The sequence below is a fragment of the Platalea leucorodia genome (genome assembly GCF_965183815.1).
Source record: "Platalea leucorodia genome assembly, chromosome: 5".
Lineage (NCBI taxonomy): Eukaryota > Metazoa > Chordata > Aves > Pelecaniformes > Threskiornithidae > Platalea > Platalea leucorodia.
The window spans coordinates 81,470,932-81,595,670 of record NC_138827.1 but is presented as its reverse complement, the minus strand read 5'-3'; the positions used below and the strand labels follow the sequence as shown (position 1 = coordinate 81,595,670).

The window sequence follows — 124,739 nt, the reverse complement described above, 5'->3', positions numbered from 1 at the left end:
AGTAGCCATTACTTTTCTTAGGCAAATGCTTGATCCTGCAGTTAGTAACCTGGTGAACAAACTGTTAACAGTCTCAAATGTGTGCCTGTAGCTTTCTCTGAATATCAAGCTCCACCTATGTCTTCATTAAGCAGTAGGTTAGAGCTGATCTCACGCTTGACAGAAGAGATCTACAGTAATTGGTTTCTAATGAAGGACTACGTGACGAACTGTCACAAAGTTACGTAACCTGGGGATAGCCGCTGGGAATCTCGCGCTGTGTGAATGAATGCCTGTGTGGGTTATCCAGTGGAGATCGAGAGGTGTTACTTACCAGTAATCGGAGTTCTTTGAGATATATACATCTACGAGTACCTTTTGCCCCCAGCTATCGATTCCTTTTCCTTCTCTCCTACTTGCAGAGATATGCATTTCAGAAGAAACTAAAATGGCGCAGAAGGTGCTACCCAGTATCCTAAACAAGAGCGGGTGGGAAATCAGTACATCCTATAGTAGACTGCAGGAAAAAAAAGTGGTCTAGTCATGAAGTGAATGTATGTGTGAACCATAGGGAACTGCAGTGAGTGATGAGCTCTGTTCACTATCTTGTGCTCCCCCCCTCTTTTTTCCCCCCCCTAAAATCTGAAATAAAGGCTACTAATGGAAAACTGGATGCAGAACTTAAAAAATCAAGTATCCTCTTTGATATCGAACACTGTTGCAAACAGTTTTTAGTATTGATTTAGATTTAAAGAATTTTAACTCCTCTGCCTTTGAGTAAGTAAATCCTTCATGGTTCTAGGAAGGAAACTGGTATGTGCACTAAAGAAGCAAGTATGGACCAGATATGGGATAGAATAAAGGAGAGACAGAGGAAATTAATGTGATAAAATAGAACAGCTGCAAATATTTTTTTATTAAAAAAAAAAAGGTAAAAAAAAAAAAAGCATACGGCCTGCAGAGAAAGATAACTGGACTACGCATAGAGCCTACCAAGGGAGGGGAGTGGAACAATTAGCTCTGCTAAAGGAAGAGGCTGAAAGCAGATACCATGTTTAGTTTTAGCTCTGTATGTTATGAAATACAAGAGATTTGTTTGAGGTTCAGATTATTTACTAAGCTGTGTCAGTTCATCTTTACAATCAAGGTTGTCTAAAGCATTAAGGTAAACACAGGCTTTATTTGTTTTTTCCAGTATCCCTGAGTGTGAAAGTGTGTATGGTTTAATCACCATCATAAATAACTTGTACTATATGAGTGTCATTTTTCTTGTCTCCTGTGGGTCTGTGCAGCACCTTTCAACTTTGTGTCCACCATAGCTTGTCATTAACTCTGGAGTGGGAAGTAAAAATCTTGGCTGATAAGCCTGGATGTTACAAGGAGCTGTGAGTTGCAAGTGAAACCTGAACCAGGATCCATGAATGGTTTGTAATGAACCAAACCAAGTCGGGAACTGCCTTCAGCCCTGATAGCATAGCTATATAGATTTAGTCAAAGGACACTGGCAGCCTTGCAGTTTCTGACTTCATCTTACTTATGTTCTTTTAATTTCCTTGGTCAGTACCATTATATGGTAAGGCAGAGTGGATTACTGAGATGTAATTGATATATACGTTCTAAATTTTTTCTCTGAAACTTTTTTCAGGAAGGAGGTGATCGGTAGCATATTATCCTTCCGTAAAGGAATTGTCAAAAGAAGCTTTGTTCTTTGTATATTCTGAGAAAATGGAAGCAAATATTTTAGTAGCAACAGGCATAATCAGGGAAAGGAGAAGTGAATAAAGTCATTGCAGGAATCTGCTTCCTGATGAAGCCCTTCTTTTGTCCAATGTAATAGCTCTGGAGAAAAAAATTAAAATGTATGTTGTAAGGAGTATTAAGTATAGAGAAGTTTAAAAAAAAAAAAAAAAGGCTGAAATAGCCAAACGAATATAAGCGCACGCACCGATCACTTGAGTCACAGCAGGGACGAGGTACAAACCTGGACTCAAAAAGGACCCAATTCCCCTTTCTCCATTTCTGTGTATATGTGATTAATTAGTCCAATGACAGCACTTCGGAGCTGGAAAGCATTGTTAAGACTTTGCAGGTGCTGGCTCTGGAAAGGAACGGTTGGGTTCAGGTGCCGTGCCAGGGAGCGGCCAGGGCAGCAGGCAGCTTGGAAGGGGCAGGTGAGCCAGAAGCCGAGGGTGGCCCAACAGTACCGAGCGGGTCAGGCCTGGGCATGGCCACCAGGCTGAGTCAGGAGCCCAGTGGTCCGGCCTGTAGTGGTGATGCAGGTCTGAGGCCCCCTGAGGCGGGCAGTAAGGTCTGTGGTCAGCCTCAGGGTGTGGGTCGAGGAGGTGCCTGTGGCAGAGTGGTAGCGTAGCTCGGGCAGGGGCCAAGGGCAACAGGCTGAACCTAAAAGCAGTGTCCTGGCGAGGGGTGGGCAGGCCCACAGCGGGGCTGCTGCTCCCTCATTCTTTCAAGGCCACCAGCTGTGCTGCCTGTAAGTTGGCCTTGTGCCCAGGCAGCCAAACCCCCTACCCCGCACAGGGGAATGTCCTCAGCACCCTGACGTACTAGCAGAAGTGAATTTCATATATTTAAAATGCATTTATCAAGTAAATGACTTAATTTATGATGTGCGAAGCAGGGCAAATTTCACGAGGGCTGTCTGTTATGCAGAATTCTGCAGAAACTGGCAAGTGTAGGTTACAGAGATTGCACAGACGCCACTCTGCTGGGGAGGCTTGTGTGTGCAGTGCTTATAAAGTGCAGGGGCAACAGCAGCCTACTTCATGATAATCATTTTTTGTAGCAAGGCTATTTGTGTTTTGTTTTAGGAACACTGGCTGTATTAGAGTTGCTTCATTCTGGGACTATTTTAGAGGTGCTGGGTTTTTTGTTGTCAATAGCCTCCTTTTCTTCATAGTAGATTTTGCAAGGCATTCCGATTTACTTGTTTGTACTGTCCATTTCTCTGTGATTAGTTATTCTAATAATGCTTCAGGGCTGCAACAGTGTTGCACCTTGCATCTTATTGAAAAGATTTTTATTAAATCCGGTTACGAGACTACAATTCTGCATGTCTGTGCGACTCCCTCAGCAGTCAGGGTGGTTAAGAGACGAAGCCTTGGTGCTCAACTCCAAATTTCTTTCTGCAGATAAAAAAGAAAATAAAGTGGAAGATGTCTTCCAGCCAGTCGCTTACAAGGGCAGAATGTCTGTTGAGATTTTCCTTACCATTCCCCACAGTTCCTTCCCACTAAAGAAAACTGTATTGTTTGTCTGGATTTGAAACCTAATAGTTACTTTAGATTTTTAATGCTTGCAGGAATGGATTTCCATTTTTCTAGGCATCTAGGAAGAGGTTTTATGTTAAACTAAGGTAATTTGGTTAAAAATACACCTACTTTACTTAAGACAGAATCTGAATGTTATGCACAGGATCCACTGGCAGTTCGTTATGATAAGACTGACAGCTAATTTTTTCAGAAGCTAAAACAGCTATTACTTTATAGTGAAAGTATGCTAATTGGTATAGTCTTGCTGTGGTTAAAGATCAATAATTCTGTGAAGAGGATAGATGCTCTTATTTAAAGGAATTCACAGCTAATTTTATTGGAAAGCCATAGCTGAAGACTGAAATTTGTAAACACAGAGGTATTTGTCAGCTTCTGCTGTGTAACATTTTCCTTTCAAGGGGAAATCCTAGAGTACAAATGCTTTGATGTGGCAGTAAACGTTACCTTAGCTAAGACTGAAGACTCATTCTTGATTTTGATTGTAGTTTTAATTAAACTGTCATAAAATAAATCTGATGCTGTTGTCTTTAGCTGAGCTGATACCTGATTTATATGGATATATAGAAAACAAAAATTCCCTGATCTTAGAAAACATTTTTTCAACTAGATTTAAGAGGCTACAGATAGATGTAATTGTATATTTGACACGCACGGATTGAAAATTGTTCATGTAGTCATTTTTTGCATTTGAATTCCTATTTAGGTAGAAAGTTTTGTGTGGACAAAGTTCACACAGCACATTGGGTTTTGGCTACTGTATTATAAATACAGTAAAATAAATGCACACGCACCAATTATACAGGTAGAGCTTTATACAGGTAGAACTTCAAGAAGACGTATCTAGTAGTTATTCTTTTTCAGGTATTTTATAAATACTGCTTCAAACAGAAAGAAAATGTATTTAGTTGGAAATTACTAGCATCTATCTCTGAATTATCCTAATTTGCATTGCAATTTCAGATTCTTGCTTTCTATAAAAGCACCACTGTTATTGTGATAATCACAAAATTTCTTAAATACACAGCAGCACTCTTCACTGAAAGAAACTAAAAGGGAGAATTGCTACTCTCTAGTGGAGCTGAAGGTTATTAATAGAGACACTTATTTTTTTGTCTTTAAATTTTGTCATTACCTTCCAGTACAGAGCATCCTCACTGATTACTAAGTAGCTCATTAAAGCTGTTTTTTAGATGTGCTTTTTGGTTTTGTTTTCTTCTTGCTGTTTTCCCGTTTTGCTAGCATGCAGATGGGGGTGGGGAATGGGAAATAAGGGAGAGAGCATGTTCCAGAGGATGCCAGGATGACTTCAGTTATTGGATGACTGCTGTCTGATGGATGGAAAAAGGAGGAGTAAACCTTTCAGTCTGCACTGACGGAGCTGAAACACAGAAACCCAATTTACAGGTAAGGGTGGAAAAATTCCTGTTCTGAATAGCTGTTTTTGATCCTTGCCACAACATTTCCTGGGTATAAAAAATGCACATGCAAGCATCTTATTGTTTGTTCCTCGTTAATGACTTTGAAGCAGCTTTTCAGGTTGTTATTTCTCCTGCCCAGGAGGTTTCAACCAATGTGAGATCCATAGACAGTGAAATCATAGGCATGCCTGATGCTGACAACTTTCTCATGTGACATTGTATCTCATTGATGCTGAAGTTGTTCAGTAAGCTGTAGGAAGAGACGTCTTTTGTGTGATGGAAATACTTGCTGTTGAAAATACAGCATGTGCTACCAGCAGGAAAATAGTGCTGGAAGATCTAAAAATGTTTTCTTTGAGTTCGGATAGGAAAAGGACTTAAAAATGAACTGCTTTTAAAACCATATGTGTTTTATTTAGCGTTGAACATACAGTAAGAATGGCTCCTCAGAACAACTCTTAAAGGGGTTTTGTGGATTTTTGCATTATTTTTAGGTTTGGAATGAATGTGCTTTAGAATTCAGTAATAAAGTTATCTTTATCATAAAGAAAAAACATGATGCATATAATTAAATTACGTGTACAAGACAGATAACTGCTGTGGGTGCTACAAGATTTACGTACCAGTTTTAATAAACTGTTGAAATAGCTTGTATGGAACCCGTTCTGCTGAGCTTATGTGTTATCAGCGGCTGTTAGTTCACAGGCACTGGGGATGGCAAGTAGAAAATAGAAAAACAGAAAATAGATTTGTTTATCAAGCCACATTATTTGAGGATATAGGACTACAGGCAGAAGTCCCGGCCCCACTGAAAGAATTGGAGATTTTGATATTGGCCTCACTGGGGCCAGGATTTCAACGTGTCAGCTCTCTATTGACTTATTTCTACGTTTTATCTGTAGCATATAATTGTTATACCACAGGATGCCGTTTTTCTGGTTTGAAGCAGAAATAGTCATTGAAATAAATTAATTGTGATTACAAATTGTTGCCAATATATAGGTGTGATTTTTTTTTTTTTTTTTTTGAAAAAAGAGCAATCAGACATTTGCATTACTTCACATTAGTGATGGAAATAGCACTATGGTGGGAAATAATTTGTTTTAGATAACTGTGTATTTGGTGTATTTAATCTCTCGAGTACCTGCAGTAGCTGCTTTAAGATAATTAAGTAACTGCTATAAATTTCTAATGTGACCTTTTTTTCTGGAATTTCTTGAAGTTAATTATAATATATTATTAAGAAATATCTAATCTATAAGCAATTATCAGTATATGTGTGTTATGGAGGAGGTTCCTTTTTAAAATAATGTAAAGCAGTTGTTAATTCTCATGACACTTGTCCATGTCTTTTGAATGCTGTATTCTAAATGAATGCATCGACAGAAAAACTGGGAATGTTATTTGTGAACAAATAGTTTTTAATTAGTTAATTGTTCATCTTTGTACTGCATTGAAAATATAATAATGGGATTATTTAGTTGTCACAGTCCATTTATACAGCACTGAAATAAAGGAAAAGATTAGAAGCTTCCTGCTTGGTTTGAGAGTATATAGTCATAAAATATATTTATAAAAGCTAAAATACAGTAATTCAGTTTTAACAGATTTCAGAGATTAAAATCCGTGAACGCGTTTATCCATTTTTGCTGTATTTACTGAGAGTGAATGCCCTTAGAGCAGACCCAAAATTATTAAAAAGTGATGTTATTAAAGAAAAACTGGACAAGGTCAACAAAACTCTTACTGAGTACTAAAGAGGACTAGAAGAAGCTGTGTCCTCTGTCCACTTATTTATCCACCTTACCAGCTGCAAGCATCTAGAGTTTCTCCTAGCTGTTTCTTCAGAGAATGGAGCCTGATATGTTTGCTAAACAAGCAATCAATCAAAAAAATTAATAACTTACAGCAAATGTCATCGATTCACAAAATTATTCTAAAAGACTGACAAACTGTATCTTTTTTTATACTGGAATGTGAACACTGGTAAATAATACTGACTGAAAAATAGATGAGTTGCATGCTAACATTTGTTGTTTGTAGGGAATGGTTATCTATCTGGAAGCATAAGCACAACTGTTAAATTACAATCTCAAATCTATGTATTCCAATCACTTCTCTTTTTCCCCCTCAAATGAGAAATCTGACTCAAAGCAGCTCCAGTAACAGAGAGGAGTTGATGAAAACAGAGATCTAGTTCCACATGTATTTAAATTATTCTGTCTCCTTGGAAACGCCGCTGCTGCAGATGGATTTGGCTTTTGGTGGCTAAAAATATCTACCGCTTAATAGTGACAGCATGAAAGATACTGAATAAAACTACTGTGTTGTCACGTTCCCTAATGATGCAGGTATTCTACGTGAACTCCAGATTTGCATTTTCTGTCCAGTATTCCCTATCAGCTGCTGCCAGCACTCACCAGCTCGGTGGAAATGAGATAAGCTCATTAGCCTTGCTTGCAGACCCTACTGAGAAGGGAGCATGTGAGTGGGAGGTAGGATAGCTGAAGAGTTTGAAAGCAGGTAGAAAGTTGGAAAAAAAAGTTCGTGGTGGTGGTGCGGGTATGTGCTGTGTCATATTTGAGGATACAGGCTTATTCCTGGTGAAGTCAATGTTAGGAAGAGTATGCTTAAGCCCTGCCTTTGTAAGTTAACAATTTGTAAATAAAAGGTGGTCTTTTTATTTGTTGCAGAATCTTTAGTGAACGCTTGCTTAGCAGTTGTATGTGTAGGTGATTTTAAATATCACACAAACCATTCTAAGTCAAATATTAAATTACCTTAAACAAAAGCCAAACCCTAAATTACTGAAGAACTTGTTGTAAGCAAGAAATAGCATTGCATTACTTAGCATTACTAAGAAATATCATCCTTTAAAGAATTAATTCTTTTTGATTAAGAAAGTGTAGCCACTACTTTTTTTCTTTACTATTTATACCCTCCACATATCACAACTTCTTTTGTTGTTATCTGGTATTCAGTATATCTGAAAAATAATACTTCTGTTTTTTTGATCTCTCCATTTCTGTTGGATGGCTTCCTGCTTGTGCCCAGAGAACAGAAAAAATGACAAACATTTTATAGAATCATTTAGGTTGGAAAAGACATTTAAGGTCATCAAGTTGAACTGTTAACCTAGCACTGCCAAGTCCACTACTAAACCACGTCCCTAAGCACCACATCTACACATCATCTAAATACCTCCAGGGGTGGGGACTCAACCACTTCCCTGGGCAGCCTGTTCCAATGCTTGACAACCCTTTTGATGAAGGAATTTTCCCAATATCCAACCTAAACTTCCCCTGGTGCAGCTTGAGGCCGTTTCCTCTCATCTTATCGCTTGTTACTTGGGAGAAGAGACCGACCCCCACCTCGCTACAACCTCCTTTCAGGCAGTTGTAGAGAGCAATAAGGTCTCCCCTCAGCCTCCTCTTCTCCAAACTAAACAACCCCAGTTCCCTCAGCCACTCCTCATAAGACTTGTGCTCTAGACCCTTCACCAGCTTTGTTGCCCTCCTCTGGACACGCTCCAGCACCTCGATGTCCTTCTTGTAGGGAGGGGCCCAAAACTGAACACAGTACTCAAGGTGTGGCCTCACCAGTGCCGAGTACAGGGGCACTATCACCTCCCTGGTCCTGCTGGCCACACTATTCCTGACACAAGCCAGGATGCCATTGGCCTTCTTGGCCACCTGGGCACACCTCTGGCTCATGTTCAGCCAGCTGTCAACCAACACCCCCAGGTCCTTTTCCATCAGGCAGCTCTCCAGCCACTCCTCCCCAAGCCTGTAGTGGTTGCATGGGGTTGTTGTGACTCAAGTGCAGGACTCGGCACTGAGCCTTGTTGAATCTCATACAGTTGGCCTTGGCCCAAAGATCCAGCCTGTCCAGGTCCCTCTGCAGGGCCTTCCTGCCCTCCAGCAGATCAACACTCCTGCCCAACTTGGTGTCATCTGCAAACTTACTGAGGGTGCACTCGATCCCCTCGTCCAGGTCATTGATAAAGATATTGGAACAGGCCTGGCCCCAGTACTGAGCCCTGGGCAACACCACTCTTGACTGGCTGCCAACTGGATTTCCTCAGTGCAGCATGGTAGGCTAAATATACCTGGTTTATTCTTTTATTTTGTTGGTATATATGTGAGTTGTTGTAGCATAGATCAAAATTGCCGATTAATTTTCCATTATTGAATGAGGCATTTTTCCTGTTCTGCAGTGTCTCAAAGGCAACATTAAAATATTACAAGGTATTGTTACACATATAAATAATTAATCCTCTGCAAATTAATACTAAAATCCATTTTTAGCTGACAGTACAAATAACAAAGGTCATTTAAATTAAAAGTTGAATACTTGGTTTTGATTAATTGAAATGAGTAACAGGAAAGGATCTGGTATCTTTCATTCTATAAGAGACTATTAACATATTAATAAGATTATTAAATGGATTATAGAAACTTTTCTGTGAGGACAATAAAATTTAATCATAGCAGGCCTTCTTATTGAGAATAATTTGTTTTGTATTAAGATGAACAAACCTGGGTTGCTTTAATTTTAAAGACCCCTTTCCTGTTGTATGTAATTTAAGATCCCATGGAGAAAATAAGTAAATCTAAACATTGTTTGAGGAAGTAAAGGTAGGATAAGTTGCTGGAAGTAGCATCTCTGTATTTTACAGTGGTAGTCAAGTTGTGCCAATTTGACATGACATGAATCCTTTGATTTTTGGATATAAAAGCAGAAGTTCTCATCTGCTGAAAGTAGTAATGAAAAAGTTTGTTGCACATTGCCTGTCATTATGTCTAGGTTGTGGAATATAGTGATGATAACATGGAGAAAGTACGGCTTTTTTGTTTTGTTTTTTATAACAAGTTGCAGGCAGATGAGCTGAGGTTTCTGCCAGGCTAGGTTTTTCTAGCATTTTCAGCATTATTTGTTCGTGCCTGAAGAGAGTTCTGTGCTATACAGCTAATATCAGACTACGTAGGTGAAGACAGACTATCTTAACACAGTTGTCACTCTCCAAAAAAAACCCCAAACTATCCATTCGTCTTGTTTCTAATCTCCTAAGATCAGACATTTTTAATCTTGTCACATATAGATAGTACCATTATTGTCAATAATTATGGCAAGAGCAAGGTATGAAGGATTTGGTCCTTTGTTATCTAAAATTTGCATGTACACCCCCCTATCCCCTGTCAGACACACGCACACGCCCCTCCATACATAACCGGTTAAGCTGGAAGTGTTTGCGCCTGTCTTTTCAGATAAAAGAGGAAAACCTAGTTCAGAGTTACTTTTGCAAGTATGTTCCAGTACGCTTTTGTGTCACAAGTTCATATTGTACTTCTTGGAGTTCAGATGTTCTGGTTTTGGGTTTTTTTTGGTGTTTTGTGGTTTTTTTTTCTTGGTGGTTTTTGTTTTTTGAAACTCTGTTAAACACTACAGATTTCAGAGGAGAGAATGGCTAACCCTGCGTTGAGATGCAGACATCATGGGGCAGAAGGGGAGAGCTGTAGAATTCATCCTCTGTGCTGGCTTTGATGGCAGTGGTGAAGGAGCAGCCAGGCTGTGTGTTAAATAGCATGCAACAGGGAGCTGAGTAGAATGTATCAGGGCTGTACAGGTGTGAAGGCCCCTTTGGCATCTACCGGTCTTGACTGTGCTTTGCTGTGCTTTGGCTGGAACATACTGAGATATACATGATATCCTACCGTGTTGTGCAGTTCCTCTGCAGGCAGTGCACAAGGTTGATGTCCATGAAGGAACAGTGTGGAAGATCAGTACTGAAACAGTACAAAGACAGGCTGCAGTATGCCAATTAATATTACTACCTAGGCTAATCTGGGCAAAATTTATATTAAAGACCACTTATTTCCAGCACTCTGTAAGTTGATGGCATTTCCAATCTCCACTACAGAGCTGGACCCTACTGCCATTCTTGTAGCTGGGAGCAACATAGTGCAAAGCTGCTGTGCCAAAAACATGCTGAAAACACTGCTGCCAGTCTCAGAACCTCACTTCAGTTGCTGGGGTGGGGCTAAGCAAGCCAAACATTCTCTGTCCTTTTGCAGAGAGGTGCAATAAGGATGTGTTGTTAGTATGCTGTCTCCCATATAGCAGATGGACCAGTTCTTCCCATCACCTGGATGCTCACTCTTCTCTAACAGGCTGTGTATCTGTAGAAGTCAGTAGGACTGGTGGCAGCGTTTATCTGTTTTCACATTTCAATTTTAATACTTGTGACATCTCCTGGCCAGAGCTCTGCTGCAAGCAATCCTGTAATACAGTCTAAAATGTAGTAAGTCTTTTCTGGGAGCCCACATGCAAACTTAAAAATTTCTTCTGGGATACAGATACTTCTGTCTGTAGTGGAGGCCAAATACATTGCACTGTATTTTTTTTTTTCTTCAAACAGAAGCAATAGAAAATCTTCCACAGAGATTTTGGGTGAAGAGATTTTAATTGATGAAATTTTATCATCAAAGCTTAAAACCTAGAAGAGAAGTGGCCAATTTCAGGTCTTCAGCAGTGTTACCTGAAGACTTTGGAAAGGGCTACATGACAGGCCCAGCTAGAAGTGTTCTAGATGACTTAGATGGAGTTTAGGCATTATGAACCTGAGTTTGTGACCCAGCTTCAGCATGACTTTCTCCTGAATCTCTTGTTTGCCTGTAGGACTCAGTGTCATTTATGCATCTTTCACTCTTGGAGAAGCAGTTCTTGCTGCAGCAAGCTTAGAAAAGCGTTACAAATGAAACAAGCTCAAATGAACAAATGAACACAAGCTCAAACTAAACAGCTTGTGTGGGCAAATCTCATCTTGACAGGAAAGCCCTCTCGCTGAATGCCTCTGAATCCCCTTCTACTAGGTTGTGCCTTTGTCATTGGAGACCTGAATGCTAAACTCCTGGATGCCTGGTTGAATTATCATTGCCTCTTACTCATCTCATTTTGCTCTCTGGGGAGCATGCTGAGAGAAGACTTAGGAGAACTAGCCTTGAATTTTCTTCTGTTGGCTGAATTATACAAGCGTTTCATTTAACTGTTGACATCAGTTGATGTAGCTAAGAATTGAACTTAGGCATCAGAAGGCCGTTTCATTGCTGCTGTATGTGAGAGTTTCATGTTGGATGATGGAGAGGGGGATATTTACATGCTTGATGCATGTAGGACCTTATGAGATGCTTCTGGAGGACTAAGGGAGCCGTATCTACCACCATTGCATCTGTACTGCGTGTAGAGACAGGAGGTGAGCATATGCCAACGTCTTTTCTGCATTCTAAATTCATTGCCAGTGGAGCTAGTTGGTGTGTGTTAGAGTGTACAACAATATGTAGGCAGTCTAGAAGATTAGTGGATTCGTACTCAAGTGTGAAATCAGGAGTGCTGTAAAGTGATGGTATAGAAACCCTGCAAAGAGCAGACTTGGCAGGATTTGGCTTGCAATGTCAGAACAGATTCCCCAGGTTGAATTGCGCTGCCTTATCTTGCAGGATTTACTTAGTGCTATGGATTTAGCTAGACTGAAGCAAACAAGCAGAGAAAGACTTTTCCTAGTTTATGTCTGTGTAACTTGACCACTGCTGTAAGCACAAATTTATGAGTAAGATTATACTAATGGTATTCCCCGTGCCTATACAGAGCAGTCTCTTAAGTGGAATTAGCTTGCTATGTGTTTTTAATTTTTGCAGATTGTAGTTGTGAAACTATCAGAGCCTACCTCTGGCAACTGGTACTTGTGATTAGAGCTGCCAAATACAGCAAAACATGTATTGCAAACATTAATTTGAATTCTGAACAGCTGTTTGATTCATGTTCATGTACCTCTGTTGTTCACTGTTTGCAAGCATTTATGCAAATGGATTTTTGTCTGCGTTAATGCCGTCCTTTACATGAATAGTCATTTTCACAAGCAAATGATATTCTTTGTGTGAGTGATGTTGTCACTGTAGATGCTTTTGGGTTTGACTCTTCCCACCCCTCCCCCCATTTAAAACTGTTAGTTACACAAAGAGCAAAATAATTAAGTGCAATATGTGGAACCAAGCAAACACCTTGATTAGTTCACAACCGTCTCTGCTGCTGACATTTATTCAGCAGGTAAGAAAAATGTCTTTAAAAAAAGTCAAGCTTTGTTTGCAAGCTAAGAAAAAGACCTAAATTCAAAAAGAATATTAATCACAACAAATAATTCAAACATCTCTGCTTGTGAGCATCAATATTCATGATTTAACTGTGAAATTATTTGCCAAGTCTCCCTAGCATGTTATAGTACACGCTGACTGGCCAGTGGGTGGGAGTTGTTTGTGATGAGTACTTTGCAGTAATGTTTTATGTGTAACATCTGTTTTCTGCATCCTCCTGTTCAGTTTGCAGTCATTTGCATAGAGGTGTTTTTTGTTTGGAAGCAAATCTGTATTGCTACTACAGACTTTGTCTAAATTTTTCTGTACTTTCAGTTGCTACATTTGAGACAAGGCAAAATGCAGTGTGATTCATAGGTCGAGTCTTTGTTTGATGCCTGCCTTTTTGTTTTGATTTTCAGATAAGAATTTTTATCCAGGTAGATTTTATCATGGTATGTGATCAGCTCTCAAGAAGGAATTATTACAAAATAAGGTTTCATAAATGAATGAAAGAAGCAATTAATTAGATTTTGTTTTCCTCTAAATGGCAGTGTGTTCTTGGACTTTTTCTCTTGTTTTTCCTGAGCTTTAGTCAATAACTGGTTCCTATAGTGAGGCTTTGCTCTAAATAATGAGGATATATAATCTGAGGCAGGGTCCTATTTTATTATTTCATATCTGGTTTGTTATGCTTACTGCAGAGGGTACATACTTGATGTTTATGTCTTCACAGGCGTGTTCCATACCTGTTCAATTTCCCATGTGATGTTGTATGAGCTGTATACTGTAGTGCTGAATTTTGCAAAAACTATCATGTATTTGAAGATTTTGACCAGGATGAAAATGTCTTTCAATTTGTCTTTGTCCCTGCACAAGATTTTTGTCAATTCCCTATTTCCATATTGCAGCTTGTTGTCTCTTTTATTAGTGTCTTTTAGCACATTTCAAAGCAATAGCTGATGTGCAAGTTAGGAGAAATGCTTTTGCCTCTCCCTATAGTGCCTATCCAGTCTGGTCCTGGTGCTTTTGTTTTGTGGATTATTTTGTTGTTTTACTTTTTTCTGTCCATGGGTGTCAGTGAAACACTGAGGGTATGGCAACCACAAGTTAAGTTTTGTAGAGCAAGTCTGGCAGTGTATGTTATGGAGAAGAAGCTTCTCCTGGGAGCACAGGTAAAGCATGGTCACCCCTCCCTTCCACTCACACAGTAATTCTAACACCTCTCTGTTGGGGCTTTTCACTGGGATTTGGAGATACCTGCTTTCTAAAGGACTGCTGCAATGAGATTGTTACCATGGTTTTCTAAAATTTCCAGCCTTTTCAGGTACAAGAGAAAATCAATGCAGCCAGGCTTTTACATTATTTTATTTTGTAGGTTCCAGGTAGTATTGTGACTGTTTTAAATATATCCCCCGCATTTACATGGGATTTTTGTCTTCTAGTAATAACATGTTGCCTCTGAACTTTTAAAATGTGTGGTGCCTGCCAATTATCTGGCATCGTAGCAAGGCAAAGCTGGTTGCTATGGAGCTTTGAGGACTTGCTTCGCCAGTCAGCCTACCTGCAGCTAGAGAACTGGTTAAATGATCTCTTTGTGGCAGTAGTTTCTTCAGGGTGGAGGAAAACTAGGAAAGAAAGGAAGAAAAATGGATGGGGGGGTGTTTAAGAAAGATATATCCTTCTCCCAGCCCACATCCATCATCTGCTTCTGCTGTGGCAAGTTGCCATTTCCTTGAAGAATCCTTAACTGTGTCAGGCAATTGGCGTTTGACCTGGAGCTCACAACAACGCGTGTAGCTGATCTTCCTTGCTTTAATACTGTCCCCTCTGTTGCAACTTTGTTTTGCTTTGCTGTGGATTAATGCCACATTAGCATGGTGAGGAGCGTGGCAGAGGATGATGTATCACATCGCTGTGCGGGGATTTTTTGTTGTGAAGGATACATCAACAAACAGGAAAGCTTCCAGTGCCTGCTTGTTACGCAGTTGTGTGAATCAGCAGGATGCTGCTCCAAATCAATCTTAGCTGCTAGACAGCTATTTAATAATTATCCAGAAAGGTTTGTTTCTAAATGAATTTTCAAGCCAACTTTCTCCCTTTCTCACCTAAACTGGCAGTTTGATGTAGCAGTTCTCGAACTGTAGCTGGTGGTTGTTTTTCAGAGCTTGCCTCTGAAGGCTGGACCTCATTGGTGTCCTACTGGAAGTCCAAGAATACTGACTTACCGCTCTGTGTGTTCATTTTTCTTAGTCGCGTGATATTGTTTGGTTCCTATAGTCAGTCATGGACTTTTGTGTACTGGATTCTATGCAGAAATACGCACATTTGCTCATTTTTCTTCAGAATATACATATTGCTATAGTACTTCCGTGTGTTTGAGGTTATTCCCGTCTTAAATGATGTACTGTCTTGCATGCCAGAAGTGACTTCTTTGTTATCAAAATTGTACCACCGTGTAGTTATATTACCCTTATGATTCCTGTTATCAGATATGAGGTTTATTTATAGTTTTGCTTTCCACTCATGTATTGAAAATTTGACTTGTGTAAGTCTTTGGTGCCTTGTCTCCTAAACCTGTAGAGTCTTCAGTTCAGATGAGGTTGGATTTGGATTTCTTTGTGACTGTGGTTGCTTCAGTTTGATTCCCCAAAATCTGAAATTACTGATTCAGTCATAGCTATGGTGCAGGAAAAAAACCTGACAATTCAGTTTGTTCCCTGGCCTGGTTCCCTGGTTCTGGACTTAGGGCAGCTGTAGAGATATGCAGACTTCATGGCCTCATTGCTGTTAGAAGTCTGACTGTTGCTTTTTCCTGTTGGTCTCTGTCTTCCACTGGGATGTATCACATCATCAACAGAGAGTGCAAAATAATGCTTTCATAAACAGTATTGGGTTGTGTGTCACCATGCTTATTATCTCCTAGCTCCTGGAGATGTGGATCTCAGTCGGGTACTACAGGATGCCTATGTAAACAAGGTGTGAGTTAAATGTATCAGATAGAACATGCCTCATGTACTACTGTGCAGATGTGCCTCTTTCTGAAGAATATTGGCTTATGGAGCGGCAGCTGTTTATACAGATGTTATTCTAAAGGGATCTCCTGCTGGTACATCGTCTGTACAAACAGTTTTAGATACTCTTTAATCTATCTCTGTGATAGTCAAGCTCTTGAGTAATGGAAGTGTCTCCTTTCCCCTGTGTCGTGTTTTCCTGGGGAGACTTGATAGTAGAGAGACTAGAATCAACAGATCTCAGGCAAGTGGCAACACCTAAAATTTATGACGACTACTTTGTCAAACAACCTTCTTGATAATCTTCCTGGAAGAGATTCAGAACAAAAATTGGGCAACAATGATACTAAATATATATAATGGATAGCTATACCTTCTTTGTGTTGTGGTGATAGGTTCTGCAGTATTCCGATACCTCCTGGCTTGTCTTGATCGGCTAGCTGGGTATAGAGCTAAGCTGCATGCTGCTTCCAAGGATCCCGGGAATCATTTGTTATGGATCATTACATAAATCTTCTTAATGAAATGGCTTCGCTGCTACCAGGTTGTGACACTTGGTGCAAATGTAGGCTATGCTAAATGCAAACAAATTTAAAACCCTTTGGTGTGAAAAATATTTGTTTCTGCTACTAGCTGTAAACAGTTCTGGCTATTGAGACTCTCACTATCTGCAACGACTTTACTGATGTGCAAGATGCATGTTAGTTATCTAGTCGCTGTGTGTTATACTTGCAGAAGACAATGTCTGACATAAGGGCTTTTGTCTGGAAATCATCTCAGGCTATGAAATTAGTTCTTGCTCTCTGACAGTCTGCACACTAGTGATGGTTGTGGCTATTAGGTTTGCCTTGCAATGCAGTTATGACTGAGGTTCTTTGGACCTGGAACTTCATGACCCCTGTAGCCACAATTTCAATGGGCTTCGATGTGGATTTGACCTAGGTCTCACTTGTATGACAAACTCTTTGTCAGCCCGTTTCTCACTCTCTTCACTGAGATGTTTGAGTGTAAGCATTTTCTTTCTCACACTCCAGCTGCTTCTTTACCCTCTTCTGCAGTCAAGCTATAATCCTGTGGTTTTGATATTGCAGGCTGTTGCCATGGAAATAATGGTGATTTCACAATTTCAGTGCTGTAAGCACTGCAGGAGGCAATGGAAAAGGTGGTTGGCAAAAGATACAGTGAGGACGTGGGGGACAGTTCAGAGCAGTTGTTTCTGAACCTGTTTTTTGGGGGGTTCTGCCTCTCTCTACTATTGTGGGTTTTCAGTGTGTGTGTGCGCGTGTTCTTTTTTCTCTCTCTCTTTCTCTCTCTGGTAAATGTGATTTTATTAAAGGTTGATGCTTAACAATTTCATGTATTCTTACATTTTTTTGCAAAGGTTATTACAAATTGATGCTAAATGCTCCTTTCCTTGTCCTCATAATAAAAATACAATGCTTTCTTTGCAGTTTATAGTAATTCATTTTTGGACAAAAGGGCAAAAGTTGAGATCTAAGCACGTTATGTTTAAGTCATGTCTTTAGCTTAAAGAAATCCCTTTCAGGAAAACAGTTTTTTCATAAATAGTAAAACAAGCTGAGAACATTGACAGGCATATGCATTTAAAGCTGTCTGTGTGACTGACAGTATTAAAACATAATATATTCGTTATTTAATTTTTAGCGTGCTCTGCATACAAACAAGTTTGGTGCTGAAGATCATCATATGCAGCATCTGTTCTTAGCATTATGTCACGATTCCACATCTATCTGAAATCTTTTCTCTAAATTAGACATATCCATAAAGGTAGAATGAAACTTAGTGGAGGAAATCAACTTTGTTATAAAATGAATTGAATTGGCAGCTTAACAAGCTGGAGGCAAGTGGTATTCAGAAGAATGAGAATTTTTGATACTGTACGCTTGAAAACATCAAACAGCAGCCTTTTTTCCCCAGCTATTTACAGCAACATTCCACTGATCAGTGTAGTCAGAGAGTAGATATTATCTGTAACTTTTAAATTAAGATCTTAGAATTAATTTTCAGTCTTCAGTAGGATGTAATCAGTAACGATGGTGACAGTAAACATTAAGATCTCTTTTTAATTAAAGATAGAGGAAAAAATTGTTTCAGCCTGTCAGATGCATTAAAATGATGTAGGAATTGCTTTAAAAATATTTTGATCTTTTTCTGCTTGGTGTTCCATAAATGGAGATAAGATGATCAGCTGTTACATATGAAAGGGAAACAATAAGGAATGTTCAACGTGACTCTGGCTTTGTTGGGCAGTGTTATTAGGAAGCCAAGTTCATAAGGATACATTTTTTGATACTTGTGTGCATGGAAATAGTCTACATGTGTGCTAGTACTCATATCTAAATTTCACAAAAGCTCTGCAAGAAACTTCTGCATAAATTAAAATGACAAAATGAGCCAGAACTGTGTCTGCAGGACCTGGCCTGAAAAGATGCTAAGTATCTTATGCTTTCAAATCTAATTGAGAATGTGGGCATTTGAGAGTACTGAGTAGTACATAAATCAGACCTTTAAAATAAATGAAAAGAGAGAACATTTTCTTTCTGAACTATATTTATTAGCGAACGCTGATTTTCGTCATGTAATGTTTCTTGGTGCCAAGTAAGTTTTTAAGTGTTGTATAAAGGTGTGTTTCTCCTGAATTATATTGGATTATATATACTTTATTCTTGGCCCAAGTTTGCTGCATAACTGAAATATTTATAATTTTTTATGCATGAAATTGGTAATAGAATTTTTCTGCACTGGTAGATTACAGGTAGCATTTACCTTCTGTCTTAAGAAGAAAAGACTGCCCGTAAGAAAGTCAACGAGATGATGAATATACTGATGATAAGTATTTTTGACTCCTTCCTGGAAAAGTTTAATACTCTTGGTAAGGAGCCGTTTAGCTACAGGTAGTAGTACCCGATTGATATATGAACGCCTCCATGATAAATAAATTTGAAGACCTGGACAGCAGGCAGGTGTTTCAGTGCCTCATTGCCTCTGTTCCTGTTACAGGTGCATGTGACAGCATTGCAGCGATGAGTGGAATTTTAAAGAGGAAGTTTGAAGAAGTTGATGGCTCCTCACCTTGTTCCTGTGTGTGGGAATCGGATGATGACATTTCTAGCAGTGAAAGTGCTGACAGTGGAAGTAATGTCCATCCATCCACTTCTAATCATTTTACTCGTAAGTACTAAAGTGGTGTGTAAGGCATGATGCTCCTTTTTACACAAGCTAAGAAAGGTTCATTTTACTTGGAAGAAATACAGTGTAGGCCATCTGCTTTTATTTTGAGCATTTTTCTGTTTTATTACATTTAAATGTTGACGCTGTGAGGAAGTACTTTTTTTGAAAAAGAACTATTTCCTCTGGTAGTTGTTTTTTATGTAAAAATTCGTATGTCAGAGTGAGTTTCAGCGGAAACTCCACTTTTATACTACATCATTTACATCTAGATAGTGTGAAACGTTTTAAGTATATAGGAGAACATCTTCCATTTTGGGTGATGATTTGGGGGAAGAAGGAAAATCGGCAGTAACAAAGCTTGAGGGCCAGTGCTTCTGCTTGACTCTGTTCAGAGTTGAGAGTAGCCTACACGATCTGTGTCAGAATAGCTGATCTCTCTGATCATTCATCCTGCCACCTAAGCCAATGCAACCACACAACCCTCAGTCCTTTTCTTCCATGCATTACAGGAGTAAACAGAGGAAGAAATGTGTAATTATTCCTGAGAAGATGTTAGATTCGTATTTGATGTCTCCATGAGACACTTGAAGAACAGAAATCCTTTTCTTGTTCCAACCAGCTGAACATGAATAGTTAATTTACAGCATATTTTTCTTTTGACTTCTCGGGTTGAGGTTACCAGTTACTAAACTCACATAATTTGTGGAATCTACATAAAGCCTCATATCTGCGGTAAACGTGTGTAAATGAGTAGCAGTAAGTGATCTGGACTTTATCTGACAATTCATATGTAGCAGCTAGAAGGGTGTCTCCTTTTTTTTTTTTTTTTTTTTAATTGTCTGTCTAATAAAGCTAGGCTAGAGCTATTTGTTAATTACAGCTGGCAGTAGGGTTAGCGTAGTTCCTTATCTGAAAAGGAAATAAAGCTCCTTTGGGTAAAAGGACACTTCTGTACCACTTTCTCTTTAAGTGGACTTTTCAAAAGCACACTTGAGGACTTAGATGTTCAGCTGAGGGTGGTGGTGAAGGGGTTGTACTCTGCCTCGAGGAGGCACCACAGGAGACTGTCCTGAAACCTGTCCTGCTTAACATCTTTATCGATCACCTGAAGGAGGTAACAGAGTGATTTGCATCAAGTTTGCAGAGAACCACATTGAGGGGAATAGTTGATGCCCTTAAGGGAAAAGCTGCCATTCAGAGGGACCTAGGCAGGCTGGAGGAATGGGCTGACAGGAGACACAGAAAATTCGGCAAAGACAAATGCAGAGTTGTGTACCTGGGAAGGAAGACCCCCGGCAATGATACAGGCTGGGAGCTGACCGGCTGGGGAGCAGCTCTGCAGAAAAGGCACTGAGGCCTTGGCAGACAGGCGGCAAGATGAAGGTGAGCCAGCAGTGTGCCCTGGCAGCCAAGACGGGCAACGGCCGCCTGGGCTGCATGAACAGAAGCACAGCTAGCAGAGCGAGGCAAGTGACTATTCTCCTCAGCTCAGCGCTCATTAGACTGTGCCTAGAATATTGTGTCCAGGCTTGGCCCCCCAGTGCAAGAAAGACATTGATAAAGTGGAGCAAGTTCAGCAGAGGGTCACCGAGGTCAGGAGGGGGCTGGAACATTCACCCTGTGAGGAGAGGCTGGGGGACCTGACACGGTTCAGCCTGGAGAAGGGTATGTAGGCTGTGAGGGGACCCAGCAGAAGCCGTGCAGTACCTATGAGGAGCTTATGCAGAATGTAGGCAGGCTCTTCCCAGTGGTCTGTGATGGGAGGGTGAGAGACAATGGATGTAGATTGAAATGAGAGATGTTCTGGCTGAATGTAAGGAGAAACTTTTCACCACGAGGACAGCCGGGCACTGGAACAGGTTGCCCAGGGAGGCTGTGTAGTCTCTGTCCCTGCAGGTTCTCAAGACCTGACTGGCTAAAGCTGTGAGCAGCCTGGTCCGATATCTTAGTTGACCTTGCTTTGAGCAGGAGGTTGGACTACAGACCTGCTGAAGTCCTTTCCAACCTGAATTATTTTGTGGTTTTATGGCTTGTGTGCATCAGAGATTAAGAGAGCCGAAGTAGCACTGCTTGTTCTTGTGCCAGAACCAGGTTCACTAGTAAGCAGAGAGTGCTAGCAGCAAGCATATGTCCAGCAGTTTGACCAGTGCTGTGAATCCTCGACTATACTGCTTTTGGGCCTGTTCTGATAAGTCTGCAGGGAACTGTGTTTTGCTTCATCAATTTACTAGCTCAAGTGTCTGCTACCTCTGGGATCTATTTGCCACTTTCTGCTGCCAAACGTGTGTGTGCATCCCATGTTCTGATTTGGTACTTCCAGTTTTGCTGCCTCACCTCTGTGAGTGCAGATGGCAGCCAGTACTGAGTGGTTTTGAAAAGCCCAGGTTTTCTGTAGGCTCCTTGCTGAATTTAGAGTGCTAGTGGGAGGAACAAAGACTGGGATGATTTGAGAGACAGGTAGATGTGAGATGTCCCCTCCCCAACTCATTACTCTGGTTTGATTGTGTTGGAGGCTTTTGCTGTTGGCTCTTGAACTTGAACTCTCCAAATTTAGCAATGGGATTTTCAGCCTGGAATTTCTTCCACTTGGCAGCGTGCCAGTGCTTTTGTCTACTGAATAGGCTTCGGGGCATGATGCAGATACATTTATTTTGCTTAGCTTTCACTTGTTTTCCATTTTTATGTGTCTTTTGGTTTGTTTTTTTTTTTTTGGTTGGTTGGTTGTTTTTTTATCTCACTTACATTGTTTCATTCTTGACAAAGCCACAAACTATTTGCTCATGTTTCTGTAGGCAATGGCAGTGCTTTTTTAATGCAGCTCAGTCTAGGTAAGTACTTGTAAGATTTTTGTGGAAAACCCAAAACATCCTTGACTGCTACAACAGCAGACTTTATAAATCACAAAGTAAATAAACCAGTTCAAGTGTTTTCGTAAAGCAGAAATAAACAATGAAGATTGAATTTAAGGAGCTTGGCTCTCCATAGTTGAATCTTGTACAATTTAGCAGCGTCAAAATATCTACCTCTTTTTACAGTGGTGTTTATATAGGGTGGTGAAGAATCAGACCTATGTAATATTTTGTGTAAATTAGCTGAGGAACTTCTGGCTGTTTTCCTGTTTGTTACCTCAAAGAAAATTAGGCAATTCCTATATAACAGTTTTATTTTTCCAATTTTACTAGCACCCACTGTTTTTTTGGAAGTATACTTTTATGTTTTACTGGGGAGAATGGGTTTATTGGAGTGATTACTGCAACAGATTACTACTTAGAGGATCTGGTATTGCATATTTTGTATCAGAACTCATTTCTTTTCAATCAGATACTGGCAGTAGTGGTTTGCAGATTCCTGTCCTTTGTTATTATTTTCTATTGGTTATCAGCTTCTGCAAAAACCAAATGACAAATTTATTAACAGTCCAAAATCTCTAGATAGAAAATGGAAATCAATAAGAATATTTGCAAATAAAGATTATTTGTGTGAGAAAGTTGCAGGATTGGGTTGTGTGATGTTTGAATATGGGGCAAAACAAGAACACATGCCTTGCTGCTGCAGACAACTGTGTCCTCACTAGCATATGTTATAGCATAACAGCAGGCTTTTAGAATATGTAAGACATGTTTGCTCTAGCCTCATCTGAGATCAGTGTCAAATTCTTTCCTCAGCCCACTTTATGCAGTAATGTGTTTATTCTGTATACATGTTCCCTGAAGTCTGGGCTCCTACTGTGTGCCCAAAGCCACTCTGCTGTTCAGAAAAATCTAAAAAGATTCATATAAATTATTCTCACTCTTCTTTATCAATACATGAGCAGATTCATTGCTTCTCCAAGAGACTGCTGAGACACACAACAGCAATCTAAAAATCCTCTATTATGCCATGAGCTCCTGTAATCCCCGTCAGTACACAGTAATTCTTTGTGATAGTGGAATGTAATATTATAACAGTATTTTATAAGCTGCATGTAGATTAAGACTGTTGTTAATTATTAATACTTAAAATTTTACATTAATATTTATATTTTTTTCCTGTGATACCATGTTTTATTAAAAAATAAAAATTGGGCATATCCAAATCAGTTAAATGATTACGGTAACATTATATTGCTTTTCATTTCCTCAATGGCATCTGTGGAAATGAATGTGCCTTTTTTAATTAAAAAAAAAAAAAAAAAAGGTCTGTGTGCATGTGTACACGTGTGCATATATTTATAGCTTGACAAAAGCATAATTATATATGTGTGTAATATATGTAATTTGAAAAAGCATATATATGTATTGTGTACATACATATGTACAAGTACAGCAAATGTGGTAATGGCATACAGAAATGTTGAGTGATATTTTAAATGTAAAGCTTGTGCCAGAATGCCACAGAACTTAAGACTGAGAAGCTACAGGGTTTTATACGTGTTGTTGACTAGGGTCTCAGTCATGGTAACTGAAGAAATAAATTTGTCTCTCTCACCCTACGGTTTAGGGATCTGTGTGAATCAGGCACTTGTTTTCTAAGAAGCAGCCTGCACGATATATGCAGAAAACAAATTAATTCATGCCATTCTTGTTGAGGAGAGGTGATTTGTGGTTGTTTCTTTTTCTTGAAGAAAGTTTACTATTTCTACTTCTGGATTGTTTGCTAATCATTTTACTGGAATCAGGATTTCACTTTGTTTTAAATCAGAACTTTTTTCTAAACTCATGGTTAGGGAACTTGACAGGTGAATTTGTGCTGGCCCAAACTTCTCAGGTGCAACTGGAAAGTTTCTCTAATTTATGTCAGCTAACCTTCTGTGAATTGCTGAAGCATGTTACAGACCAACTATGCTCACCCCTGCTGTGAAATGTCATTCTTAAGTAAGGTGGGGAGTGGGGGTGGTAGTGTCAGTGAAGTTTTTAACAGGTCTGGAAACTGTTAGATACAATCACGATAAAACAGTTTTATATTTAAGATAATTCTGGGAAAGCATAGGGAACACCAGGACCCATTTGCTCTCTATTCAGAATATGTGTACCTACTTATTTGAAAGAATAAATTAAAGCTACGGAGTGAAAATATATCTTAAGGAAACTAGCTGAAAACAAAAAAAAGTTGCTTAAATGTTTCCATAAAACTCAATTCAGGGCTTCTGAGATTTCTTTTTTTTTTTTTTTTTTTTAAAGATCTGAATACTTCCACATTGCTGCTTTTCATATTATTCATGGTTAAGCTACTCAGTTTGCTCACCCGCAGTGAGGCCAGCCCAACAATATTCCTGTATATTATGTTTATTTTCTTATCAGCAGGATGGTGTCTGCTTAAAGGGCAAATGGTTGCAGTAAGCCAGTCCTGTCAGTCCGTAATTATGAACTGTCAAGTGGTTCCAGTAAGAGGCAGGAAGAACTCTGGAGTGTGGAGTTGGTCTCGGATTTGGCCCTGGGAGATGGAGAGCGAGAGGCTCTCGTAGCCTTTGTTAGTCAAGAGTAGAGTTTTATTTTATTGAGTTTCACATTGTAGGGAAAGAACCTGAAATAATGTTTGGCATGGAGCTGGACCACCTTGGGTTGGAGCAGAGGCCTGCAGATTGTAATTCTTTTTCTGAACGGCATATGTAAGAGACAGAAACTAACGGCAATATAGATTTTTTTTTTTTAAAGTGATTTGCCTCAGTTTGAAATGCCAAAAATGGGGTCTCGGGAATGCTGAGAACACTGACCAAAAGTCCCTCCAGGGTATCTCAGACGTGTAATCAAAGAAATTCAGTCCCCTTAAGCAGAGGCTTGTGCTGAATGTTCTGGGAAGAGTCTGTCTGCTGTTAATGTAGCAGGAGTAATAAATACTATTACTTTGCAGACTCTGGCCGGATTATTAAAAACAATAGTCATACCTGTTGTTATAAGATTCTTTGTTAGATTTGGGGAACTGCTTGACTCCCTAGTTAAATTCACTGAAGCGTTTCCAGCATGAAAACCTGAGCCAGCAGACATTTTCTATTATCCTGTTGTTATGTCATGACTGACTTCAGTTTTTACAGTTTCTATGACAACCGTGATTTTTGATTGGTAAAGAATAAAGTGCTAAAAGATTTTTTTTTTTTTTTGGACTGTACAGTATTTTTCCATCAAAGGAGTAGAGTGAAAACATCAAGATGCTTTTTGCTAATCAGTATTGTAATTGAATTGCTGCCTAAGTGTAGATACCTGTTTGTGGCAGACTCCACATACACTAATTTTTCAGATAGAACAGATGAGAAAATAGCCCTATTACGGTTGCCAAATAACTTTCTGGAAAATTAATGATAATTTATACTTACAGTTTAAGACATTCTTATTTTCCAAATCACATAGATATTTACATTCCCATGTTAACCCTTAAAGAAATGTACTTATCAAGACATGGCTCACAGCAACACACCAGGTTGTTTTCTGAGATTCTGTGGCAATTTTTGCAGGTCGTCAGCAAAATGGTACTTGGGAACTAAGGATGGAATTTCATCAGGTGGGAGTCAAAAAAAAAAAAAAGGAGGAACAAGAACATGACTTGCTGGATTATGAGAGAGTGGGGTCAGAATGCACAGGTGAACAATTAGTGGTTACTGGGGAAATAGAGAGGAGCTAATAAAGAGCTGATGAGGGTGGGAAGACGGCTTGTTGACCATGTCATGTATGAAGGAAAAGAGAGAAGGAAGCTCCCTGAGACAAGAGGAGCTTGACAAGCATCAGGGTGTTTTTCAGTAAGAGCAAGAAAGCAGTGGTAACAGATTTTACTTGGTAAATATGTCAGTTTGCAGAACGGGCTACAGATTGGCTGGCTCATAACTGGGAAAAGAGGGAGGGCTAATGAACAGAATGAGAATGAGCCAGCTTATCAAGATCAAAGGAATTTACTGCTCCAGCAGTTTGCAAATTCTTAGTCAGTGAAAGTGACTCATCCTCTTTCACTACATTGATGTGTGTGGAACATATTTCAAAAACACATTAGAAAATTACTGGGAAATGTTGATTAGGATTCTATAGCGCTTCCGGATCTGTTCTGCGTTTATTAGTTAGAGAAAAGCACCTTGCACTAAGAGCGGATGTATAAATCCTGGTCCGTAGTCAGCAGGTCTGGAACCATCTTTTGCAGGCAAATCTGGGATCCCCAGTTCAGAATGACACTAACACGATGCGTGAAATGATATTTGCTGATCGGCTCTTGTCTGTGAGATTTGCTAAAAATTAAACAGGATGGTTGGATTTTGTCTTTGATTTGTGATGCAGAATAAAAATTAGATTCACAATTGGAGTAGTATACCAAGTTGAGTCTTAGCCACTAGTTTTAGACATTTTATAGCAGTTGATGTCTTTAGATGCCATTACAATATGCAAAATAATTTTAATAACTTTACAGTCTAATTTATAGACATAGAATGTGAAGTTTCTTTTTTCTCACCTGTGACGTGCAGGCAATTTTAGAAACACAAAATCATGATGACCATGGCTTTCTTGATAAAGAGGAATTTACCTAAGCCCAAAGTCTTTAAAATCCTTTCAGAAGTTCTTTTCAGCTAGCTTGGATTTGAACTAGTCTTACCCAACATCCTTTTCTGGAGAAGCCATAAGGTTGGGATGTAGATGGGCTTTAATTTAGTGAAGGCTTGTCCATGGTCTTTGGCAAATAATATCAGAGTTTAAAAATGTATTTCTAAGTGTAAAAACCTTAGATGTCTTGGGTACTAAAAGTTGCTGGCCTGCTCTTCAGACATGAAGAAACATTATGACAACATTTGGATACCAGTGAAAGCTGTGGGTGGCCTGATACCATTATGTTAGCTTCTGTAGGGAAATCATTGATGAATCAAATCATAAAGGAAGGAAAAATGGATTTTTCTGTTACCAGTTGATAACTTATAATAGCTTCATTTTTGTGTGAAAAATTTTCTTCATGCTTGCTTTCTCAAGACTGCTCTATCCTAACACTAACTTTTATTCCTAGTGAGAGTCCCAAAGGCTCTTCAGCAGCTTTCTTTGAATTTGCTTTATGTGCTCTTAGAAAGCAAATGAAGCTTCAGAAAGACTCTTGTAATATCCTCTCTTCTTATCTAGTGCCATGTTTTGTTTCATACATTTAGTACATATTCTGCGTTTTATACTGGTCTATAGCTTTTTGCTACCAGTCTTTAAAGATGGCTTTAAAGATGTTTTGAAATTTAAAACCAAGTTAGAATTAGTGCTTTTAATAAATTATATTGTCTTCCTGTCCATTACTATAAACTTTATAACTCATTTCAGTATGTACCACCCTCGGTACATGAGCCATTGGGTAGTGTTTTCTCCTCGCTGAATGCTGCTCTGCTCTTCTTTGCTCACACAAGCAATTGATTTAGCAGTAGGCACGACAGAGGGGAGTTAACACCAGGAGGACAGCAACATAAAGGTGCAGGTTCTACTGGTAGTGGATCTTCTTTTAGAGGTTCCTTCCATCCAGTGGCTTGTTCTCGCTCAAAGGTTTTTTCCCTATCCATTGATACAGCTTCCAAATCTGTTGTTTGTGTGACCATGCTGTAAGAGATCTTAAGTCTCTAGCAATGAGCTGGGAACAGCCTTCTGTGTGGGGTTTTGTGTGTGTGTGTGTGTGTGTGTTTTGTTTTGGTTTGTTGGGGTTTTTTGTTTGTTGTTTTTTGTTTTTTTAATAGACTAGCAGTTGTGCTTGCAAAGCAGAATTAACAAGGATGAACTTACGAGTTTTATCTTTTCTTGGTACTTCTTGATGAAACTCTTTTCTAATGCTTACAAGAAAGATGCAACTGCATCTTCTTATCTGTGTTTTCAGTATTATCAGCCTTCAGTGATCAAGAGTTTTATATTCTGATTTTTATTATGTCATTGGTATTGTACTAGGGCTCTCTGGCCCTATTGGGCCTAGACTTGGACCTGCTTAAGATGAAGGCCTGTATCTGCATACAGAAAATACAGACTTCCTCAAATAATTTACAGTCTTACAAGGCAGCAAGCATATAGAGAACTGTAGGGAGAAACGGATCCGTGGAAATTACTGACCTGTGAGCAAAAACTTAAAGAACTTTGAAACATTAGGGAAAAAGACAAGTATTCTGCCTTCTGGAGGCTGTATTGGCTTCTTACTTTCTTCTTCCTCTGTAGATCAGCTTTATCTTCCACATGTATTATAGTCTTGCTGTTTGCTGAGATGTTCCTGTGCTCATGGCAGTCCACTGGTGTGCACCAAGCATGAAGTGTATTGAAGATCCTGATCCTTACAGAAATATAAGGAAACCGAGTATCAATCCTCCCCAAATACCATGGTGACATTTTCAGCAGCTCTGGTTAGGAGAATATACACAAACTATTATTTCTTTGGAATTTGCTAATTCAGTGAAGTAAAAACAGTTACATGGAGTATTTGATTTTTTGCTAAAGCTCTGATGGAAACCAGACAGCTTTCTCAAACTTTCTCTGTTCCACGACAGCTTGTCCGCTTGGCTTCCCAGCAATCTTGCTGTGGTGTCTTGTGTTCATCTACCAGTGGTTTTGAGCTTGCAAGAGTTTAAAGCAAGTGAGGGGATATGATTCTTCATTGATGCTATTCAACGCTACTGATTATCATCTGTTCACTAAATATGTAGCATTTTTGGTGTTTTGATTGCGTTTGTCAATACTGATGCTACCCTACCACAATGTATTTGTAGCACTGATAGCATTAAGGCGTGTGGGTAGCATCCAGACCTCGAAGCTTATATTTCAGAGTTTTTGTAATACCTGTAAAAAAAAAAAATAGATAAGTAGCTGGTTTAGTCTGAACTCACATAGTAGCGAAATGACTGTGTTCTAAAGGGGAAAACCAGTTAGCAGTTGTCAAGGACATTGACTTGTCCTGTTATTTGCCAGTTCACTATCAAAGCCAATTAGAGTCTTTTTGTAATGTGGAGTCTTTTGTATTTTAATGAATTCATCATCAACTATGTATGCCCCTGAGTAATAGTGGTGAGAAAGGGATTTTCACCATCAGACTGACTGAAGACTATACCACTTCCTCCCAAGTGAGGCTTTAACTGTTGTTATCTGTGGCTCCAGCGTTGTTACATGACTGGGTTTCGCTGTGTGCTTGTGTGCAAAATAATAATATGCCAACCCATTAACTCCCACTTGCAATGAATGTACTGAATACACCATCGCAGAATTTGCTGTGTGCTTATCAAAGACAGCTTAACCTAATGTGAGTGCTTTCTGAACTGCTGGATTACTGATGTTTGGTGGGTTGCTCTGTATAAATATTTTTCTTATTTGCAACTTCTTGTAAAGTTGATTTGTCTCCATTTTGGAGACTCCAGGCTTGAGATGCAGACAGAGAGTCCATTTTTAGTACTGAGAACTAGTTTTCTGTGTGTTTCCAAATGGTTAGCTGAGTAGTTCAGCTACACAAGGATATTAGGGGATACTTTTGAAAATGTTAAAGCAGGAGTTATGTTTGGAAGTAAACTAATGGCGATTCCAAGCACTTCTTTAGCTTGCTCTTACTTTAACTGAGGCATGGCTGTATTTATACATCACCTGCTAGCAAAGAAAGCAGCCATAGGCCGTGGTCATCTGTAGAGCTATAGTTCAGCAGTGGTTACTATGGAAACTGTAGATGACCTACATTTTAGGAAAAAGTGGTAAAGTTTCTGTGATTTTTTTTTTTTTTTTTAATGAAGCCCACCTATTGATTTCTACTACTGTTTATCATCTTTTACACATTGTTTTACTCAAGTAGTATTATTAGTTTTGAGTGATTAGTGTGGAATGGACACAAGAATCTTGGGGCAGAGATACCATTTCATTATTACACTACTATTTAAAATTAGTAGAAATTGTTAACTTTGCTGTCATGTCTAATTGTATGTCCTTAAGAAGAAGGTAACACAATTTAATTAATTAGTGTGTATTATAATCATGTGTTATTTATATAGCTACCAGTGTATGGTCTATAATGGCTTTCAGTGGAAAGGCTCATTCTTGTGAATTTTTCTATTTGACTAACATTACAAGTCAGTAGGCTGCTGTATGAATAACGTTACTCAAACTATTGGACTTCGAGTAAGCGTCAAAAATGCTTCTGGCTTTAGTAAATTCAGCTTGTCGTTGCCTTTAAGGAAGTGAGAATTTTCTCGGAAAAAAGAGCATGTACTGCAGACATTGTTAGAGAAAAGAGCAGCCAGAAGATAGGACAATGTGTGATATTTGAAATAAAGCTTGAGTTGGCATTTTAAATATACATTTCTCACAATGAGATTAACACAGAAAGATAAGTGGTGGGCTAGAGCATGTGCCTAAGGAAGTCATTAAATGTTGTGATTTGTCTAGAACTTTGGCTTGCAAATGAGCCAGGCCTGGATTTTCAGAAAATTTTGTTAAAACAGGTTCTCAGAGAAAGGACTTACGTTTAATGTTTTTTATTTGGGTGGCTTTGTTGGTATTTAGATAAAAACCCTGTTCTACTTTGAATTGTTTATTGTACTTTGTAATGTGAAGGAATCTTTAGTTTCACAGAAATTAAGGGCAGAGAGAAGCTAAAATATAGACTTGTTTGGGACCAAATATATTTTTCATTACTTCATGGACCACTTGCTAATTACTGAACCCTCTCTCGTAGCCATCAGATACTATCATGACGTTTGGTGGGACTGCTAGAGCCTGAGGTGGGACTACACAGATCCATAACTGCCCATATGGGCAACGAAGTTGGTGAAGGGTCCAGAGCACAAGTCTTATGAGGAGCGGCTGAGGGAGCTGGGGTTGTTTAGTTTGGAGAAGAGGAGGCTGAAGGGAGACCTTATTGCTCTCTACAACTACCTGAAAGGAGGTTGTAGCGAGGTGGGGGTCGGTCTCTTCTCCCAAGTAACAAGTGATAGGATGAGAGGAAATGGCCTCAAGCTGCGCCAGGGGAAGTTTAGGTTGGATATTAGGAAAAACGTCTTCACTGAAAGGGTAGTCAGGCACTGGACCAGGCTGCCCAGGGAAGTGGTTGAGTCTCCATCCCTGGAGGTTTTTAAAAGACGGGTAGACGTGGTGCTTGAGGACATGGTTTAGTGGTGGACTTGGCAGTGCTAGGTTAATGGTTGGACTTGATGATCTTAAGGGTCTTTTCCAACCTAGACAATTCTATGATTCTGTATTTGCAGTCATTCCTCACTGTGCACATCTACAAGATCATATGCATCCTGAAGCTGATAATGGAACCACATCCTGATTTCTTCTGTATTTCCCACTTTCTCTTCTCTGCCCACGCATCCTTTGTAGCCCTGCTTATTGCTCTCAAGTTTATACAGCCTGCTCAGTTTGATCTATACTGCGTGGCATGCTACGCTCTATCACATCAGTCATGTATTACTAGATTAGCTACCAACTCGTTTGTTTGCATACCTCAAAAAACACAACGTTTTTTGTTTGTTATCTTCTTTCTTGCTCCAGAAAGGTTGAGTTGTATGCACTGTGTCCGTCTGCCTACACTGTGATACATGCAAACAGCAGCAGTATTGGCAAGAAATATTAATTACTTCTGTAAAACAGCCAGTACTAAATGCTTTTGGGAGTTGATCTAGTTTGCCTTTATGATGCAGACTTTAATTATCACCTAAACTTCCTGTATCATGATCATGATCAAAACCTTTGTTTTCCTAAATTATTTTGATCCTAAAAAATCTTAAGCATGCCTTAAATAGAGAATGGCTCAATAGCAAGTGTTGCACCACTGATGCTTAAGATCATAGCAAAGGCAGCGTGTAGGAGTTGTGAGCCCAGAGAGTCATGGCCTGTGCTGAAGGAGGATACGAAATCACCAGAGGCCTAACTGGAGTCTGTACCAAAGCTGCTTCGTAATCACGTTGTTATGATCTAGCTGCGAGCACAAAATACCTTCCAGGCACATTTGAAGTGTCTCTCTACTGCTTCTGGCCGTAAGCCCGTCTCCAGCTGTGCTCAATTTTCAGTGCCACAGAAGAAGGTGAAAAATGATCAGTCAAACTGTAGAAACCAGATTCTACATTCAGAAATGTTGAAATGAATATTCCTTTGTGATCCTCTGCAAGTTGAGTTGAAATACTGACCCAAGATAAGATTTTTTTGATGTTATTTTAAAGCAGGATCACAAGTGTTAGGGGCCGGAATGGAAAGTGGCACGAACAGGCATCTGTGATGGCAAAGCCAGAACTGCCGCTGCCTTGTGCCACCAGTCCCTTCTCCCTTTACCACAGCCATGTCCACAAGTGTGTAGTATGGATCAAATGTTTTTTTCAAAACCTATATCCAAAAATGTCTTTTAGAAAGATATCAAACCTTGCTTTAAGGACTTCAACAGATGGCAGGTCTGTCACCTGCCTTGGTAAGCAGGACTAATGTTTAATTGTCCTTGCTGTTACTGAATTTTGTTCTGTTCGGTGAAAGACAGGGAGGTTTTCAGACTCCCTGTTGTGTCAGAGCAGAAGTAGCTCCTGTGTACCAGAAACCAAATGTGCATACTGGCTACATGCTCAAGGGTTGTATGATCATTTATACTAAAAAGTCAGGTCTTCTCTTATGAAATATAAAATATTTTGTTAGTCAATAATTGTGTGCAATAATTAAATATTTTGATAAAATAACTTCTGTGCCTTACTCATGCATGTGACTCACATGCTGTTCTGACTTTTTTCCCCCCTAATATGGTAATCGGTTTCATTGCAAACAAACTGAATTTTCTGTTTGTTCTGTGAGTGTGCATAAGGCATAGCTAATACTTTGACAGAAATTCTAAAAGTTTGTTGGTATCATTTTAACAGTAATGAGACATGAATTTCATTTTTTTAAGGACAGATTAAGGAAATGTCTACAGACTGAAAACATGATTTCAGAGGTCTAAAAATCTCCTGAGAGAAACTGGCGTTCTTTGAGATCACAAGGTCAGTAGTACAGTAGCAGTTATTCACATGCGTATATCAATACAATTATGCAGGCCCAATTTCAATTCTGTACCATTTGATGGTACAAAACATGATGTTATATTTTGCATCTCTGCAGAGATTTTATTAGCAACTTTAGAACAACATTGTTAAAAAATTCCAATTTCCAGCTGCAAGTTTATATTTAAAAATGCTTAAAATTCATGCTAAGAGCTATTGGATTAGTATACATCGGCAGCTTCCAATGTAATTAGATTTATACAGGAAAAATGTTCCTAACATGTTGCCTGTGTTTGTTAATTTGTTGAATTATCGCATATTTGCATCTTTCTTCACTTGCTTGCAGAAGTGCAACCTGTTTAATATTTTGGAAAAGGAAACACAAAATTATCTGAAGAGGTACTTTCAAAGCTTGTATTTTAATTTGTCACATCATGATGTGATTTATTTTTTCCAAAGACTGGAAGTAATGGATATGATTTATTCAGCCACAAAGAGCTAACCAACACATCTTAAGTAGTAAATGTATTCAGAGAACTGTGTGTGATCAGTATAATATTTTAATAACATCACAAAATAATTTGAAATGCTTGATAAATAGCAAGAAAATGATGATAGCATCTTCTCTTGGATAACATGTTCATAATTTGTTGTAAGTTTTTTTTGCTCAGATACTTGAAAACATGTATAATTGTTATCTTTTAGGCATTTGTTATTAGAATGTTATTTTTAAATGCTACATGTACTGATGAAGGAAAAATCCGAAAGCACAAGTGTAGTTAACTCTTATCCTGAAGGATCTATTTGGATTATGGCTTAACCATGATGTGAATGCAAACATTAAGCCTGGCTTTTCATGTATGACTGTGGGTCTAAATGTGGTAGTATGCTGCTTATGTACAGCATCGTGTGGACATGCATATGTAGGGCAATATTCCATGACCACAGAGTTACTGATCTCCTTTTCCTGTTTACCTTGTTGAATGTTTTTATAGCCTGACTCAAATGAACTTTTTCTATGATTTCTTTTTACCTTATCTGGATTATCCTTATCACACATTACTGAAGGTAATTGGCAATTGATTCTCTTTCAGTAGCTTAAGCCTTACATTATGTTGTGTCTGATTTTGATTATCTGATGAGTTTCTACAGTGAAGAGGAGGATACATGCTGCTTAATGAAGGCTCACTTGGCCCAACTTTCCTGATCTTTAGCGTATAAGTGAAGATGAATTCATTAGATTTTTCGCATAATATTCACTTAAGAAAGAATAACACTTTCGATATTGAAATATTTTTCTTTTGCTATACTCAAGTGATGTGAAGTGTGTTCCTGTTACTTGTGTGCTTAGCATGCAGTAAGGTGGAACTATAATGAAGAAAAAAAACCCAGAAAAACAGTACTGCTGACTTAAGAGGTGGTCCATTAAGTTAGGTTGGTAAATGCTGCAGGAAAACTTTGCAAATGATCCTTGGTGTTACCGTTGTTCCAGTGCTGGGTGCAATTAAAAATGTGATTTAGCAAGGTGATAGACCAATATTCCTTTAGTGGCTACAGCAGAGAGGGGGGTTGTGAGGAATTTTCAAGTACCAAGTAATTTACACTAAGGCAAGCTGAATAGCTCACTGTTAATTTGTGCCCTTCTCTAGACAGATGGGATATATATGTAAAACTTTGAGAAGATCTTCAGAGGCGTGTTATGTTTGTGTTGCAGTATAATAATAACTTGAACTGTTTTTGAATTATGGTTATAAATAAATCTTGCAACATAAGGCTTAATCATACAGTCATTATTGAAGAAAAACTTTTGAAAATGAGGCTTAGTATCTACATGATAATGCTGTATCTGTAACTTTCTGTTCAGGGTTCTGGTGTTTTGTTTTTTTTTTTTTTTTTTTCTCCCCACACCCCCTTCCCCCCCTTGGCTTCATTAACTGTTAATGGGGTTTAGAGATCAGAGGAGGCTTGGCCAGGACTCACTGTCTGTAAATCTGTAAAAAGGTTTGGCAATTAATAAATGTGCAAACATATAGAATCCTTTGTATCGTTCCTCCAGAGCATAACCCTGGTGATCACGAAAACCAATGCACTAAGTTCTGTTCTGTCAACAAACTGTAACATAATTTTACATTAAAATTCATTTTAATTCAAATCTTAATATTTATATAAAAGGAAAGATATATTAGGATTTTTCAAAGAACATGATTTAGGAATCTAACCCTCTTTTAATAGAATGAAGGCTTGTCATTCAGTTGTGCACTTCTATCAAATTTCTGTAAATTAACATTGTGTCACATTGTTCAATCTTTTCTTGGTAAGAGTAATATTTTAGAGCTCGAAGATATTATAAAGGAACCAGTGTTTAACATAACCTCAGTTTACTAGATAATACTTGCCCTGATCTTGCTTATCATATTTTAGCATTTATTGTTTTGTTGAAAATGGAAATAAGGAAAAAAAAATCCTGCAAAGCAACCTAGACAAAATGCAAACAGTGGAACTGTTCGCAAAATGCAGTTGCACGTGATAGGTAAGCCCCACGCTATCATCTCACGTGGAAAATCTGTGTTGCAGACTCAGTGAGTTGAACTTTTGGAGTCGCTTGCAAAACATTTACGAAGAAGAAAGATTGTTATCTGCTTTTGTACAGGTAATATCCAGGAGAGCCTTTCACTCACTGCCAAATCTGTGGATAAAGAAAAGGACCTTAAGCAACCCCCATAGAGGAGCCCCCGGTTCTTGTAGCAGTCTGAACTCCTAGGCCTCGTGCCTGCTAGTAACGCACAGCCACTGGGTATAGGATTTTGTGTTCTCATTCATTGCCATGAATAAACATTTAGATAAGAAGACAGCCTTCTCCCTCCTGTTTTTCTAATTCTCACAATAAGGCATGTAGGAGGAGAGCATGTGATTCTTGATTTACCATGTGATTTGATAAGAATCTTAGACTTGCTCAAAAATTGCCTTTTTAATAAACAAAATGGTTCATTTATTTCAGTAAGCATGAAAACATGCATCAGATTTTCTGGAATTAATTTCTTAGATGCCTAAATGTTACTGAACTTGCAAAACTTGTTGATACAATTGTACCTAAATTCTGGGTCATCATCAGACACTGGAAGACAGTTACTGCCTACTACTAATTCCTGGTTATATCTGCTATCTTAATCCTGCAGTGTGAAACCAAGCTTTTGTCATATTGTTCTGATCTGAGACGTGGAGGAAGGATAAGAGTTCCCACCCCTACCCCACTTCTCCCTCTGCTACTTGGAATTAGGTTTCTGGACTATGTAAGAGATCAGTTGAAAGGAGTTTCCTTTTGCAGGGTTTATTTAGTAAATAACATAAGTAATCTATCTAATACATGAGATAATAGCATAAATAACTAACACGATAACAGAAGTTATCTATTTTTTTGATGTTTTTTTCTCCTTGCCCTTCCTTTTGTGAAGGGGGATTTTGTTCTATGTGCTTTTCAAATGGCAGGTTAACTGCTGTAGCTAATTCACAGGAATAAGCAAATTCCAAAACAAGGACAAGCTGGGAAAATTAATAATTTAACCTCAGATAGGTGGGATCTGCACAGAATTACCATGAAAAGTTTTTGCAAAGGCTTTTGTCTTAACCACTTAATTTTAAAGTAGCTTTAGAAGTGTTTATTCTGCAGCTGTTTCAAGACAGACTACGGTCTGACAGTTCAAGCGTCTTGTCACTTTTGTGCCTTCTTCCTTGGGCAGTAACCTATCTTTTCCATGCTTTGTGGACACCCCCCTTACACCTCCCTTCCCATACAGTGTCACAGCAGCCTCCACTTAATTTCTCCCTGTGGATCAGCCCTCCTCAGAATTGTCAACAGTCATCACAGCCTCAAAAGAGCAAGTGTATTAAGGCATATGCTTCGATGCATCGAGCAAAGCCATTTTTCCATTTCTGGAGTGGTGTCCCCTCTCTGTATGTTACTGGGTTTGAATTTCTCTTTCATTTACAGGACAGACAAATGATAGAAATTTCTGCATACTTGTAAGATGACAAATAAAATTTTGATGAAACAGGTTTTGCCTCTACCATACATACGAGGGAGGAATTGCTAGCTGATAACAATTCTGCTTCCCCCTGCCCCCCAGGTCCAAACACAAGGTTCCTGTCCACCATTTATCTCCACATCCTGATCTCTGGCTAACAACAAAGAGGGGAAAAAAACCCAAACCCGCAAAAAACCAACCAAACAAACCCCAAAACAAAAACCAAACCAAAACCTATCTACAGCTCTTGAAATGACTCTGCATTTACAAGGTCTGAATAGGGATGGGGATGAAAAATGTACATATTCAAATCTGAATCCACTGTCTTAAATGGGGGGGAGCAAAGAGACAGCATAAATCACTAATCTAATTGTGCTGGAACAGCTGCCCAGATATAGCAACTGTGAAGTCTGGAGTAGAAACCTGATTAAGTTGTTTATTAACCATTGTGGCATCTAACTTAGCTCTATGTGCTATATCACTCTATCTGGATCCAGTGGCTGCTTTAAGACATTTTAGCTGGTGGGGATAAACCCCTCCGAGAGTTACTGCTCAAATGCAGCATATACATCCTCCTCAGTGGTGCTGGCTTGGTGCTAGCTTGTGTACTCAATTAGCACCGGCGAGATGTGAGACATGCAGACTTACCGAAGGCTATAAATTTCTGAAGGGGATGATCCCCGCTATCACAAATGCAACAGTTTTCCCATGCCAGGATCCATAAAACTGCAGGACAACTGTACAGAGGTTATTTCAGGAACAAATGGCATAGTCTTATTTTTAAAAAGGACATCATTTAATTTTATGTGACGGTGCCTGCATTTTAACGCAGAGCATAATAAAGCCTGAACCCTTTGGCTGAGGTCAGCCTATCTACTAGTGTCTTCTTTTAGGAATAGTTAAGCCTATAAAGAAAAATTTTTCTCTTCCCTTAAAAATTTTCCAGTGGTTCAGGACAAGAGTTTTTAATCAGAAATCACAATATATGGGAACATGGAAGATTTATGTGACTATAAATTCCCTCATAGGACTTTTCTCCCTAGAAGTTAGAAATACAGAATAAAAAGATAAAAAGCCATGTGTCCTGGGTTCCAGCTCGGAGAACAACTGCTGCAAAATTTCTCTTGCAGTACTAGGGGTTTGTATTGTAAGTTGTGGGGCTGTGGTTTCCATTCTGAGAGTTTTGCTCAGATACCAGTATTAGCTAAAAAGAATTATTTACTGGGGATGTCAAAACCCAATACTTAGAGAGCAAAATTAATTTATATGTTTTGTACTTATTATGTAAGCTATAAAAATGCATGAGTTGTCCATTTCAGGACTGGGAACCAGTTTAAAAATCCTAAGTAATTCCACTGGAGAAGGGGTGTATTATGTAAAGAATAAGCACTTTCATAGTATCTCTACCCTTTTGTCTGTGAAGGTACAGATTTTGTTGATAATATGATGCAGTGTTTGAAATGAGACACAGGGACTTCAGAGGCTTGTATTCTAGGCTCTAGAGTTTCCTTCCTTTGGGAATTTGAAGAATTCATTAAGTAAATCTGGCCAGGAGAGATTAAAGCCCTCTTTTAGCAAGGTGCTTAAGTTATGTTTAATGGGAATAACTGTGCTGGGACCACCGGTTTTTAATATCTGTTCTCATTCAAATGGGGCCTTAAAAATCCAACCATCTAAAATTACAGCAGAATAAATGGTTAAGGATACTGATGAACAATTTCAAAAAAGCATATTATTCACACTTAAATATTTTAACAATCTATTTCTCCCTACCTCTGTTTCTTCATCATCATCCCTATTATCATTTTGATTGTTTGAAAAGCATTATAATTCAGTGGTCCAGTTTAGTACTTAAGTAAGTCCTAGACACATTCTTGTTATTTTTAATCCATCAAGAGTACCCAACAGCTCCTTTATTTTCTTTATAGCAGTCTAATGAGGTCAGAAAGGTCTGAAGAAACGAGCAAGAAGGGTCATAATGGCTTATGCATGGGTCCTTTTCTGTAGGCTGATATTCAGCATGCTGGGAATGGGTCAGGCTCTGCTGTTTGGATTGTGCGGTGAAATAATGACAAGAGCAATTTGACAAGTAGTCTTCATTATCCTTTCCCACAGAATGTATTTCCACGACTAGAGCAATTAGTAGGGATTATCTTTGAGAAGAGAAATAAATGGCTTTTAACTGCTTTGTGTGTACTAAAATAATGCTAGATGGTTTAAATTTTTCCTATCTGAAGAATTTTTTTTTGTAAATTTAAGTGACAGGATATCACCCTGTGTCAGAAGAAACAGTACTTTCCCATCCACTTACTGCTATTACTCAGAAATAGAATTGTAAAGTTTATATCAGGCTTAAATTTTCAGACTTGCTGCTAGAATTTTCCTTTTTTTTTTTTTTTTTTTTTTTTTTTTTACTTTGTGATTGTCAACAGTGCAAAATAACTACTGATTGATTTTCTTCCTCTAATTATTTTGACTTGTTCAATGAGACAGATTCTCTAACTGGTGGTCTTGAAGCATACCTTTTACTTTTAATCAGTAAGAGTGCAATTGTAGGATAAGTAACAATAAGATGATGTTTGAATTTTTTTTTTCATATGGAGAAGCTAGGCATGGAGTAGTTAAACTCCTCAAGGTCTCACAAAATGACTCATTAAAAATGGCTTTCAGGGTTTTAACTGTTTATGGAAACTGGTTTCAGGTCTCTGCTGCCAGTCCAATGCTAGCAGGTAGATAGGTTGTCCATTTTACAATCCAGAGAAAAGTTTTGAATTATCACCATTAGTTAAAGTATTAATAACACCTGTATAGTGCAAATAACAGTTGTGTAGCAATTAATAAGTGCTTGGTAGTTTCTTTGTAATATTTTTCTAATAAGAATGCGTGGTATTTGTTGCTAGTTTTTATTCCTACTGTTGAATTGTACACAATCAGGCTATGGCTCGAGTCCTCGTTGGTTACCCACTGTGCAGTAAAAATTCCCCTACATTGTATTTGACACTTAATGTGTACGTGGGCCTCTGAATTTTTGGCTTTGTTTTCTGAAGATTTGGCTTTGGCTGATGACTGGGTGTTGGATAGAGGGTTGCAGTGCTCCTACCACTAGCAGACTCACCTTGTACGCTTAGATTGAACAAAACCCTGGATGTGTGGACAGGCAGGAATTTTCACTCCAGTTCTGGCTCAGGCTAGATTTGACGCAGCTGTCACCCTATCTAGTATTTTGGGTTTTGGCTTTCCCCACCCCCATCCATAGTAGTCTGAGCTCATCGGTATATTTTCACCAACTTCTTTGATTTTGTGGAGTAAAGTGATACCTCTCATATTTTACACTTTTTGCTCGGTGCACATTACACTTTGTGAATTTTGTCTGTGAGTTTGCTGGAGGGTTTGGATGCAAGGGAATTGCTTTTCATTACTTTTTTAATGGATAAAATTATGCTGCTAGCAAATATTGGCAGTCAGTGTCGTAGTATGGTATTTGTGGTATTCTCATTCAGTTACTTCACTCTGTCATTCAGTTACTTTAGGACCCATGTACCTTATTTTCTGCATATATACATTAGCTACAAATATATTTCCTAGATCTCAAAATAAACATTTCTGCCTCATCTTCCACAACCCGTCTTCAAGAGTTTACCACGTTTCATCTTCTGAAATGTTGGCTTGCCTGTGCTTTTTTCCACTCTTGGTTCTTCTATTTCTCTAATTGCTACTCAGTTTATTTTTAAAAAGGCACTTTGTTTTTTTGCTTCCCCGTCCTACAACTTTCTATACAGTTATATTTTTAGTGGCCTTTTCATTTCCATCTGTACTTTTTCTGTCTAATCCAAGGGAAAAAAAAAGTTTATTTATGATATCTATGCTAACAATAGATGTATCCCTCTCAGAGTTTTACTATAAGATCGTTTTCCAGTGAGTAGTTTGTCTCTCCTCCAAGATAGTTAACTGAACTCAGCTGTGAAGCAAAAAATCTTATGCAAATTTTTTAGCATTTTCCATCCCAAGTATCACTAAATCCTGGCCTTAACAAATACTTTCTTATTGTGTTCTTATGTGTATCTAATGCTGCTTCAAAGGTGATGTTACTCTGACCTGCTGATGCATCTCTCTGTATCCCCTTCAGCATCACACTTTTTTTACTGTCATAAATGTATATTCTTTGCCTCTGTTTCATGAAATACAAGTTCTTCTTGGTCTTTTCCTCTCCACTTACCTGTCAGCGTTCATTAAAATTGGTAACTTTTAAAATTTTCAACTCCCGTGCTGTTTCTAATGTTTTGGAGCAGTTCCTGCAAATGTATTTCATTGGTTTTTAAAATCTTTTGTAAAACTCACCTTTATCATTATGTCTATCAAATTTTCAGTTGGCATGTAAAAATAGCTGTTCGGAGATGACAAGTGGTATCTCTTTGTTTTCTCTGCAGTCCTAGCTCTTTGAATCCACCTTTGTTTCCTGCTTGACATTTAAGATATTTAGCTTCTAAGGCTGTATATCAGAGAACGTTTTAAGGCTATATGTCAGGCTATATATAGCTTTTAAGGCTGTTAATGCTGTCATTATTGTGGTATGATAATCTAAGGATAACCACCAGGTGATGTTTGTGGGGAAATTAGTGTTTTTTAATTAGATTAACTTCTACAGTTAGAAAAATAGACGGACTTTTGTGTGTATGACCCCTTTCTCATGTCCTCAAAGGGTTCAGTTCTCCTAGTCATCTCAGCTTGTCTACTTAAAGATACTGCTTTTCTCTGCAAACTCTGCCTCTGTCATTGCTTGACACGCTGAATGTCATGACAAGGCTAGCAATTGTTGATCTGGGTCTATTCCGCTATGATTATAAGTGTAATTTTTTTAAGAGTTGTTTGCAACTGCAGGAAAAGAATAAGAAGATCAGCACAGAGTATGTACCAGTTTGCTGTTTTAAGTATGTTACAAGCTAAATATGACAACTCTTCAGGAATTCTCACGGTACTGGAGATAATGAGAAAACTGCAGGATACACAAGGCACACTTATGAACTCCTTGCCATTGTAAATGGCACAAAATATGTTTTCTGCATGTAAATGGGGCCATTCCTGTCTCTCAGTCCAAGACATCCAGGGTAGTGAGAATGTCTTTTGCTCTGGAAAAGTAGAACAGTTGGCCCTGACAAATCTTTATTTCTTGAAATCTTAAATAGCTGAAGTCTGCATTTACAATCCTGTATCCTGGAGACTCACATGACCACTACTGACAGCAGACTTAGGGCAGAAGGAGAGCAGTTCCAGGCAGGCAGCTAGAGCAGTGATAGGGTCACTGAAATCCACCCACCCCAGGAGATGGAATGAGACAGCCAGGGACCTTGGCTTCCTGCTCTTCAGTCACAAAACTGGTGAGTTCCTCTCTGAGCTTGGAGCTGTTGATCTGGTAAAAGTCTGTTAACACCAAATGACAGCTGGTGCTGTCAGCTTGCACCTTTGCTGTAACCTGGAAGGTCAAAACAGACACGTTGACTACACTCTTTCTAAATATCTGACAAGACTAGTATTATCTCCACTTATTATAGCAGAAATAAACAGGGTCTTCGTGTTCCTAAAAGGAAAAATATTGTGACAGAGACAATATTATCCTCAGCGCTTAAAGATGTGGAGCCAAAGGGATAAATCTGGTTAAGAAACCACATTCAATGCAGGGATGCCAAAAATCACACTGAGGTGGTAATCGCTTCTTTTCTGCAACATAGGAAACACTCAGATGATACAGCTTCCTATCAGGTGATATCAGTGGTCCCTACAGTCCAAGTTTTGTCTGTGCCATAAGTTGGTGAGCCTTATTCAAAATACTTGAATATAACCCTGGTTAGAAGTGGGTTTGGTTTTTTTAATCTATTCACTGGAAGACATGTCAAATAATGATTTAAAAAAAAAAAAAAAAAAGAGAGAGACAAAAAGACTTTCCTCCACTGAAGGTGCACCAACACAACATAAGAGGCCGAAAAATCTGCCGTCTTTAGGGACTGTAGCCTGACATACTCAACCCATGGCTATTGTTGGGGTGATAAGTGTATCTACTTAATACCGTGAACAAAAATCTAACTGGAACATTAAGTCCTGCAGCTGGTAGGTATCAAGCAGTTTAATTAAAAAAAAAAAAAATCATTAAGGTTTCTGAAATGCTGAAATCTTGAAAGATAAGAATGCTCTAATAAAAGTCTTTATTTAGTCCTGATGCCTTTTAGGTAGAACGGTTAGATAGAACAGTCACTTGATTACCGCTTCTACAAAAGAACTTCCAAACTTGAGCATGTTGCAGAAATGTTTATTCTTGCGCAGTTTCAGGGCATGTTATCCTTTTACTCTCAGAATGTTAGACTGAAAACAGTGTGTGTTTGAACACCAGTTGAAAACTGTGTAATCAAATTGTAAATTAGCAGTCCATTTTGATCATTGAAGTCGTGGATTTATACCAGTGCATCCTAGAACTGTCCACTGATTTGCTATATGCATGTGGTTATTTAAACATTGCTATTCGATATTCTTCCCATATGAAAGAAATGGCAGTCAGTGTTCCTTAGAAAACATATTTCTGAATTGGAGGGGCTTACTGGCTGAAGCTTTAGAACATTAGAATGACATAGTAAAAAGTTTGCTGTAACAGTATAGTGGTTCAGGTTTTAACTTGATGAAAATCTTGTATATATGCTATGAAATTTATTTTGGATGCTAAAATATATGATAGGATTTTTCATTTAATTTCTTCAACACTGATTTCGGGGGAAGTGAAATCATTGTGGTGTTTTCAGGGAATCTCCTGTAAAATACTTTTACTTTCTTAATGTACTCTGCTGTCATGGAACATATAGGGGAAAAATGTGTTGTATTCTGCTGGTAGAGAAGACTCAAGATAAGCAATAAAATTCCCAGTGCTGTGCTGATGTTATCAGTGATGCTGGTACACAAACGAAGTAAATAAAAATTATTTTCAAGCTCTGCTGGATACACATAAGGGAAAGAAATCAATGCTGGCCAAATGGAAATGGACAGAATTATTAAAGGAGAATCAGTTTCTAGGCTTTCAAGGTTCTTTGAGACTGAAAAGTTACCATACAACCTAGAATTCAGTGTCCTTTTAAGCTTTAAAAGACAGATCTAAGGTGGTATGTGGGATGTACAACGGTGGGAAGAAGCGTGGCAGTGGATTCACTTCCTGTGGAATGAGATCCTAAGCTGATGTTTAGCAATTCAAGGCAGATACCTTATTTTAGAATTAAGGTATCTTCTTGTCTATAAGAATAAAAGTCCACTATGTATTTTATTCTTAGTGCATTGAAAATGTCTTGTGTTGTAAGTTGGGATGCTTCATAAACTAACTGCTGTAAAATGTAAAAATGTTTACGTTGCTGCTTAGATCTGTCTGTATGTCTATTACATTTTTATGTCTGTCTCTGCTCGCATTAAAAGACTTGTGTTTATGGTAGACAGGAACAAATTCAAAGATTGTAAGATGAAAGATTGATCTTCCAATGGAAGATAAAAACTAAAGAGCTTGTCTGCTCTACTGTGGAAATCATGAAAGTGAGGAATGCAGCAATGTTGCTGGTTACAGTGGTACTTTAAAAAGTGCTGTTGACAACAGGTCCAGTAAGGAAAGATGGTCTGCTTCCTCCTGACTGGATTTTACTCCTGTTTCAACTGTGTTGACTCAGTAAACTTCTTTTTGGTTTACTGTGATATAAGGGGAACTAGAAGAACCAAATAGTTGGAGAAAAAGAAAAAGAGAAAATACTAGCTGTCATGCTTGCTTCAAAAATCTCTAATTTTATTTATTTTTAAGCTTTTGCTGGTCAACAGCCAAGTGAAATTTGTAAGTTGGGAAATGGTACTATGAGAAAAGGTGTGCTTAGTAACCAAGCAAGAGAAGAGGGATGGAGTCAGGACTATGTCAGTTAATTAAAAACGAAAAAGCGCCTTTGTTTCTTCTGTTTATGTCTTGCAATTTCTAACTGCACCAAGCATAGCTCTGTGTAGTTCTGAATTACTCCCCGGCATGGATCATGTTGCTATGTCTGAGCTGTCATGGAAACTGGCTGGAGCAAAGCTGGCTTATGAAGCACAGACAAGACAGCACAGGCAATCTCTCTCCTTAAAGTATCTGCCTTCTAAGTAGGTTTTTTTTTTTTTTCCTTTTTTTAACAACAAGCAGTTTGCTCTTTAAAATAGAACTTTGTTTTACTGGAGAAACTCCATGCTCTGCTGGCGTTTTGGACGTTGCATAAGGCCAATGATGGCTGTATCAAGCATTACAGCAACACAAAATTAATTGCTTTCATTATTCATATCATCTACCGCAACAGCAGTCGAGAGGCTCTTTTCCCGCTTGCTATACACCTCTCAGTACATAATTTGTGTGCCCAAGTTAATACGTTCTTTGGTTTTGGTAGTTAACCAGCAGTTTTGAGAAAGGTTGTGGAAGGAGAAAGAAACCCTGTATGTTTACTACAGAGGAGTATTTTTGTTTGCGTACAGTAACTCTGCTAATGCATAGTACCGTTCAGTGGTATTGTCTGAAAGGAAGTGCGCTTTCCTCTGAGATATCACCCTGGTGAGAAGGTTTGTTTTATCTTAGAAAAATGCAGGTATTGTAAGATGTGTCATTAACAACAAGGTTTTTTTCAAGAGGTGTTGTGCTAAAAATCATTAGGAAGTGGTATGCTGTTGTATAGCTCATAGTATGTGTAAAGAGAATTCACTGTTACTGCGTGGCTGCTTTGCACCACATGATTTAAGAAGTTGCTTGTGGTCAAGGAGATACTTTTTAAAGAGAGTCAGAAAGAAAGGAAACTATACATGGTGTCCTTCAAATTGGCATGACAGGGCAAATGTGCCAGAAGTAGGAGTGAAGGGTGGCACTGGCAGCCTCACATTAACATGCTAGGGGTCACTGTATGAAGTTTGGAGATGAGATTGCTAAGGTGCCAGAAATCAGAACAGCTTCTCAGAGGCCTGTCCTTTGGTTATAAGGTGCTTTCTCCGTCCATCTGTTGAGCTGAGGATGTCTTCTTACCTTTCAAATAGATTCTGTCTGTTTTCCCGCATTTCACTGACTAGACTCTTATTTCAAAATATGGTTGTACTTTGTTGAAAATGTCATTTAGGAATGAGTAAGTTTTTCATATTTGTGTAATTCAGGAACCCGAAGTATATTATTCTGTTTGGCATGCTATTGAAATCCATCAAGCCTCAGTATTTGGAACTGAGTAGTTAATGTGGCACTACTTGAAGATAGTTTAGCTGTGGCTGTGATGTATCCAGAGAAAGCAAAACATTTGGGGCCAGGGTGAGGAAATTTGATTAAATTATATTTGGTCTGGAAAGAAATATGTGGAATTTATACTTAAGATTATCCTACCCCAGTGTTACTGATGGTAACTTCAGATGGAGAGCTTTAATTAATATTACACCATTTTCTCTCATAGACATGCATTTTTAATTCTGTAGAACAACTTCTGTAATGGTAGAGTTCCATGGGAAGTTTGCAGCTGTGCCTCATCCTGAGCTCAAATTAGAGGAGTTTGCATGGGCAACATTTATAGATCTTACCAAAGGAGTGATCGCAAACCATCTACTTCCAAACCTGAAAGCCAATGCTGAGGCATTTGGAGTTGCTGCTGCCGTAGCTCATAAAATGCAAGCCAAACCATGGCATGCGAACCATGCTGTTTCTAAGAGCTGGAGTAGAGCATGTGTGGTTCACTGAACATGTTTCATAAATCCTGGACTTCAGATCTTTTTTGGTGCTAGACTGTTAAAGAGAGTTTCAGCAGTTTTCTCTTTCTCAGGTGGTGTGGAAGTTGTTGCATTTCTGGTGTACTTGGAGAAACAGCTCTTGCATTTTATTGCAAGGTACAGCATTCAGCCCTTTAGAATAACAAGGCATTGAGTGCAAGTTGGTCCTTTTTGTTCCATGCAATTGAATGGTGCTGTCCCAATAATTGTTTTGATTCATATCTGATTCATCCAACTGTGATACAGGATACTGAACAGCAGATTAAGCTCAATACCTAACAAAATAATTTAGTTGTATAAGGTGGGAATGATTTGAAGTTCAAATCATAGGCATAGTCTGTTTTGTGATATATGGCTGGTTTTGGGTTGTTGCTGTGGGTTTTTTGGGGGGGAGTTTTTTGGGGGTTTTGTTGTTTGGGTTTTTTTGTTTTTTGTTTTTTTTTTTTTAATTCTGTGCAAGATCCGAATTTCAATGCGTATAACCTGTATAGAAATACTCAAGTTTAAATGCATGTAATGTAGAATAAACCAGACCTTACATAATTATTCCTTACTAATGATGGAGATGATTCAGAGTCTAAATTTCCTTAGTCAGTGCCCTTTTGCCTTAGCTTCTGTGGAATGGGAAAGCATAAGCATGTTCCTGTGAATTGCTTTTCCTACAAGGCAGATGTGGGATCTGACAGTTTACCCTTATTTACAATTTGTCAGCAGGTTCTTGATTTTGTTTTCATTTGGATTCACAAGGAACTTTTTATTAGAGAAGAGAGAGCCCTTGCTTACCTTGACTCCCGTGGGAGACCTTGGGTGGAAGAGACTGCTAAGCTTTTGCATATCATTCTCCCAGTATTGTTTCAGAGAGAGGTGAATTTGGATTCTCCTGAAGAATTCCTGTCTGTTACAGGAGGGGTACCAGAAAGTATTGTCTCATTTGGAGCTCTTCCTACTACGGAGTGACAAGGGAGGTCTGGGCTCTGGCTACTGTGAAACTCTTGGGTGATCTTTAACTCCTTTCATGGTGGTAAAAAGGCACTTCCTCAGTAGTATGTTTGGGCAGAAATTCAACAAAATGGCTCTGACAAAGACTTCCTTCTATTTAGTAAACCTGTAAGAAGAGAGTATGGGATGGAATATAATTTAGCTACCTAAAAATGTCAAGTTAGAATTAGGAAATCCCAAATTCTACTATGGAGGATTGAAGCTTCCCTCCTCCTCCTCCCCCCTCCCATCCCCCACCCTCCCCAAAGAACTGATTAACTGAGGCTGCCTTTCGTAGAGCATGAAGACTGCTTGCTGCTATTGTCTCCTGCAGAAACAGCACTTTTCTGCTAACTGGTTTAACTGTATCGTGTCCTTGAACATGTTCTCCTCTAATGTCCTTTCAGGATTTGAGAAGTGCTCCATAGCATATATAACGACACCCAGAAAATGTGACAATAGTACTCTCTTCCTGATCTGTTTTTGTTCTTTCCATCTGCCAAACATTTGGTTTTTCTTTTTTCCCCTAGTGCTACTGCAGCAAAAATGCCTGCCTTTTGTTTATGTCTTCCTACACTAGCATCGTGACATCATCAATGATATCGCCAGGGGAAAAAAATATGCATAGCTGTAGCTAAACCAGCTGTTCGTTAGCAACCCATCTAGTCTGCTTTCATTTTTTCTCATTAATGTATACGCAGTAGTGTTTCCTGCTTAAGAGATGGAGAAGGTTCTCAGCCACGAACCATCTGCTCGGTCCGTGTCTTTGGGTAGATAAAAATGGTGGCACTTTAAAATACACTCATTCTTGATAATGGAATTTTTTTATTAAACAAAATGAATGTGAAAATCTAGAAGATATTCATCACTGGATTTAGTTGTGGGTAATTCTGAATCCTTTACTACCCATCTTTTATAATTCAGTGTAATCATAGAGACTGCATATCAAGTGTTATAAAACCTTGATAATACACAATGAGCAGGATGGCAAGAACAATAAAGAAAACAGGGAGTTTTGTCATTGATTTGCATGACGACACAGTAAAGCACTTGAATCTCTGTTCATCACGCTTGTCCCTTCTTCCATGCAAATGAGTGGCAAAACTTCCACTGACTTCCATAGGACCAGAATAATGGCAACAATGAGCAACAAGCTGTCATTTATTCTAATGAGGGAGATCTTGAATAGAATAAGCAGGTATTTCATTTGTGGAATGTTAATGTTCTTTTTGCCATCTTATATTTACAAAATGCTATGAATTATTCCAGAGATAATTGACTATTTCATAGAATAGCTGCATCTTTGCAATGTTAATATTATGGTTAATTACGTGTTCAGTACCAGTTCTCAGGGTGGAGAAGAGATGTTCATTTATCATCACTAGCTCCATGTTAAGAGTTTTACATTAGAATATTCTGGGAATTCACTCTGCAGTAGGAGTTAAGCTATCTCCAAGTATTCCAAAATGGATCCCCAATACTGATAATGTATCAGTGGAGAAAAATCATTAAATATTTATCTTTTTATGTAAGTGCTTTTTTAATTTTGAATGTAGATATTCACTTATTCCAGTATAAAATGCTTAGGTAAATATTAAGTTTTTAACAGATATAAAATGTTATTTAAATTTTGTGTTTAAAAAAACCCAACAAAACCCAAACCAACCACCTCCCCCCCCCCCCCAAAAAAAAAACCCCTGAGTATCACCAGCTATTATCAAGAGATTAGACTTCATTGTACTATATAATTTGTCATTTGGATTTGAGACTAATCCTTGCTCAAATGGCCAATTCTTATTCACCTGAGTAGTCTCGCTGAAACCAGCAAAACTAATTTTATGACCAAAGATTACAGGATAATGCCCTTGACTGATGAGACAAATTTAAATCAAGGGGCTGCTATTTAGGAACAGTTTTTCATTCAGAAGCTCATCCTCTACGTAAAGGGTAAACACTGGCAGATTAAGTGTTGGCAAAATATTACCTCTTCGGAATATTAATTTCAGTGTGTGCTGGATGTGGAGCGATGCAGACAATGCACAGTTTTTGCCACTCCCCGCAAGAAAAAAAAAAAATTGCTTGTCACAACTCTCTTGAATTTCTGCTTGAACCTGTGTTACAATGGGAGTAATAATAAAAAGCAAAAAGTTGAGGGGATTTCCATAACGACTGCTTTCTTAATGAGGTAAAGAAGCTTTAGAATTTGTTATTCCTTCCTCATAGTAGACCTCAGCTGATAAAAATATCCATAGCCGGTGAAATCAGTGGCATGCCTGGCTTTCTCAGACAAAACTCCCATGTGATCCCGCAGGCAGCCTCAGTGAGCCTGAAGCTGCACAGCAAGCAGTAGGTAATGAGTCTTTGTGCGGAGCGAAGCTCTTGTGGCTGAACAATAAAGCATATGGTACCAGCAATAAAACACAGTGCTGGGAAATTGAAGAAGATTCTGCTGGAACTGGGAAGACAGTGAATATGTCAAACGTTATAAAATGATGATCAATCTGGTTTGGTTCCTAATTAATAAAAACAGTGCATGGATTGGAAAAACAACAATTTGAACAGGTCAGTTGTTTTATAGATTCTTCACACACTTCAGTATTTTAAATATAAGCGGGGTTTTTGCTATTTCCTTATTATTAGTAAAGCCAGGGTATTTTTGCATTTTGTAAGGTGGGATTGGAAGGATGCACATCAATGTGATACCAAGCTAAATAAATTGTGTAAGTTTTCTGATCAGATTCATTGTAAAAATGTTTTTACTATTATTCCTATGCAATTCAAACTTCAATTGTGCATGAAAAACGGGTAGCAAGTAAAATTAAATTGATGCTAGATGGATCATTTACCAATATCATAAAATATTTAGTAACAACAATCTATTATTCTGCTATGTATTCGAGACTAATTCTTTCTCAGTAGGAAATTCGTGGTGTCTGTGTTCGGTTAAAAAGAATATAACATTGGAGCATCTCTAACAGTGCACTTGCATTTGGGTTTTTTCCCCTCCACGTTTTTCTTGGATAATTTTGAAAGTGGTGTTTTGTGTTATTTTTTTAATACAATTGTATACACGGAGGAATGGTACATTATAACCCTCTGCTTTTATTTCACTCTAATATTAATGCAAAATATGTTATTATTTTTCAAGCAAGTATTTATTTCTCATGGTAGTTCTTAGTTAATTATACATAATATTTTATTTTTTGAAAACTGCCCCCAAAGATTTTAGTGGCCTGTGTTTATCTTACAGAGGACAGACATTTAATTTCTCCGTCATATCACATCACATAGAAATTAACCGTGTAAAACTTTTTATCCATAAATCTTTTTACAGTAGTGTTTTTCTTTCTTCTCCAGCACTCAGAAATCATGAACTAGATATGCTGGTAATGCTTCAAAGAAATAGATCCGTTGATTTTTGGAGAATATTTCAGCAGTAGCGAGATTGAGCCCTTGAAAAGCGATTGGGGAAATAAGGAAACAAAATGTAGAGAACAGGATGTCATTTTCATGTGAACTTATGATTTCCACTCAGAAATGTTCTTTATAAATACCTATTTGAATGGTTTAAGAGCATTTTTGTTGTTCCTGTGTAAATACGGGTACTAAACCTCGGCACAGGCAGCGGGCAAAGGTTTGGGTGAAGGGCCCGTAACCGGTACGCGCGCTGCCGCGCAGGCACTACCCGCCAGCGCTGTGGATGCGCTCGCGTTGTGTCGGTCCAGTTTTACTATTGTGTCTGTGCGTGATGCTAATTCACGTGGGTGAGCTGAAACAAGCTGTGCATGCATTACACCCAGCGCCTTCCCCCTGCCCTCTTTAATTGACAAAAGGGAAAAAGGGGAAGGAAGCCGGGGCTCTGGCTGCAGAGCCGGGGGGGATGCGGGGCTCCTTGGAAACCGCGGCGGCGGGCTGGCTCTCGCCCGTTCCCGGGCGGGGGGCGGCGGCAGGCGCGGGCGCTGCCGCGGGCGGGGGCGGGGGCCCGCGGCCCCGGCCGCGCTGCGGGCTGGGGAGGCGGTGGGGGGGCCGCCGCTGCCCCTGCGGGCCGCCGTCCCGGCGGGCTGCGCCCGGCATGCCCTGCGGCGGGGGCGGGGCCATGCAAATGAGGGGGCGGGGCGGGCGCGATGGCGGGCGCGGCGGGGGCCGTTCCGCCGCCCGCGGCCGGCGCTGCCTCCAGGTAGGGGGGCGGCGGGCAGCGGGGGGCGGCGGGGCGGGCGGCACACGGCGGGGGCTGCTGCGGCCGCGGGAGAGCGGCATTTGTGCGGTGCCCCGGCCGAAACCCGCCCGCTTTGTGGTGCCTCGGCTGAACCGGCGCACGGCGGCGGAGCGCCGGGGCTCGGCCCTCGCTCTTTCTCCTGGGGCTCTGCGGGGGCGCGGTGCGGCCCCGCGCCTCGCTGGGTGCTGTGCGGAGCAAGAGCCGCTCTTGCAGAGGGCTGTGTGTGGCTCTTCTTCGGCAGGGGGCTGTTTCGCCCACGCTGTTTTAGATTCAGAAATTCGGTGTGTCTTTAAGTGCAGAATTTCCCAGTTATAAATATGACTAAAACCCCGGTGAAGGTGCTTTGCAGTCACCGTATTAAAACATTTCTCCTATAAAAAGTAATTCTATAGAAAAAGACAGCTATAGCTTGGCAGCCCTCTGAAAACAGGCTTGTCCGTGTTTTAGACAATAGATTTGAAAGGATGCGTTAAAGTATTTGTTTCATCATCCTTCGCGTATGCAACTAGCAATTTGTTTAACGGAGAACGCTGGTGAAATTGTAGTAACACCTGCAGTATTTACCATCAGATTGGATGAGATACACTGAACGCGTCACTCTACGCTAGTTTAAACGGAGAAAGTAAAGCAGCATATAGTCATGCAATTATCATATAATTACCATATTGGTCTAAAATGAGTACAGCGGATTTTAAGTTTGGATTTATGAGGCAGTTAGGTACTTACAGTAAGTATGTACTTAGATAAAATTAACAGCGTGCACTAAACTAACAATAGGAACGTCCCTGTGGAACGGCATTCCCACTGCTGTAATGGAGTCCCAACTTTGAAGTACACCTGCCGTTTCCATGTGGGCACAGCGGAAACAAAGAACCAAACGTCTTTCCTGTGGATCAGGCACTTCATGTTCTAAAGCGCTCCCAGTATAAAGTAAAGAACTTTAAAGAAAAAAACACAAAGAATTCCTGAATCAAACAGGTGTTCTGTGTTGCTGCCAATTTACAGTAATTCTGAAATACGCTTTTTCCCCTATCTAAACTCCATTGAAGCTATGGTTTAAATAAACATTTTGTGCTGCAATTTGAATGCTGGGTGTTGAGCTCCTTTAAGCATCAGAAATAGAACCAAATCTTTCTGCATGCATTAGGCATTTTGGAGACAGAGATATGATTCTGATCTCCTGTATTACTGAAGTTCAGCATTAATTCTACTGGTCTTAATTTACTTCTAGATCTGAGAAGTCCAAGTCTGGCGTGTAATGTTTTGGTTTGAGCAGGCACAATGTTTATTGTGTATCTTAGATATTTGGTCTCATTTGTTTATTGGAACGAGGAATTAACTTTTGTTGAAAATTGCATTGATTTGGACAGATGCAATAGTTGAATAATTACGTTTCATATTAATTGAAGACATATAAGCCGTGGTTTAGGGTACATAATGGCAAATGTTTGGAAACTCATTCCAAAGCTTAAAACATTTTCCCCAAAATAGCAACAGATGATTATGCCATCTAAAACTCTTACTTGCTCTTAAAAGTTACTTCTAGTAACTGAACATGAAGTTTAGGGGTTTTTTTTCCTCCCTGAGCAAGTAGATGGAAGATCACGCTGAAGTGAGGCAGGTATAATCTATTGCAAGATTGGTAAAGCTGTCTGAAAGATAAATTTACGTGTAGTCTGTCAGTACGTGTCTTCGTCCTTGCTCTGAACCAGTTACGATGCTGAGAAAAACTGGATTGTAAACATGCCATTCCCTCAGTAAAACATCAGCAAACACCATCACATCTTTAAAACGTTGATGCTATTTGAAGTCCTGCAGGTGAGTTTTGATCACTGTTGCTTTATTGCTCTTTTGTAGGTTTTTTTTGACCCTGAGAAACAGATTGAATGTAGATAAAAGACAGATATGACTCATCTACAAATGCACACAAGCCAAAAATATTTGCTAGGTTAAAACAGCTCTGGGATAAATAGCATGGCTTTAATTTCTTCATCTCTCCACAAATATGGATACAGTATTCTAATGAAACGTGTGATAAATGGGAGTTGTGAATAATTGCTAACAAAAAAAATCTAGAAAATTGTGGGCTTTTTTGTCTTTCAGATTTACATATAATTTTCTCCAACAGCTCCTCTTTGTCTAGTTTTATCCCCTCTCCCAAAAAAGTTTGCGTTTCAAGGACCTCTGCTGCAGTTCTCCGTCGCTTCATATCTTTTTTTCCACAATGAAATAGGGAAAATGGGGAAAAAAAAACCCATAAATGTGTATCACCATAAAAATTGGGTGGAAAAATCTGCTTAATGTGTAAGTTGTCTAAAAGCGAAATGAGGGATAAAAGGCAGAGGAGCTGCTTGAGTTTTTCAGGTTTTTGTATGTTTAAATGCAAAAATATAAGAAAGGATATTTCTTAAACCTAACATTCAGAAGCATTGGACGACTTGCATTTAGGCTTTCTGATGAAAAGATAGATGGCTTTTGGTTACTACTTCATAAATCATTTCATGAAATATTTAACTGGATGTCCTGGTTCAGTTTGGGGGTGGTTAGTATCCTGCTCTTTCATAAGCAATAGGGATTTGCATATTTATTTTATTGTCTAGTGTGAAGTAGGAAATATGGCCTACATGGTATGGAGCCTGACCCTCATCAGTCTTTCTGAGGAATGTGGGCAGGAACTAGAAGATCATTTACTAATTGTAGCTTCACCATCCCGTGTAGTCCTTGGATTTTGATGTGGAAATGCAATCAAGTGATACTGTTATGTCGGGTAAGGCTGCAGAGTAAATAAGCCTCTGTGGTAATTGTAGCTTTCATTAGCGTGCTGCCCGTTCGAGGGCAGCAAGAGGAATTTGGGGTCGTGTTACATTCATTTATTTCATACTGGTAAATCATTTCTGTGCGTGCCTATAAATAAGTCGTGTTTTTCATCTGTGCTGCAGATCAGGATAAATTGGTCTGTGTTGAGCTCTATGCTGCTGCAGCTATCCCGGTGTCAGTACCTCAGCTCGCTGGTCCAAAGCTGGCCTGGGGATCTCTAACGCCCTGCGATAAAAGTGCTGCTGCTGAAAGCAGCGGGAGCTGCTGTGGCGTCCCTGCAGCCGCGGTCGCACGGCCACCCGAGCTGTGGAAGGAGAGGCTGGCGGACCCACACCGGGGCTTATGGTTCCCAGCTGGGGGTCGCAGCTGGGGGACGAGGGCTGCTTTTTCAAACCCGTCTCCATGGGCTGCCCGTGAGTGGGGGCCGGGGCTCCTCCTCCGGTGCCCGTGGGCATCTCCCACCTGAGGAGCAGCTGGCTGGCGCTTCTGGGAGGATGAAATGGGCTGGCATTGCCGTGGCTTCGGGAGGAGGTTGGCGTTTTTTTGAAGAGGGATCTGAATTTGATAATGAACTGCTCAGTGATTTAAAATCTGTTCTTTATTATAATTGAACAAAGTTGCCTTTTAATGTAGCATGAATACGTTAAAAAAGTAAGCTGGATTGCAGATGTTTTCAGTTGTACTTCCTAAGCGATAGCAATCTCTAGTAAATGCCATTTGTGTGGGGGTGAAAGGGTAAACAAAAAAAATGTTGAAAGCCACAAAATGTATTTATTCATTGTTTTTAGTGTGGATAACAAATGATGGCACTGCTTACTTCCAACATGAGCTGTGACAGCTGAGCAGGCTATTCTCAAGCAAACATTTTTGTCTTGGTGTATTTTATTATGGGGGGGAGGGAAACCCCATGGCTCTGGGGGGACTTGGAGTGCTTGCAGAGCTGCCCTTGTTTTGCTCTCTTGTAGTACCAGAGTCTGTATTGAACCATGCACTTTCAGAGTAGCTCAAGGTTTAACTTTGTAGCTTTCAATTAAGTCTCTCAGTTGTTTACTGTTATGCCCTCCTCACCCACTCTTATTTCTAAACAAACATCTTCTAACAGTAAAATGGAAAAGTGAAAATTGCAGAGTGTTAACCTTCTCATCTCAGCTCCCCTGGAAAAGACAGAATAAGTGGAGATTTGATAAAGCAAAATATCATAAAATATATAAAATAAAAAAAAATACCTCGAGTTGAAAGTGGAAGCCACGTAGCTTCATAGCAGTGCTTTTCAGGAGAGCGTAGGGCAGATAATTAATTTTGTCTCAGCAGAGTCCTCTGGCTGAGATGTCGTTGAATGGTCATAAGGTGCTTACAAGTCAGGCAATGCTATGGGAATGGGCTAGCTGCTTAGTTTCTATTCATCACTGTCTCGGTGACAGGAGTGCCTTGGGAATTGGATGAGTACATACTTGTTATTAGACCTGCAGGTCTTCTGTCAGCCTTCTGGAAGAGTTTTCAGCTTTGAATTATAAAGTGAACTGAAAGGGATTTTTAGACATGTTTATTATGATGCCAAGTCGCTACAACCATAAACTCCAGATTTTCTTTAGTATTACAAAAAAGAGAAGAGAGTCAATGTTCAATTTTAACACAATCAGGATCTAATTTTAGGTCGGTCTTTACACATTCATGTTGTGATAACACCATATACCCTTCCTTCGTGTGCCTTTGTGTTGAGTACACAAGGCGTGCACGCACAGGTGAGTAAGGACCTATGTGTAATTTTTGCTGGCCAAAAGTATGAAGTTACTATTGGAAAGATTGGCTGTGATGGAATATGCACTTTAAAGGTCCTACCTTTTTGAAGTTGTTAGTTGCAGAAATTACTGAGAGGACTACTGGCTTACAGAGAAATGTTTTAGTTTATTGATTACGCATGTTTTGTCTCTTCATAAAAATCAGCCATCTCATTCTGTGATGCTGTGGTCACTAAATTTGGGAATTTGAAATCTTAGCATAGTTGATCTTTTTGGCTGATTTCTTGAGGAAATTAGGCTTATGCAGTTATGCTTTCTCTATGCCTATCATATTGTGCAATATGTCTATCATGTTTTCCTTATTAGTTTTTTTAACCCATTACCTCATTTCAGCTGAGCTTGAAAGAGAAGTAGTAGATCTTCTTCAAGTATTGTGCAAATGGGTGGTGAGATGGAAAAGAGAGAGACACTTAGTTCACACCAGTGAAAACAGGGTTGCACTCTGACTAAATCCCTGATTATCAAAGTAACCACATAGAGGAATGCACTAAACACTGCAACGCTGGGGAAGACCATCAGTGAACCAAACCCCCTACTGTGCCTCAGGTAATCCCATCCAGGAGATGCAAATCTATAAAGAATCAAACTCCATTCGTTTCTCAGAATATTTTTTGTAAACTTGAAATTAAATTCTACTTGTATTTTCTAGCTGATAACTGAGTCGCTTATTTTTACCTTGTCCTGTTCTTAGAAGAGAGAAGGTGAATTGTCAAAACTCTACATATGTGTCAGTGGCAGGAGGAATCTTACCAGTTGTTGTATTGTATAAATTCACTATTTCCCGCATTCAGTAGTTTGTTGTGCATGTTACAAGGGGTTTTTTGGTGAATTTCCCCCATCAGTGTTTGTTGTTGAAATCATATTATTGCTAAAAATCTTCAGGGTTTTGTAAATAAACATATTGGTTTTCCAGGTTGAATAGATACACCAGGTATGGTGAAAAGTCAAAAAGCAAATAATAGAAACAAATACTCATTTTATGTCTTTTATTTTTAAGTGTCATTTTTTTGTGGGCCTGGATGCCTACTTAGGACTGTCTTGGGTGTGCATTAAACCTGCAGATTGTAACATCATATGTTAGTTGTGCATTGTTCTTGATTTAGATAGAAAGCTTGAATTATTACAGCCATAAAGCTATTTTTGAAGATAGTAGTTTCAAAACATCACAGCCTTCCAGTAGATATTAATAATTTATATTTTCCAGTACGAAGAGTTTTATTGACTCTATTCTCCAGGGAAAAAGATGCACTTAAACATCTTTTTACTAATTTTGGCTTCACTTCAGGCCAAGCCGTGAATGAAGTCATGATTTTACTCTCATGCCATGGAGCTATATTTATTTCATTGGTGGCAATTGAATGTTGGCTCCCGCTGACCAAAATTATTTTTGTTTATAGGGGCCTGTTTCATACACTCTTCCTCAAATATTTCTGCTAAAGAAAATAATAGGTTTTCTGGTATTTTTGAGCTGCTGTTTAGTTTCTATTTTCTTTCAGCTCCCCAGTAGAAAAAAGCTACAGAGTAACCTCTTCAAGAAGTGTTTTGGGCTACCAGAGATGCCAGTCTATCACCAAGTTGCTACTAATAGCTGTGCCAAATATTTATTTGGTGTCTTAAAGATGTGCACAGCCCTGTGAGGGTATTAGAGAATTGGGTTAATGATGTTCTCTCTAATTTTAACATTTATTACAAAGATAAAAACAAGATGTTAGGGGGGATTTTTATGGTTTTGGTGTTTAAAAAAAGAGAAAAGAAAAAGGAAAAAATGAAAAGCCCATCAACCCAAAATCTTTTGATTGTTTGCTTGTAAGTTGTTAGATGCAAAGAACCAAGCTCATACTCTTAAGTTTTAAATGACTTGTTACTGAAGTTGGAAGAACGTGATCTGACCATTGTCGTATCAGGGGCTCCACACAAGTTTTCGTATTCTCCTGTGCTGAAAACCTGGAGGCTCCTGGAGCTCCCAGGTCTGTGTCAGTGCTTGCATAGGCATAGGAGAAGGTATTCCTGCAGCTGTGCCTTTTCTTGGGTGGATGTGACAAGACAAAGGCATCGGGTTGGACAAAATCATCTGCCAAGCTGGAATTTGAACGCTGAATTAAGGAGAGGAAAGTTGAAGCAGTCTCCATTAGGGAACGTGCTGAGCATGCCTATTGTATAACGCTGCAGCAATACTAACACGCAAATGGCTGCTGGCTGTGCACAGGCAGTTCTTTAATATCTCAGGATTTAGTGCATAATAAGCTAAGACCATTTTTTCATGCTACCTATGCGATGAATTCTTATTAACAGTATTTGTTAAGGCATATTAAACATCTACGTTAAACATGTATACATAATTAAATTTTACCAGTGTGTGACAAAAGAAAACCTATGTTAGCAGAGCAACAAAATTTGCAGAGCTAAGCAATGAATAATTGGCAAATAGCATAATTTTTGCAATCATATGACCCTTTACTGTGTATTTATTTTGATATCCAAAGCAATGTATATTTACACTTCAGAGATGCCTGTTAAAACTAAGAATACATTTCACAAGGGTACTGCAAATGGTCTAACTGTATTAGGGCAGCATTCTGCTTCACAAATTAGTTCTGCTGAGAAGCTGGGTATATTAATACAACTGATCTGCTTCTGCTGATCGTGCTGGCTTGTTCAAAGTGCGCTGAGCTAATGCAAATCCTTAGCTATATATTCAGATACATAGCATAGATGAATACCTGCTGCATGGTAACACTCAACTTCCAGGACACCCATATTTTTTTATACCTGCTTTGTTTACCTTCTTTATAACTGGCCTGCAGTGATCGTGACAGCACATGGCTTTGCTATTTCATTTATATTTCTCTTAAACAGTGAAGGAAACTTGAAACTCACTGGTTTTGGATCAGAGTCCAACTTCTGTAGGAAAGGAGGTTTTTTTATAACCTTTTACTTAGGCCTTCAATCCCTTCTCACCTCTTTTTCTCTCTCCAGTTTTACCTCTTCCATTGTACTGTTATTCAGTCCTTATTGTCATTCTCAAAAACTGACTAATTTAGGCAATTTTTCACGTGTTTAGGCATGTCGTTGATATTTGAGAGATTTCTCCACTAAAAATTTCAAGCCTTTTCCTCAAAGTTCTTGGGACTGAGAGTGCTTTTCAACCACTGTAGTTGCAAGATTTTTTAAATTATTATTATTTTTTAACACAGATAAAACAGTTTGTCTCTTTTCACTTTTTAAATCTTTTTGCCAAATTTAAACATACATGAAGGTACGTATGAAACTTGCAAAGGAGAAGAGAGAAAATAGGCAAAAAGTGAGAGAATAAGAGCAAGCTCTTCATGTTCCCCTTTCCAGAAGAACATATTTAGAGGTCAGAATAGCCAGCATAATTGATTCCTGCCAGAGGCAGTATGAATTTATATCTTTACCCTTGACTTGACTTTTAGCCTGTATTTATTTAGCCATTTAAATTGTTGTAGCCATTTCTTTTGACCATCCCCTTGGCAGTCTCATTGTTGACATTTACACTTCACATCCTCCGCATTTGAAGTCATGATGGCTGGAAATATTTTTGAAAGAAAGCGTGTAGGCTACAACTAAATACTGTGTCACTCCAATTCCAAGTGTTAATGCTTTCTCAGTTAAAGCAAGCATTGTGTAGTCTAAGGTGTATTTCCTCATAGAGAAGTTCCAACTAAATATTGAAAGTGTAATCTTGACATTACGTTAGCTGTGATATGCAAACTTAATGTTTTACCACCTTTAATGTAATTAAGGGTGGTAAGAGAGCTGAGTTGATTTTAAGGTGGCCAGAAGATAAATTAAAGGAATCCAATTGCCTTTTGTTGAAGGGGAGAGGGATCAGAAAAAGAATTTTGAAAATGAACAGGCCAAGCTATCATTCCCCTAGAGATCCTATTATTTAATACATCTGCTTTGTTTTTCAAACATTTCCTTTTAAAGTGTTTTAGAATTGATCAGAATCCCATTGTGTTTGAAGACAAGGCAAAATTACAGTGCCAGCAGGGCTCATTTACAGATGCAGAGGTCCAGTAACATATTGTAGGGAGGAGCGTGTGTTCTCTAGCAGTGGCGAGATGGCTGTAAAGTACCCAGGCCTTCCAACGACTCTCTGTGAGCAGAAATACTTTTTTTTTTAATCTAGTAAGGATAGGCTGTGGTCATTGAGGACCACAGGTCTTTTACTACTGAGTAAAATTTCAGGATTAGTCCCTAAGTCACATCCCCTTAATGAAATAGGAAGCAAGGCAATTAGAGGTTAGATGCTTGAGAGTTAAATGTTTTAATCCCCAGCGTCCGGGCAGTTACCCTTCAGCATGGAACCACAGCTCAGCTGTTTGCTATCGAAGCTCCCTATGGTCCACAGTCACAGTCCAGTGCCCGCTCCTGAAGGCAGGCACATAAACCTTCCCTTTCAAGAACAGGGCATAGGTCACTCTTCCTCTTAAAACATCTTTCTTGTAAAGATCTGCTGCTGAGTGGGTTTCCTGTAATTTACACAGTAGTTTAACACCTAAGAAACTCACCAAGATGCTGGAGAGCTGAATCTGTTGTTCAGTAATTGCTGCCTCTAAGCTATAGCTTAGCAGAGAGCACCCTAGTCCTTTGCTTAGGTGGAAACCGTTTCACTGTATAGAAAATAATGCCAAGATTCGTAGTCTGAAGAGAGTCTGTACAGGTGGCATGCCAAGTCTTGTGCTGTATTAACCAGCCTTCGGGTACATAAACAGTCACTCATGGGTTTGGGCCTGGCCCAACCTTTCCGTCCCTTTTCCTTCTCAACATGCTCTGCACTCATACTCTGTTTTCCTTTTCTTCTTAGACACCTTGCTTGGAAGAACACCAGGTTTTAGACTCCCAGGGAAACCTGGTCATGAAGTTATTCAGGCATCTCAAATCTCTGTAACTTCTGGGTGTGTGCAGAAGCTGCCTTTATGCTGGGGGAACTTCAGAGTGAGAAAGTGAGACCCTGGACAAGCTCAGATGCCTTTGAAGAAGACAGTTTGGTGGCAGATGGGCAGAGCCTTCTAGGAGAGGGGTTTTGATTTGAGGACCCGTCAAAGACAAAGGCATTGGAGTCATTTAAAAGTTACTGGTTTCTCAGTTGTAAGCAGCTGTTTCTCAGTCAACAGACAGTAATCAACCATTTGTATGCCCCTGTGCCCTTGCAGGGGGTGGACCAAGCAGGTGTAACTGTGACTGGTGGCCGTACTGTGTTTCGTGGCAACACGTACCTGTTGAGATTGCGCACCACACCCCCTGCTTTTGTTTTCTGGCCCTAGGGAATCTGGGACCAGTTCCCAGAGCAGACTCAAGATGACTGTATCAGGGACCAGTGCTCCCTGTACGTTACTCTCAAGAGTTGGATACCTTCTGATGGAAATCCCTGTCTCATTCTGGAAATCATTAACTTAGAATTGGGAAGGATCTGTTTGAACAGTAACTGAGTGTACAAGTGTTTTCAGACCTGCACAGTTTTTTGCTCACTTTCTCTTCCTTGTTCTGGCTGATGAACACTTCAGTTACCACATGAAAAGTGGAATAGTGTCAGCGAGAGGCTGTGCTGTGTTGGGGACTTCCCCAGAGCAGGCTGGTAAGGGTTGCACAGCTGTGAGACTGGGAGCGTAGGCAGGAACGCGCCAGGTGCTTTCCGGTAACTGCAGCAGTCGGGCAGACTCCTCAGCTTTGGGATGAGTAACTCGATGCTGCAGTTCCATTTGCGTCTCCCATCGCCATTCCCTCCCTGCACACCCCCCCAAGTATGAAGGCATTTCCCAATTCCGTACAGGATCAGCAGGTGCGCTGCACCTCCCTTGTAATATAATCGCCGTTGGCGATTGAAACGGAAATATCACTATAAAACAGCAAGAAGACCTCAGTGACTTCTCTTCAGCTATGTCCACTTTGTGGGGAATACCTGTACGTGTGGAGTTCTATCTAGTACAGCATGCTGCTAGACACTGGTGCGCTTCTGCTGCTGTTTACTGTCCAGAATATTGCAAAGGCTGAAACTACTGTGATTTTGAAGGGTCTGTGGCTATGGTTTCAGATGTGTTTTACTGTGGGTTTTTTCCCCCAATAAACTAATATGAAACTTGTTGCCTCAGGAGAGCAAGTCAGATGAATTTAGAAGAGGCTGTGCACTGTCGTATAGCAACGTTTCGGCCTTATGCTTAGGGGAAATTGACTGCAAGGATGAGGAAGCAGAGCCAGGTATCTGCAGCGGTTGTGGCTGGATTTCTCATCCCATTGCTTTCCGCTGAAGCGTTAAATACTGAGTACTGCTGGAGACAGGATATTAAACTTGGTGCAATCATGTACGTACTTCTCAGAGCTTTTGCTTCCTAAAAGGTGAATGAACTCCCTTACTATAAAACTTCTGTTCTAGTCCTTGTAATTAAATAATATCACAAAAATGTTGTATAATGTGTCCATAATTTCTAGTTCTGACTTACAAAGGCAAGTTTAAACCTGCCCGTAACTCCCTCATGCTGTGCTTAGGAGCTGGCAGACAATGTAAAATGCCTTGTCAGCAAAGCAGAACAAGTAATTAGAACTAACTTTCTGTTGCACTGGGCTGAAACCATGATATTCTTGGTCTTCAGTCCCAGGATTTCCTATAGACAGACTTCAATGTTTGCTGAATTATGATTTTGAATTAGTCCTGCAGACTCTGTAACCTGGTGACCCCATCATTTTTTTTTTTTTTTTTTTTTTTTAACTCTCAGCTTCATATACCCACCCTTACCCTTTTCTAGCTTCGTATCAGGCCAAAAGTTGGTTGCAAACCTCTTCACACTGTGACTTTGTTTTTTCCAGGAAGGAAACTGGTGTTGGGGCTTGAAGGGAGCTATAGGATGCATAGGAGACGTTGAAACTACTTGGTACTAGACCAAGTGTGAGCAAAGATACCAGAGAATCTACTGGAGTGCTGTGCTTACAGGGTCAGAACATAGCCGTTACATCACTGAGACTACCTCTATATTAATTAAAAAGATAAAAAGATGCAGGCTAAGGACAGCGTTCTCTGGCTTCTGCTGCCAAGTGGCAGGGTACGGTTCTTGTCCACAGTGGCTAAACTGTTAGCCCTCTGCCAAAACCCGGATGCCCTCCTCCAGCCTGCTTGCTGGGAATGGTTCTGGCACCTGCTTCATCCTGCGTTATCCAGGAGAGTGCGAGGTGGCCTGGGCCAAAACTCTGAAATGTGTTAATTGTTGAACAGTATGGCCAGTACTGGAGTCTCTGCCTTAACCTTGTCTTACTTCCTATTAGTCATTTAGCCCAGCATATGTTAGCTTCCTGACAGATTTTTTTTTTTTAAACATATAACCACAGAAATATTGGTTGGAAGTGGGCTCTGGAGCTTATCTAGTCCAGCTTCCTGGGTGCAGCAGAATGCAGCTGGCTTGGAATTAACGAGTGCTAAAGGTAGCTGCAGGGATTTAAAAAGTTCTGTTTCAGTGAGGAATGCAAATTTTTTTCTCGCCCATAGCGCTAGGTTGTGTGTCCTATTCGGTGAGTCCAGCATGTCATCAATCCTAGACAAAGTTTTTGCCTGGATAAGTATCAGCACTGCTTGCCTCTGCAGTGCTGCGGGTGGCATGGTGGCAGCTGCGTGTCCTCTGAGCAAGCTCTAGCTGTCCTTGATCTCTCCTCAGTTAGTTAAGGGTACACTTTCTCCTTAATTACATGCAATTCATGTTATATTTCTACCTCTGCTGCTAAATTTCTGCTTGAATACTTTGCTTTATAATTGGCATCTCATTTCTTAATGTGGGAAGGAGAGAGTTTGGGAGGCAATTGGTGTCTCTGACTGGAGTGGGGAATTTCTGAATTCCAGGCATGTATTGAGCACTAAATTGGCATATGGTCTTTGTGACTTTGTTGCCTTTTATCTGTCTGAGTATTGGAATTATCAGATGGATTTCTTATAGGGGTGATGTGAACACTGATTAGATCACATATATTTGGCAATAGGAACTGTAGTGTTCAGAATGATTTCTTCTTATTTAATCTCATCCCTGATTGTGAACATTTCTTCCTCCCATGGCAGCCAAGGGAAGGACCAAGTGAAGGTGTTTGAAAAGAAGCTCCCATTTTTTCCTTGTTTGAAATTTCACAACGTAACCTAGAAATCAGGGATGCTGTTGACATCAAAATGGGAAAAATACTCCCTGAAAGCAATCTGTTACACATTATTCTAGCAAAATAACCATCTCCATACATGTCAAGTTAGAATATGACTTTTGATGTTTTTTTTCCTTTCCTATTGCTTCACCGTCTCCTAGTTAATTATATCTAATTTCATACTAAATCATTATTCAAGATCAGAAGCGGCAACTTATTGGTACTTCTAAGTAAAAGTGGAGATTGGTGGATGGGGCTCTGAGCAACCTGATCTAGTTGAAGATGTCCCTGCCCATTGCAGGGCGGATGGACTAGATGACCTTTAAAGGTCCCTTCCATCCCAAAGCATTCTCTGATTCTGACTGCATACTGTGCAGTTGGATGTTTCAGTGCCTCATTGCCTCTGTTCCTGTTACAGGTGCATGTGACAGCATTGCAGCGATGAGTGGAATTTTAAAGAGGAAGTTTGAAGAAGTTGATGGCTCCTCACCTTGTTCCTCTGTGCGGGAATCGGATGATGACATTTCTAGCAGTGAAAGTGCTGACAGTGGTGATAGTGTCAATCCATCCACTTCTAATCATTTTACCCGTAAGTACTAAAGGGGTGTATCTAAATAATTCTTCCTGTTCCTCAAAATAAAATAAATTTTATGGTTAGATGATTGAACATGATGATTTTAAATTGAACAGATGATAAAATGGACTCTCTGCGGTGTTCAGTTTGTGACTTGCTCAAAATGACTTGGCAAACTTGCACCCTTTTGCCGCCTTGTTAACTACATTAAACTATTTGTCGCCGTAAAAATTTGAAGTCACTTGGAAGCCCCTGCCTATTTGCTATTTGAATTATGTAGCTGTTTGTAGTTAACACTGGGAGTTGTGCTTAAGGTATTTCAAACAGGTACTGTAGGGAAGGTGCTTTACGTAAGTTTGTTTATTTTCCTTAGATAAGTGTAGTGCAGCTGCCAGTTGTCTGCCGTATTGTATTGGTGAGAGTTCTTCTCCAAGGAAAATAATAAGCTTTCTTTTATTTGGAGTTGAGGAACATTGTGTATGGGACTCATTCTTGCGATAGTTTCTATTCTTCATGTAGGGGAGGGTGCCTCTGAACTAGGCAATGGTTTTGTGTACAGATAAGAATTTGGTTTTAAGTTAGCAAAGCTATATGTGCAGCATATATATCTAAGAAGAATGAATTTATGGTTTGTCTTTGTAGTTTATGATACTTGTTTTAGGTGGTTATACTGTTTTAATAGTGAAATGCATGTTTTAAAAAGCAGGGGTTTGCCTTCTTTAACTCTGTTGCATATAGATATCCCCACTGGAGTTAGGGGCTATAAAGCTGTTTTCTTAAGACTGTGGGCCAAGGAGTAGGTGAGGCTCCTGATCACTGCCCATACACAGTGTGATCCTTATGTGGTTTAGATTGTGCCCAGAAATCATGTTTGTAGCATGTGATATGAATGTTCTTGGAACTGATTCGCCTACCAAATGCTGCTGTGCAGTTTGAGCTAGGGTTTGGATGTGAGGGTCCAAATCCTCTTTGCTCTAGTATGGAACACTCCTGTGCAAAGGGTTACACAGGCACAACTTTTCAAATGTGTTTACATATAACAATCTTGATGTGGTATATTATATTAAAGATGCAATGCTAGTAGGGGACCTATTTTATTGAAATACTACAAAGGAGTAAGTGACCCAGTAAATCTCTTCGGTAGTATTAAGAAATAGCTTGGTGACAATATTATCTGCATGCTGATCTTTTAACTTTTGCATCTGTTTAAGGACTTAGATGATTATTCATCATAGACTGAAAGCAGTGCTTTTACATCAAACAGTCATTGCCACTCACATAGAAGACAGCAATTTTATTGTGAATACACAGATAATACAAAGAAGGCTTGTAATTCAGGGGAGAAACTTGGAAGTTGTAATACATGCATGAAACAATAAGCTTTGATTGTAGTTGACACAATAAATAATTCAGTTTTTGAATAAAATCTGTAAGGGAAACTATAGCATTTCAGTGTTATGATTAATGATCCATGTAACTGAGATATTTGTGGCCAGAGTAATAGATGTTTACCTGTGCACGCACTCACACACACATATGTAGAAGTTGTACCTATTACATTTTTTTAAATACATATATATATATATATCAGTCGGCAATATGGAAATAGAGTAAATTGTTGCCTGTGCATTGATACTACTTTTTAAAAAGTATTGTCTTTAATACAGATGCAGCAGCCTAAATTCCAAGAAATCAATACAGAATAATCCCAGTATTATATAAGGCTGGTTTGGGAAGAAGTGAATTGAACAGGCGGCCTTGGTGCTGCATTTGAATGGGCAAATCTCAAGGTCCTCAAGGAAAAGACTTTTGGAGACTAGTTTCTGTGCCACTGGAACGTGACATCTTTCAGCGTCTAGCATTCTCCATCGCTTTTGCTGTAGTGCAGCGTACTTGCAGGGGCTTGATAAAGGTGATAGTTTTTTAGTGGTAAGAAAATAGAGGATGTTGATGCTCAGATGAAGTCTAGAATGGAAAGGCAGTTTTATCCCTACCGAATTACTTGCGTCTTCCAGCCAGACTCTCTTCCAGCGTGCATCATTGTTTTGTAACTTTACCAAGGGCACTTCATGTTGCACCTGATGGGGAAGTCAGATTTTGTTGATTTATTATTAAAATGCTGCAAGTGAGATTTTTGCACCTTCTTCTTTCTTAATATTAAAGCATATCAGTTACTGCTATGTTTACATAATGGACATCTACCAACTGAGCAGTGTTAGAAAACTCACTTAGCTAGCCTTAGGTACATCTGCTATGTGTAAGGGCAACTCTGCGCTAAAAAGGTGAGTCTTAGTAATGATGTATGATAGTGAAAGTTAATATGTGTTTGCAATAAAAATTAATCATGTTTATATTTAAAATAAATGCAAAGGAGTAAAGATACTTGACAAATGCTGAAAGATGGTTTTAACTTGATAACTGACTACCTCTAGAAAAAACAGGAGTTTTGTTGAGATTGGATTTTTATTTTGTTTTATTCTTCTCACATTTTCTTGAGTCTTCATGTGCTTTGATTCTGGAAGGAATGTTTTAATTGGACAACTGGTGACATTTTCATACACACAGGATTTGTTTTCATTTTGGTTTGTATCGGTTGGTATCAGTTTTGTGTGTGATGTTGGATGCTCTTCAGGACAGGAGCACTTTTCTTTGTATGTACTTTGTATGAACTTCCAGATTTTTTAAACAATGTTATTTGGAAAAGCATATTTTGAGTTCTAGGCAGTGATAAAAAATGAACTGATCCTACTGAGGTAATTGGCCCTGTCTTGTCAAAGCAGAATATGTAGAAATTGTCAGTGTTCGTATCTGATGAATACAGGTGTCTTACAGAGCTACTAAGTGATGCTCACTTGAAAACTACATGCAGATGTGTTGCACAATAACAAAACTGTTAACCACGTACATTGAAAGGTGTTTTGTTCATTCTTTAAACACATTTGTCTCCGAAATGAAAAGATAAGAGCTTTCCTATGTTGAATGTTTGAATCCGTACTTTCAAGTGCATATGGAAAGGAAGAGTTCTGTGAGACTTTTTCAGTAAAGAGACTGAAAAGAGCCAGTGCAGGAGGGCGGCTGGCCAGATCCCTTGCCTCTGTTACATGCCTGAGTACCTCCTTGGTGGGGTTATCTTTCTAAGCCATTTCCTGATGCTTTGTACCATTTTCTTTTCTCTTCTGTGAGACACTGTCAGATCCTGTGTACTGTCTTCCTTCTGGTCCATTTTCATGCAAGTAAATGTTCAGTACACACTGAACATTTATCACATTTTTTATTTCCAATTTATTATTACACAACGTTCAGTACACACTCTTTTACTGACTGGGAATGTGCAGGTTGTGGGTTACCTGTAGTCAACACTGAGATCTATATGTTGATTCTTTAACTGAGCTTTTAAAAAAACCCTAACACGGCCCTCTAAGTCTTATTTTTCCTTTCTAATGTACCTGACAAAGAGATAATTTTTTAATCACTTGTAGCTATAACTCTTTCAATGCTTCAGCAAGCAGGCAGTTTGTGTATAAATCTATCTAGAATAGCTGATGCATCTCAGTATTTACACAACCCTTGAAACAATATGTGTTGGGTCAGATAAACAGCAACCTTTCAGCTCTCCTGCTCCATTAGCCTTAAGGTCAGTTTAACCTGCCAGCTAAATGAGGCACACAGCTGCTGTGGATCGTTCAGGTGGGGCAGAACCACCAGAAGATAGATTTGATGTCAGCAATTAACCCTGTAGTGTGATGGCAGAAAAGACATGACTGAGATGTCCCTAAGTGCTATCCATTGTGACTACTACACAGGGACAAGTACAGTTTCTTTGACAATATATCCATTTAAATAAATCAAGACAGCAATAACAACAACAAAAATCCCTAGCCTGAGTTACAGGCGTTCTTTCCTGAGTCAGGAAATTAAATTACAGTCCATAAAGCATAGACAACTGTTACCAGGTTCATAACCAAAAAAATAAATAAACGTAGTATTTTCTTGGTCAGGTCTGTGTGTATATACATCTGCACATTTTTAAATCTCTTATCAAATGGTGACAGATTGCCTTCATTACCACTGGCAGATATAATCACTACCATCTTTTTTACTTACTTTTCTCAGTCTCTTGAGGTCATTTCAGTTTGATTCAGCAGGCCGTTAGTCACACCGCAGATTTACCTTAATGGATGCCAAAGCATATTACTAACCAGTCCACGTACCTGTCCCATTTCATGGCCCCTCCTCCATATCAGAAAGAGGGGTGTTCATCTTCAAGTCGCAGTCCAAGCATGCATATGCAGTATTAGTCAGGACTGAGAATACTTTTTCCCTTTTTCCTTAGAGGTACATGAAATACAGGGCGGGAGCACACCCAGTGCCATTTCAGCTCCTCTAAATTGCCCTGTTGAGCTAGGGCACCCTGCTGCTGTGTTTCATCGGCTCCACAGCAAGTTGTCTTTGGCACTGGCGGTCAGGACGTCAGTACAGCGCCCCGACAGTTCCTGCGGCTGTGTGTGCTGGGTTCCACGCTCCAGCGCAGGTGGCGGGGATTCTCCCTGCCCTACAGAGGTACCTGCCCCTAATGCTTGATCTGTTTTTCCGATAAAGAAAAATATCCACATTTAAGTTGCAGACTTGCATGCAATTGAAAGACATGGAAAGACCTCATCAAGTCCTGTCTTTTGCACTTTGGTGCTAGTAAAAAATCCCCATACCACATTAATCACAGATGCATCTCTTAAGAAACATACTTAGAGGAGCTGCTGCTTTCCTCTGCCATTTCAACTTCAGCATAGTGTAGCTGAAGCTTTCCGAGTGATGCCTTTATTGCAGAGGCTTCTCCACCTGCAGAGGGAGGTGAAATCTCCAGCACCAGCTCATCTGACAAGGTGATCAACAGGAGGTAGAACCATCGCGCAGTCTAGTTGATATCCTCCATCAATTATCTGTATCTTGCCATTAACATTATCGCTGTCATTAGCAAGGTTATCCTGCAGGCAGCTGTAATCATCGGTCCTGTCATTCTGCTAATCAGGATACTGTCTTTCAGAGTATTGGATGCCTTAGGCTCGTTATGAATGTGGCTGGTCAGTAAGGGTTCTGAGAAAACCCTTTGGTCTCTAAATGCTCTTGCCATCTTTTGGTTTTACCGTTAAAGATAACGAGGAATTTGAAAATACAAATAAATCCCCGTTGCGCTTCTTTCCGTACGCCCTTAAAAGTACTGTTTTGCATATTCTAGCGTTGCTAACATATTGAGATTGCCTCATCTATGTGGCCATGCAGAACTTGGAAGAAGGTATCAAATCTTGTGAAATCCTTAGGAAGGTCTAGCTTGTCTTAAATTATCTTTTTGTGAAGGATAAAGTTTTATTTGCTGTGAGGTCAATAGCAGAAGGCATTACCTGAGCTTTGAGCTTAAGCTGTGTGTTTAATTGCTGGTTAACGATAGAAATCTAAATGAGTTAAAGTGGTGATGCTGGCTTATTATGGGAAAACACTTAGAAGGTGTAGCTAAATGCAGGCATTCTTTTTTCATGACATCTTGTAATTATTTATATTGCTTGCAACCAGGCTTGGAATTTCCTTGTTAATGAGGAATACGTTCTCGTCATTATTTGTTGACTCATGTTATGAAATGCAAACAGGTTGAGAGATTCTCAGTTTTGATTTTAAAATAAGTCGGCTCATCTGGGCAGTAAAAACCGAGACATGCAAAGAAAGTCACTGAAATGTATTGCAATGTCTTTGCTTAAATACTCATACAGAATGATGGGGCAGGGTATGCCATGACAGGATCTTGCCTGCTGTCTTTCATCTGGAATAATGACTATTGTAGAGGGAGTTTTTAAAAAATGTAAAGAGGGGTTAGGAGGCAGGCTTCCACTGGTTTTTAGAAGGATTTGTGGAACTATTTCTACTTCTATATTTTTGAAAAGTTTTCTCCTATAAATTAGTGCATTTCGTATACTGTACAGAGGGACAGTTTTTGCCTTACATGATGTTTTTGTTGGCTTAGATAACATAAACAAATTTTTTTTTGGTGAAGATGTTCATGACAGATACGCAAAGTATGTTTGCAAATGCAAAGCCACAGACAGCTAAATGGGTAGTTGTATTTGTATCAAATGGCTGTTCACCCCGGTCACCCATAAGATGGGACAAAGGATTGCCTGTAGCGTTTTAGGAGAGTTCAGCAAATACAGTTTTTATGCATGGGTGTTCCTGCAAGGATCGGTGGTAGCAGCTTCCCTCCTCACACTGTTAGAAGCTGGGGCCAAGGTCAGAAATAATCATCTACGAAACAGCAGCTGGCATTTAGAGTAAATGGTGAGGCAGAGAGCAGTTAACCGTCGCCACTTCTCCCTGCAGGCTGATCGTATTTGCAGAATGGAGAAACTGGACTAGTATGGTGAATGTCACAGAAAAGCGTTCTGGAGATAGAGGGTGCTGAGGAAGTAAACTTAAAGCTTTCACTGAAATTTTGGCAGTAAAATTCCAGCTTTTAGCATGCATCCCAAGAATTTAACATTTCTGTGAGATTTTAGACAAAACTCTGAGGGAGGGAAAATGTTTAACTAAAGTACAAATGAAAAACCTCTCCTATTCATGTCAAACTTGTCTTGTGAGCTAGTATTTTTCAAAAACCTTTTCAAATGTGACATACATAAATGTAGCATTAGGCAAGCATTCCCATCGAGCCCCTCCTGTGAGGTGCATTCAGCTTTGGCTTTCCCCGAGAGGAAGGTACCAGAAGGATGGAGCAGTGAAATGCTACTAGGGTAGGTGTTGCTGTTCCACAGCATTGTCCCTGTCCTGTCTAATTTCCACTACTCTATTTACGCCTCTCTGAGTCTACAGTTCCTTTCAAGACTTCCAGGTTTGAATTTATTTCAGAAAATGCCTCCCTGCCCTCAAGCCCACATGTTTCTTTGGGAGGGTATATTGTATATCACAGCATTTCCTCTTAATGTGGATTTCCAGCATGTAGGAAAAGTGTTTCATCATTAAGGGTTTAAAATTTGTAAATGTAGTGTATGGAGACTCTTAGAAAAATCTTTTGGGAGGCAATGGGATAGAAGGAGAGGTGGGAGACACAGGTAGAAGCAGTTTCTGGAATATGACCTTTTCCCAAGTTTTTGTTTTCTATGAAGATTGCGAAGGAAGCTGGCTTTTCTAAGTGATGTTCTGACCTGGATTACCACGATGGATTAGGTTTTGCTCTTCTGCGGTGTTAGACTTGATAAAACACTGCGTGGGAAAGTCACGGAGCAGGTGGAGAATGGTGTTAATCCTTCTTGTCATAGTGGTTTATATGGCACTAAGAGTATGTAAAAAGCAGACAAATGGGTAGTAGAGTATAAGAAAAGCAGTGTTTCCTCTGGTCTGAGATAGAGCTTTAATCCAAAAGGCTGCTTCATGCACGTTTTTTCCAGCCTTTTGAAATTTTCATGTGCCTAAGATATTTCTGCGCTAGTGACAATGAATTGCTTTGCCCTCATTGATGCAAGAGTGCTAGTAATCTGCCGGGTAGCCATATGGTTCACATTTATTTTAATGTGTCTTTGACATCAGGAGAATAGCTGAGACAGCAGAAGAAAGTGCTTATGTCTTGGAGTTCAGCCAGAACTGAGATTATTTATGTTTCGTAATCAAAGAACTACCAGTTTTCTCAGTAAAAAATGTTTTAAAAACATGATGGGCTAAAGATGTCATTCCTATCAGGGTTTTGTAAAACTAGGAAGCAGGCTTTGCATTTCATAGACGAATACAGCTGCAGCGGGATCTCTTCCCCGGTGGGGAGGTCTGTTTTGGCCGCTAAACAGGCAGAAGGAAGCACTCTGTCTGTCACTGGTTTCACACTGCTGTGGCTCCACTGCCCAGAGAGCAACATCAGGATGTTCAAAGGCAAACAAAAAGTGCAGGTGTATACTGCATTATATGTATGTGAGAGCAGTTGAGGAAAACTTCGTTTCAGTCTGCCAGCACATTATTACTGTTGCTTGCCTATTTCATCAGTTATAATTTATTCATATGCAAATGAGACTTGGATGTTTCTTATAAGGATACACTTGACTGCTAGTGTAAATATTGATTTTCCCCTTTGGAAAATTACTTTTCTTGGGATTTGGGAGTTCGATGGGCCCATGATGACATCTGTTAGCAAGACATAAGAAATATATTATGAACAAATACAATAAACACTGAATTTTTCAAATGTGGAAAGAGTTGGGAGGGTTGTCTTTCATTTTTCACAAATTCACAAATAGATAAATGATGGTTATTCTCAGGGGAGAGAGCAGAAAATACAGCTTGAGGTGGAGGAGGAAGGGGCACCAGAAGCAGCTGCAGAACTTCTTACCAGCCGCGGGAGGAGGCAGTGGCTGGGGATGCTGGGTGCGGGTGGCACCCACCAGCGTCTTCGCCCGACGCCTCTCTGGGCTGGGGTCTTCCTGGCTCGGTCGGTTCCCGCGGGTGGGAAGGGCTGGCAGGTCAAGAGCTCACCCCCAGGAATCTCCTCTGCTTCTAGCAGAGAATCACCTCAGTCGGAATCTCTTCTGCTTCTAGCTTTCCCCTCCCCGCTTTGAGAATACCTCGGTGGGGGGTAGGGAGAGGAAAGAAGGGGGCACAATTTCAGAAGTTAGAGAGCTGCTGATACATAGCTTTGAATAACCTGTGGAAAAAGAGCGAGTAATAAAATTCTTCAATCTCCCAATAATACATAAAATGAAAAATAAATTTTACTTGCAATACAGAAGGTAAGTGCAAAAAAATCTTATAATTATGAGCCTGTTGGTAGGAATAAGGTGACGGCAACCATTATTTGAAACTAACTTAGCAGCAGGACTTGGTTTCTTCCATATAACTACAACGCTAAGGAGACAGTCTCTAGCCATAGTGTTCTAGTTACATTAAAATATATTATGAAAATATTGACACTAATTTGTTACAAATCTGTGTATTGCTACATCTTTTTTCACCCTTGTCTGTTCACACATTCCTCTAGATATATGTTTAAACTTTTCTGCCATATGAATTGATTCATTCTCTTTAATTAACTGTTAATGAACGAAGGCCCTTCTTTATTCTCTAACCTCACGTGACTTGAATGACTCTCCTTTTTCTTACCTTCTTCGTTGAGGAGTCTTTTTCCAAACCCAGAAAGTATTTCCTCACTTACTGTGTGTGTTTGGTGACAGAATTCCAGCACAGATCAATGCTTTGTACAACATACTTTAGCCAGGATGAATCTGACAGGGAAGTTTTATTGTCAAACCGCTCTTCGTAATATTTGCCCTTCTCCCATTAATCGTCATTGTGACAGAGATTTATGGGACACAGCAGCCTAAGCGAGAAAGAACAGCAGCCATGGAAGCTATTCTACAGAACAGGTTTATTTTTTAAGGCTGTTGTTATTTTCATGAGAGCTGTATTTTTTTTTTACATTGATACATTCTTCAGTTTTGACGTTAAAGTTTTATTTTTAGAGTATCTTTGAAAAATGAATTAGTGGGGCCTCCTGTTTCATGCAGACATATGGGACACACTGTCTGGAAAAATCCATTTAATGCACTTGATCAAGTACCTATAAGCTTAAAAAAAATCTAAGGAACACTTAGTCTTTCTGGAAGAGGATCCATAAACCATCTTGTATGCCACTACTGTTAGCCACCGGGCGATAAAAATTGTGCTTTTTGTTTTGATAGATAAAATGTTACCATTTTAAATTGCAACCATTTTAATAAAAATGATGGTAATAAAAGTTGTGACTTAGTGTCCCGATGTAGGAGATGGTCCTCAACTATGTGTATAATTTACCACCTATGGAACAACCATAATGATGTTTGTGTGTTTATTTCTATTTTTAATCTTTTGACAGTTGATCTCCCTGTGTCTAGTAAACCCCAGGTTGGGTAAGACAGGCTTACCCAGTCAAGCCTTAATCTGTGTAATTTGGAGGGGTGGCGGTGGGGGGCAGTGGTAAGCTGTAGAAAAAGGTTGTCTTGAATTAGGCAAAGCTTGTTTCATGTCAGTGTGCAGCCTTATGAATAAATCACTGAAATCTCAATTTCTTGAATGACTGCTAGACAGTTATCTCTATTCAGTACTACAGTCGATGACTGAAAAAGGGCCTTACTGAAATATTGAAAACTGAAGAGCTATAATAAAGAAACTTCATACCTAGCGTTTAGGCATTGCGCCATTCTGCAGGTCTCTGGCTTGCCATACAGGCGTTCTTAAATTTTGGAAACCTTAGAGATTCCTTGTATGTTCAATAGCCAGAGAAGTGCATAAACCAGGAATTGTGCATAAAGAGAAATGGCAGAAGTATCACATGTAGTCATGAAATAAATTATAACTGCTGTGGATAAAGAGAATTGTTATGAGGGAGAGAGGTTAATAACTGAGAAAAAGATGAATAAATGCATCCTGCTGTGTATGTGTGCAGGCACTTCATGAACAAAGATAGCAAAAGGGTGAGCCCAAAGAGCAGGTGGTGTTTCCAGGATGCGTTAATCATGCTTGGGTTAAACAATTGTTTGCTGTTAAAAGTTTTCCTTTAATTCTTTTGGCCTCACCTTTAGGAATGTTGTTTACAGACAACTGCCAGTTTTGCCGTGAATGGTCTGTGGTGCAGGCGACCTGTGCTGGGGCCGTTAGCTCGGGTCGAGCGCTGCACGGATGGGGCTGTGTTGTGTCCAGATGCGGCCCTGAATGTGCAGCAGCTGCTTTTGCATGGCACGGAGCTGGTAAGCCTCCAGGACCTGACTTGACTCCATGAGGAGGCAGGCCAGTTGAAAGCAGGTTATTAACTTGGGCTCTGCTCTGCTAAACCCAGAAACTGAGCCACTCAAATGTCAAATGCCAAAAACCAAAATTTCAGCAGTTGATATTATTTCAGCTGAGGAATTCTGACAGTCCTGTTTGAAGATATCTATGTCTGAAGACCATGTTCAGATACAGTGACCTTTTCTCAGAGTTAGTTCTGTAGCAGTTGTTATGTTCTCAACAGTATCATCTTTCCCTCTGATTATACATGTATTTTATGCATTACAATACTTATGTATCTGTCAAAAATATTTAATTCCATATAATCTTGAAACATGGAACTAAAAATCATAGTAATTGTTTAAATACATGAGAATGCAGTATTTTTTTCCTTCCATGGAATATATCAAACTTGTAGTATATAAATGTGTCAAAGATGATGTGTGATCCATAGGACAGTTTTAGGTGATGATGAATATTCCTGTTCCCTCTGGCATCCTCACTCGCCATGAACTGCTAGACCCAAGGTGGTGGCATTCATTTTCAAAAACCACCTTCTAGTTCCTGTTGACAGTGTGTGTCCAGTAGCTGCTACAACAGCCCATCTCTGCCTAGCAGGCTCTGCCTGGAGTCGATATCACCCTTTTTGCGCGGAACAGATGATAGGGGCATCCACTGATAGCACTTGTTGCACAGGCAGATGGCACAGAAATACTTTTTTGAGACTGGCCAAGCAAGGAAGCTGTTACTAGATCTCTTCTGGGAAAGTGTGGTGTTTACACTCTTTGGGTGAATTTTTAGGTTAGGAGCTTTTGCTTCCCTGCAAAACCTTTGAAACTGGCTCCACAGAGGCATGCAGGCCTTGCACAATCTGTGTCCCTCATTCTGAAAGGAGCTTACTAATTGATTAATGTCAGTAAATTTTGACTGGGCATACGCTCATGCTTTCCGATATATCAGAGAATATGTATTTTGTATGTTCTTCTGCTCTGTCTTAAGCAGTGTCCTTAGCAGTAATTACAACTGATTTGAATGTACTGTGTGCATGCAAAACAACATACGCCCCTGACTCTTGATAAGATGATCTGAGAATCTGAGTTCTGGTTGGCTTGAAGCAAAAGGACTGAATGAGTTATAGAGCACTTTGTCCCTGATGTTGAAAAATGTTCAGCATTTCGATTCAGTATCTAATAATAATTTTTTTTTGAGGTCACGTTAAGGCAGCACTCTGCTCAGGGATTTTAGGAAGTGTAGTAGAGGAAGAACACGGTGCCTTTGCAGTGCCGACTTCACGTGCTTCATTTCGTGTCCATGGTTACTGAGGTCGTCGCAATTCTCCAGTCCCCTCACTGACATCTCTAATCTGTGCTTTTGGGTAATCAAATAAAATCCTGTAAGAGTTTGCGGTTCCTGCCTGATCTGTTCTTGTAAACAACATTCTCATAAATATTAATATATTCTAACTACTTCCTAGCAGTAAAGTAGAAGAGATGACTATAGAGTTATTCACAGAGCCTTAGCTCTTCCCTTTAATGAGCTCTTGGGTGAGACAGAAGCAAACCCAAAAGATAACATGTGTTTCAGAAAAAAATAGTCACGTGTAATCTAAGGGCTCTGAATGTTTACATGCTTGTTTACTTACACAGATTATCATATAATTTGTCTGACTCGGAACTATAACGTTAATAAATAAAACCATGAACTTTAATGACATTTAATGACATGAACTTTAATGACATTTACAACAAATGCATGTCAGCTCTCACGCTGTCTTCAACCCAGTTGTTTAGTGCTGGATTTCTAGTGCTGGTGGTGTTGCAGTTACATTATGCCAGCATTTTCTTCAAGTTCAGCTTAATTCTATTTTAACACAGTTTTTGTCAGTGATATATTAAAAAAACCCAAACAAACAACTCTGATGGTGTGGCATTGATAATTTAATTACTAAAAGTGATAGGAACTATTAAAAAGTTGAAGAAATGCATTAATGGGTTCTTTAAGACAGCTCATGACAACTACAGTCTTACTGAGAGAGACTAGTGACCAAATTTTTAGGCATAAATGTACAGCTATGTATGGAAATCATGTTCTAAATTTTGACAGCACACACATGGACAGCCTCACCCCTCCCCAGAAATCCACATAGTGGAAAAGCTTATTCATGTAATCTAGTTTTTATCATAGATGACTTTCTTTTTTTTAGCTGGAAGTAATTAGATCGCAGAGCCTTCTGCCTAGCTTCATTTAACTATTAATATTAGTGTATAGCGTGTGAATAAAACTTAAGGTTAATTTCTGTATGTACAGAAAGTAGTATGAAAGTAGTATGACTTCCATAAAGAGATTGACAGACTTAAAAAAATGGAAGGACTTTTATTGCAGCATTTGGTATTCCTGCCAGTAAGCGGCCGTGTCAGGGGTTCCATAGCTAAGGTCTAAAACAAATTACTATAAACATAGACCTTACCTGGCAGATACTGAAGTTTACAGGTGAAGATTCAAAGGCATTCGTGAGCTTGTGCAATTTACAGGCACAATTACCTTCTGTTTCCACATGAAGCATATATATATTTTTAAGATTAACCTTCTATCTTTTCTTCCCTTTACTATTTTACTGTAGTTTTATCTCTCGTTCCATTTGTGGCTGGTTCTTCTGCTTGGTAAAAAAGCTGCTTGCCCTTCAGTAGCTGTCAATATTTCTTCCGAAATAGAGGCAAGATCCAGTTGAGATCCAATAACATCAATACTGTTATATCAGAAATGGGATACATCCCAGAATGGTTTAGATACCTCCTTCAGCAGAAGCAGGATTTTTTAATATGCACAGTCCTGTGTGTAAGAGCATATAGGCAGCGAAGGTTCTGACTCAGAGTATTTGCTTTCATGCTACATTGAAAGAGAATGTCACAATATCAAAATTACCCCATCTTCCAAACTCTAAAAATTTGGTTTTGTTAAAGATAGTTTTGTTTTGAAACTGTGGCCTATACGAAGAAACCCCCAGTACATTAAAACAATTTTCAATATCATGCAAAATTGACACACGCCTATCAACTAGTCTGTTCTGACAAAGTAACCCACTTCCCCCACTCAAAGCTTCCTATAAGTATTTTTGACAGGCTCTGTTGATACGAGATTTGCTTCAATTTGGATGTAAGTTTAAACATGCCTAATGTAACAGAATTTGTCTTTTGATTCCTCTGTGTGCATCCTACACCTTTTTTGGAACACCCTTCACTGGGAGCATGGAAGTGAATATAGGACCCGAGTTTATTTATCTGTTCTATATTTGTAATCTAACATACCTGCAGCATATCTGAAGTGCATGTTATTTATATAGTAAACCATATTTTCAGCTGCTTGTCAGTATTTAGGAAAAAGAATACTATTTCAATGCTTTACTGAACCCCAGATAGTTTTATGATTATGTCAGTAGGGCACACTGTAATTTGGTTACAGGACTGTATTTTCTAATATACTTGTTTTTCATATAGTTCAGTACATTATGCTATTTTTTGGACTGAACTACTTCATGTAAAAGTTTGCGGGTTTTACATTTGTGGTGATTAACATTTCACTACATAGTAATGTTAGAGAATGAACTATGTTTTAACTGCGACAATAAACCAGACCCGTTACGAAACCGAAGCTGAAGGCCAAGTGCTTCCAGTCTGTGGAGATGGTGCAGTTTTAGATGAGCAGCGTACATCATGTTGCTCTTACTGCTTTTATAGAATGGCTCCAAGGCTTTTGAGAGTGGTCAGGCACCTTTTAAATCATCTTACTGCCTGAATTCTGGCAGGTAGGTCTCTCGTTCACACCTGCCCAATTGTGGCCTGTAAACTGCAAAGCAATGACTTATTGTCTACATTCTCAACATCCTATTGCCATTTTGCAATAAATCAAATAAATCAGGCTCTTCATCTTAGAAATCAAGGAGCATCTCTTATCCTTCTCTAACGGTTGTGTCGTCTCTCTCTTTTTTCCTCTAAAGGCTCACCACTGTTAGCAGTGAGAAACAGTAGATCGGACGGAGTTACTAAATGTCTGTAGAAAAAAGAACAATATTTAACAGTTACAATTTGGCAGTTGTTTTTAAACAAATCCACTTCATATGATACTGCATACATGTCTAAGAAAAAATGAGCACAGTGTGAGGGGAATCAGAAAAGAATTAGAAAAGACTAGATTTAATTTTGTCAAAATTCTACACATTAGAATATACACATGCACGCACACGCATGTATTCAGTGGATGGCAGCAGAAAGAAGGATGAAGGTAAAGAAAAAGGAAATGGTTCTGATTGCTAATCAGCATTATTCCCGTTTTATTCTGTGATGATGAGGATATGAATTTCTGAGACAGTCTGAAACACTGAACATATTGCCTTTATAGTTTTTCTAACACTAATTTCTCTCATTTTAGATTATAAGAGATAGGAATCTTTTCTGCCAATGTAATCCAATGCTTTAAAGATGTAGTTATAGATCTCTACAGCTAAGCCTTGCTGACAGAATAGTAACGGTGTATACAGACCTGTGAGAGATGTGGGTCTGCTGTTCCCCTCACCGCTGTCACACACAACGTTGTTTTGTTCACAGGGTTTTGAAGAGGAGCAAGTCAGTGGATCGCTGTCTGTGAGGTGGCACTGTGAAAGAAGTTCCTTTTGCTGGGATTTATTTGCTTCCTTGGTAAAAGGATAAAACATTTTTATAATGCTATGGGAAAACACAGCTGTCCTGGCCAAGAACTTCTCTTCTGAAGTAGACAATAGTGTTCATGTTTGTAGCGGTTTGTAATGGCTTTTAGGTTTACATATGCAGTAATTATTTCTAATGTTATGTCCTCATTTAGGCTGCACACCTCTGAACTTTACATAGGTATGGTTAAGGTAGATGGTACTACACAAGTGACGAATTTGCTATATGACTGCAAGTTATCATTCATACTGTAATCTGCATCTGTTCTAGCTTCTTCAATCCTGAAGAGAGAGAAGCGGAAGAGAACAAAAAATGTCCATTTTAACTGTGTTACTGTGTATTACTTCACGAGAAGGCAAGGCTTCACCAGTGTTCCCAGCCAAGGGGGAAGCACGCTGGGAATGTCTACTCGCCACAACAGTGTGCGCCAGTACACACTTGGAGAGTTTGCGATGGAACAGGAGAGGCTTCACCGAGAGATGTTAAGAGAGCATTTAAGGGAGGAAAAACTCAATTCCCTAAAATTAAAGGTAAAAAATTATTCAAGACTTTGATCCCTGCCTTATTTGTTTAAATGAGCAGCGTCAGAGCTATATGGGCCCAATGGGTGTATTTTAAACAAAACCATTTCCTTTCTGTCATTCCATTTTCAATCAAACCAATGGCTTTTTTTTTTTTATTTTACTGAAGACATAATTTTGTTTGATATTACCAAGTGCTGCTGTAGCTCTTATCAATGTGTACCTCAGAGCGCTTTACAGGGAGGTTGTCGTTTACTCTGTTTTCTACAGAGACGAAAACAGGCAGAGGGTGGTGAAAGGTAGCCTTGAACAGGGCGTGCAGCAGAAGTCTGGAAGTGCCAGGAAGAGAATGAGTCTCCTGAGCCCTTGCACGGTGCCCTGTTAGACAAGGGAGTGGGAACGTCCTAAGTACAGAAAGTGAAAGAGCTTATTTTCTTGGCCAACTTGAGGGAATTTGGCAAAAAGTAAGAAACAGTAATACTAAAAATGTTTTCCTTTTTCAGTGCACCAATTTCTACGACCATGTGTCTTTAATATTTCACCAAAGGATATCTGTGTTAACGAAGAAATGTGTCAGAGAAATTAACTGGCTGTATCCGTTTAGCTAGTCAGAACAAATCTTGGCTACAGTTTTTTGAAAGTGTCTTTTTAAATATAGCATAAGAGAGGAAAGAAACTGTGTGCTTGAGTAGAGGAGGATGGAGAAGGGGATTGTGTTCTTGGAAGTGTCCCTTCTGCCCCTAAAATGGATGGCAAAACTTCTGGTTTTGTTGCGGTTTTGTAGTAGATGAAACACTGCCTGGATAATGGCTTGTGTGACACGTACTTCGGGCTCTTTTTCAGATGAGTCTTGTAATTAAAAGCGAACAATATTTAGAACTGTAACTGAACTGTGCTCCATAGCCCCTTCTTTCGTGATATTGTGTCTCTGTTTCAGATACTACTACAGTTGTCCAGAGCAAACTGGCACCCTCCGAGTTTAAGAAATGCCTTTCAGCATTTTTCCCATAGAATGTACTATGTTCATGAGTTCTGCGTCTGACCTCCTTCAGGGTGTATGACCCTTATTATTGTAATTACTTTTTCCAATCTCCTAATTGTTTTTTATTTGAATAGCTAAATAGATTCTTAAATAGTTCATAAAATTTGAACTGTCATAGTGAAAACAAACATAAAACCACTCAGGACGAAGGCAAATTAAAGACCAGTATTTGGACAGGTTTGAAACCAAAGGCTAGAGTGTTAGTGACTGACCACTAGTTAGAGATTACACCTCTAAACATCTCGCATCACAGCATCTTCAGAGCATCGAGTGTGAGTTGAGCTGTGTCAGTGTAACCAATGACTCTGTGTAGATCCCTTGGCTGACTGCCAGGAATCAGCTCAAAGAGAGGAATCCCCAGGGGAGTGAGTCAAGGATAGTGAGGCATGCAAATATTTCACTTTTCCTTTTCTTTTTGTAGGTAGAAAGTAAATCAAGAAAAAAATCACAGATCCTATTTACCTCTAAAGATTGGATGGGACCCTTTAGCCTGCATTGGTGTGGAACAGAGCTTGGCTTCTTGTGCTTTCATAATTCTCCTCTTGGCTGGGATGGATCTCCTTTCTTCATTAACTTACTTCACTCCAGCCCGCTCTTTTTTGGGGATGTAGACTCTACTTTCTGCTCCTCTTCCAAATATGACGTGTTCTTTCATCTCCTCGGTCACTTGGTTGAGTGGATGATAATCTTTACTGTGACTGTTAAGTTCCTGCAAAATCTCTTCATAAGTACTCAGTGAATAATGACAGCCCGATTTGCATTCCTCCCTCTGTCCTAATTTTAATTGTTTCCTTTTACCAAGTAGAAAAGTCCTTTCCTCTGCCCTTAATTCAACAGTGGTGGGATTCTTTCTTTATTGCTCCTCAGGAGTTGATGTGGGAGTAGTTTACTAGCATGTTCTGAGATGGGTAACCTGACTCCAAAGTTTCAATTCAAATATTAAGAAATTGTGGTTAGGTCTTCAGAATCCTGAGAATGGCTTAAAAATGGTAATGCCTCACTAGGGTTAAATCTTTTGCTAGAGTGAAATATTTCTCTTCACTCTAGAGCATATATAAAAACATAGGGAACAGAAAACTTCCTTCTTGAACTAGTCCATCAAACTAAGCTAAGCTGCATCCCTGATTATACACTTGGGGTAGAAGAATAAAGAAAACAAACAAAACCACTTTCCCTCCCAAAAGCAAATGCAGGACTTGCCGAATGATAGCAAAGAGTCGCTGTAAAGCACTGAGCATGTTTTATTTGCTTAAGACAGCTGGGCCTTGCTGATTTCCCATTATAGGGATGGGAGAGCTGCTTGGTCATTCACATGGTTTCTGAATGAACACAGAAACGAAACTCTGTAGAGTTCTAAGGTGACAATGTCAGCGATTATGATCTTTAATGAAAATGTACTAATCAGGATTTTCATCTAAATTACCGTACATCTGCATGGAAAAATGAAGAAAATGGGAAAATGAAGTACGGCAAAATTTGCTCAAAAGGTTTTTTCTGTTTGAAAACCATTATGAAAATGGAAAGTAACATTTTCAGTGTGGTTTTTAATTTCAGTTTCCCTGGTTTTTTAGTTTTTTGCATTGGATTAAAATATGCAAGTCTGTAGGTAGAAAGCATTCTGTCATGTAGAATTTGTTAAAAAAACAGAAATACAGGAGTATATTGGAATTGAGTATCCATAATATTAGGTACAGTTTATTATTTTACTTGCTAAGAGTGAAGAGCCAAATAGGAAACTTCTCTTAATTAAAAGCAGATAAAGACTTCAAAATCATCTTCAAGTGACTTTAGCCATTTAGCACCAGCACTTTGGTGTAAACACTGCTGACAGTGGCATAAACACTCGCTAGCAGCAGAGTGTGAAAATTCTAATGGCAATCTGGACATAAAAGCCACCTTGTCAAGATGAAAGGCACGAGGTAAGCTTCACTTTGATACGTTGTCCTTTGAGAAAACATTATGAGTAAGCACAACAAATTAGCTGGAAGAGTCCTTCTTGCTTACTCCTAATGTCTCCTCAAATTAAGATCTATTCAATTGATTAGCATGGCCCTAGTGATGTTAAGGCTCCAGGGTCTATGGACACAGTTGGTTTCCTTTGTGGGAAATTGTAAGGAATAATTTCCAGCTAGGGCAGGCAAAGGTGTCTAACCTAAATTTTTCACGTTTTATGAAGTGAATTTTACCCAAAGGCTTCACATATTCGTTGGCCCTTGCCTTGTTCTGTTGTTATGACATTAACCTTTAGCTTTATGAGAGAAATTGTACCCATCTACATAGCGAATTTAATTCAGATGAGCAATATTACGACAATCAAGAGAACTTAACGTTCCCCTGAAGTTCTGTATTGGAAAATGTGTTTGATGGTTCTTGATAATCTTCCTCCCTCTGTAGTTACCCAATTACTTGTTTGAGAAATGTCCAGATCTTTCATTTTATTAATTCATTTGTTCTTTGTGTGACAAAATTGAGAAAAAACCTCAGAGGAGACAAGAAGGAAGTCATCCAGCAAAGGAGTCAGGAGCTAGGGTGCTTTGAAATGGCAGACTGCTGTCTAATCCCAGTTGATGCCCAGGCGTTTGAATTTGCAGCCTGCTGGATGCGTACAGTATTCCCCGCCCGACTGGAGGCCATCCTTAATGCTCTACCGCTGTGTAGCAAAGCAGTTAAGATTTGCAGGAGGAGGAGGAGAAGTATGTGACAGACTTGCTGTGGTTCTGTAGGTGCCTTTGTGAGCTGAGCAGTTACAGCATTCACCTCATGGGTAAGGACCCTGAAACTTAATTTTTATTAAATAGTAATTGAATAAATTACTAAAATGATTACAGAAGCAAGGATTAGAATTCTTCCCCTTCCCCAGTTTCAAACTTAAATTAAATAACAATTAAAGGTAATTAAATAACAGTGATCTGCTTAAGGAGTGGTTTGAGCCTTGTGTATTTAAAACTAGAGAAATCACAGTTCTTAGGTAGGTCATTCTCCTATTATATAAAAAAAAGAAAGCAAAGAAACATAAATGCACTGTACTTAGTTGTACCTAGCTAACAAAAAAATGAAAAATATAAAGAAAAAAAAATCAAGGATGCCATTCTGGATTTGAACATTCAGGCTGCGTTGCATGTACAGTGGAGTATTCCCTCCCACTAGCGTCAGACAGCTAATTCAAGATGCATTTGATTACTCTGTGGATTTACTGTCTCTCACCGTATACAGAAAAAGGATGACTTCTAATGTTGTCTTTCCTACCTTACTGAACTAATACGTTGAAATACCTGGTGTAAATAATCTCTCCGTTGCCCCAGGGCCAGGCAGAAGTGATGAAGGAGCTATTACCCCTTTTCCTAGCCCCTGTAAAGTGAATGCGTAATAGAAAATAGAGTAAGGACGTTTTAAAAATGCCTGCATTTAAGATGAAGAAAGAGCTGGAAGTATATGCACATAAAGGGATTTGAATGTTACAGGGATAACAGACATGGTAAATAAACTGAAACATGAGATAGGCACTGAGCTCCGAAGGCTGCAGTTACAGAGAAAGATTGAGAATACATTGAAAAGAGAAGGAAACAATAATGCCTCTAAAGTGGAGTTGTGGAAGCGGCAGAACGCCTCTGCCTGAACTAAGTATGGTGCTGAATTGCTAAGAAGAGATGAGTACTGATCTCAGGGGAATTTTCCTTTGTGCAGGGTCCTGCGTACACGTACGCTGTGTGTAAGGACGACCAGTCATCACGCTGCGGCTCTTCTCCTTCAAAGGGAAGAGTGTTGCTTTTAACCTGACTTTACAAGGCAGGAATAATCGGGGTTTTCTTCTGTGCTTGTCTTACACAGTTGTTGCAAACACAAAACTGCAATTACAGAAAAGACTAAGCAGTCAGTAGGAGTTCACCGTTGAGTAATTCAGTAATGCCATAAATGACAGTTGCAGTCTGAAAGATGGTGGAAAGGACAAACTGTTAATATAAATGGGAAAAGGAAACAGTTGGGACTGTAATAAAAGCAGAAATAGTTGGAATGGATAAGATTCAGGACTGCTTTCTTACACATAAGAAATGTAGCTAGATGGAGATGACAGGATTGAGTAGCAGAAAAAAGAGGAGTTACCCTAACGGTGATAATTGTTACATGTCTAAACATTGAAATGCACAAGAAACAGGCAATGGTAGTTATGACTTCAGTATTTTATCTGTATGTAAAACTGGTGCCCAAAAATTTATTTGGGTTAACAGGCCAAGCTGAAATTTTCTGTGAGTAAATAAGGCAAAACAGAGAAAGACTTTGAATGGCTGTTTTTCTATAGGTAAGAAACATTCCAGTTACGTTGACTGGGGGCCATTTTTCTGAGGTCATGGTGATGCCCATGGTGAGACTGCTAAGGCAAATGAGACTTGAGCCTTCACCGGTGTATAATTATCACATAGTTGCACCATGTTTTATTTACAGACGTATGAGACCAGGTGCTCAGCTAGTGTAAATCAGCAGCCTCATCAATTGAGAACAGTACATAGAGCAGGCTGAACACGGGGAATCTTTTGCTTGTTTGTTTGTTTTTCCATTTTAAGCAAAATTATTTCATAGAAGAAAAAGGATTTATTATTTGACAAAATAAATCATATAACTGCACTTGCCTCACATTTTCTATGTAGTACAATGCTCAATCTGAGTAACTTGAGATTGAGAAAATACATTTTTTGGAGTGAGTGTCATCACCTCGCTGAACTTTTTTTTAACATTTGCTATTCTTTTGATTCTCAAGCAATTTTCTCTGTAGAAGAACTTTTATAAACCCTGTAGCTGTGTTATCTGGCAGATATAACCAGTGAGCTCTACCATGGGTGGGAAAATTAACCTTACTTCAGTGCGGTACATTTATTTTTCTTTTTTCCTTGCATATATACGCCCCTTTCTATATGAGATGAGTTACAGGAGTGTGGTACAGAAGTGTGCTATCTTATGAAAGTGGCACTGGATGTTTGTGCTTGATGCTCATGGCCATTTAATTTTGAAACAATTTCTGAAAGGTTTGAGAGCTGGGCTATGCTTAGGTAATAACACAGTGCCGGATACTTCTATCTATAGAGGCTCAAAAATTCATATCCCTAGGAAAGGAGCATGAATCCTCTAAAAACCTCTCTCAAGATCTTCCACAAGAGGTTACAACTTATTTCCTTTTTTTCTAAGTTTATTCGTTCATTAACTACCTAAGAAGAATCTGGACGGGTTAGTGAAGTACTGAAATGTGCGACAGCACAAAGCTAACCGGGTTATTTTCGGGACCACAGAGGACTAGAAGGAACTTCAGAAGAGCTATATGCATCAGCACCATGAAATACATTGCAAATAAACATGGAAGTAATGTAGGTAGGAAGGGGCAAAAATTAAGTGACTTCCAGGCTTAAAATTGTCAACTCAAGAAGCAAATACAGGCATCTGCCCAAACGATTAAGTGGAAATACTGCTTTGTGACCTCAGCTGTACAAATATCAAACAACTCGTCAGGCTAAAGAGGAACAGGATGGCGAATAGTACATAAAATACACCATTTTACCAATCTGCGATGCATCGTAATCTGAAACAGTGCTGGTGGTATAATGACTATCTCAATAGGGATACTGAAGAATTTCAAAGAGCTCAGAGACAGGAACTAGAATCAATTAAGGGCTCAGAAATTGTCTTATGAAACAATATAGAAAAGACTAGAATTTTAGAAAGGCATGAGGTCTGGCAAACAATGACAAATGATAAGGGACATAAAGAACAGTTAAGAAATTAGAAATTTAGAAAAAAATTAGCTTCATGACAAACATGAAACTAAAAAAGTGTATTTAATTCACATGTTAAATGTGAAAGAACTGCCATCTGTAATCGTATTCTGGAACTTAAGGCAGTCGTGCAGCATTTTTACATACAGCTTTCCACATTCATAACGCGTTACACATATTTACATCTACGGCACATATACATATATGCGTGAGTATAATTTAAGGACTTTGTTAATTGTTCTATGCAACAGATGACAAAGAATGGTACAGTGGAATCTGAAGAAGCGAATACGCTGACGCTGGATGACATTTCTGATGACGATATTGATCTAGACAACACTGAAGTAGATGAGTACTTCTTCCTACAACCTCTGCCGACAAAAAAGCGAAGGGCATTGCTGCGAGCTTCTGGAGTGAAGAAGATTGATGTGGAAGAAAAACACGAGCTGCGGGCCATCCGCCTGTCCCGAGAGGATTGTGGCTGTGACTGCCGTGTGTTCTGTGATCCAGAAACTTGCACTTGCAGTCTTGCAGGCATAAAATGTCAGGTAAATGTCTATGTTATTGTCGTTATTTAACGATCAAGGGAAGGGGGAAGGGAGGTTGTGTGCACACACGCGTGTACATTTTGTTGTTGAAGTTATAACTACTGTAAATTAATTAAGTTAATTATTAAATGATAACACTTGTGGATCTCAAACCATTTTTTTAAGGCCCAGATTTAAAAGTATATAATGTGCAATACAATCAATCTCCTTCAACATCTTTATTTTATGATTGGCTTAGGCACATACATTGTTTAGTTGGGTTTTTTTGTTGTTCTTATACAAATATTCTGCTCCTCATATCCCTCTTTGGCCTTTATCTAAATATGGAGATGCAGACAACAGAAGAAGCAGTAGCCTGCAGATTTCAGAAGGGATATTACCTTTTATTTCAGAGACAATTCACATACTGTCCAAATGTGAATTATAGTCCAAACTCAGAAACAATAAATGAAACTCTGTGGTACCGTCCTTTATTTAACATGCATGATGCTTAAAATGCATGCATGATACATTTGCATGTAGGCAATAAAAAAAAAAATACATCTGCTAATACAACAGGTAGTTTTTCCTCTGCAGACTGAAAAGGTATTTCCTATTGTACATTTACATAGTGTCCTACGGACAGCTGTAAATGTCCCAAAGTGTTCCCTAAAATATGTTTCCACTAACTCCCCTGAGTCACTGTTATATAGCTGAGTTGATTTCTTCCTGAATGCATTTTTCATCATTTCTTAAATCCAAGCTAAACTTTCTCTGCTATTCTAAATAATATATTCCCTTTGCTGTTCCTGTTTCCATCTTCACATGTGGGGAAGATGAACGAGATTGTGTTATATGGTTCTCCTCTGCATCATATTCGATGTTTAGGTATTACAGTGTAGATGAAAATCGTAGACCTTAAGCTATCTAATAATTGAACTATCCGACTTGTGGACTCAGTCACATTTTTAGAAATTTAAGATGGCTATTATTAGACATATATGAGTTCTGCCCAGTCTGTTGAGCTTACAATATTGCATTGGCAGTTGACCGGAATATCTTTTAAAATGTACTTGAGTTTTTATTCCTACTTTCTGTGGTCAGGTGTCTGCATTGGCAACTTTATGAAGGTTTTTACATATAATTCATTCTCTTTCAGTAGGTTTCTAGTTTCCATGATTTTTATCAAATATTAAGACTCTTTCTGGTAATGCTTTTGCCTAGATTTGAACACAACATGCCGTAAAGCTGTAGCAGATCCAGAAATAGAAAAACTACCTATTTTTTGTTCCACTGTGGAATGCTTTCACCTATGGAACAGAAATTTATTTTTCCTACTCTGCAATATTGTTGCATGTATGGGTCCCTTACTGTTCCTATCAGTAGCGCTAAATTCCAGGGCTAACCCTCTGAACTGGTGTTAGCTTCCACTATTCTTACAGGTCCTTCTCAAGGTGAATCCCACTTTGCTATTGTATTGCTCTAGGCTGCCTAGGTTCTGTCATATCACCAGGCTTATGCTACGTATTGTTAATCTGTATTCTTTTTTTTTTAAAAGGTGGATCGTATGTCTTTTCCATGCGGTTGCACTAAAGAAGGGTGTAGCAATACAGCAGGTAGAATTGAATTTAATCCTATCCGTGTACGGACTCACTTTTTGCACACAATAATGAAACTTGAATTGGAGAAAAACAGAGAGCAGCAAGTTCCAGCACTAAATGGCTGCCACAGTGAGCTAAGTGCACACACTAGTTCTATGAGTCCAGGACCCCATCCGGTTGAATATTCAATTGCAGAAAATTTTGAGATTGAAACCGAACCTCCGGCTGCGGTTATGCATTCTCAGTCAGCCGAGGACTTGGACTGCCCAGGGGAAGAGGAGGAAGAGGAAGATGGGAGTAGCTTTTGTAGTGGAGTTACAGATTCTAGCACACAGAGTTTAGCCCCTAGTGAATCAGATGATGATGAAGAGGAAGAGGAAGATGAGGAGGAAGATGAGGAGGAAGAAAAAGGAGATGATTTTGTAGAAAGCATGGGCTCCCATGCTGATATGGTGCCTCTTCCTTCTGTCCTTTGCTACTCTGATGGAACCGCTGTGCATGAAAACCACTCTAAAAATGCCTCATATTATACTAACTCTTCAAATCTGTATTACCAAATAGAGAACCATGTTGCTGGCACTGCTAACCAGATCGGTGAGACTTACTCAGAAAGGGATGCTGTCAAGAATGGTAGTCTTTCTCTGGTGCCTTACAACATGACTTCAGAACAGTTTGCTGACTACGCACGGCAATCAGAGGAAACTTTTAGCAGCCCTCATTACCCTTCTGCAAACCCCTCAGTGATTGTTTGCTGCTCATCTTCTGAAGGTGATAGCAGTGCTCCATGTAACAGTTTATACACTGAGCATAGGCCAAGTCACCCTCAAGTGGAATTTCACTCATACTTGAAAGGTCCTTCTCAAGATGGCTTTGTTTCAGCTTTGAATGGCGACAGTCGCGTACAAGAGCACCCTGCTGAGAATTCACTAAACCTCCCAGAAAAGAGCAGACTGCACGAAGAGTGCATCAAATCACCAGTGGTAGAAACGGTACCTGTTTAATATGAAAGTTATTCTAGGACTGACTTCCTGTATTAAAATGCACTCACATTGGATTTCCTAGAATCTTACTTTTTTAAGAGGTAGACGACACTTGGACTATAGTCAATGTTCCAGACACGTTTTGTTTTCTCAAGCTACACTGGCAGCGGTATTGCACAAAAACAGTTCATGTAAAGATTTAAATAAAAATAATCAAACTCTCTTTTGATAAAAATAAAATGCGTTAAGTAAAATACACACCCAACATATTTCAAAGTAGCCTACCTATCTAAGTACGTGAAACCTGCCAAGCTATCTGAATCAAAGCTTCGTGTTTTTGATTGTCGGGCCTGTGCAAGATTGTTAAAAATGATACTTTGAAATAATCATGTTTAGAGTCCTAATTTTCAACATATCTGAGAAGATGGTAAGTTTAATGTAAAAGTAACTACTGTACAAAAAAGTTTTAATTGTTCTGTACTGTATGTATTTTATTTATGGTAGTTTAGTGCTCATGTTTTGATAAACATGAACAGCATGTTCATTTGAGCAGAAGATCCATAGCTAGTTACAAAGAGCATGTCCACTTTTCATCTGGAGTACCACGTATTCTTCCTTTTTTTTTTATTTTTTTATTTTTTTTTTAAATACCATTTCTGGTGAATTATCTTGAAACGCATTTTTAGAGTGTACTAGTTTCTCTTTTACTGTTCTTGACAAACAGAAGAGTCAGAAAGGGGGCATTTACATCTTCTAGAAAGGTGAAGGTAGACAATCCTCCGTTAAAATGAAAATCAGTGGCATTCCAGAACTAGTACCCCCTCCCCAAAGAAAAATGATCTTGTATATAATGACAAAGCAGTAGCTTAAGCTTGCACAGCACCTTTTAGCCCAACAAACATTCAGATACTTATGCACTTTAGTGCCATTTTGCAGTACTGTATTAACTGCGGGAACTGTGAACTATTTTGGACAAACGCCATAGCTCCAGACTCTGAGGTGTATGTAAGATCTTAAAATTCATTGTAACAAAACCTGTACATTTTTCCCAAGCCGGTTTATGAATATGTCAGTAGGTAATTTATAAAAGCAGAGTCTTGCTGATCAAAGTTTAAATGAAGCATGGAAAAAAATGTGGAAGTGTCTAGGTTTCCTAAATATTCAGCAGTTTTTATGAAATATGAGACTGGCTTTTGTGGACTTCTAATCATATCTCAGATGTACAGAGTCATTTGGTCTAATTAGGAACCAGTAGACTCAGTGAGGAAACATAGCTTCAGAAATTTTATGTCTGCTAAAGTTTGCAAGCAAAATAGCACAGGCATCATATGGATATCTGTTACCCTGGACTCCATTTGTTTTTAAATGAAATGGGAATTAAAATACCTGCTGTATCTCAACCTTTAATTTATTACCCAACCTTGCTTTCTTCTCGAAAAGGAGGTATAGGAAGCTGCTTTTCTCTACACTGATAATTCTGCACTGCCTTATTTTGATTTCAAAATCTATTTTAACATTTTTGTTCTAATCCTGAAATTTTATTTATTATACATCAAGTGGGTTGAAGCATAGACCTGTCTTGTTTGTCAAAATAGGGATCAGCATCTTAGTTTTTATCTGTGTCAAATCTAGATGGTTAACAGTATGCATGTAAACACAGTGTAAATTTTAGCTCTGTAACAGTGACTCTTCTGGTTAGAAGCTCTTTTAAACATCATGTACAGTACTCCAGTAGAAAAACTGCCAGATTTAAAATATGCTTTTTAAAAAAATAAGCTGACTTAATTGTTTTTATATGAAATCTGGGCAAAGTGATTTCTCATTTTTATGCTAAATTAGCAAAATATTTTTACTCCATGTAGTAGCTGGAAAGGTTTTTTATTTATTTACTTGTTTCCACAAGAAGTCCTACACGTTTTATATGAATTGCGTTGAAAAGTCTTAGTTCTCTAGGGACTGGATTCCACAGTTGCAACATATTCCATCTCCTGGGAAAGGGCAGTCATGTTGGTTATCTGGCTCAGCGGCTCCTTAGCCTCTCTTGCCCTTAGTCACAGAACACTCTAGTCCCTTTCTCTAAAGGCTGAGTAGCCAGGTAAGCGCATGTATTCTTCAGTTCTACATAGCAAATACCCGTCTTTATCTTTAAAGATAGATAAACATGTTAGTTCATAAAGAAGTTCTGCATCTAAGGATACTATTATTCTGTTCAAGGTATTCTGTGGGCAAATGTAACAAGTCTCTGTGAATATAGGCATCTTGCGTTAACGGCAGGCTTAAATTTGACACCCTTGCTCAACACCAGCACCAAAAGCACAAATCCTTTCTACTTGAGCTGGGGCAGCAGCTGTGAATCAGTAGCAGCTTTTTAACCTCAGAGTGTGTTGGCTACTGGAGAATCATGCACACTTCACCAGGGTGTTTCTCTCAGGGGAAAGTTAAATGAAATAGTTTGTTTCATTGTTCACCCCCTTACTGAGCAATAAGCAATTATTTTCTTGGCCCCTGTGCTTTCACATGAAAAATATATTTAATAATATTAGCAAGCACAGTAAGTGATTAACTTTATAAAATACATCTCAGCTAGCTTTAAAATACTGAGATAATAGTTATTTAATATTCCCATTGGCACAGGCTTCAGACCCCAGGCCTCCTTAATGTTAGCGTCTGTATAAACTTGAGTACTTAGATGTGTACATTCCAAGCCACTGGGGCATCGGGGGTGAATACAGCTAAGGTCTCTACAGCTTGCAGCATAGGATAACAACCAGTAGCTTGTACTAGATAGAGAAGGCAGTGACTGTATAAAGAACTTGGCGCTACAGTATTTTCCCTTGCTTAAAGCAGCTAATTCCTGGAAGTCAAAAAGTAAAATGCGCAAAATAAAGAAAGATTTGCGTTGAAAAAAATATTCTTAACTCCCTGGTGATAGTCAGTCATACCTTTCTTTTGATCTGATCTGGTATTTTGTGATCGAGATTTGATCTCAGGATACAACGTAAACAAATCTTGTTTAGTTCTTGCAACAAGTTACAAAGTCAAGTCTGTTTATAATTCACGGACATTTCCTGGTGGCTATACTGATATCATCAACAGGCCTTCTAACAGAGAGAAACTCATACTGAGGGAAAAAACCCAGAAACCTCTTTTTTCAATATAGGCGAAATCTGTTCCCCAGACAATTGCATACCAGCAAATAACAAAGCGAAAGCCCATTCTAGCATGTATAAGTTGACTACAGTGGGAAAAAAAAATAGTCACAGCTCTGACCAAAACAGGTAGGCTAATTTAACTGTGAAATCTAGAGTAGGCTGTAGAAATCAGGAGAGAGGCAAGGTTCTCGCCCCTTGACTTTCATGTTTTGTCTAGAAGAACAAAGTACTCTCTTCATATAAGGAAAAATAAACTTAAATCATGGGGTGGAAAATCTTTTAATGTTATTTTTCGGGCTAGTATATAATAATATATGATGTGCCCCATTTCCCACTTGGTTAATATTCCTGTTGATAACAAGTCCTTTAATTTTGGGTAAGCTTATTTCTGTGTGATAATAGTGTTCTGTTACTAAATGATAAAGAGCAGTAGTTGCTTCTGTATTGACAGTCTATTATTTGTGGAAACGTTTACTTTACTGATAGTTGTATCAGCTTTATTTCCCAAGGTATCTGGCTACTGATAATCACTCCTAAGAAGCCAGGTAATCAATTGGTAGATAGTTTACAATTACATTACATAGTTCAGAAAAATGAGTCATAACAAAAGCATTTCCCTCTGTTAAAATAAAACAGGATTTTCACGCAGAAGATCACTGGAACAGCACCTAAAACCAGATGCCTTTTTTTCTATAACGTGAACTTTGCCTCTCGGAAAAAATGCATTGTTAAAGTTTATATATAAGCTTTAACTGACTTAGACATAAAATTAGTACTTTTCTGGCAAAATTGCAGCAATTGCAATTGTTTCCTAAGAGCTATAACTCATGCCCACTGGAATGTCCTTTAAAAAATTAAAAGCATGGTACTGACCACAGTAAAAGTTTCTGATATTTCTTTCCTTTCTAAAAAAAAAAAAAAAAATATTTCTTTGATGAGCTGTATGCCATTTAGATCAGAAAGTTCTAGATTTGTAAAGTTTTACTATTTTTCATTTACATAAGTTCCTTCTAGTGAATCATAATTTGAGTTGACATTTATTTATTTTAAGGCCATTGATTACACTGTTATAGTAATCATCACTTGCTATGAATATGGTTCAGCCTGCTCACTGATCCGTTGACTGATACTAATACCATCTAGTATTCATGGTGGTGTTACTCACTGGATTGCTAATTGATCCGGATCCAGTTTCTAATCTTGTCTGGGTGTTGTATTTCAGTAAACGTGCTAACAAACTGATCATGTAGCATTCCCTGCCTCACAATCAGGAGGGTATCTGTCTTCACGAAACACAGCTAGTTTGTCAAAGATTGTATACATACATTGGTATGCAAAACAGAACATGTATTATGTCTTCTAATATTTCAGATGTTCGTGACTCTCTGACAGAAATGTGATATACTGGATAGAGAGTATTGGGCTCAGACAGAGGAGACCTGGGTTCTCTTGGCTTTGCCTTTGTCCTGCTGTGTCACTTCCATTCTGTATGCTCTGGTTTGTAAGGTACTTGGAGATATTGTGATAAAAAAATAATTCTACAGAACAGGCAAAATACCTTCTTTTTCCTCTTGTTTTGGCATCGTAACTAGATTTTTGTACTGCAAAGTCAGTCACTTTCCCAGTAAAGCCCAATCCAGCTCAGAAGTGAACAGAAATTTTATCACTAAAGTGAAACATGGCAAAAGCAAGCTATCCTTTCCATGGACTGGATTAATGAGCAAAAGTTCAACGATAAATTTCACAGTGAAAATTAGAATAAAAGCTGTGTTGAATACACAACATTTACTTGTTGAGTGAGTGCTTAACATTTGAGCAGCAAGATGGTAGTTTGCCTGCAGCACCATACTTGGCAGCAACAGGCAGCCTTTACTCCCCTGCACATTGTCGTCTTTTGCCAGCTGAATTCTCTCAGTTGAAACTCCTTGTCTAGGCTGCTCCTGTAGCAAAGCAGGTGCCCCTACTCAGAGCTAAAGCAAGAGACCCACGATACTGTTTTAAAAGGCATTTTCTAAATAAGAAACTCCTGTGTTTGTTACAGCTCATGAGTTGTATAAACCCATGTTCATTGTGCCAGTTGTTTAATTTCCTGAAGCAGTCAGGAACAGGGACAGAAAAGGAGGATATGGGAAATCCTTAGTGTTTAGGGGTGTTACACTTTCCCACTGGGGCTAAAGAGTAATTCTATCATCTACTTCAGTATGGTTGCAGAACATTTGATGTAAAATACTTAGAAAAACTAGAATTAACTCAGAGAATATATTCTATAGAATTTATTTCTAAAATACTAAATCTGATTACTATTTTTTTAAAATGGTATAAAGCTACTGTTATTTTCAAAACAGAGTCTAGTTCATTAACATGTTCCTTGGTATGAGAAATCTCAACATTTTCCTTTTCAATGTTTCCAAATTTTTTAGAAATGTTCCTTAATTTTGCTGTTCTCTGTAATCGCTCCCCATATGCAAATTATTAATTGTCCATTTTCTCCAAGAAGTGTGAAATCCAAAGCACGAACATTGTGAAGGGATGAACAAGTGCGGTTTAGTTGTAAAGATGTCTGAGTGAACACACGCTCGAGTTCTTCATAAGTGCTTCCTGTTCACTGTCGCTTCCCACTCCTAAATCAGAGGCAGCTTTTAATTTTGTTGCTAATAAATAAATGTGCCAGAGTATTGTTTTCACTTAAGGAGGAAAGTTATAACATCCTTGAGAACTTTCTGCTACCCTAATGGCTGATACCAAGATTTTTACTTTTTATAAGAACATCCAATTCATGAAACATCCGTTTTGCAGCCTTAGTCTTTTCTTTTTAGTTCCTTCCTCCCTTCATCTTAGTGTCTGGGAAAGGTCTGTCGTACAGTAAGGCTTTTCATTAAAATCGAGCAGGAGGGCAACTCTAGTGTCCTCTGTGCTATCTATCCTTTATTGTGCTAAAAGAGTTAATTTTATTTTTCAGTTAACATTAGCACGTAGCTAGATTGGAGCTGTGGTGAAAAACAGTCCCCCATTGGCTCTGAGTATGAGAGTCATGAGGGAGCGATCCCAGTGGGGCTCTATAGACTCTCCCTTTTCATACACAAAAACAACCAGGAAGGAAACCTACCCTACAGGCTGCAGAGATGTGGTAGGGGATCCTCCTTGTCTCCTGAGGCATGCAGATCCAGGGGAAGAGTGTCATTCTTGGTACAGCACAGCCCAGTACAGGATGAAAATCCAAACTCAGGGAAAGCAGAAAACCATCACCTAGAGGAACAAAAAGTTTCCTTCAAACTACTGTTATGATTTTTTTTTTCCTTTTTTTCTATTATAAGTAATAAATAATAAATTAAACCCACCCTTTTATAAGATAGAAGTGAATTAGATCTTAAAAAGGAAAAATTTAAATGTGTATTGCTCTACTGCTGTATAGTCTTTACGGTTAGGAGGATACCCGCTACACAGAAGGTCCCGCTGTTCGGAGAACCGTATTCATGATGCTCTGTATTGCTGCTTCTCAACTGAGAAGACAATAGTCCTTCATCCAAGACTGGGGGGGCGGGGAACGACGGGGGACGGACAAGAAAAAGTCAGAAGGCAAACTTCATTTATTTGCTCAATTATCTTAATTTGGATCTTAGCAATGGCACTTTAGTTTTACTTAGGTATTTTATGAATAAATGTCAAATAGAACTAACCCAAAAGAAGTTTGCCTCACATGTATGTTCTTCTCTAACTGTGCACTTTTCCAACAAGCCGTGAAGACTGGATTAACTTTTCTCAATGGACAGGAAATACGGTGGAAGATACAAATAAACACCACTGTTCTAACACAAGGGTCAAGATAATCCTTTGTCTTGAGGCATGGGTGGATACACTCTGGAGTGAGTGAGGGAAAGGTGGAAAGGGCAATTTAGAGGAAAAGAAGGATGAAGGCAAGAGGTAGATTGATGAGGACAATTTTTTCTTCTGAAAGGCAAAAGAAAACACTATTTATGAAAAAAGGAAGGAAAAATTGAAATTAAGATATCCCCAGAGCAAGGATGGAAAAGTATATGCATGTTCACTACAAGCTTGGCCATGTTAGATCACAATATTAATTGTTATTTAACGTATTTTAGAACAAACATGAACTCAGTGCAAACAGGAAATGTCGGTTTTTCCATACCAGTTGTATACAGGCGGCCATTAAATAAAAGACTTATCCAAAACCATGGGGTAAAAACTGCAACGCAAAGCAACACCTAGAAGCATTGCTACCATGTCTTGTCTTTGCCTACATCAACTGCGAAGTCATGTTCAATATTATCTTAGTTAACTGCTCCCAGGCACAGGTTCTAATATAACCTGTTTCTCAGATAACAAGAGACAATAAAAGCAAAGAAGAAATCCTTTTTATTATCATTTTAGCTTGGGGTTTTCAAATGAGAGCTAGTACATTATGGCAGCTAATTCTTTTAGGTTTCTCCATTTAAAGATGTTCTTAAGAATGAAATTTTGGGTTGGATGATGGGTGAAGGTCAGCCTTGCTGGGGTACTGAGGGATCACTGTAAAGAACCAGCCATCCATTTGTGAGTCTCTGATATATGGATTGAGCGCAAGTTTTCAGCTTCTTGAAAAGATGGTATCATTATGTGCACTGGCAGCTGGTTCTCTTAAAACAAAACCAGAAGCAAGCATGCTGTTTTTTCAAATCATTTTACACAAATACCACCACTTCAGTTCTCACATAACAATGCCCATGTAAACAATGCTTACCAACTGGGTCCTTCTTTTAATTGACTGATTGTAGGCACTTCTATGGAAATACGTCTGAAGTGTAGTTTGTGAAACATGTTAAAAAAGTGTTTGATGTAAAATAAGCGCTAGACATTTAACAGTGCAAAAATAGTCAAAAATCTGTAGATTACAAATCCGTTCCTAAGAGCCTCAGCCTGTAATATTGTCTTAGTAAAGTCGATCTTTTAAGTTAAACTGCATTCTGGTGTAATAACCTTTTACAAATAAAATTATTAATACAAATGTACTGATTAATAACTGTTAACATAAAACATGACAGTTGGTTATTTTGATTTGTTCCCATCTACAGCTAATAGATAGCAATTTTGTAAAAAACACAAACAAAACCAAGACTTACTACATTTTTTTTTTAATGTTGAAAGTGTTTTCATTGTTTTAACAAACTACATAACATTTACACTGTCTAGTCCAGCCCTGTCTTTTAGGAGGTTCATCTCTCTCTGTGTATATAGATTTCCCCATAAGAATATAAAATTGCTTTTGAAGTTTTTGTTGGCAAGTGGTAAATAATACACCACGACATGGATTCAAAAGCACTTAACTTGATGGTCTTTCAGACATGTAATCGATTCAAATGGGACTAGTAAAATTGTGGTGTAATTGCAGCCATTTGTTTAAAATTTGTACATTAATTCTAACTGTACTAATTTTTGAGAAAAATAATTATGTTAAGTACATTTTCCATTACAGATGATCTTGCATACTAAAATTATGGAGATCTCAACAGTAAAGCAACATATTTAATTGGACTGCTGCTTTTAAACTGTTTGAAGAAGCGAAGGGAAAGAAAGTTCATCTTAAAATCTGTACATGGAAATAATTTTAACCTTCATGAACTACACTTTTCCTTAATTTCCTTTCTTTTTTTTTAAACAAGTTGTAACATCGAAGATGCCAAAGGGTAAGATAAGCTACAATAATATTCAACAGAACTTAACCTAGACCTTATGTTGTAATAATTTATTCAAATTAACTGTATTCTTCTGTATTTATATTTTCGGTATTTATTATGAATGATATGGAATTTGATGTATTTATTGTGGCTTATTACTGCAGTGTATATATTACAAAAATGAGCATTTTTAAGTCTTAACATTAGGTTTTTTGTTAATTAGTGGCACTTGTATCAGCTGTATTTTTATTATATATTGTACAATATATATTGTCCATTTGTTTGCAATGAAGTAAAACAGGTTTCTACGTTACATCATGGCTGCCAGTGCATTGTGCATCTTATTTCTACTATGCAGTCACTAGACATTGCTCTCTCATCTAACAGAGCCAGAATTAGTGCTGTACAGACCTGCAGAGCCTCTGAAGATGCTCTGTGAAATTTCAAGCATTTCTCCCATTCCCCATAGCCTGATAGCCTAAAGAGGAACAGCTTCAGATTTGGGGTTTTTTTGGTTTTGGTTTGGTTTGGGGTTTTTTTATATAATCAGCATATAAATATTTAAGAAATGAACAGAAATGCTTTGTTAGGTATCTCTTGTTTGCCCTGTAATGATACTACTGCTTACACTTTTCTTTGGCCAATGGAATAAACTACATAATTCATCTGCACCTGTCAAGGTGAATTTAATAATTTTGGTTATAAGTTAATGAAAGAATCGTTGTCAACAGCTGTTGGAAAAAAAAAAATTTTGCAACAGCTCTCTCTGGTGGACAATTTGCAGTAATTTTATACAACAAATTATTTCAAAAAACTGCTGATCAACATTGCTCTATTTTGAAAATAATTAACAATCACAGGTCTCTGCCATCTTTTTATTCTGATATTTATTAAAATGGAGCTGTACATTTGTAAAAGGTAAGTTGCCCTTAAGTGTGCATTAATGACAAATTACATATGGCTAAATTACTTTGAAAAAAATTGACAAAGATCAGATGTTGTTCTCTAGGTTATAAAAGAAGTTCTCACAGGATTTAAGGTAGCATTTGTTTTTAATTTGTTAGGAGTTACACAGAATAAAATAGATAAACAGCTACTATCAGACCGCTTTTTGCATTGCTGTTAACTATGGCTAACTGCTGCTCCAGGGCTTGCTAAGCCATACTTGACACAAAAAAATTGTTTAAAATAGCTTTCAACACTAGCGTTCTAATTCAAGACATCAGGATGCCAGTTCAGAAGTAAGAAGTAAGGTTCAGTTTTTAGTTGATCCATTAATAGTACCCACGTAAATCTATACTCACCCTAGTGTAAAACAGCAATTACTCCTGAGGGTGACGAAACAAAATCCTCAGGTGTGGTGAGCTTGCGAAGTCGCACTGCAGTTAATGGTGTCGTAACCAGGTAGAGCCACGAAGGACCAGTGGGGCCTCTTGTTCATGGGCAGGAGTTGCCTAGAGCCACAGGCCCTGAAGTCCTGGAACATTTAGGACCTGCTTTGTCCTGCTGGGAGTAAGGCTGAGCTGTCCTTGCCTGAAATTAAGCCTTCTTCAGCGCTTGTGATTACTTTCCTGGATATATAAGAGAGCATGGTGAGATGGAGGTTAACACTGATTCTAGCTTTTCTGGCAGCCTTCAGTAGTTTACATAGCCATCTGATTGATTGATGTATGAATTTTTACATGCTGTATATGTAATATTATTTCTTTTTTTTCCCCTCTCCATGGCAGAAGAGAAGAGCATAATACCATTGCTGAAAGTGTTTAAATTAAAAAAAAAAAAAAAAAAAAAAAGGCAGTAACAGAGCCAGAGAACCCCCTGGAACAAACTCTGATTTTCAGCATGCCACTTATGTGAATGTTAACGACATCCAGAAGAGCTGTAGATAATGTGAGGCACTTGAAGATGTTTTAGTTGGTTTTTAGACATGCAATCCAGCATTTAAAAAAAAATAAAAAAAAATCTTCAATTTATTAGCTTAGAGGAGATTTACATGTTTCAGTGTGTACTGTGACCATGATGTCTGCAGGACAAATGAAGACGTTTGCTGAAGGAACAAAGCTAAATATTTTCAACAGATGTTTCAGCAGAAATCTCCTGCTAACAAGAGAGAAAGGAGTTCTTGAAGGAGGGTGACATGATACAAAGTGAGTGTAGCCCAAGGGAAAAAAAATTCAACTGATTTTAAGCTGGTTAAGGTATGGTGATACAGAACTTTGGACTACTTTCACTATAAATGAATTATTTCTCTATTATGTCATTACTAAAGAGTGTTTCGGATTATGCAACAAATATTTCTTGGTTTCTGATATTAAAATGGGATTTAGCTTGCACGAGCTTTTGTTTGTACAGCTTAGTTTTATATGCACACCACAAAATGCGCTATGCAGGCAGAGTACAGAAACCATTTTTTACTTCCACATTTATGTTTAACTGGTTTGAGTGCTACAAGCTGTGGATAATGGCAAACCAGCCTTTGTGGAAGAGATCTTCCACTTACTTATACTGGAAATCACCATGCAAAAAGCATTTTTAGTTCTGTTTCTTCTAGCATTTCCCTTGGGCTTTTGACTCCAGTCCCAAGCAACTATTTGAAATGCACCCTGGAGCCTCACATTACCTTTTTGGCCACACCTCTGCCTCTTCCTTCCCTTTCACATCAAAGGCACAGGCTGCCCCTCATCTCGCTTGGCCTTTGTGTGGCTCCATTTTTCCCCAAACCCCATCCCTTCTTGCTCCAAGTTGCTGCCAACAATTAGGGCTGCTTCTGCTTTAGCTCATGGCAGAGCTAAAGCAGAAGCCCAGTTTTTAGGCAGGCCCAGCCAACCCACAGAAACCAATTTTTGTTCCACAGCCAGCAAAAACATTGCAAGTCTACACTTTAACCACAGGCCTTGAATAAGTCAATAGGTGGCCTTCAGGTCTTAATTTCCAGTTTTCTAGACAGGGAGGTAGTAGCCATGATTTGCCCTGAGCTCACTAGCTTACTCTTTCCCTTATTCCTTTTTCCTCTCTTGTTACACATTCCAGTCCCTTTTGAAAATATACACAAGAGCTCTTGGATTAACAGTCAGGCAAGTATTTTCAGTGAATGTTTCCTGGTCCTAGAGTAGCACAGTTCAACATTTTAGCTAAGTGTGCTGTGTCACTGTGAACTGCTGTCCCCTGTTAAATTACAAATCTTATTATCTCATAGAAATCATTTAACTTCAAAGCAAAGGTTAATACTAAAGCAAAGATTTTTGTTTAGACGCAAGGTAGTCTATGTGGACAAATGTTATTTTACTGAACACCTTTAGAAGCAATTATACCAACAACAAGTGACAAAAACGTATACAATTGTCTTCTTTGGCAACAGACCCAGTAGCTCGCAGCCTGTCAACTGACCAGTTATCAGTCACAAGGCATGTGATGATTTCTCTGATAGCATACCCATTGTCAACCACTTACCTTTTTCCTGACAGCACTGCATGTTTGAAGTACGGAAAGTTTAGCCAAATGGAGAAGAAAGCATCTAGACTTCTCAGACCTATATAATCTAGGAGGCACTGAGGCACTCTAAAAGAATCACTAATTCGGTGAACTTTGGTGAAAGTCATCATTAAGAAACCTCAGCAGCACTTTACGATTCTAACCTTGGAGCTCTTCCTTAAAGCGCCCACATGTATTTCCTGTGTGAATGCCATTTCTGACAATATTCTTGCCACCACAGATTCCAGATTCCTTGCTGCTTCACTTTTCCATCTTTTCCTCAAACTCTCACTGCCCTTCACTTGCACTGCTGTCCCACACTCACTCCTAGAGGAACCTGTCCCCTACTTCTTGCTTTTCCTCCCACATCTCTTCTTTCTCCCTAACATTTCTCATAGTCAGTTTTCCAAGTCCACTCAGTCCTTAACCACCCAGCTTTCTGCCTTTGTCATTGCTTTCCAATGTTATGTTCCTGTCCTTCAGGCTCCATCAGTTTTTCCTTCCATCAGATGGGCAGAAGGCCCCTTTTTCTCAAGATTTGAATGTGCCAGAAAATTATTCTCTCTTCCTTATACACAAGTTAACTAACACCTGCTAGGTGTAACCTACCTTTCTTCTGCAGTTGTCCTCACCAGCCATTTGCACACAGCACAGACTGTTTATATTCCATCATGCAAGTTACTATGTTTTCACTTTCATCATTTACCAGTTTGAAATGGCTCCCCATCTCCTACACATTCCCCAGGACTTACTGCTAGTTGCAGTGGTTTCAGGCCTCACTCATACTGGCTGAACCTGGATGGAACTTTGACTACATACAGCTGTAGCACCGCTAAGTTTCACAAACCGCAAATTCACCTAAGTAGATCATTCTTTCTGCAACTGCATTGCCAAGACATTACCAACCATACTATTGGTTGATACTGGACTGTTACACAGTGGGCTGTATGTCTCTCATACCGCATTTCAGACTGCTAGAGACTTCCACCTTTCTGCTTATTTTGAGCCAAAAAAAAGACCTAAGAGAAGAAGGGAAACAAAATTGGTGATAACAGAAGACTGGGGAGGACAGCCCCCCAAGTTCCCACTTTAGGACCTGAGTTTTCTTCCACTTAACTTCTGTCCTCCCCCTAAGCCTCTTTCCTGGACAAATTCTGTTCTCTTTGCTGTTATCCTTTCCATCACCCTATTCTTCATACTACTGCAGGCACTCCCTTCTTATACCAGACATTACCATATGTATTTCTCCTTCATAAACCCATGCATCAGATATTCCTTCCTGGAAGTTCAACACCTACTAACTTTATCCACAATATTTAAGACATTACTGGCAAGACAGGACTTACCTTTGGCTGTCTTTAGAGTCTAGTAGTATTAGGTACAAAATGATAATTTAGCACATAAAGTATTCCATTCTGTAGGCTTGAAAAAAAAATACAATAATCACGATTGATTAAGCAGCTGTGAAAATGTTTAGCCTTATCTCGACACAATAGCTAGAGTTAGTCAAGAACGACAAGAAAGAATAATGATTTGTTAAAACCAAAGCATTTTTACAGAAATTGTACTGGCTTCAGAGAACATTCAGTAAAACATCAGTAGAAAGAACCAGTGTTTCTTGCTAATTCACCATATATGTTTATTAGAGAGCCAAGATCTTTAAGATCTGCCAAGCAATCCCATTAACGATGCTAACTAGGGAATAGAGGTCCTGGTTGCTTTCACCACTTCAGTGGGTGGTCTTAAAGGATCCAGACCCCCTACAAATACAAAAATCAGGTCAAGGAATCCTGGGGAACCAGAAACAGAGCAGATGCCTGATGGGCTCCAGTTAAGAAAAAAAATCCTTTCAAAAATAAAAATGGGCATTTCCAGCAGAAATTTTATGAATGACATTTAGAAAAGCAATGTCATGAGAAAGTACATTCTAACAAGCCAAAAAATCCTCAGTGTGTCACATATGTATTAACCTATGGCTGTTGAGTCCCCCAAACCCTGTCTGGGTGCCTTACCTTCCATAGGCTCCTCTTTTTGCCAAAAAAATGCACTTAAGCCTTTGAAATTATGCTATTGCATCCAGTGGCACCAACATTCTGGCTGACTTCCTAAACAGAGTTAAGGAGAAAATAGATATTGAGAATCTGAAAATCAGGTTATCTTTGCATTTAAACTGACATAAGCCAGCATGAAAACCATTCTGGTTGTAGCAGTGGCTTCCTTTTGCCCCAAAATAGGCGGATGATTAAGATTGCTCATGGTAAAGAGAAGAAGGCAGAGATAGTGATGTCCACTTAAAAGCTGGGAGGTTAAAGGGACTGTCAGGAGGGAGGAAAAAAAAAAAGCTAGTGGGATAGTCACATTCAAAAGAGGAACTACTTGATTCTCATCCCTCTCTACATACTTTGGAGCAGTCTAACAGTAACGACATACTACTAGCAGCAGTTTGTATCACTGCTTTTGAGTTGTGCTGAGTCAACTTATTACGGTCCAGAATTCAGCTGTTTAATGAAGGGAAACAGTTCTCCAGTCACTCTGTTACTTTGATCTGATAACTAGTTCTCCCTGAAAGACTGAGAGGATCCTTTTGAAACCCACCAAATCAGAATGGATTTCACATTCTCAAGATGATGCCAAACCTGCCTCAGTCAGGTAGGCCACATCATAGCGCCTCAGACATCAATTGATATCTTCCACAATTAGTCAGTCTTATCTTAGGACAGAACTGAGAATAAAATTTCACATACAGTATCCAGGAACATAATATTTTATGGCAGCATATTTGTTTTGAGGTCATTATCCCTAGGAAATTCTCCACTCTTAGCAAAAAGCTTTCCTCGTGCTTTGTGCACTCCAGCACAATGCAGCATGAGAAATACACCAGGGAGAAAGCACCAGATTTTTTAAAAAATAAACCATAACTAGCCATTTTAATGTGCATCATTTAAGTATAATATAATGAAGTACTATATAATAATTATTATTAAATGAAGTGTTTGAAAAGTAGATCAAATACATATCTAAAAAGGGAAGCCAGGATATATAGTTTTAGTAATAAAGTGACAAAAGTTGATGTGTCATGTCAGCCATCTTCTAGTTCAGTTGCAGACAGAAACAATACCAAATGAGAATAAAGACATTTCATATTAAAAACAAACAAATAAACAAAAAACAATACGAAGTTTTAATTCCAGTTGACACCCCTTCAAAGTTTGGTTTTGATATTGCCCTGAGCTGTAACCCAGAGAGAAGAAAAATAATGATTTGACATGCAAACCATAGCTTAAAATGAGAAAAGAGGAAACTAAATTAGGAACAGAAAAAAAAGCCCTACAAAATTAAAATATTAAGTGAACAAAGGTACTACTTGAAATGTCTGTCTTTGAGATTAATTTTTTGTAGGGTTGCTGGCTTTAGTAGTAAATGCCACTTTAGCAACATAAACATTATTCATTAAACAATTCTTATTCCTTACCCACAAGCTTTTTTATTCTTGAACTCCTCTATCCTATGTAACAGATGCAGTACCTGTCAGAAAATACAGCATTTCTATTTTTTATTTTGCACAAAGAGCTGAATTGTCATTTCCTAGCACAAAGAGCTGAATTGTCATTTCCTAGCTTTTCAGTGTGTGAATATAATGTTGATCTGATTCTAAACAACTTTCAAATGCAATTTCCCATCCTAAAACCAATCAACCAGAACCTCCATCATGTAAAACTATTTCATGAGGAAGAGGGTTGGGCAGAAATATCACATTGACTTTTTAGGGGATTTTACTTTTGTTTGCTGAGCCTGGGAACAACAGTGTGTAATTTTAGTCTCTGTATGGAATGCTGTACAGTTTTAAATCATTGTATCCATTCCCCCCAGAAAATGAAGGACACCCAGTCTAGATAGCTCTTTCCTCATCCATCTAGCTCCTTCTTAATCTGATTTTCTATTACTCCTCTGGTTTCCAACCCCTTGATAATGCTTTACTTTTGAAATATTTTTTTCTTCCTTTAAAAAATGGTAATCTTGTATTAATTTCTCCCTCAGACTGCGGAGAAACTGAACAAGACATGCTAAAGTTATTATTGCTACCCCTTATAAAATATAAATTCAAGTTAACATTTACCTTATAAAGGACAGAATCAGATATTGTAGATTTAACTTTAAAAATATACTTTTCAAAAACTTCTAAGAGGGCAACCTAAAGTGAAGGTTAATGTTTATAGTGCAGCAAAGTTTTTTAATAAAAATCCATATTTTTTTTAACATCATAATATTAATCTACTACTTGAAATATTATTGTGCTATTGACACAGGTGCAGTTTTGGACAGTACATTTTAGCAATGAAATCCCTACTTGAAGAATTCAGGAGGTACATTAAAATACAGAAAAGAAAATATTACATTTCCCTTCCTTGGAACATTTGATAGAAAGTACAACCCTAAAGGAGATCTGTGCACAAGAAGTTCAAAGGACTGGCTATAGTTCTGACAAGTCAGCCACTGAATCAAGCCTTCTACATCTCAATCTAATATTATAATCCCGATCAGATGCATAAGATTATATAATACTCATTCCCAAAATGTGGGAGATTATTCTTTAAAAGGAAGTAGTGTCCACAAGTTCTTTCAGTTTCATGTATTTCTCAGAGTAATTCAACAGATTTAAAGAAACGTATACAGCAAAACATAAAGTACAGAAAAGCTAGTATTGCATTGTAGAATGTATGATAATTACTCAAGAGAATCATGCTGGTGGAATAAGTTATGCCAAGGAGAACATTTGCTTCTGCCCTCTAAAAAAAAAAAAAAAAAAAGTGAAATAGTTTACTTTTCAGGAAAAATTGAAGACTGATGCTAGAAAAGCACAGAGAAGATGCACAATAACTAATACTTGAACTGCTTGCAATTTTTCTTGCTGCTGCTTTGAAAAAGGAATCTTTAGAAAATGTAATTTATTTTCTAAAAAAATATTTTCTAAATGTCCAATCATATTTACAGATGTCCTATTGCTCTTCTAAAATTTTATGATATCTGTATACACACACACACATATATATGCATATTTGGAAGTACAATACTGAATGTAGACACAGAAGTTAATTTCAGATCTTCCAACAGAACAGAACAAAAAGAGTCACTTAATGTCTTCCTCTGTTTATAGATCTGCTTCCCTCTTTTCTGGCAGATAGTAGGGAGTCCAAGTAAGACTGAATTGCTCTTGTACTAAGTACTGCAAAAGTACAGACTAAAATGTCACTCATAGTTTTCTTTAAACAGAGAGACAGTAAACGTATAAAAAAAAAGAGTAGAGTGTTTGCAATAGTAGCAATGGTTGAAAAGCCTATGTTCAAGTGTCTTATGAATTTTGGACTATTGACCTATATTAGGCCAGAAAAGAACCTCAAAAATGAAAGGAAAATATTAAAGACAATTTTAAATCACAGAGTAAATTTTCCCCTTCCACAGCTAGAACTGAACACAAAATATAATAAGGAGGTGACCTGCTATACCTTATCTTCATAGAAAACAGAGTGACAAGTACATGTATTGCTATATCTGCTATAATATGCTCTTAGATTACCAACTAGAAAAACAAAAAGGACAGAGTGGACCTCCTGTAGCACTGAATTCCTGCTCATGAAGAGATTCCTACCTCCAAGTGCAATAGAACCCTTGTTTCCTTGCAATTTAAATTCTATGCAAGTTTTGAATGTTATCTCTAAAAAGAAAAACTGGTAATAAGTAGATAAATTATGTTTCATATATGCAAATTCCAATCTGACAAGTTTGTAAGAGAAACAGGTTGCACGAAGAAATTACCCTTTAGTGGTATTAAAAATAATATCATGCATTTGCTGTATGATGCAAACTAGGAACTAAAGAACTCAAGTCCTTTTAAACAGTTATGCTAAATACCTTTTCTTCTAGAACAGGTTCCTTGAACACTTGGTTTCCATTTCATACCTGGGGGTCAACACAGCACAGCTGCTATGTAATCTCCCATCCTCTATGCATGTTTGTTGAACAATTTTCTCATTGACCTGCATCCTATTTTTCCTCAACTCTTCTAGTTTGTCAAGAGCATTTGTTACCCTTCCAATATTGGTTTGATCTGCAAAAGTAATAGGAATACTTTGTATTCCATTACTGAATTATGGAAATATTTATCAGAGGGCACAGGCAGATCTTGGTGCAATACCATTTGATACAGCCTTCCAGTTTCACAGTGGCATTAATAACACTTCCCAGTACAGTCTTTTCAACAATTTATGTCCACACTATAGCAAGTTATTTTAAGTCACACAGGTTTAACTTCATAGGATATTATCACGGGCGTCACCAAAAGCCTTACAGAAGCCAGGACATGACTCAAAGGCATGATTTTCAAACCAGAAAAAGAAATTAGCTTAAGTTAATGCTTCTGACAAATTCTTGCTGGTCTTGCTTATTCACTTGTTGTCTTTTAGATAACTTAGAACTACTGAAAGGATTACTTCTTGCTTTTCTTCAGATGCCGAACTCATTAGTCAGGTACTGTCAAATTAACCAAAAATAGGCTCCCTCCCCACATTAGAAATAAAAAAAACCCACAACATCATCCATCCATCCACGAGACTCTATAGATGAATTAGCATTTATCTGTAATGATATTAATTATTTACCAGGACAAAAGGACAAATTTAATATAAGTATTTTGTCCTAGTCAATCTTTAATACCCACCCCTTCAAACTTACTCTCAGCTTTATATTTGATCATGCATTTTTCTTTGTCTTCACTTCAAAAATTTGAAATTTTTTTCCTTCTGGCATCCACGACTTTTTCCTTAATCTCCTTCCTCTTATAAGTACAGTACTTAAAGGAAATACTAAGTATTACTAGCTGCATCTAACTAGGCCTGATCTTATTGCTCAACTTTCCACTGTTATGTGCACCTTTCTTGAGATTCAGATCATTAAAGAGTTCATTATTAAGCTGGTTGCTATTACACCTCCTATTTTCTTCCATTTGAAGAGATACCATAGATGTTCAACACAATTCTTTCAACAGCCTGCAAAGTCCAAGTACCTTTCTACCTTTGATATTTCCCATCCCTACTTAATAACAACACTGGCACTTCTAGACCACAGTAAGTCTTTTCCTTGTCTTTATTCTGCTGCTTCCTTCCCTTCCTAGAAGTTTATTATTTTAATTTCATAGCCATTTTCCTCCCATATCATAACACATGCAAATTTTAGGTTATTTTTAAACCTCCATAATTTGCATAAACCAATTAAGTCTTCTCCAAATCAGAATATAAAATTTTATTATGAAATAGAGTTTACCTTATTAAAGTGCAATTTTATGTGACCTTAGATGCTTCAAGGGTGGGATGGTCATTAATCTCACATTCATACCCTGAAGCAGACATTTTCAAGTAAGCATACATCTCTGTTCCTAAAGAGGACATTTCTTGTGCAGAAGAGCTACCTTTGTTAAAGAAGGGCTGAAATAATCACAGTCAGAAAATGGGCATGATTGGTGATTGCAATGGAAGACTAACTGGAGGGTGTTTAACAACTGTGCATCCAGTAAAATAACCAAAGAAAAAGCCAACCGTATCTTAGGCTGCATCAAAAGAAGCGTGACCAGTAGGTCGAGGGATGTGATTCTGCCCCTCTGCTCCGCTCTCATGAGACCCCACCTGGAGCACTGTGTCCAGCTCTGGAGTCCTCAGCACAGGAAAGACGTGGACCTGTTAGAGCGGGTCTAGAGGAGGGACACAAAAATGATCGGAGGGATGGGACTCCTCCTGTAGGAGGACAGGCTGAAAGAGTTGGGGTTGTTCAGCTTGGAGAAGAGAAGGCTCTGGGGAGACCTTATTGCAGCCTTTCAATACTTAAAGGGGGCTTATAAGAAAGACGGGAACAGGCTTTTTCGTAGGGCCTGTTGTGGTGGGACAAGGGGTAATGGTTTTAAACTAAAAGAGGGTAGATTTAGAGTAGATGCAAGGAAGAAATATTTTACGATGAGGGTGGTGAAACACCGGAACAGGTTGCCCAGAGGTGGTAGATGCCCCATCCCTGGAAACATTCAAGGTCAGGCTGGACGTGGCTCTGAGCAACCTGATGTGGTTGAAGATGTCCCTGCTCATTACCGGAGGGGCTGGATGAGATGACCTTTAAAGGTCCCTTTCAACCCAAACTATTCTAGGATTCTATGATTACATTTTCAAATACTTAATAAAAGGAAGGCTATTTATGAAGTCATAGCTCTACATGATCTATTGAAGTACACTTGTGAATGCTTACAAGAATACAATATTTCATTAAAAGAGCTAGCAGAACAGTTAGGAAGGCCAAGGTCTCACTTGGACTGATAAAACTGGGTCAAGTCCTTTGTAAAAGGGGAAACAGCAACAAGAAAAAAAAAACAAAAAAACCCAAAAAAAACCATGCAAGTGCTTGTACAAGAAATTATGTACAGATAACATTAGAAACCTGTTAGGTAAACATTGCATAAATCACTAAAAGGTAGAAAAAAAGTGGGGTTAGTAGATAACACGTAATTTAAAAGCAATATAAACAAAATGCTGAAAAAATATGTTAATGTTAAGCAGCTCAAAATTCTATTACAATCTAACTTTGTCATAAATTTTAAAGTTCATGAAATATAAAAAACCTATACAAAAAGTTTTGGCTAAATAAAAGGAGATTAATATCTGAATAAGCAGATTTTCCATTAAAATAATCACACATACATATTTCAGTGAGAAATTTTTTTTCTTCTACAAAAGAAGAATTGACTTGCTAAAAGCTGAGCACAGTCTGGTAGCCTATTTGGCTTTAACCTGAAGATCAAATATTTAATTTTTCAAGTGCGGGAACTTAAAAAATACTGAGAAAGGTTCACTGAGTAAAGTAAATGATTAAAAAAAATAAATGAAGGCAACCAATTGAGCATAAAAATATACATATAAAGCATCTTGGGTTTTAGACAGTATACAATAATTTCTCAAAACTCTAAAGAGAAAACTACTCTTCTTCAAAAGTACTTACAATATGTGGAAAAACAATATACATATGGTCCCCAAGGTGAAAAAGGACTATAGGATCCATGAACCAGTGGTCAACATATAAAGTCTTATCATAGAAATATTGTAAACATTTTTCTTAATTGGGACCTCAATCATCTTTGGTATAACAGACTCCTAGGGAATCTCTGATGACACATTTTATATCCAACTTAAATAAGAGGGAAAAGAAACTGTTTAAACATTTTGCATTTAAATTATGCATCACGTAAAAATGCAGTATACATATATGATCACAGTTTAGAATGGATCTTTTCTTTTAATAAAATGCTCCTGGCCTATAAATATAAAATTTTAATTGTTCTGGCCAAAGATCCACTTCTGGAAGGGGTCTGATGGATTACAGGATGCCAAGCTCGGATGTTCTCCGTTTCCTGTAAGGCACATATGTAGTGCTGCATTGTACAGAGTTTGATCCTAAAGTGGGTAAAAAAAGGAGGGAAAAAAAGAAAGTGAACAAACAAGGAGTATGCTATTTCCCCCTACTCTTCATTTTTTGCCAAGTTCATTGTTGTTAAAAAGAGTAAGGCCATACAGGTAGTGCAGAGGGGGGCCTAGCTAACGAATATGAGTAGTTATGCAAGTGCCAACTTGTATTGGTAGGAAATTTTTTTAAAATATTTTATAAGATACAAAACATTTGGATGACTTCCAGGTGGATGCCCAGACACACACACTAAAGGAGATCAACTGTTTTTGTAAGTGACATTTCTACTTTACATTTAAAATAGTGAAATCATCAACTTTTTCTCTGGTAACTGAAAAGCTGATATTATCTATGTTTTCCTCCCAGAAATAAACTTACTCCTTTTTTGCTTCAGAGTTGTGTTTCATTGGGGTTTTCTCTTTTATTGGAAATCAAAAATTAACTTATATAAAAGATCACTGATAAGATGCCGATTCACTGCACAGTCTAGATACCTTTTGATGCAGCCATTGCTCTTCTTCAACAGCAAAGGTTTTCTGGCCTTTGTAGTTACATTCATGAAGCTGCACAGGTCCTTTAGAAGCATGCAGACAAAGCTCCTTCTGAATGTTATGTCGAATTTCATGGTGTGCAGAATATTCAAAGTACTATTTAAATAATTTTTAAAAAATTCAGTAAATGAATACAAACAAGAGCATAAAACTAAATTAACTCTTCTTTTGTTATTCAACAGTTTGAGACTACAGAATCATTTTTCACATTTTTAGCATACACACTTTAAAAGTGTTTACAAAACTAAAAGCATTTTTTAATACTAATGCAATGGAATATATTTAGAAGTACTTAAATGTTTAAGTTGCAAATGACACTTGGTCCATACACATTATGATGAAAAATCTCATTACTTGCTCCCCCAGGAATCATAAATAATTCAAGGAGACAAACTGAAGAGTAGAGATAGTTGCATGGATAACATAAATTTTGGCATTTCATAACTTTAAAAATTTTTATTCCATTTTTGTTGCTGGATTTTGTTTTTTCTTAGAGCAACAGAAACCAAAAATTCATCACATGGAACAATACTCATTGCCATACGTCAGCTTTTGCTGCTCGGTCTAAACAATAAAGGCTGATAATATGATGCTGTTATGTTCTCTTATGAGCTAGCCATTAGAAAAATAATACAAGCACGTATTTTGTGAGAGAATTTTACCATTATTTCCTGACAGCAGAGTACGCCTAAGGCTCAGGAATCCTAGGCTATAATTCAGGTCTTAACAGGGATTTAATTCTAACAGTTACAGACACAGCTGTCCTTTTATACCTCTCATCCTACCCTACCATCCTGGTCTCTTCCTTTTTCCCTCATTAAACAGCAGAGTTCCTATCATTACATCCCATTACCACTGTTTCTTGGCTCCATATGTCACCCATATCTTTCCTTTGACTATTAAGACCAGGCTCAGTTAGCTCCCTGTGGCTTTCAACTATCTATCCAATTGGTCAGCTTCTGCCTCCTCACTGCCTTGGCATCAATGGGAATAGCGCTGAGGGACAAACAGGTATCTCACTCTTAAGTCTCTGCGCCCAACATTACTCCCTGAAACAGGTGCCGATAGGAGTGACCTGCTTAGTCACTTAGCTCTCAGACATAATAATTTACCCTAAATCTGTTAATCTGACTTAATCTGTTCTGATTTATCTTTTGAACTCCACAATCTCTGCGAGCTCTGAAAATACGACTTGAAAGCTAGGTTTAAAACTTCATTAATTTTGGATATTGAGATGTTATTGTTCCCAGCCCCAGAATATTCTAAATAGAAAGAATGATAAACAATTGATGTACAACTCTGAAAACTATGTTCTCTCTTCCACTCCCTTCTCCTATCTCAAATATATGAATGAATAAGACAGGTAGCATGGAAAATTTCAGCCTACGCTGCTAAAGTCAGGTAAAGAACATAATACAACTGAAAACAGAGTACTGTAATGCGAAGAGTTAAGTAAGCAAATATGCCCTTCTCTTGAGCATTACCAGCACAACCTGTATTAAAATTCTCAGAAGGCTAGCATTTAAGGGATTTAGATTGTTATTTTATGGCAGGAGGAAAACCAAAAAACACAACACTTGAAAGCATAGTTTTAGTACAGTCCAAGATAATTTAGAGAGAGATGACAATAGAAGCATACAGCAGATCTCTTAAGACAATATCTTGGTACAGTCTTCCCACGTTAATGACTGTGACAATGTGAAAAGGCTAATATAGTATTAACCCACAACAGAATAAAAAAAAAAAAAGTTCAGTACTGTAAGGAGCTAATGTAACAGTGTAGTTAATCTAGACAGTATTCCATGGCTTTTAAGACTGAAGTTTTTACTTAAAAAAAAAAAAAAAAAAATTAAAACTATATTCTAACAAAAGCTTTTAAACCTTTGTTGACCTTTAGTTATTAAGGATCTACAGTTAATACACTTTATTCCCCAAATAACTCTTTAAGGCAACAGAGAAGTGTTCATTTCTGGACAGGGAAGATGTTACTTTTATTACTATTACAGTAGTGCCTGAAGTATCTGACATCTATTGCAAGTCATACTCTAGAAGAAACAGAGCACCATTCCTGCTTCCAAGAGCTATGCATCAAAGAGAGCTCTTCTTGGACAAATTCAATCATATTATTCACTTGCATTAGCCAGTACAGGAGAGACCACTTTGACCTCACATTATGAGGCTGCAAGCATGATAGGGAAGGTGGCTCAGGCCTGGCCACTTGGTCTCCCATTGGCCGGATTCCCGCCAACATCTTCCTTGACAGTGCAAGTCCTGGTGGCAGAGAAAGAAGCAATAGGAGGAAGCATAAGGAAAGGGAGAATTAAGACAACAACACTTACAAGAAAGTAGTAAGGGTAGGATGAAAAGGTTTTGCACAGAAAGGAGAGATCAAGTGAAGCAGTGCAATTGTGTTAAAAATCTGAATCTGTATGCTGAACATAAAATGTTAGAAGTGGGACACAACATGAAGAGCAGTATGAAATTTTCCTTGAACAATATATATATAGGAATTAACTCTCAGAGAGAGAGAGAGAGAGAGAGAGAGAGAGAGAGAGAGAGAGAGAAATTCCATATTTAAAATGAGTCTATTTCTCTAAAAGAAATGAAGAACTTTAATATGGTAAAGTTACAGCTGAACAGACCATAAAAATCAAGTATCAAATATTTTACCTGATTTCCTCCAAGTCCATGACAAGAATACATAATCAATGGTTTGCCACCATGGTTATTTTCACCAACATCCAGACACATGCGGTTACCTAAGTTTTTTAACTAAAGAAAGGGCGTTATCAGAAAAAAAAAAAAAAAAAAAAAAAAAAAAAAAAAAGAAGCTCAGTGGGGATGACAAAAAATTAAACTGTCTCACTTGCATACAAAACTCACCTTTGGCTTAACAACAATTACAGCTGTTAGTTCATTTTTACCTTCTGTTATGCTCAAATCTAAAAATCCCAGTCTCAGAGTTAATATTTTCTTACCAAAAGCCTAGTAACTACATTATGGTTGTCTACAACCACACACTGTGAATTATTAGGCTACTGGTACACAAGGTTACTGTTAGTCAAATTACAATTTGAACAGATACACGTCAAATATTCAAAATTGGAGGAAGGGGAAGTGATAAACATTGCTAAACATTCACATTCACCTCAAGCTAAGAATTACTAGTTGTTTAGTATTTTGTTGGCTTTAGCAATACAATGTCTAAGAAGTTATTTGGCAGAGGAAATGCAATGGTCTTCAAAAAAATTTATGTATAACTATAAACACACATTTTCCTCATCACAAACCTAATTCTGAAAAGCAAACAGCTGTCCAGTTTTCCTCATTAACATGAACTAAAAATTCTCTCAGATTTCTTACTATATAAAGCTAAATTTACTTTGATAATTCAAGAAAACTCTGACCACTGGCTTAGTAATTTTGTGTTGTTTTAACCGTTAGTGATGCGCAGAATGTTGCTTATCTTAACAGGTTGCAAGATCCCGTTAAGCAAGGCTACTGTTAGTTATTAAGAAGCTTTGCTTAAATTTCATATCACCATTGACAAAGCTACAAAATATTCAAATAGCAAGGTATGCAGAAGAGATTCTTTGTCCAGAATAGTGACAGAAAACCCTAGAGCAATTAATGATAGCTGAAACGTAAATGCTATGGCTAAGGTAGCACAAAAGATTAGCAAACTTCCTGGATTATGGAAGACTATAGAAAATAATTAAACTTACATATCCAGAAAACAAAGGATTCAGGTCTGGCACATATGCTTCTGGATAAACGTTACTGAGATACCAAGTAAAATTTTTACACTGCAGACGCTGCCTTAAATCAAGTCTTTTTGAGATGTCTCCAAACGTTTTCTGTTAGAGAAAGGGAAGTAAGGAAGGAGGGAAAAGAAATATACTAATGTTACTAATATCAATTTTGTACATACAAATCTATGATATTCTGTATTGTACCATTAAACAAGTTCTAAGCTTCATTTGTTGCTTTTTTTTTTTTTTCTTAATACTGTACTACTATGGTTACTGCTGTTTGTTTTTCAGGATCATAACAGCACTGACATCCCTGCAGCATTTCAAAGCACGTGCAAGAAAAATACATTGCAACATGGAAAGAATAGGTGTCCTTAGTCCCAAGAGGGTTTTAGCACAGTGCCATGAAGTGGGAAAGTACAAACAAGACCATACTGATGACCACTATAAAGCTAATTGATCTCACTAAAAAGAGTGAGCTGAAATAATGAATTGGATTAATTAAATAATTAGCATAATAATCAGTACAATGCAGACTCTCCCAGACAAAATTCAGTTGTCTAGCTGCTAAACATGCGTAGGAAATCTAATGCTATTAGTGATAAAATATTCATAAAAAAAATATCATATAAAGGGAGAAAAAACAGCTTCTTGAAGAAAACTCTAGATTCCAGCTGGTGAAAGACGAAAGTCCCAGAAAACTTACAAAAATAAATAAACCAACAACCCAAATGCCTGAATTTAACTTAAGTTTTTAAGCAGATAGAGACAGGATAGATATCTATCAATGAATAAGCTTTATTTTGCAGCTGAAGGAAAACAAAACCTGCTTTTTAAGTAAAAATACTAAGCAACTTGAGACTAATGAGACATCATGTTTCTCACTCCAAGTTAGTTCGCTTTTTCTGTGCTCAGTATCTTTTCTCACACTCTTCTGGTAGTTCCGGTAACTGTTCAATGCAAACAACCCTGGATTTTAGAGGATGTATAAGAAAACCCCTACCAATCAAAAAACCCCACCACACAAAACAACACTATCACCACCCAAACACTTAAGTTTTTCATGTTTGTTGGGGCCACAGCATTAAGCAAATTGAACTTTGTCTTTTCGTTAAAATATCTAAAATCCTTACATACAATCCTTACATACTTTGTCAATAAATAACTTTTGCTCACCAAAACTTTCAACGCAGCAAGCGTGATTTCTAATACCACCACCACCACCTACTTGTTTCACAATTTTTGCTGCCTCTGTGTTTCTTCGGTAAAATATTTCTTTGTATTCATCCATCCAGACTTCTGCAAGGCGGACTTGATTACGTGTGATCACTTGAGTACCTTTTGGGAAAGTATGGGGGGACTTGCTGCGAAAGACATGGCCAACAACAGAGCAAGGCATGATCTCCAACTGTCCACCACATTGCCATACCTAATAATAACATTTTTAGTGTAAGTGCACTTCAATTAGAATTAAGAGGGTGGAAAAAAAATTCAGCAACGTTATCGTTCATCAGAAAAAAACCCAAACCACTAGCAAGAATGCATATATCAGGCATACCATAAGTTAATTTCCTAATCAGGTAAACCCTGGAAATGTACATTTCAGCTATCAACCCTGAACACATTTAAAAAAAAATAAAAATCAGTTCAGTGAACATGTTTGTATTTTATTTCATTGGTCATTACTAATTAATTTTCCATATCCTAGTTGGCTGATTCAGCAGAGAAGTCAAGATTTAATACTAATTTGTCCTCAAAAATCCTGTACACTGTCAGTACAGAGACCACTGCTAATTAAGTAGCTAAACTTACTCTGAAAGACATTTCTATATTTTCACCTCCCCATATTTCCATTTCTTCATCGTAGCTTCCAATGTGTTTGAAGTAGTCTTTTGATATTGAAAAGAGACCTCCAGCAAAAGTAGGTGTTCTGCAACAAGAGAAATTTACTGAGGAAGACAGAATTCAAATAGGTAGTCTTTTTTAAATACAGGTGCAAAGACATGGTATAATTGTTCTAGGAAGTTTTCATGCATTTGTCAGTGTTTCACTGCATTGATACATTTTCCTGGCATAGATAATACTTCAAGCAATTAAATCTGCCCACATCGAGTCTCATTTGACAGTTTTATTTTCATTTATTAACAACTGGTTTAGACTAATGTCTGCTGGTATAAAAGAAAGCATGAGGAAAAATAACCTATTTTCCCTGTATGGAGGATATCAAGCAAAGTTATTACTCCTCCAGATGAGTAACCTGTCTGCAGCCAAAGCATGTACAATTATCGTCAAATGCACCACTGTAACGGTCTAGTATTTTGGTGCTCTGAACCTTTGTTGTCATCCTTTCAAGGGTGATGAATGAGGAGCCAGAATCTGTGGTACTGTCTCTGAAAAGAACTGTTTATAATCCTCCTCTCCCTCCTACCCCTGATAAAAAAAAATATATAGAAATTGCTTATTATTTTCCTAGTGTATGTAGAAAAAAGGTAATGCAGAGCAATTAGCGTCTTAAGGAGGTTATATTTTTATGAAAGCTTTAAAATTTACAATGCGGTTCTTAAAGAAAGTGTGACAAAAACTGCCTAAGATGCTAAGACTTCTGATCATACTCATCTGAAGAACTAGTTCATTTACTAACTGCTGTTCATAAAAAAAAAAAATGACAACTGAAGGATTTAAAATATTATTCAAATTATGTTTACCTAATTGGATAGGTTTCATCTTTTCTTCTTTTATTTTCATGTTTAGGAAGAGACTCCCATCCAAATGACAAACTCCAATCAAAATTTCCTCTGTTGTGGCTATGCCCGTAAGGAGATGGTTTACTGAATTCAAAAGTGTTGAGATCTATAGAAGCAATATCAGGGCTTACAACAGCGACAGGGTTCTCAGCTATTCTTGCCAATAATGGCTCTAGCCAGCCATAAAAGCATTCACCTATGGAGAAAATGGGAACAAGCATTGAACTTGTACTTGGCTATAAAATAGTACACAGGGAATATTTTAACATGCTCACAGCAAGCCAATACACACTGCTTTTAAACAGCATTGCTAAATATACTTTCAATCATATAAAATAGCAATAGGAAGGATGATACAGTACTAAAGTTCATAATTCATAAAAAATCTGCAATGTTAAATCAAAGACAACAGCGTTATAAACCAGACTTGGCATAGTTAGAGGTTACACTTACAATGAGCATCCAGAAAGGTAAGGGTCTCTCCTGTTGCTACTGAAGCTCCCAACAACCGTGCAGTGATTAGACCTTTCCTTTCCTTTTGACGGACTACTTTAACTATTTGAAATTGTTTCACATATTCATCTAGTTTGTCATGCAGGTATTCTACAAAGAGAAATCAGTTTCAGGATATTCAGTGTATATACATGCCACTGCCTAAAATTTTACATTATTAAACTAACAGGATAAACAATTCACACTAATCCCAGGAATGATGTCAACATCAAAGCAGTAAACAATTCCTGACTGTTGAACCTTATTTTTAGGGACTGAGTTTTGTTGGGGGTGGGGGCATAGGAAGAGGTGACTGGCAGAGAACAGGGGATGGAACACTAAAAATATTCTAAAAGAGAAAGGACATGTGTTAGTACATCTCTTCTGCAGTATTAGCAGTTTGAATATCAATTCAAAATCCATTTTCAGAGCAGAGAGATCATGTACCTACTTACTCAAGTTATCTGCAGAACATGCACATTTTTTCCTTAATGACAGCATATTTTACACACAGTTTTCAAAGGCTACAATATTTACAACAGCAACAGAAGCTATACAAAAAACTCTTTAAATGTGCAAAATTTGAGAAATAGCCCCACATCCCTCATTAAACATCCCACATCACCTTCTTTCCTCTGCCCATCCTTAGTATTAAGCTGCACTACTGAACATACTTCACATCCAAGTCTGTCAGTATACTAAATACAGACTTGCAAAAAGTGTAAATACATTAATATAAGCGTGTATGTATAGACATGTTCATCTAAAGTTAAGCATATAAAGTTTTTTGAACTTGCATTTGTGATCATACTCAGTATACATTCAATTATTTTGGGCAGTCAGCTTGAGTAGTGAAGATTATTTTTCCATTAAATAATTTTACTTTCTAGGAAAGACAGTACCCTTCATATTAATGAAATTAATTTGCATAAAGACAATCTCTATGATAAAATGCAAATTGCTACAATCATTAGCCGATTTACCCTTGGATACTTTGTTCTATAAACTGTAATTGGTTTGAAGCACAAATTACAGAGCTACTTGTCATGCAGCCAGTTATACAGTTTAAGCAGTACCAGAATTGGAATAATCAGAAATAGGGTTTAAAAACCTTTTAAGGTTTTTAAGAGGACAAGAATTTCATATTTGACTACAGCCTCATGAAAAAAAGATGAAGAGAACTATTTTATAAAAAAAGACAGGAACAAACCCACTTAGAATACCATTATACATGGTAATAGTGGTAAAGAGATATCCCCTTTTAACCAATTTATTTGCAATCCTAACATGTCTTAAATTTAAAAAAAAAAAAAAAAAGAAAAAAATCAAGAGATAATAGAAAGACTTCTTACCATCTACACTGGCATCATCCACCAAAATAATCTCCTTTAGCAATATGGCAGGAGATGTATACATCACGCTGTGAACCGTTCTGAGCAGAGTGGACCATGCTTCATTATGAAAAACTATTATAACACTTGTGGTTGGCAATGGCGGGCAACGCTTAAACTTTTGTTCAATACATCTACAGATTAGAAAGTGTCAAGTGTTACAAGATGGACAAAAAGTTCTGACTCAAACTCTTAAGAAACTTCTCTTTCTAGTACAAAGCTCTGTAAGTATGGACATTAAATATTTCAGCTTCTCCACTTTCTATCCCAGTTTTGGAACACAAAGACAGGTGCTCCAACTGGATAAGTTGTACAAATTTTTTTTTAAAAAATACGATGAATAAGAATTCCACTTGAACAACTGACTCAGTTCTGCTTCTGTCTCACAAACATTTAAGTACATTTCATATAGCATCCCGGTCTTGTTCAGAAAAAAAATATGTTATTCTATTGAGAGCAGCAAATACTGAGCTGCAAAATCAGACTTTATGTCACCATTACTGTTGAAACCCCAAAAAACCAAAGAAGAATATTTATTAGAAGAATGCAGAGTTTGCAAGGAAAAATAGAACAGATCCAATTCAGAACTTCAAAATCTTGTAGAAATACCATATAATCCTTAAGGCAGCATATCCCATTCAACGTAAACAATTTTAAACCCACAGTTTTTCAACACTGATATATTCTGAACATAACTTTAAATCCAACTGCAAGTCAAGATGACAAGACAACACTTCTGTACTCATAAGCTGCACACTTACTATTTATTGCCTGTCAATTTTAGAGACCAGAAGACTCTCCAAGGTAATTATCACAGCCATTGCCTCACAAAGTACACAGGCAAAAACTCACCGGTTATGCTCTAGCAAAGGTTATTGTGAGCTGCACCATGTGTAACGTGATGTTCGTACTACCTGCAGCAGCTCAGTTATGTTAGTCACTTCTGACACAGATAGCTGAGAATTTATAATCTGACACTGAGAGAGACTGCTTATAACCAAAATCCAAGTCCTACAGTCTCCACTAACAAAATTTTTCAATGTGCAACAGTTTACAATTCCTAATTTATTAAATTATTCTGGTAGTTTTATTAACACTGCATACTAAAAAAAAAAAAAAAAAAGAAAAAAAGGGTGGTGGCATGGAATAGTGTTTACATTGGGAAAAAGTTTAAACCACATTTTTAGTTTTCTTCTAAGTAAAACTTAGCAGGCTTCCAGAAAGTCACTCAGAAAGTGTAGCTTAAAGGCAAAAGCAGAAAACCTTATTTAAATATAGTTACTTCGAATTCAAAACCATGAAAGAAGTGAGCATTTCTAAACATTCTTGGCTTTGGCACTGTGGATCATTATGTACAGCCAATCATTATGTATAGCTAGGAGACTTCCCTAAACTATCACCTAATGCTGAACTCAAATCACTTTGCAGGATACATTTCTGACAAGTTTTTCAACTATCAGGACATACACATTTCAACGTACTCAGGAGGTCGAGTGTCTGGTCCAAGATCTCGATGTAAAGAAATCCTATCACTTGCAAATGCATTAAAACAGTGTTTTTCTTCTCCACGCTGTTTTTCTTTCTGCTCTTCTGAATTTAAGTTGACGGTTTTAAATGCTTTACCAGAAGCTCCAGGAGCATTAGGATCTTGAAGGGGTCGATCTAGAAAGGGTTTTAGTTCCACTGCAGTATAGTGTCCTGGCAAACAGTGTCTCCCTCCAGGAATCTTAGTTTGCCTAACGGGTGCTTTTATTTGCATTTTTGGCTTTGCACCTTTGATATTGTTCACAGCATTTAACACAAGACCCAATACATGACTTTTCTTTCCAACAACTGGCTCAATCCCTGCTTCATCTTTAAAATCTTGAACACCCACTTCTCTTTGTAATAAAAATAAAAATACCAGAAAGACAAACACAATAATGCTAAATTTCCAAAGTTTCCAGTGAAAAAATAAGTTCTTGAATAGTTTAGGTGTTTTTTTCAAAGCCATTCTAATTTTAAAAATTTATCTGAAGACAAAAGTTTCTGTGAATGATGTTCTGCAAATAGGTCACAGCATTTCTTGAAATTATAACACCTGTAAACTAAAACAAAAAGTATAATTTTAGACATCTAGTGTATTCAACAACGTAAAACCACAAGAAATTAATAGGCAGGAATTAATTCACAACTCCCAACTGTCAAACGTTATGTGCCCATCACTTAAAGATAGGTCAAACCTATCTATAAGATACCCAAGATGCACTTCCCTTGGTTTTTGCTTTGCCTTTTTTTTTAATATACTTCAAATAGAAAAACCAGACAGCATGCATACCACTAAGAATAAAACACTATTTCTACACAATGCCATTACTACACATTAATTTTCTTCCAAATCTTGAAAATTGAGTTGTTTAAAATTAGAGGAAAACGTTGCTTTAAGTATTCCAGAAACAGGAAATTTTCGTTCAGCGATGAGACAGAAGAAAAACGGATGTAACCAATACGGTAAGTTAAAGTTGCATGTAAGAAAGATCCACATAAAAAGTGAAATATAAAGGCAGAAAGGCCTTCTCAGTCAACTTATTTCAACAATTTGGAAATTTCCAATATTTTTTAAAAAATCCATTTCAAGATTAGACTTAAATAATCAGACTTCCAAGTGGGAAGCTTTTAGATCAATTTAGTTATCTAGTATACATTTTCAATGCAGATTTAATACAGGTAATTTGGAATAGGTTAATTTAGCCTGAGGATCAAGTAATCATTCTGTATATATTTTCATTCACTTCTGTTGCATTTTCTGGCATGTGCTGCTGCAACTCATCAAGAGAACATGTCAAAGAGCTCTCCTCTTTCAGGACCTCTGCCACTATTTTTTTCACAGACAAGCAATTATTCAGTGGCTTTCAAAGATGGGGAACTATGAAAAACA

At 38.3% G+C, this 124,739-nt stretch overlaps 2 protein-coding genes across 2 annotated transcripts; one reads left to right on the top strand and one right to left on the bottom strand.

The window, feature by feature from the left end:
• Window positions 1-4,601: 4,601 nt before the first annotated feature.
• CSRNP3 (cysteine and serine rich nuclear protein 3) lies at window positions 4,602-91,126 on the top strand (the record flags this gene model as incomplete). The annotated part of the gene is made up of 6 exons (XM_082313256.1): window positions 4,602-4,670; window positions 18,846-19,016; window positions 65,059-65,229; window positions 80,946-81,205; window positions 88,249-88,545; window positions 90,083-91,126. The coding sequence occupies exons 2-6, from the start codon at window positions 18,869-18,871 to the stop codon at window positions 91,124-91,126; spliced, it is 1,920 nt and encodes a 639-aa protein (XP_082169382.1). The 5' UTR covers window positions 4,602-4,670; window positions 18,846-18,868.
• Window positions 91,127-112,759: 21,633 nt separating this feature from the next.
• GALNT3 (polypeptide N-acetylgalactosaminyltransferase 3) lies at window positions 112,760-123,815 on the bottom strand (the record flags this gene model as incomplete). The annotated part of the gene is made up of 10 exons (XM_082311756.1): window positions 112,760-112,882; window positions 113,387-113,539; window positions 116,114-116,215; window positions 117,169-117,300; window positions 118,424-118,624; window positions 119,008-119,125; window positions 119,901-120,135; window positions 120,393-120,542; window positions 121,784-121,956; window positions 123,304-123,815. The coding sequence occupies 10 exons, from the start codon at window positions 123,813-123,815 to the stop codon at window positions 112,760-112,762; spliced, it is 1,899 nt and encodes a 632-aa protein (XP_082167882.1).
• Between the last annotated feature and the right edge of the window lie 924 nt (window positions 123,816-124,739).